This window comes from Pleurodeles waltl, chromosome 6 (assembly GCF_031143425.1).
Source record: "Pleurodeles waltl isolate 20211129_DDA chromosome 6, aPleWal1.hap1.20221129, whole genome shotgun sequence".
Lineage (NCBI taxonomy): Eukaryota > Metazoa > Chordata > Amphibia > Caudata > Salamandridae > Pleurodeles > Pleurodeles waltl.
The window spans coordinates 426,880,318-427,024,496 of NC_090445.1; the positions used below are offsets into that span (position 1 = coordinate 426,880,318).

Sequence of the window (144,179 nt, forward strand, 5' to 3'; positions counted from 1 at the left end):
ATCAGTTCCTATGTTGAGTTGCAAAAGTATCGTTGGATTTAATGGGACTTTCTGAAACCAAAGCTATACTGAAAACACTAGTTCCTAGAGCTTCTTTAACTTCACCCAATTTTCTTATTTTAGTTAACAAAAGGTTTCTCCTTGTCAGGCAAAGATCCTCTTGTATCTCATTAACAACCTGAGCCATTGCTTGGAGGGTATTAACATTTGTGGGAACTTAGGGTGTTGGTTGACTGGGGTGTGATCCCTGGTTAAGCAACAGCCACAATCCCTTGCAGGGTGAACCACAAAAAGTCACTAATTTAATCTGTGCTTAACCTTGGGCAGCTTGGCACAAAAAAACAGTCAGGGTGAACTTAGAGGCAATGTGTTAAGTATTTATGCAGTGCACAAACAGCAATACAGTGAAAACACAACACAATAAATATCCCAAAGCAAATTAGACAAATAAAGAACATTTTAATAAATTATTGTTGTAAATGGGAAATGCAGTTATCAATAGCACCAGAGCTAAGGGATTAGGGTGCTTATACCGTGGCCCCTTTTCTTTTGTTTTGTTTTGTGGGACTCGACTGAAGCCCAGTCCCAAGATGGCTGCACAATTAAATACCTAGGGGAAAGGGAACACAACCCCCTCCCTGAGCCTCAGTATGCCCCGGGAACTCCAAGCACTGGGTACTCCATCTCCAGGGGCTGATAACAAAAATTAAGGTGGGGTATCCACAGCCCCCTCCCTGAGCCTCAGTATGTTCAGGGACCCCATCCCTTGGGCCTCATTTTTATTTAAAGGGGAGTGGGGTTGCACACCCTCCTCCCCAAGCTGGTATCAGCCCCAGGGATCCCATCCTTCCAGGGCCCGATACTGTACAGTGTCCCGGGGAACCCACACTGTGGTTCCCTGACCTGGAGAGTGCAGGCATACCCTGCTTGCACTTTCTCGGGCATGCACCTCAACTTTGCTTCCGCCTGGTGAGAGCAGTAAAAAATGATGCACCTGTCCAGCTGGGAGCAAAGGAAAGGTTCCAGTTCTCGCCACACCTAGTACGGTACTGGCTGGGGCCACAGGGGCCTTGGGACTCCTCGCACAGCTCCCAACAACCTTTACAGTGTGAATGCCCTGTTGGACACCGGGGCACACACCAAAACATTAAAAAAGCCAGCTCCCACAAGGGGAGCTGGCTGTGGCCATGGGGGCCCTGGGCCTTCCCTTGTGGCTCTGAATGATCCCTGCAATGTGGGTACCCCAGGGTTGCACCAGGGCTCTCACCTGATCAATATGACACAACTAAAAGTGTGCTGGCTGGGGACTTCGGGCCTGGGGTTCTCCGCAATTCCCCAACAGCACTGGGACACCCACAACAATATATTTGTTTTTAAAATGGAGCAACCCATAATGCTCTGCAAGACCTATTTACATTTATTTTAGCTTGGAGATGTCTCTAAAAAGGGCAGAGCACCACCAAACATTTATTTAATGTTGTCGGGGTTGCAGGGAGTGCGGCAGACCACCAACAACATTAAAAGAAAAAGTAAGGCCCTCATTACGACTTTTCTGTCTGCCGAAGCTGTGCGGTCAGAAAACTGCCAGTGGAGTGAGCTGACCATGAGGGCTATTACGAGTTTCCCGCTGGGTTGGTGGGCGGAAACAGAGTTTCCACCTGCCGGCCCAGCGGGAAACATCCCACAGCATTTACGCCAGCTCTACATGGAGCCGGCGGCAATGTTGTGGTGTAATGTGTGCAGCAGCACCCGTCACGCTGAGCTGTCCATGGGGGCCTCTGCACTGCCAAGTGCATGGGCAGTGCAGGGGCCCCCATGGGGCCCCCGGCACCCTGTCTCTGCCAACTTTTACATGGTGGTGCAAAACGACCAGCTGTTTCTTTTGTAAAATAAGCTTATTTTAGGAGCCAGAGGTAAATGAGGACAGCACTGGAACAAAGCCAAAACAAATGTCAGCGACATGGAAGGAGGTGGGAAGAATGGAATGCTGCAATACAACGCAGGCAGCTACCAGCCTAAAACACCCACAGTGAAAAGGGAGCACCAAAGAAATGACAAAAGTAGTCCGTCACAGCAACAGATGAAGGAACCAAAGTGGAATAATACAGTAGTTGGTCATTGCTCTGAAACAGAAAAAGGAGAGAGAAAAAGGCAGAACTGACCACTCGTGACCAAGTATTTTTAAAAGGCCACTGTGAAAAAACAAATGAAATCGCTTTAAGCCATAAGAAGTATACTAAAAGTATACAAGAGGTTGAACGCTTACGCTCGACCTAAAAAGTGCTTTAACACAGCCAGTGCTGCCACACCATAGAACTTTTTCCCCACCCTTCCATTGTCCATTGTGCTCTCCTGATCTACCTTTCACCCCATCAGCAATATGAAAGCTTTGGTATTTTTTGCAGCACAAGGACGCTTTCTGCTATCCCCTGCAGACTGGGCCAAAATCGTCTTGGAAACTAATTTTACCACAAAAGTTTCAAGATTTTTTGACAATTTTTCCATTGACTGCTTGTTCAACTGACAGTTGGATAAAATCATTTAAATTCTCTTTAATAACCTCCTCCTCCTCAATAGCAGCATGAGAAATGGGGGATCTGTCCATTTTGATGAAAAAGTACAAGCTCTGGGGAATGACAGGCAAAAACGGTGAGGAAAGGGTTCATTTCCTCACAAGAGCTGATGCAATCTGAGTGGGCTCCACTTATGGGCAGGAAAAAGCAAAGGGAGCGGTCGTAGGCTGAGGTATGCCTCGGGGGAAAAACTGTCGGAAGGTCCGACGAAATGCTAGTTAAGAAAAAAAAAGGACCAAAGTTGTGGAGCGCCATAAACCACTTGTTGTTTGTTCCCTGCAGCCTTCGGTTGAAAATGGTGGTCGCGCTACGCAGGGAAAAACGGACAATGCAAGGTAGGACCACGCGCCGCGGGGAAGACGTGCGGCTACAAGCCAACTGAGCAGAGAAACTGCAGCGCGATAAGCATGCGCGTGAGCAAACAATGTTAATTAAAGTATTAATACAATAAACTGTGCATGTTACCAATATATATATTGATAAAAATACTTATCTTGACTGTGAGCAGCAAGAAAAGAGGGCTGTTCTCAGTCAAGATAAGTATTTTAGGGGCAGCCCGATGGTGATTAGTGCATTATACTACACTACTTGTTTCCCATTGGCCACTTTCGTTTGCCTGCTGGGAGATGTAGTTTTGTCTTGACTGCAGCTGCTATTTAAATAAACAAGAAAAGAATAGCATAAAATTTGTGAAGGAGGCACAGTGAGATTATTATTTGCCCAGGACCAAACAGTTGATTAAATCAGAAGAACCAAGATTGCAGTGCACGTGTACTTGGTAGAAAGGCTATACACAGGGCCACTGCAATTGTGCAGTAGGGGACAGCCAAATTTTACATCAAGGTTAACTAAATTATGCAGTAAGAAAAGGCAAATTATGCAGTATAGTGTGGCATATTTTGTGATAGTATTACTTCATTATTTTCTGATTTGTACACTTGTTAACACTGACTGTGCATATGTTGCCCCCATAAGTAACAGTTTAACAACCACATATAGCAATAAGCAACCAATTGGTGACCAGTGAACCTTTCAAAAGGACATTTTACTGCATGGCAACATGTATTGCTGTATTTTAAGTAACGTTTGGAATATTTGTGCTAGAAACATTCTTTTTGGTTGAAATCTGTAGATTATGTAGCAGATGATGGATTATGTGGCACATGTGAAAAATCCATAATTATGCGAAAACCACCATGGTCGTCTAATTGCACAATTTCAGTTGCCCTAGCTATACATTTACCACTGTATTACATTTAGGGGAATATATCATGTGACTGGGCACTTTTCCCCTCCAAGGTAATATTCAGTCCATTTTGTGATCATACACCTACTAACAGTTATTAAATGGAATCAAAATACTCCCAATCTTTCTAAAAAAAGGGAGCAGAGCAAAAAGCTCTTAAAACTGTTTGCCCATGAGCATACAATCTGTCTGAATGGGAAACAGGGATTTAAAAAAATGTGTCTCCTCTTTCCATATTTTGAACCAGTTCGCTAGACCATAACTGGTGTGTCAATGATTCTTATTCCCAGGGAAGTGTAATTTTTGTCATAAAATGTTTATTTCCATCACATTTAGGTGAAATGGTAGAACTGAGATTAGATGAAAAAAATCCCAGCAAATGGCTAATGCATACCCACTGGACAAAGTCCTGTGGCAGTGGTTACTTATTGGACAGTATGCCTGCTAGAAACTATTTACTACTATTGTTTCAAAGCTTAAGAATTTCATTCCATTTGCGTACCAAAGTTCATTTTCTAAACTTGTCGCTCACATTTGCAACATTGAGTAGTTAAGGCTTACCCCAGGATGCAGAAAAGGGATCAGAACTCAAATATAGTATGAATAGCAATCTCAGATAAACTCAGTCTCCAGCCGAAATATTTTATGATGGTCTGTGTCAGAGGTGGAGATTTAGAATGAAGTTCCAAAAGTCATCTATGTGATTTGTGGCTGTTCTGCTCCCAAACAAACATTTTCTGATGTCTCTTCAAACACAGTGTGTCTCCACATGCATTATGGGGGTCATTCCGACCCTGGCGGTCCATGACCGCCAGGGCGGAGGGCAGCGGAAGCAACGCCAACAGGCTGGCGGTGCTTCCTGGGCGATTCTGACCGCGGTGGTAAAGCCGCAGTCAGAAAAGGGGAGCGGCGGTTTCCTGGCGGTTTCCCGCTGGCCCAGGGAATCCGCCATGGCGGCGCTGCTTGCAGCACCGCCATGGGGATTCCGACCCCCTTCCCGCCAGCCTGTTTCTGGCGGTGTCCACCGCCAGAACCAGGATGGCGGGAACGGGTGCCATGGGGCCCCTGGGGGCCCCTGCACTGCCCATGCCACTGGCATGGGCAGTGCAGGGGCCCCCTAACAGGGCCCCACAAAGATTTTCACTGTCTGCTTTGCAGACAGTGAAAATCGCGACGGGTGCCACTGCACCCGTCGCACACCTTCAACTCCACCGGCTCCATTCGGAGCCGGCTTCATTGTTGAAGGGGCTTTCCCGCTGGGCCGGCCGGCGGTCTTATGGCGGTCACCCGCCGGCCCAGCGGGAAAGCCGGAATGGCCGCCGCGGTCTTTCGGCGGGAACCGCTTGGCGGGCGGCGACCGCCGACCGCCACGGTCAGAATGACCGCCTATGTGTCTCCAAAGGCACAAAGTCTCCTGTGAAATGAAAATGGTAAATTGACCATCCTACTATGACCTCACAGTGCTAGATCATGACTGAGAAGTACAGGGAACAATGGCCCCCTGTCCTGGGACTCACAGTGTTGGATCATATCTCCGTGGCCCAGGGAGGGAGGCTCTTCCCTTCTGAACCTTGAAGCACTAGACCATGGATGTGAGACCCAGGTAAATGGGGCCTCCCCTCTGGGCCTTGCCACACTAGACAATAGCAGTGAGGCCCAGTTGCTGGGACCACCCTCCCCTGGGACTAGCAGTGCTAGACCAGGGCTGGGAACACAGACAGTGGAGTTGCCTCACACCCACCGGGCCTCTCAGCACAAGACCATAGATGTGAGGCCCAGGGGAAAGCTTCTACCCACTCCCCTGGCCCCCACAGCTCTGCTTCATATGGTGAAATGTTCAGTGGAGGGAACCCCCATCAACTGGTCTTGCAGCACCAGACCATTGTTGCAAGACCCTGGAAGGAGAGTTTCATTACGATGGGCTCCACGCTCCTGGACCTCACAGCTCTAGACCATGGTTATGAGGCCCAGGGCAATGAGGTAAGGAGTCTTATTCTAGGCCTCATAGCCATGGTCCAGTGCTGCAAGGCTCAAGGGAGATTAATGCCCTCACCTACAACTGGCAGTAGGCTCATGGGTATTAGGTACCCAATGTGCCCACATTATGACTGTATTTTATTGTGCAGGCAGTGCACAAGGTCGAGGGGACACTTTTCCCTTGCACCAGGACCCATGGCACCATTGCCATGCAACTTGCCTCTCTTTCATGGGCCAAACAGTCATGTTTCAGCACTGAGAGGTTGAAGACAGATTCTCCCCTGGCCCTCTCAGCCATGGTTGAATGCCCAGGAAAGGGTGTGCCTGCTCGTGAGCTTTGAGGCACCTCACCTGGTCATGGCAGTGAAACCATGGGGGGCTCTCTCATGGATGTAGCTATCAGTGGTGCAGCAGATGCTGTGGCACCAGGGTTTCTGGATGGCAGGGGCACAGTGCACCCACTTTATTACTGTGTTTTACTGTCCAGCATCATTTACTTGCATCAGAGCCCATACTATGCCACTGGTCCCTTCTCTTATGCACCTCAGAGCCATGACCCAGAGCTGTGAGGACCAGAAAAAGCCTATCCTCTCAGACTTACCAGCCGTGGTCCAGTGCTCAGGGGCCCAAGGAAAGGAGCCTTCTGCCCTGGGCCTTTCAGGCCTGGACCATGGATCTGAGGGTCATAGCTATCCATAGCATAGCAAGTGCAGTGCCACTGTTGCCTTGTGGGGATAGGGGCCAAAGCACCCAAATGATAGTTGTATTTTACTGTCCTTTTAGTGGCCAGAGGGAATAGGGAGGAACAATTTACCTTGTTTGCACAACTGATACGCCACAGGTTCACCTCCCCTAAGTCTCTCAACCATGTTCCCCCGCTGCAAGGCCTCACATCACAGGGCTTTGACTGTAAGACCGCTTGCAGGGGCATGGTTAATAATAGCACAGCAGTTACAGTGGAAGTGGAACTCTGTGGTGTTAGGTCCCCAGTCTATCTAAATGATGAGTGTATTTTACAGGACTAGGGCTGCTAGGCCCATGGGAAGAGGCTCCTCCCAGGGACGTAGATATCATTGGTACAGCAGGTACAATGGCTGGGGGAGCACAGGGGTATTTTGGACCCTATTTACCCAAAGTAAGGATGTATTTTACATACATCTTGTGGATCAGTGTAGGAAGAGTGGTCCATTTACCTTGCCTTAAACAGGACCCAAAGCATCATTGGTATACTACTGGCCCCCTCTCCTGGACCTCACAATCCAGTGCTGCGAGCAGGAGAAGTCTTTACTCCCCTGGACATAACAGCCATGGTCCAGTCTAGTGAGGCTCACCAAAGTAGGAAAGCAGTGTGCTGGATTGCTGTTCCTTTTAGATGTTTGTACAACATACTGTAGTGAGCTACTGCAGGATGCCAAGGCCCATATTTATACTTTTTGACGCTAAACTGCGCTAACGCAGTTTAGCGTCAAAAAATTTTGCGCCGTCTAACGCCATTCTGAAGCGCCATGCGGGCGCCGTATTTATGGAATGGCGTTAGCCGGCGCTAGCAGACCGGCGCTGCCTGGTGTGCGTGGAAAAAAACCACGTAGACCAGGCAGCGCCGGCGTAGGGGGAAAATGGCGTTAGGGCGTCTTAAAATGGGGCAAGTCAGGTTGAGGCAGAAAAATCGCCTCAATCCGATTTGCGCCATTTTTTTCGACGCCCAGACGCCATTTAAATGACTCCTGTCTTAGTAAAGACAGGAGTCATGCCCCCTTGCCCAATGGCCATGCCCAGGGGACTTATGTCCCCTGGGCATGGTCATTGGGCATAGTGGCATGTAGGGGGGCACAAATAAGGCCCCCCTATGCCACAAAAATTTTTTTAAAAATATAAAAAATTATACTTACCTGAACTTACCTGAATGTCCCTGGGGTGGGTCCCTCCATCCTTGGGTGTCCTCCTGGGGTGGGCAGGGGTAGCAGGGGGGGTCCCTGGGGGCAGGGGAGGGCACCTGTGGGCTCATTTTGAGCCCACAGGCCCCTTAACGCCTACCCTGACCCAGGCGTTAAATAGTGGCGCAAATGCGGGGTTTTTTGACCCGCCAACTCCCGGGTGTGATTTTTGCCCGGGAGTATAAATACGACGCATTTGCGTCGCCGTCATTTTTTTAGACGGGAACGCCTTCCTTGCATCTCATTAATGCAAGGAAGGCGTTCACGCAAAAAAATGACGCTATTTGCCCATACTTTGGCGCTAGACGCGTCTAACGCCAAAGTATAAATATGGCGTTCCTTTTGCGCCGAATTTGCGTCGAAAAAAACGACGCTAATTCGGCGCAAACGGAGTATAAATACGGGCCCAAATGTCTAACTGTTTTTTGCTTGTCAAGGTACTGATTAATCCAAGCGGTCTAATCAATACGGGATATAAAACAAACAGTTTAGTTGGGAAGTCTGGAGCAGCCCAGCTCAGTGGCATTTCTTAACACAGGCTCTCCTATACAGAGGTGCAGAAGGCTAGCATTGGCGAACATGGTAACGGGTATGGAGGACTTGTACCAAAGAAAGTGATCTACACAGGTCACTTTATTAAAATGTTTACCTCTGGAGTTGCTAACAGGAAGGAATGCCAACACTGAGAATGAAATACCCCAGAACGGGCAGCACTTACCCTTAAATCTTTACTTTAAGATAATGGCCAGTCAGCCAATGAGATAATGGTAGATAAAGAGTTAAAGGTACAGGAAGAACATGATTTGCCAAAGATCAAACAATTCGGTCAAGTAGGAGAACCAAGGCTGCTTGTTTCAAGACACATAACCTTCCCAGTATGCTTTATATGTTAAAGAGAATACAGGCCTGATTTAGGGCATGGAGTAATGGAACGGAAACCCCAAAATGAACTCTGTGATTTTTGGTAACCTCCATATATACATATTCATAGTGAAGCCACAAACACACTATTGGCCATATTTATACTTTTTGACGCAAAACTACGCAAACGCAGTTTTGCGTCAAAAAGTTTACCGCCGGCTTGTGCCATTCCAGAGCACACACCGGGTGCCATATTTATGGAACGGCGCAAGCCGGCCCCAAGGATTGGGTAGTGGCAAAAGAAAAGACTCTAGCAGGGTGGGGGTGGCGATAGGGGGAAATGGCGTTAGGGTGCTAGAAATGAGGCTAGGGTGGTGAACGCCAATAAAAATGATGTTAACCAGCCTAGCGACATTTCTTAATACATTAGCACCCAAAAATGACTCCTGTCTTAATAAAGACAGGAGTCATGCCCACCACCCCAATGGCGATGCCCAGGACACCAGTGTCCCCTAGGCATGGCCATTGGACCCAGTGCCATGCAGGGGAGACAACGTAAGGGGCCCTAACGGCATTTAAAAAAAAAATACTCACCTTACTCACTTGGGATGTGGTACCCCATCCTCTGGTGTCCCTCTGGTGTGTGTGGGGTTGTTCCTGGGGCTTGCGGTGGGCACCTGTGGGCTCATTCCATGGTGTTTGGCCATGGAAATGGGTCCACAGGTGCCCTAACGCCTGGTCTGACCCAGGTGTTAAATAATGGTGCTAAGCAGGCTTAGCGCCATTATTTAGGCCCGCCTTCCATCTGTGCGCCCTTTTTGCCCGGGGGATAAGTATGGCGCTACGGGCTTAGAGTCATTTTTTGGACGGGGATACCTACCTTGCATCTTATTGACACAAGGTGGGTTGACGCATCCCAAAAATGATGTTAACTCCAATATTTTGATGCTAGACGGGTCTAGCGTAGAAATATAAATATGGAGTTAAGTTTGCGCCATTTTTGTGTCCAAAAAATGACACACAATTGGTGCAAACCGAGTATAAATATGCCCCAAAGTGTCCTGCAAAGCAATTACGGAAAGTTGACTTCTGCCCCGAGAGGATGCCTAGGAATAGGTTGGGCGGAGCCTGTTCTACACTTTTGGTAGTTAGGGATTGATCCATGCCATCAAGAAATCCCAGCCATGGCCAGATGCTGCAAGGTCCAGGGGAGGAAGGGCCCTCCCCTGTGCTTTGCAGTGGTAGACCATAGCGAGAAAGGATCAGGGAAAGGCCCTCCCTTCTGTGGGCCTCACAGATATAGTCAAGTGCTGCATGACTCAAGAGGGCCATACTCTAGCTTTACAGTGCTGACCCATGGGTGGGATCCACAGGGGACCCTTCTCCCTTGGACCTCACAATCTTGGTCAAGCACTGAAAGGCTCAGAGAAGGGGGTTCTTTGATCTCTACCAAAGTTCAAGGAATAATTCTTTCCAGTTACTTTCCTGTCTGCAAACTGGTGTTAATATCCCCAGATCCCAGTTCCACTTGTGCACATAACTGATATCCCCTTATAGAGCTGCTCACTTTCAATCTGTTGTACTTCACTAAAAACGCAGCCCTGGTTTATGCATGAGGTTTGTCTCTGGTCCTTTGGACATAATAAATGCTTCTCCCCTAAATCAATTGAGGCTATCCAAAGGGTCCTACCCCCAATTTGAAGAACTCTTCTGCACACCATTTGCATTTTTAATTCTGCACCCTTCCAATGGGAAAGATTTTACTTTGCTGATGAGTCAGGAATTGTTTATGCTACATAGTTATATCCCAGGAAGTTCAATTTAAATGTTTGCTCTTTATTAGACATGACAGTAGTAGCCATGATGATAAAAAACGGGCATGATGGTAAAATACTGGCCACACACAAAATGCCCTTCCCTAGGCCTTGCAGCCATAGTCCAGCACTGTGAGGCCCAAGGAAATGGATCAGTTAGTGAAGAAGGCTTGCACCATCATTTAATTGCATTTTGGACGTGAGCTTTGCATGTGTTATACAAAATTGTGAGAAATCATCATGTGGTAGTGAAAGGAGATGTATCTCAAAACTGTTATTTGAATTTACATAATTCTAATTTACAAAAGGAAATGCACTCTGGCACCATGTAAGTGTATATTAATAATTAGTATCAGAGCATTTGAAGGATTCAGAGGCATTGCTGGGTGACTTTCAGCCATGTCTCAGGGCACATTACACCAAACCTTTTTAGCCAACATATGCTTTTACTATGGTACTTTCTAGTATTTTGCAGGGACGTGAGTGATGTGTTTATTAGAAGGCAAGCTATTTCAACTGTTTTATTTGCGTTCATATTTTCTTGCTCAAAAATCTTCTATGCCACATATTTATGTTGCTTTGAGTACCTAGAAAACCATCTTGGAATGTTAGTCCACACGCTTCACCCCTAGCGGCATTCTACACACTGCAGCACACCAACGAGTGGCAGAAGAAATATGACAATATAGTTGCACCCTGATGGAACTTCACAGGCTCCCCTTGCCAGCCTGTACTATCTTCAAAAACAGCTGTGTCATCTACAAAGCCATCACAATGCATTAACAGTTAGCAAACCAGCTACCCTTACTGTTACTTTTTGATTGTATGCTTTTATTTTACCCTGTACAGCACTATGCTGCCCTTTGTGTAGATTCACATTATAGAAATACCAACTGCAAATGACTGGCAACCCTGCCTACTTGGACAAGAAGGTTGTCATCTCCAGTGGCTCTCTGCACACCTGCAGCAAGGACTCCTTTAAATGGAAGAAGTGTTCAAAAGAATAAAAAAAAAATGCTAAAAGGCCTTTTCCATCTATGCACCAATGATTTAAACAATATCCCCATGTCCATCTGGACAGCACAAACCAGGAGCAGTTTAAAAAGCAGCTGAATACTGAACTCTTTAAACACACTACATCATGATGTAGAAACAGTCCACCATTTACTCCTCTTATCACATGTTGACTTTCTCTTTGGCTTTCACACTGTACAGCACTCTCCAACCCTTTAGCTAGGTTCCCACTATATTAAAATGCCATACATACATAATGCACTAATCTGGAGCCAATTTGTTAAAGTTTGATCAAAGGTATACGTTTTGGAGAAACTTAGGCCAAGCCTTTCATCCGGTGAGACTCATATAAAGTAATTCCTCTTAAAAAGAACTTTAAAATCTATGTATTCATTTGTGTTATTGTTTATGTTTTATTGTTTGGCTGAGATCTACACCAGGAAAGTTGCTTCTTGAAAAGTCACTTCAACAACAGCCAGTTGATGGCACTTTCTGTAATATGTTGTGTGATGTCATTACCTGTGATGTCATTTCATGTGACATTGAATGCAAATTAGGGGACCCCATAGATTCTCATCTTGCCCGGGGCCCCAAAAGACCTAGCATTGGCCCTGTCCCCAACAACTTATCCTGTTCTGTGTTGTGAAGTTATGTGTTGTCTGTGAACAGCGGAGTGCTGTTTCTATCTGGAGAGGAGTTGGTTTACATGCAGCGTTCTGACGAATGTGTCCTTTTGGAGGAAGAGAATGCTATTTTTTATGGTTAGAACTGTTGGGGGTTTAGTGATAGCAAAAAAAGAGAGGGACGGGGAGATTAAGTAAGGTCAAGTGCACGGCCTTCCAAAATACTAAACACATCAAAAAGAGTACACAGTTCCTAGACACCAGATATAAAAGCACAGGTTCAGCTCTGACACTTCTAATACTCAGAAGTACAGGCCCCCACACATCCATTGGATGTCATGCTTCCACACCAGACCGGCGCTGCAATTTTTATTTTGCAGATTTATCAAGCTACGTAGGGCCACGCAAGGTGGCCTTGTGTGTCTTGATAACTCCGACTAAAGGATTGCATTGCCCTTGCGTCACCCTGTGGGATGCAAGGGCAAATTAATCCTGTGATAAATCTGGGCCCAGGTCTCCATGTATCTTTTTGTTTCTCATGTTCATGTAGAGGATGATCTGGAAATAGAGGATGATCTGGAAATGTGTGTCTAAAGATTAAGGACAGTCGAGAAAATTGACAAGTCTTTGGTAATCTGAATCACACGACCAGAGGCGGCTCCTCCGCTATGGTGGATGAGCACACCCCACCCGCCCTCACCAGCAGCAGCTGCAAAACTTTTACAAGAAAACGATAATAAACTATGGCCCATATTTATACTTTTTTTGTGCCGCATTTGCGTAATTGTTTGGTGCAAAAGCGGTGCAAACTTGCAAAATACAATTGTATTTTGTAAGTTTGAGACGTTTTTGCAGCAAAAAGTGGCACAAATGCAGCGCTAAAAAAGTATAAATATGAGCCTATGTTCAATATCTTTTTTTTGTCAAAGGGACAGGGCCATGGGTGATGACAGGGACGGAAGGGGAAGTGCACAGCACTCCCCCTCAGTGCGCATGTATGTTTGGCACTGTGTTTCTGGGATAGAGACAGTGGGCAGAGACTTCCACTCTGCCTCGGAGCACCCTGGCTGGGCGCTCCATCCAATCCTAAAGCTGCTTTCATGCTGTTCAGCTTTAGGATTGGACGCAGGGCAGGCTGGGAGCCTGTACCTATAATGGAGGAACGGATCAGAGCAGAGTAAGATTTTTTTTTTATTAGTATATCTTTTTTTGTCCTCCCCTTGCCATGCGCCACCCGCCCCTTTTCCCTCCAGCGAGCCACCACCACACACGACCAAAGAAGAGGAATGGATTGCTTTATAAACAACTTTAAAACAGCACAAACACTAACAGCGTCAGTCTGGGTGAAAGTGAAGGGAAGGGGAATGGGTAGAAGTTCAGTGGAGCTGGGTGGTCTGAAGCTGAAGGAGGGACAGAGAGCTAAAAAAGGAATAGGCCTTCTCACCAAGGTGCCTGCTAACTGAAAGAAATGTTCATGTTTGCAGTCGTTAAGCTTTGGTGTAGTGGAAAAACCTTAAACAAGCTTCGCTAGCACCCAACACAGCTACAGCATGTCCAGCAACAATTTAGGCCCCTACCTCACATAACAGCCACGGTGGAGATGGCCTCAGGAGAAGCGGTGCAGAGATCCCTCACAGACACACAACAGGTTTAGCAGCAGTCCGCGCTGCCTTACAAGTATAAAAGTGAGGTACAGCATGTGTAGCAGCATGGTACACATGGACAAAATTTAGGGGTCACCAGGCGTTGGAGCTGCTACCCCTGGCTTGCCCTTTGCGTCCCCTGGCACTGCCTTTGCGACCTCTGGCGTCAGAAGTGGCAAATTCAGTGCCAGGAACACAGTGGCAGCGTCCTTATGGACGTCAGATTGGGCTCCACTCACTATGTTTTCTGTCAATTTTTTATAACACAAATAGTGAATAATAACATATTATTCACTATTATTGTACTAAAAATTTAGTACAATACGCCCTTCCATGCCAGCTGAGGTAAGTAAAAAATGCCTTTAAATGTATGTTGTGTGAGTGCTTGCTGGTGAGAGTGTGCTTATGTGAGAGCGTATGTAAGTGTGAAAATGTGTGTATGTGTATCAGGGACAGGATGGAGCCCGGATCGGGCAAAGGAAGCCAGTGAAAATGATGCTCCCTGATTGGTGGGCAACTTTTAAACCGGCCAATCCGGGTGCACGGGCCGCACAAGGCCTTCCACAATCAACAGCTGGACAAGGAAGTTTACCTCTTCAACGTGTGTAATAAACCGTGGTCAATTTTAACCCCCCCAAAAAAATCTTGAAATGGGCAGTCATCAAGCATTGCAAGAAGGGTTGAGTCACCCATTATCTGGACGACTTCCTGTTTGTTGATGCACAGGGGTGTAGAGGATTGCCAGGACCTTCTGCCAGGATTTGGCAGCACACCTGGGGAAGACGACAGGTAATCTGTGGTTGCATATGATACGTCTTTCCTCCTGTTTTCTTTGGGCCATAAAGAATTTCTTCCAAGGGTCACCCCCAGACCCTGTTTTTTTTGGGCTCTCAGAGGTGTCCTTAACGCACAGTAACTCCAGGTTTCCAAACCGGGATTTCAGCTGTGAACTGATAACCTATCTCGAGTTCCGCAAACAAATGCAACAGATATCTGCCCCAAGCATCCTACATAATACGTCATATCATATCTCCTTGGCAGGTTAGGTTTAAAAACCATGCTGGAGTCTATAGTTAAAACACAGCCTTATGAAAGCAAAGCACTAATCTACGCACACTGAATGATTGGCACATGGACATGACATATTGCAACACACAGACAGATGCATACAATGCATTGCCCCCTCCACCCTCCAAAGAATTACCAAAAAAAACTACTGGGGCCATATCAGACATATTTGATTGGTAAGGAAACCAGGGAAGTGGATGGAGAGCAATTACCCACAACTGGAGACACAGTAGACCCCGAATCAATTTCCCCATAGTATGGAGCAAGCCCCACAGCAATCACAAGAAGGAAATTCAGTGGATGACAATGCGTCAGCGCAATCCTTACTGTAGCGGGTTGCTTCAAGTGGGGTCTATGCAAGACATTGCCTAGAACCCCTAATGTGAAATGTGTAAGATTCACACATTTCTGTCTGTATCAATAGACCACAATTATATTGATCAAGCTATAAGCCGTGACAGTACCTATCCTGTGTATAGAAATGTGTACGTTGTAAAAATAAAAAATAAAACAATAAAAAAATATTTATGCTTAGGGTTTCAAGTTATCTATTTCAACTGAAAATGAGCTATTTCAGTTGAAACCTTTTCCCACCAATACTCTTGAATGCCTGCATAGCACTACTTTAACGCATGAGAGAGCCAAAGCATTGCAAACTCAGGTATTAAAGACATGCCCATGTTGTGACTAAGGAATATCATTTTTTCCAAAAGTAAATATTAGCTTAAACTACGTAAAATATGTTTGTAAACTTTTCACATCGCCTTTATATGCGGCTTTATTTGATTCCAGGCGTCATGTAATGCACAATCACCAACTCATGAGTTACATTTTCAGCAGCTTCACACATCAATTTTTTTAAATTGTTAATAAACCGCAGACATTACTCCTTCTTGCCACTTTGCATCTCTTGAATGAGGGCCTTAGTACAAGACCTTGTTGGAGATGAGGCAAAACATTCTTAAACCTATTGAAGTCTGCACAGGTTTATGCTGCAGAACAAGCACAGTGCAATATTGTTATGCAAAGCTACAAAATGTCCCCTCTATGATTGTGAGCATCTAATGCTAACACCCTCCTTGTTTTGCAGGACTGTTTATAGGTTTACTAACTACATCGCTTCAAATGAAGGTGTGCATGAAAGAAACTAAAACTGTATGAATCATTGCTTAGCAGTGTCAAATGCGACAGTGAACCTGAATGTAGAGCATTGGAGACACATTTATTTTGAGGTTGAGCCTACCAGACAAGACCTGCTATGGGCTATCACAAACTTATATTGACTTATAGCCCGGTCATTGGTTACCATCAGTTTCTTTATTGTCACTGTCTTTTGCTTGCTTCCTATTCAATGGCTGTCCTTGTCCCAGCTTGTCCATCTTACATTTGCCTCTCCCCTGAAGCACAGCCTCTTAAGCATCTTTCTAACTGGCTGGCCTTTATCTCTCCACCGCTCACTTTTAGGAAACTACTTTGTTCTTGCATATGTTCTCCAACTGTTTCCCTCATGTGCCTCTCCAAGCCCCATCCAATACCGACCCACCCATGTTCTGTGTTGCTGTCACGTGTGTGCTGCAAGCTATCTCTCCTGTGCTGCAATCTCTCTCTTTCCTGTGCTTCACCCTTGCCAAGATCACTGCTTCCCCTGCGTTCTATGTTGCTTTCTCACTCATGTGCTTCTCTTTTTCACCTGTGTTGCTCTCCCTCATGTGCTACTTTTCTCCTTTCCCTCTCTATTGCTTCCTCAACTGCTTCTCTGTTTCCCCAGCACCGGTCTTCTTTAAAAAAACACATCTTATTTTACTATTTTGTTTTAGAGAACAGGCATCAAATTGCTGCTTGGATTGGTAAATTAAAAAATATATATGTCTCCCGACATTTTGTAGGTACTGATGCACACATGCCTAAATTTTAGATGAGGTAAGGGGGGGATTTAAAAAAATGTATCAGGAGAATGTACTTCTCCCATTGACTTTTACTGAAGCAGAGGCAAATTCAGGTGGGAGACAGCCAAAATAAAGCCATTTTTTGCTTCAAAACTCGGGGGGCTCCCATCTGACTCGAATCTTTTGGCATGTATGCTGATGTGCAATGAATGACGCATGCACAAATACACATCATACATGTGTGTGCCTACAAAATGACCCAGTTGCTGCAGCCATGTCATTCTGTGTTTTTTTTTTATTTTTTTTATTTACTTTTGGGCACACTACACACGTTCTAGCCAATTATATACAGCATCACCAAAAGGCAGGGCAAAGCTAACGCCTCCCAGAAGCAAGAGCTATTGGCTTTTCCATTGCTTGTAAGATATTATTTTAAACGCTTCAGTCTTGTCACTTGATTTTTCCCTGAAGTTTAGCAATTTAACTTATTTTTCCATCGCCTGCTTTTGCTCTTCTACGGGTGTAGCTATGCTACTCGCTAAGGAACACACAGAGCTTGACCTTAGATTGCACTGTTCCTTTGAACAGCCCACAACGCTGCCGGAGTGCTGGATGAATGTGTCCCCTGAAGACTTCCTGATGATGCAGCACTTTCTTTGCCCTTGTTAGAATCTGTGAAGGTTCGGTTGGTCACAACCATTTTGAGCAGCACTGTCTTTACCCATGCATTTTGAGTAGCGCTATCGTTGTTGTCCTTGTTTGAATCGATCGGTGCTGGTTCTATTGGTCACACATTTTAAGCAGCACTGTCTTTGCCCTTGTTTGAGTCCGTGCAGGTTCGGTTGGTCCCACATTTTGAGCAGCACTGTCTTTGCCCTTGTTTGAATCAGTGCAAGTCGGGTTGGGCACGCTCCTGACTTGAGTATGTGTGCTGAAGTCCTAGGTCTAAGGCTGCTTGAAGAATAAGAAGGCCCCTGGTGCTTCTTTGGAATTGTATCCTGTATGGAACCTGCCACTTTGGACATCAATAGAGATAAGTGTCTATTGCTCCCAAAGCAGTCTATTTTAGCGACCTTAGGAAAGCTAAAGCTTGAATTAGAACTTGCAGAAATTGAAACAAAAGTATTGCAGGTTGCATGCAGCTCCTCGTGGGCACAGCACATATCAGAGTGGACTGTAACTGGGGACCAGAAGGTTGTACAAGGATCTCTGCAACATAAGCATTAATCAATGCACTATCTTGCATAGAATACCGATCTACGGCCTATATGTTATATGCACCGCCACACAGCAAGCGCATTAACCAGCTCAGTTATTTTTATGATGCTTTAAAACTGTGACCAGAGATTTCACAAAGATCTTCTGAGCAAGTGCAATAGCCCCCCATGTTATCTCACCGGTTTTAAACCCTAGAACGTTAATATGCAGGTGCTCAAACCCTCTATGCTAGTCTCGTCATAGTTTGTTTGTGATCAATTAAGTAAGGTAGGCCGTCTTTACTATGATATTTTTAATTATTAACACTTTCTGTGTGGGAAGAGGTATAGACAAAATAATGCATAGGCTGACAGATAGAACTTTATTCAAATATCCTACAGGGCAGGTTTGACTCAACATTGCACTCACATTCAGCTCAACAAAAATGTGGCATATTGTTGGATATCACTGCATCACTTTCGTAACACCCAACAGCACAGGAGTGACAAAACATTATTCACACACCGAATACTGAACACATCTATCATATAATTGCCCACCACTGGGCTCCCAACAGCATTGCCTACTGGTACAGTAATTTACCACATACTCTCTTCCGATAATAGAATCCAAGCTTCTAATGTACATGTATCACTGTGACATATACACTTTGGCCCATATTTATACTTTTTTAGCGCCGTTTATGCGCCGCTTTTTGACGCAAAAACGGCGCAAACGTACAAAATACAATTGTATTCTGTAAGTTTATGCCGCTTTTGCGTCAAAAAGTGGCGCAAATGCGGCGCTAAAAAAGTATAAATATGGGCCTTTATGTCATGCTACAATGTCAGTACAACAAGCAAACAGTAATAAAATTACACTTTACCATAATCACAGGAGAACAATAGCCACATGATTTTGTATATAGTAAACACTGATTAACGCTGGCTTTTAATAATTTTGAAAACACTGCTAAACCCTATTGAAAATAACGCAACATAGAAAGTGGAAACAGAAAACCCTACATAGGCTTAAGTGGAGTTGCTGTGCGCCCTCTTTGTATTGTGTTCTTCGGACAGATGGAAGGCAGTGGGGGCAGTTGAAGGCAATATAAAGACTACTGTAGCAGAATGGGTGGCTCTCCATTGTCTTGCATTGTTTAAAATATTTCATAGTGAGCAGCCCTGCCACGTTTCCCAGGTCAGCGCGTGACGTGCTGATCCAGTCCTGTTTTTTTCTTGGAATTAACGCGACCACAGGCTCCAGAATTCAATTATAAAATAGGACTGTAGGTCCCAGAATTCAAAGGAAAAAAACAGGACTGGACCAGCAGATTACCCTGAACCTGGGAAACTTGGCAGCTATGAGTAAGTGGAGGTCATTCTGGGGTTTGTAATTGTTTATAATGGATTCCTGCCACATTGGACTCAGGACTCACCCTCTTCCCTCTAGCTCTAGGCTACTAATCACACCTCTTTCAATGCAGACGTGTTTGCAGAATGGCACTGCCGTCTTCTGGGTCAAAGGAATGGATATTTTGCTTGATCTCACTCGGATCAATCATGTTTACTAACGAATTATGCTCTACTTTTCTTACCCTTACATTGCCTTTTTTTAACGTTGTGAACCTCATGGAATTTGCAAAATGTAAAAAAAACAGTGGATAAACAAACATGCTTAAACATATATGGCCGAACACCCTGGGAAAACCCATTTTTAGCTGACTCCCACCAAATACGTGATTTGACTTTCCCTCTACAAAAAAGTGTGTGAAGTTTGAGATTCCGATACAAGAGTCATGCCCTGAAACTTGCCTCAGACACACAATTCTGATTTCTGACTTGTGTCCCCGACACCTAAAATGGTGGCTGGGGACCAAGGTACCGGTCTCAGTACAGATGTTCCCTGCATCGGTTTTAGGTGCTGGGGAATTTGTGGATCAGAACTTGTACTTTGCAATCCTTTAAGCTTTCTGGCTTTTTCTTTTCGAATGTAAAGTAATGCACATCGTGTTGAGGGTCACTCTACTACTGGGGGGAGCGAGGGCAGGGTTATGCTCACCCCTAACCCCCACCAATAGGTACTTTCTTTTCTCTTTGATTTGGATATGGGGACAGTGCCCTGTATCCTGAATTGGCTGGCGTAAGATAATTTTTTGATTTGCAGTAGCCAATCAGGTCTTTCGGTACTAGGGTTCCCACTTTTAAACCATACTATCGAAAGGGACTATGGGAAAAAAGGTTTCCTTGTTCACCCCTCCTATTTTTTTGTAGATTCCTGGACTTATGGATAATTAGCAAACTCCCATTTGCAGAGATATAAAACACTATTAATGTTTTAAAGACCACACAGCAAGTTGTTTAACTGCTTAGACCTCAAAGACAACTGAAAGTTTTGACACTAAACCCAAACCAACAAAAATCACGCTTTCTAAGCAAAGTTCTACTTCCATGTGATGGCGCAGATAAAGAGGGTCCTACATATATTCACGCATCATGTAACCAAAATCGTATAATGTAGTGTGATTTTAGAAAAGAAAATAATGTACGGGGGAAATTGTGCCCTTGGGGTAGTTCGCCAATGTTATAAACGTGCTTTATTAATCATGAAGAATTGAAAATTGTAGAAATCCGTCATAATTGCAAATGTGTACCATGATTTCTTATTGAAACTGTTTGTGCTTAGCTTAAATTTAGTAGAGGCTTTGGCCTAGTTGCCTGGTCTCAAATTCTAATTGCGTGGCTTTTCCTTGAACTAATGTAACATATATTCTTGCTTGAAGTTGTATTTTTCCAGTAGAAGATGACTAATACACGTATCTCCAAGGTTTCGTACTAGGCCGGTTTCATCCCCTCTGATCCAAGGTCAGTCCTCAGGTGCGTACAATGAGGGTATAGATATCAAAATAATTGGCAAACCTTGTTACAACTTGTGTTCCAAGGCTCCAAGGACAATGTATGCATAAAAGAGTGCTAGTAGAAAGACGTTTTTCATTGTCAATTTGAAGCTACCCTATGAACCCTCCAATGGAAGACCCTGTAGAATTTGGAATGTTTCTTACTTAAACCCACTGGACAAAGAGAAGTCAGCCATTTTTTTTCCTTGATGCCATCTTTGAAGCCAAACGCCAGACGCCATCTTAGACGACATCTTGATGCCCTTTTCTCTATTACTGAGAAAGAGACTTTGAGAATTCTCACCCTAGAGACTTTAACTTTAATTTACCCCGTCTTACCCATGCAGTAACTTTGTCCCATTCTCCTTGCTGCTGCAAGGAAACTTGTCCTTAACTTTGCCCCACGCTGATTGAACCGGTACCTGAAGGACGAAGACTTTCTTGAATGCTGAATGTAATTGGTAAATATGAAAGGATAATTGTATTATGCATTGTGTTTTTCCTTTTAGGTACCAACTGCTATTTTGATAGGGCCCAAGCTAGGAGTTTTCCAAATTTGTGTTGACTAAATTCGTTTTGCATGAAGCCCCACATGCCAATGCTAATTAGAGGTTAGTCGAGGTATGAACTTGATGCACCATGTTGAATTGAAATCTTGTCATGCTGACCGATGTACGAAATTAGTCAAATTCAGTTGCTTATATTAGTGATTTGTGTTGCCATAAATGAATGTACTATCATTCAGATATTTTGTAGATTGCGTTTCTTGCGCCGCTATGGACAACTAGTAATGTTCGTATACATATATCATTTGGTTTTGAGACTTATATACATTGTGCTAGCTTTGTTAATATAGGGAAATAAATTCACTAACTTTTAATAAACCGGTGTGGTTATTCATGACTGAAAGGTCATGGTGCGTCGAAATATCAACTGTTATTGATTCCTAATGTGTTATTTTGATCTACTAATTGAGTATTGGCTATCGCGCACAACAGTTATTGATTATTGATTTAAGTGACCCGACTATTCAAGGATGAGGAGAGCCCAACTCGGCTAAAAGGTTCACCGACCTCCAACGTGTCCAGGTACAGGTAATTTATAAGGGGTGGACGCGTTATCACATGCCAATTTTAGTGCAGATCCATTCAGCAGTTTGGGCCGGAGGCACAGAAAATGTTATATGATATATGATAGCTACAATTTAAAACACTTCTTTTTTCACCCCCTTAACTTTTTTACCGTCACATATCTTGTTCAAACCTGGCATGCCAAACTACAGCTGAATATACTAAGGGATTGTAAAGTTTGTGCAAATCTGTCCCTGGGGTCAAATGTTATAGGCAAATCAAAAAATGACTTTCCTATGTGTAAAGTGTGGCTGAACCATTAGTAGACTGCCACTAACCAGTTCATTGGTTTCTATTTATAGAGGGACGAGTTCACTCCTGAACTACTGTAATACATTCAGAAGTGCAAGATTTCCACACACAGTCAGTGACAGAATCCTGCCTGTCTGCTTGTCCTGGACATGTTCTGAGAGAGACAAGCTTGAACCCCTGCATTTCATAGACATGTTAAGAGTGAGGTGAGCTTGTGATTTTGCAAGTGCAGCACCTGTTGTGAGTAAGGGAAGCTTAACCCTCTGCAAGTGGTAGACCTAGTTGGAGTGACGCTGGCACTTTTCCATTTGAGTACCTGGTCTGAGGTTCCGAATGTGTTAGACTTGTTCTCAGTGACGGAAGCTTGCACTTCTACATCGTGAAGGCATGTTGTGAGTGTGGGAAACTTGCATGCTCGCATAAGCAGGACCAATTCTGGTTTAGGGAAGCACCCACCATAGCATGTATTAGGCAGGTTCTGAGTGAGGGAAGCTTGCAGTCCTGCATGTGTTAGATATTCTGAGTGAGTTAAGCTTGCACTTCTGCATGTGTACACCTGATCTCAGTGTGGAAGGTTTGCACTTCTGTAACTCCTAGATCTGCTTTGAGTGACAACAGCTTGCACTTCTGCATGTGCTGGACATGCTCTGCGAGTGGGAGATTTCCACTTTTACATGTGCAGGACCTGTTCTGAGTGAGTGAAGCATCCTCCCCCACAATTCCTTGATAAATTCTGAGTAGCAGAAGCTTGCACATTTGCATGTGTGACATGTTATGATTCAGGGAATCTTGAGGGTCTGCATCTCATGGGTATGAGGGAAGCTCGCACTTAGGCATATACTAGACCTGGTCTGTGTGAATGAAGCTTGTACCTCTGTATGTGTAAACCTGGTGTAAGTGTGGAAAGCTTGCACTTCTGCATGTGTTAGATGTGTTCTGAGTGAGGAAAGCTTGCCCTTCAGCATGTCCCGCACGTTTTGAGTGTCACTACATCACAGTGCCTGTCATTCTATTGGTGTATCACTGAGTCAATATCAGTAAGCATGTTCCTGTCCCCTCCCTGTCCCCTCAGAATGTGCCTGAGTGAGATACGGGGGGTGAACACATGTCGCTGTCTGTGATTCAGACTTCATCCCTGTGCCTTTCTCTCCAGTGGTTTACAGCTAAATCAGGTGCGGTAAGTATATACAGGAGAAAATGTGTCTGAGTGAGTGGCGGCGAACACAAGTCCATGTCTGTGACTGAATATGTGACGGTGCATTTACTCCATTAGTTTGTCAATGAGTCATTGACGGTGAGCATGTTCGGATCCGTCAGTGTGTGTCTGTGTGAATGGTGGTGCCTGAACACCATAAAATCATGTCATGTCCGAATCTAGACTCTGAACAGAAAGTGTGGGGGGAGTTCTACTACTTAGATGGTGGCTCTTCTGCAAATCTCCTGTGAGAAATATTTCAAATGTGAATGACAGAAATAGAAAAGTGTTAATCTTTTCAAGGCCTCACGACAACTTATTAAAATGGTAATATTACTTACCCTGCTGAGAGGATTTACATCAATCTAAAAATGCATGCTTTCAAATAGAGTACTACTGTCATGACAAGGGTTTTTATTTGTGGTTTTTCAAAGGGTATTTCTAAGACTTTTTTGGCAATACATTTTATGTTATGTTTTTTCCTAGCCTACAGCTGCACCAGAAACGTATGATTGGCACCAGGTTCTCAGCGTATGAATGTGAGGCCTGATGTTGTTGCGTAAAAGATCAGTGTATAACGGGATATCTCAGTAGGTTGGTTTGTGTGTAACTCCAGTTGGAAGGCTAAGCTTTCTCGCCAGTAGGAGTTAAAAGAACTAACTAAGTTCGCTACAGTCTGCAATGTTGGTTTCTCACTCTTATAGGGATCTGTTTACTCTCTGCTGATTATCTAATAACGAGCTCTCCATTATTTTAACCATTTGATTATTGTAAATAATAAATTTGTAAGATGACAGTATATTGAGCATTCTTTATTATACATTTGGATTTATAGACTTTTTCTCTGTTTTGAAAATAAATATATGATGATTTAATTTGTTTGGCTCCAGACCCTCCTCAGAGTTTAAAAGGTTACAGTGTACGATTGGTGCAGGGGGCTGCACCAGGCACCCCAAAGCAGAACCCGAAAAGCTGTAGCACAGCACTCATGCCCAATTGCAGCATTTGCAGTCATCTTTGAATACCAGCCCTGCTGGGCATTCATAGACAAACATCTGACCATGGACGCATGTGTAGAATTTGCTGGGATCCTTTGGGTCGGCCTTTAGAACGCCATCGGGGTCCTGGAGACAACTCTTTGTTGATGGCCCCTGAGTGAGGTGCTGTGTTGAGGTGCCATCTTTGGGATCTCTTGGACTGTCAGGAGCAGAGGGGGGAGAGCTGGAGCTGGCAGGCACAGTGGCAGAGCTGCCACCTAATGGATAATCACCTGAGGGAGACAAATACAATAAAGAATAAACAGTCATAGTGAGAATCAGGAAAATATTGTACACTCCGTTTTCTTACAATTGGGGTCAAGATTTTAGCAAAAGGGCTGACTGATGACTATCTCAGAGACTGTGAGGAATATAATGGGTGCTTCAACTGCCTGGTTGGGGGCTGAAGACTCCAGTACACAAAATACAACAAAGCTTTGACACAACAATATATCTTTAGGAAGGACATATATGCCATATATATTTATTTATGTGTGCCTTGGGAAGTGGCGATTGCAAAAAAGTAGGAGTAAATATCAAAAGTTTGTCAGCGTGGGGAGAGAAAAAATATATCCCCGCAACGGAAGGGACAAAAGGGTATGGCCAGTCCCATGAAACGAGCCAGGTGTTTACAAAAACTACACCCACATCTTTACATTAAATCTCTTAACATTACCCGTTTTGTTATTTTAGCTGTTGGGGCAAACACGTTAAAATAACAGGTGCAGCAACATTTTCATGGTGTAAAAGCTCTCTGCATTAGCAAACCCCTGGTATGAATTAGCCCATTGTTACTGAGAGTACTTGGGAGCTGTGGGCATTGATTGTCCTCTCCAAACACACACTTAGAGAGCAGAGAGTAAGCAGAGCTCTAAAAACATAATGGAAAATGGAAATCTAGGTCATACAGATGTGGAAATAAAATCTGTTTCCTACAGATGAGGACGGAATTTTACATAACTGCCTTAATACTAGCTATCATTTAGTTCCTTTTAATATGTTGCAATTTTGTGTGTACACTGCATTGTTGCACACTGCTTTTTTCCTGTCCTGTGATTGCAAATTTCATCTGCGCCCTTCTACTAAACATAGCCTCGTTCTGAAGTTGGCACAACAAATTAGTAAAGTCAGCCTCTCATTTGAGAATGGCGTAGCAGACTGACAAGGCTTTCTTTCTTCCAACAACAAGAATGCGCAGCTTGTTCATTGGCGCCTGTCTGCAGGTATCTGTCTGTTACATGTTCCTGCGTCTTCCCCAGGCATCAAAGGTAACGGAGAGATTGATGTATGGATTTGTTTCCTATTGCTTGTAATGTGTTAAACTGCACTAAAGGTGTCATCTAGACAGGACATTTTAGGGATTTAGACTGGTCCAGTAGGTAGGAATGGGATGAGTCCAACAGGGAAGACTGCAGGTGTGCAAATCCATGGTTTTAGAGGGGGCAGGCCCTAGAAATAGTGCAAAATTAGGAAAAATAGGAAGATAAGCAGGAACACCAGAACCGGCAGCTCAGACTCTTGAAGGGTGAATGTGTGTGAGAAAGAATTAGAGCTCTATTCTAGCTGCCCGTCTCCTTTAGTACCTAATAGTGGCCACTCATTTAACAGTGGCATGAGAAGGCCAACAAACGCATACATGAATTCCAAGTTCATGGTATGAAACACAACTAGAATAATCTGGACTGCTGAACAGGCTTTCTTAGAGACACAGATAGGGCTTGTTTTTTCACCTGCTCCGCCTTCTCCTGTTTTATTCCCATATCACTGAAGCACAAGAGAAAGAGAGAAGGAGTAAGAGGACCCCTGGGAGGAGGGTTTGTTGGATTTTTCTCCATGACGGCCGATGGGGCTGGTGGTGCTGTGTACCCATTTAAGCTATAGTTCTATACATGTTATTTTACCGAACTAAGCCTGCCGCTGTGCACTTTAACCTAGATATATTTTATTCAGCTTCGTTTTTATTATTTTAACAAATAGCCACATTTGCGGTCTTGTTTTATTTTCTCAATCTAGCTGTTCTTTGCGTAGGTGAGAACTGCTTTCTTAAACAAGACATTTCTTTCTGTGCTTTTCGCAAGGCTGCAGTAAGATAGATTGCTGGCAAAAGTGGTACGCTTTGTCTCTAATGTTCACAGAAACATACACACTCTTACATGGGGATCCTCTCTTGGAACATCAGCTGTTTTATTATAAAAACACTACTTTGACCCATGTACATTAGAGGGAGATTCCAGCCAGATGACCATGCCTGTATGCTGATTGCTAAGTGCTTTGCTGCTTATGTAGACTACAGGCCTCTTGCTCAGGTATGAGGGATTATGTCTTCCCAAGGGAACCTGAAGGGCAGAATTAGAGCTTAACATGCTGTGCTCCAACATAGACTAGGTAGGAACTATTCTAAAAAACCGTAGTAACAATATGGGAGCGTTATTTTTATGTTTTACTCCCCTTGTCACAATTTTAATCCTGTCATGCTTCATCGTCCTAGTTATTGCAATAAATGCTTTACTATCTAAGATGCAGTTATTTCAATAAAACCTTAGTGAACTATACTCTGCCTCTGATTGTCCTTGCATATGTGAGACTAATGTAACTGAGAGAAACAGATGAGATCTGAGTGACCACGATTTCCCTGAGGAGTCAATTGTGTCATGCGCTCAGTTGCCCAATCATCCCTGCTCTAGGGTGGAGATGAGGCACTGCTAGTTAGTCGGAACAAAACCCAGGTTAGGCCGACAGGTTTCACCTGTAGTGGGTTCAGACTTAGTCCCCCAGAGTACACGTGATTCTGCCGCCCAAATCCAGTTGTTTCATTAGGATAATGAGAACCTACGCAACAGTGGTACATCTGCCAATGCACCTGGAAATGGAGTAGCACCTGCAGGACCACCAGCAAACAGAGCACAAGGGCATAATGCACAAGTGAGCGCTATGATGTGACTGACTGAGAGTATAGCCCCCAACAGAAACGTGAATAACCAGACAAGATGCAGCTTTCACCACTGTGAGGCGCCACAGAAACAGCTCCCCAACATTAGAGAAATTCTTACCCACTTCAAGCCTAACATGTCTGAAAAAGCATGTGAAGTTGTTTTTCTGTTGTTCCATAGGTCCTGAGTTTTCACAAAAAGGTGTGTTGTGTCCCCCTTGTATGGCTGAAGTCAGCATGTGGGTGGGGATAACTCCTGAGCCATACATAACCAATAGCCTAAAAATTCAAAGGGTAACAGTACTCACTTTGCCAGCAATTCCTGTGTGCCCTACTGTAATACCACAGTGGCCCTTATTAAATAAATCAACCCTTGTGCTGAGCCTATGCACTGACATATAGGGGTAAGTAGGGTAATGACCGGCCCCTCCTGCGGTCAGTCCAAACAAATTATGTGTGCAGCTTTCAACACACTGGTGTTATAGTGCATGACTGGTATTTCAAAGAAAGGTTCTGTTCAGGTGTCATCTGGCACTGCATGTGACAGGGGAGGACCCTTTGTACCAAAATAAGTGACTTGACACAGGCCAACTAGTCTACCTGTCAGGGAAATTGAAACACCAAACCAGACCACGGACATATTATCTGCTTTTGAGCAATTAACACACCTAATCAAGAATACTCACTAGGTGGCTGACTGATGAAAGACTAATGTAACTTATCCCCAAGAGCTTCAGCCACTGAAAATGTAATTTTGTAAAACCTTGTACTTTCATATATATTATAAAATGTGATAATAAAATTGAGTTCAACATTACGTTGTTCTTTGAGTACACATTGAGAGTTGTGTTTTTGTAGTTGTATTCAGTTGGTCCCAGCCATGCTATTGCTAAAGTACATTTTATACAGATTGCCAATGTTTATCAATGCACCAGCCAGCCTTCCGACAGTGAAACTGATTTTTGGGTTCTACTCACTATGAGAACATCGTAATGTAAAATGTCTACATGTCCTATTTTGAAATATCCTGCAACCTAGGTTGTGGGCTGCATGGCCTACATAGTGGCCATTTAATCATTATTTAAATTACGTTTTTTACATGTCAGAAAGGGTAATTTGTACACATGTCTGGTGATTAACTACACCAGCTGCCAAGCTACAGTAATAGGGCTGCAATGTTTGTTTTATCACACTGGTGGATGGCAAAGCAGTGTAGTACTTCATATGTGAGATTTATCTTGCAACTCTGTGCGTGTTTTATAGAAGACAATATTCTATAGCCTTATATGAAATTGTTTTAACGCAATTATAAATCAGACAAGGTTGAATTGTTTTTTAGGTCAGAGCACCTGCACTGTTGTCTGAATATCAGAGTCCCATTGCACAGAAAGTAAAAAGCAACAGCATCAAAGAAGCACTTCTTCACAGCTAAGGACATTTGTGATGTGAATGTTTTGTCCAAAAATGTTAGCTTTACATACAATAATTGAAAGTCTATTGTTAAATTAAAAACGAGAACTCTCAACACGACCTTCATGTCTACTGACATTTTTATGTATTTTGTATTTCTCAAAATGTTAATGTCAATTATATGTATTTGGTTGATATTGTTAACCATTAATCAAGCAGGCAGCCTAAACCACCAAAACTTGAAATAGATAAGAAACAAAAGATGCAGGCAATATCCTTATTCTTTTAAGAACTGAATAAGCTTACAAGTACGTTGCCCTGTGCATTATGTAACCTACGTATCTAATACACTGGCTCATGTTAGAACATAATAATAATTTTTAACCTTAAAATCTTGTTGATAATTTGGCACGTATTCATATGTTAATGTAAGCTCAACAAGTATTATCATAACAAACCCCCAATTCCCTACTGGAAACAGCGGTGTTCGAGAACGTACGGATATGTTGGTCATCACTATTATGCCATGTTCCAGAAGGGAACACCGTTAGTCAGAGTCAGGTATAACCTCTGTCAGTCAGAGAATGTGGAGTAAGCTCTAGGAATAGATGATAGAAGGACCAGGAAGGGGTGCCAAAGTCAGAAAATTATGTGCCTCGGGCGGAGAGGGTTAGGGTCAATTTCTCCATCCCCAGGCTGTACCACAGATAGTGAGCCAGCCTGGTGTGTGGGGACCAGGCCCGTGACCCAGTGTGACAAAATGCTTTGCAGTGCCACCCTTAAGGCTAATCCAATCTGGTGTTCCCTGCGTGACTTAAGTGGGAATGTAAGGGTGAGCCCAGAATTGTGTATGCAGGGAAGCGGAGAATATTGAGGTGCGAATGTATATCATCAAGTGTTTTGGTGCAGGCAGTCCCATAAAAGATGCAGCAGAGTGCCATGAGAGCTGCAGCCACACCAGCATTCTGGCTTGCGTGCAGAGTTACCTTGGTGTAGTCGGACTGGTATTAAAAACCAGTATGTGACAAATTTTGTGGCAGTCTTGATACTAGTGGTACTTCAAGCAGTTTGTTGTGCACAGTGGTAGATTTGGTGACTTGGGGATCATCCTCATCCACAGGAGCAGTTTGGGAATTACCAATGGCTGAGATTAATTCAAGCATTCCATTCATCAGTTTTGTATATACTTTAGTGTGTCAACCTATCGGGGATGGGTATACCCAGATGTGGGACCTGTGCACACTATGTCACTGGAACCAAGCTTTACCGGCTGATAAGCCCTAACTAGCATGAAACTGCTCCTGGGTTACTTGTGTTCTGGTTCAAGAAGAACCTGGCTTGACATTTCCTAGCATGGACTGTTCGCATTGAAGCAGGGTCAAGACTGATTTGCATATGGTTAGGTCCACACTGAGGTGGCATGGTATGCAAAATAATGACGGACTGGAATGCAGTCATCAGAAATCACCAGTGGACGAAATTAATTCAAGCAATCCATTCATTACTTTTTTATATACTTTAGTATGTCACCTTAAGTGGAACGGGTAGGCCCAGATGTGGGTGCTGTACACACTGTGTCACAGGAACCAAGTTTTACCTGTCTGATGAGCCCTAACTAAGGCAAAGCAGATGTTGTGTTGCTTGTATTCTGGTTCAGAAAGAATTTGGCCTGGCAATTTGAACTGCACTGTTCCGACTGGGGCAGGATTAAGACTTATTTGCATATGGCTGCGTCCAAGGTGAGGTGCAAAATGTGGTGTGCAAAATAATGATGGACTGGATGTGCCCTGAGTGATTACCAGTAGCAAAGATTAATTCAAGCATTCCATCCATCTCTTTTATATATGCTTTAATGGGGCTTCAAGGGCTCGGAAGGCTAGTCCTACCACCCATGACAGACCCAATATACGCATTTTAAGATTAGCTTTGCCCATCATTCCTCCATCCTCCAACCCCAACATCATACCATTGCATGTTTCAGCCTAGTGATTCTAGGGGAAGCCTGGGCACCACATTTAATTATTTACATGTTTTTCCATAGCACAGTCGAACCAAATGGTATCAATTCACTATACATTAGAGCAAGGAACATACCATAGATATACTTTACAATGGACGAGGTACCTGCATAGATGGCTTCTGCACAAAATAACAGAAAAAAATCCATAAGGTGTGATGAACAGCTTTTGAAGTGGTAAAAGGTCATAAGTAATGAGAGGTTATGAGTACGTTCGAAATAAAGGGCAAGATGTACTTATTTTTGATGCAACATAGTGTAGCAACTAATGCTGCTGTGCTCCTTTAAATGAGGAGAACGGAGCAGCATCACATCTACAGAGATATGGCACTGGTTTTCTCTTCCCAGGTGTTGGTGTACTTCAGGCAGCCTTGTGCCATGTACACACCCTTGCACCAGTGTGCAAGGGTGAGGATGATGTCTAGCATAGGTTGTGTACTGGAAGGCTACCCTTTAAGTAAAAAATGCTATTCTTAGACATACTTCTTACAAGTTTGTATTTGTGCCGTACAGAACAGCAAAACATGGAAAAAATGTTAATCTTTCTCCAACATTACGTCTGCTTCAAGGAGCTGAAAACTTTTGGCACAAAGCCCTCTCTACTTTTTTAGTAAATAGGTCCTTGTACCACCAATGATATGCCTCCATGAGGCAAAGCAGTGTATAGTGCTTATTTGTAGTTATTTTGCCACTCCACTCTATGAGACTCTACTTCACTCCATGCCACTCCACTGTATGACACTCTACTCCACGCCAATCTCATCTACACCACTAACTTTCAGCCATGCTGAACAACAGCCATGCTGGTGTACAACATGGTTAAAACCCATTGGCAAAGCCAATAGATCTTGCATAGGAGCGGCCTACTGGTTTTGCCAATGCTTGTTAATACTACTGATTATTTTTTGACCAACCTTATCCTTTAAAATCAAAACATCTAAAGATCCTAGACAATGTCACCACTAACAACTATTTAAGGCTCCTAATTACCTGAGACGAATCATCCGGCCTTTTCCTTGTGTTCCATTTAAAACAAATAAGGGCAGATTCTGCGCTGTGCCGTGTCAAACGGAGAGGGCAGGAATGCACAATATCATCTAAGATATAGGGGGTCACTATGACCCCGGTGGTCGGTGGTAAGTACCGCCAGCAGGCTTTGTGGTACTTGCCACTATATTATGACTATGGGTTGGCTGAAGCCAACCCGCCAATGTACCACTCTGACCGCCATGGCGGTGACAGTCGCCGGACTGGAGATATCTATCTCCAGCCCAGCGGCCGTCACTGTTCCGCCCACGGGATTATGACCCCGCCTACCGCCATGGTTTTCGTGGCTTCCTTACCCCCCACGAAAACCATGGTGGTAGGCACTATAAGTGACAGGGAATTCCTTCCCTGTCACTGATAGGGTTCTCCCCCCACTCCCTCTCCAGACTCCCTCCCACCCCCCCTACCTCTCCAAACCCCCTATGTTCACATCCCGCCTTGACACCCACACACGCATACACACACCCATACACACATGCATCCACACATGCATACATCCATTCACACACACATCTGCACACACTTTCATACATACACGCAGACACGCATTCACACAACACAACATACACGCACTCACGCCTCCATACATGCACACACATTCAAAATGAAACACACACCCGCATACACGCATGCACAAACATTCACACACACACCCATACACACACACAAAACGCCCCCTCCCCTGTCGAAGCACCCACTTACCTGTGTTCAGGGGGTCCTCCGGCAGGAGGTGGGACGGGGCGCTGCTGCCAGCAGCAGAGTCAGCCAGTAGAACACCACTGGGCTGTGTTATGGGCTGGCATCGGTCTACTGGCATGGCGCTGCTGGTGGCATGGCCACAGCTGGATTTCTGCCATCCTTCTGGCGGGAATCCAGCTGTGGTCATAATATGGCTGAAGGCTGGTAGCCGTGGCGACAGTCTTTTGGCGGCCGTCCACGCGGCCGTAGGCGGTTTTTAACGCCAATGTTGTAATGAGGGCCATAGTGCCTTTCTGCTGGATCTGGCCGGTCCACTAGTGGCTGCTGAGTACCAACACAGGCACCCTTGCAGCACAGCGCAAGGGTGTCTTTGTTGCAGGCAGGATTGTTATTGTACAAGGAGAGACACCTTCCTGCACAAAAAGAATCCTCTGAGGCTGAATGTAGCACTCATAGAAAGAGGAAAAAAAGGGACAAATAAACATACTGTTCCTCGTTACGCCTCACATGTGAAGGCGTAGCACTTTTACTAACAATAGTAATCTTCGGAATGAGTCAATCTGGGAATGTGCCAAAAACCATGTGTGGATGTGTGAGCACACCCACACTCTTCCCATGGAAAGCCATTCCAGGAACAGTAACACAAGGCAGCAACTTGCACTGTCTTGCATTACTCCAGATTTACTATTACTATTTACGCAATGTGGCTCTGAGTGGCATAGAAAATCTCACTTGGGGTTGCATTGCTTTTGCATCACCTTCCATGATGCAAGGGCAGTGCAAGCCATTAGTAAATCTGGGGCTTGTTAAATATAATAAGACATAGGTTGACTGTGTCGGAACTGCTTGCATTTTGGGACATTTCAAACAAACTGCTGAGGCAGGAAGATCGGCGGTTTGCACGACTGTCTATTCATGCCTCATTAGGTCATGTACAATATAGTTTAAAAATGTCCACAAAGTAGTGAACAGGCAGAACTAGGGGCTAACCAAAGAGCATCTTTTTGTAGGTAGCAAAACACAAATCTGTTGTTCACACCATAGCCTCACACAGGTTTGCGCTATAGAAATGCGTGCATAAAACTGGGATGGAGACATTTGGGTGGCAAGCGCAGATAATTATAGCACAGACTGGGCTTAAGATGAAAGACTTTACAACAATTAAGAAAGAATCCAAACCTGGGATCTCCACAAAGGGGAAAAAATATAGGAACTAGTCAGACCTTTAGTGGATAAGGGCCTGAAAACACAAACGAAACTAGGACTAAAAAAGTGGACAGAGAGCACTTCACATGATTTACCAAGGTTCACAAGAACAGAACAGATTCATAGACAAAACAGTATAGAACTGAAAGCAAGCTAAACAAGCATTGGAAAAGCATTCTATCCTACTATCAAACTGGATTATAAAAATTAGAAAAAGGTTATAATAATGTTTGTTTTAGATTTGATGAACTGTTAATAGTTGTTTATGTTGTGATGTATGTTGAATTAATATCCCCGGGTTCCAAACTTGTAATAGGTACCTTATTTAATATGGCATTGCATTAGAATAAAGTTATGTGTAGTTAGGGGAGTGCCACTGATTCATTCGCCATTCAAATCATGCCCCTTTTAAATGCAAGGTAACTGTAATTGTGACTGCCTGTTTAGTACTAAAATATAGCAATATTTGGGCCCATATTTAAGAAAGAGTGGCGCATCTGAGCTGATGCGCCACTTTTCCTGCTCTCTACCTATCGGCACATAACGACACCAAAGTTGCACCGTATTTATAATACGGCACACCATGGTGGTCATTGGCACAATAGCGTCAAACTTTTTGACACTATTGTGGAGCTTTGCCACAGTAGCATCAAAAATGTTGATGCTAGTGTAGCAAAGTGCAAGGAGGCCTATACCTTTCTATGGGAATCTCATTTTAAAACCTGCTCTGAGCTCTAATGTGATGCGAGGGTTTACAAAGTGGCGCAATGCATGCAGTGCACCACTTTGTAAATATGGCCCTTGGAACAAGACACTTTAGCGCCGCCTTACCATAAAAAAAGTGATGGTATGGCAGGCTAATGTGGCGCTGGGGGCTCTTAAATATGCCCCTGGTGTTTAGAGGACTTCTGACAAATTATGGCCCGGTGCCACTACACCTGCTGCACCATTAAAATCATGACCTTAGTGTCTCCAAGATAACTGCGCTCGTGCCTGCCTGTTTGGTAGTAACATTTAGTAATAATTTGTTTTTAGTGGGGTTCCTAGAGCTTTTGGCCACATTGCCACTGCACTTGCTGCACCATTCAAATAATGACCCAACTGCCTTCATGGCAACTGCACTTATGACTGCCAGTTTAGAAGTACAATATAACAATATTTGGTGTTTAGAGGAGTTCTGACAACTTTTGGTCCTGGTTCCAAAGCCCCTGCTGCACCATTCAAATCATGACTCTAGTGCCTGCAAGATAACTGCACTTGTGACTGCCGGTTAAGCTGTAAAATATAGCATTGATCGGTGTTTCTCTATGTGTCTATTAATCATTTGTATTTCTTTTCCATGGATGATGTCAAATTCCTCCTAATAGTCTCTATACCAACCATGCGTCACAAGCGTTCACAACCGCAGTTATTATTAAATGTGTTTTTATACACGTGATTCGAAGGCCTATGACCCTTAGTCGTGGAAACAAACAAAAGACAAATGATTAAGCGATTCTATTATTGAAACTGAAAAATTACTATTTTGAATGGCATGTAGAGGAACATATGTAAAGTTGCGGCTCAAGTCAAGAGTTATTTTAAGCCGTAGATGTAATCTAACATCATCTTTCTTAAGCAGTATATACAAAAATGACAGTGAGTTTCCAGTAGAAAGCATGACATATTTTCCAGTAACAATTTGCTGTAAATTTACTTGAGAAAATGGTTAAGTTTAATTTCTAACATTTTATTTCTTTATCCTCAATGCCTTACCATTTCAATAAGGTTGTTTTGTTTCAATTAAATGATCCGGCTCAGAGGAATGCGAGAGAGAGGCTTGACACGCTGCGTGACACGTTTCTTAAAAGTACTGTAGTCAGTTGATCATCTGCTAAGTGGAGTTTGATGAGCACAATTGTACTAAATAACTATATCAGAGATCCCCGATTAGAGTGGTTATTTTACTTTGTTTTTCAGTGACTAAGACCTGTCAACTCACAATATTGACTCCATTCACACGGTCACACGGTGAAGAGTCAATATCACACAGTGACAGGGAAAACAAGCTGAAAACCACTGTAAATAGTGGTTTTCAGGTAGTTTTCGGAGGTTTTTAACTGTTGATGTCCCTTAATGGGTGTGAAAACACCCAGGACATCGGCAGCAGTCTCAGCAAGCTTGCTTTTTTTGTTTTTTTTTAGGAGGGGGTTTGGGGCCTGGGTGGAGGTAAAAGTGTCTCTTAGGTGCCTCTCGGCACGAGGACCCACCCCCTCCCAGGCCTCACCCCTCCCCCCACTGTCAGGTTTTCAGTGAATTTGGTAGGTCTGGTGATTTTGCGGCATCCTATTTCTATTTGTTTGTGTTATAACATTTAACGATTTGTATTATTTTCATATTATAATATGTATATATTTTTTAGGAAGCGTATGCGCCACCTTCAGCAGAACGCAGTGTGGAATGTAATTGGAGCAGGACTGGAAGTGTAATATTTTTAACACTGGTCTTAATGTTATGGTAATTTTTTTGTTTTCTGGTAGGGTCATATGATCCAGTTGCTGTATGCGCAGTCAAAATCTTTGTGAGACAAAGAGGACTGTGTCATCCTGTTCAGTTTTACTGTTTCTGGGTTGTCCTGTAAAACCCCTCCCCCCAACACTCCTAGTGCTCTAGTCTAGACGTTCTGTAAATCCTCTTGTATCCAGACTGGTAGCATCCATTTTCTATCACAGCACTTTACAATTCTTCTTAATTGCCCTTTAAAGAAGTTGCTAAATGTTTGACATGTGCCCCGTATATTGTGATTTGTGCCCTGTACACTGTGATTTGTGCCCCGTACACTGTGAAAGTGAAAACAAAGCACCTTGGGAAGCAATGTGGTTAGTGGAAGGAGACTGGCCAGTAACCAATGGCAGTGACCGGAAGGAGTACTTGGACCAGAATCCACCCGAAGGCAGGACAGCAAAGCAGCAGAGAGCAGAAAGTGAAAGCAAACGACGTGCTGGCCAATTAGAAGCACGTAAAAGAGATCGATATTGGACTAAGCCAATGGTAAGTCCAGGTAAGTAAGGGGCTGGTTTCAAGCTCCTTTTCAGAATGTTTTTTCTATTCACAAAAGATTTTGCAAACACAGCACGAAGCGCACTTGTGCAGACGAAACCTAAAAAGGGTATTTCTAGGAAATTGGAGGCTAGCATAGAAAATGCAAAGGTAAAGGCACAGTGAGAAACTGAAAAGAGTTCAGGAAAAAGGCAGCTACACTTGGTCCAGGATCAAGCATTGAAAGCAGTCCCCAGCTAGTACGGAAACAGAAAGATTTTGGTCTAAACAAAAAGTGTATTTCTTCTACCATTATCAGAGCAGTTTTGTGAGCCGTCTGACCTGTTTGGTGTGCTGGAGTAAGTTAAGGGTCTTTGATAATGTTTTTGTAAAGCACCAAGTTAGGTAGTGCAGATTTCAAGGTTTAGATCTAAATGGAACTATTTCAATACTTTAAATACAAACTATATAAAGAATAGGGAGGGGGCCGTCAAATAACATGACACCCTTGGCTGTGTAGGTGTCAGAGGGAAGTACATATTAAAATCCTTGGAATCCCCTTCCTGTCTGTAAGATATGTCAACTCACCTCGGTTCAGCTCTGTCTTGAGTGCTTGGAGCAGAGGGAACTTTCCCTGCCCACAGAAGGTGCCAGTGAAGTCATCGAGATCCAGAGCCCAAACCATGGCACCACCAAACCCATTGGTCTTCAGGTACTGTGCCTGTAAAGTATGAAACATCTTAGAGCATCAAGGGCCATCATTTGCAGGCTTAACCTGTTTGAACAGAAACTGTTGCACTCCATTATCTGAGGCTCTGTTAAAGGTTCTGGGGTTATAAGGCTGTGTTGGCTGAGATTTTCTTCCATAGTGTGAGGCATGCTCTCAGAAGGGACTCTTGAGTTTACATGTGCATCACTCTATCTTCAAGTTCATCTAGCCATCTAAAGTACCTGCTGGAATGCTGTGAAATGGGCACAGTCACCATATGCAGTTGGCCTTATGTAGTGTAACATTCTAGGAGGAGCCCACATTGCACAAAGTATCTACTTCATAGCGAGGAATTTATTTTCAAGGCCCCCTGCAAAACATATGGTGAACAACTGGGTGAGTCATGAAGTACATAGCAAAAAGTGCTGGATTCAAATATTTAGCCATTTACAGTGCCAAAAACTTGAGCTCACAAATAGCTAAATAAGTAGATATCTGCATATTAAGATATGAAAGAGTTAAATAATTAACAATAACACAAGGCAATTCCACCAACCTACTCAAATTTGGGCATGGGACACACTATGACTAAATAGTACAAATTTAGCAAGCATCCAATATACAAAATACCAATATTTCTGACGTTTTCTACTGGTTTGGGGATTGGGACAGGGTTATACTGTATCACTTGCAGATAAGAAATTCTTTAATAAGGTTTGTCTGGTTCCTGACACTCTTGTCCATATGAGGATAACTCAGAGGGGAGTGGTTAGAGTCACCTGGCAGTTTTCCTTTTCTCCAAAACGCTAGCAGTTTCCTTTTGGGGCCTAGCACTGACTCCAATAAGTTGGGGGTAGCACAACACCAGTCAACTAAACTACTGACATTGAAACCAATTTCAAATGTATGCAGTTCTGCTGATGGAATTGATTCGTATGCCTGGGATTACACTTCTTCAAAATGAAGACAATACACAGTTAATCAGCACAAATATTGTGGAGGGGGCTACACCCCTCCTTCTTAACCTGGACAACATTTCTGGGCTTTTACATGGGGTTTGCTATTTCATTCATAGATTATATGAAGAATAAACCTTAGAGAGCTTGGTTTCAAATTACCCTGCTGCTCTAAATCAACAACACTGGCTCTCACTGTCTGCATCTACTGTAAAGCCTGCTGTTTAACTTTTCAAGATTCCACGCTCAAATAACCAGGGCTGCCTACCAAATTTACTTACAATTTCAAAGGTTAGGAATTTGGTCAGCTGGACTGAGATGATCAGACTTGAAGCCCAAAAATCTCACAAAGAGCACATTACAAAAATTAAATATAATCAACTGCTCTCACTCTGAAATGAACTTCCTCTGCACCTAAGACTTGTGTCTTCCTTACAGTGCATCATTGAGGATATTGAGGTTCATCTTTACACTATCTCAGATTTTAAGCATCAATCTTTCGCTGTCTTCCTCTCACCTACGTGATAATCTGCCTTACTCCTCCACACAACTTGCATTCCTCTTCTCTCCCTCAATGTAACATTTGTGCCTGTTTGGAAATGCCTTGAAAAGCTTCTGCAACCATTCTTGTGACTCATATTCCTGTTACCATGTACAGCATTGTGCAGGCCTCTTGGGCCTGTTGTGTGCTATAGAAATACCCCTAAAAAATATAAACATTGTTCAGGATAAATGTTAGGTTCCCCTAGAGGGACAGATGCATAGAACTTGTGAAGGTAAGCCTAGTTTGTGGTTTCTGGGATCTATGATTCTTCTGATGCACATAGGATGTTGTCGCCACTTTGTCTTACCTTGGTTGTGATGCTCTGTATGTTGTCATACCCAGCCCACTGGTTCCCTTTGTAGGCATAGGGCACTTTCTGGTCATCAGTCCACACAATTGTAGCTCCCTTCATAAAGGTGCAGATCTAGGAAACATTGAAGATAAGAGAGCAATGAAGGTCGCCTCCAAACAGATACATCTCAACTTGTAAAGGCACCAAGATGCTCCATGTGAACTGTGAGATTTTCAGCCAGCCCTATGTTTAAGTTTACATTAGGATACATTCTAGTTCTTGTAGTCCCGCATACATAAATAAAGATAAGCAACTACCCAAATCCAACATGACATGAACTACAAAGCCAGAATTGGCTGAATGTCTCACACTTCACCTAGGACAAATTGAGAGCTCTAGATTTTTGGGTTGAAGAAGAGCCCCTTTTGGTGGGCATGGTCTGATCCCGCTTACCTCATAATAAGACAGGAATCCTGGTGAGCCCGTAAAAGGGCCTGAAGTCCCTGCCCCAGAAGAAGGGGCACCAACACCAGTGTCTGCAGTGGCTAGGGTGAAGGTCCGTCCATATGTGGGAACCCCCATAATGACCTTCTCTGGAGGTGCCCCGTTGTCTCTCCAGTACTTCATAGCAAAGTCCTGTAAAAGGGGATAGACATTTAAGGTTGGAAATAAGGCCAGTGGGGCATGGATGAGTGAGACTCCAATGAAGTGGATGAGGGCTGTGATGGAGAAAGGAAAATTGGAGGGTTACCAGATGAATTCACATCAACAGGGGCATCATATTTCAGTCCTGTCTTTCCTTTTGAACTCCACTGTAATCTCGAATAGTAGTCAAAGTGTTTCAGCTGTGGTAAACTAGGCTCCCAGAGTGAATTGGACTCTTAAACAAAAGACCATAAATAGAAAGAGTGTGACTCTGATGGCAGACATTCATCTAGTAATGTTCAGAATAAGAGAAATTTAATTGAAATGCAAGAGGGCTTTGGAGTAACGAATGGCTCAGACCCTGTTGCAATAAATTAGGCTGGCAGTATGAGGAATGAGTACGAACAAGAAGTGCATGAGGCAGTGATGGGGAAAACAAAGAGACTTCACAGTCAAGTACGAGGCCAGAGATGTTGGGAATAGGAGTGACTCTATTAAAATGTATGAGACAGTGACTGGGGTAGTCAGTGAGACTCTATTGAAGTGTATGAAACTTAAGATTTAAAGAATGTGTGAGATTTCAATGGGTTTCATACATGCCTCTTCACTGGCCTTGTACTTTTTAATGAAGTCTATCTCATTCTCTACAACCATGGCCCCATATTTCATTTAAGTACAAAAGATCAGTGTTGGGAGGGATAAGTGGAACTCCGTTGATATCATGAGGCCACCAGTAGGGCATGAGTGAGTCTCCATTGACATGCCTGAGGTCCCTGATTGTGAAAAGATAGGGCCTGATTATGAGTGTGTCTGCTTGTTCCGACCCGTGCATAAACCCCTCATTACGTATGGCTCAGAAAAACAAGTTCAAAGGTTTTGAACTCGTCTGAAAATTATTGAATGTGTTAAGTAACTTAACCTTCATTAAATTTCGAAGGTCAAACCTACCAAAATTTAACAGGGAGAAAGAATACAGTATGTGTGATACGATGCAGATTTTGGTGCATTAAACACCATAATCCACAAGTTATTCCCCAGTAAGTCATAATAGGTGTTGTTTACCACACCTAATAAGTAACATACCATGGGGTATCATTATTTATCAGGTGCAATAAATAGGATCTAAACTCGTAATAGGGCCTAAATGTCATTCCACTGAGGTCTATGCTGGTTACCTTACATCGACTTACCACATTTAGGTACACAGCTGCCCCAGTGTCTTTTAACCCCTTGTACAGGGGGCTGTTTTCGCCAGTGATGGTTTCCCATGACCCGTGAAGATCATAGGTCATAACATTGATGAAGTCCAAGACCCTGGGGGTCAATACAACAGGTTAACTGTAAATAGCTTGTATGCATACATAACAACCTAGCATGCCTTTTATAAGATTTAAGCTGTTCAGATATCTTTGGGCTTCCCTTTATTCACCCTGTCTCTAGTAGGTTCGGAACAGCCTTAATAATGACCGCCTTCTTGGGCCTCCAGCACTTACCTGGAGATGCGACTGATTTCATATCCTGTATCAATGGTCCCTTTCCCAGCAGACACTGCTGCGCTCAGCAGAAGCCGCTCCTTACCAGTCTGTTGTGCCTCATCCTGAAAGGCTTTTATCATTTCCTGAAAAGAGATAAAAGAATTGGAGACCCTTGTGAGTGTGAACTGACCCCCTTCATATATTTGTGTATATGTGTGTCTTGAACTCTGGGAAATTCAGCAAGTAATTGATATACTTCACAAAAGACAGCAATCGATGACATGCTTGAACCAATAGTGCCAAAACCTGTTCACTGAAATTATAGTCGCCAGTAGGCTGTTCTAGTTTAGACCTAGGCCCATATTTATACTTTTTAGCGCTGCATTTGCGTCATTTTGTAACGCAAAAATGATGCAAACTTGCAAAATACCATTGTATTTTGTAAGTTTGCGCCATTTTTGCGTCAAAAAGCGGCGCAAATGCGGCGCTAAAAAAGTATAAATATGGTCCCTAGTTTCTATAGAAAAAGCAGTTTTTTGCGTGCCTATATCTTTGGCGCTGTTTGATGAATCTTCACAAAATTTTCCCAAAAAAAGCGACAGTCATGTTAGCTGCTGTCTGTAAAATTTCGGGGTGATCCATCAAGTGGGGGTGAGATAAAGGGGGGATGAAATTTAGAGCATTTCCAATGTTAATTCCCATAGGAATAATCGAACAGCACAAAAACCACTGGACTGTATTACACCAAATTTGGCAGAAAGGTAGCCCTTGGTCTACAAAGAGCCCTTTTTAGGTCGAGCATAGCAGCACGCAAGCACTACTTTTCAGACGCATTGTTATCTATTTGGGCTTTTAACCACGCCCACCTCACGTCCATCACTATCACTCGTTCATGGTCTTGCCCTTCAAAAATCTTTTGTTATCATTGGTAAATGCTTTACATTTGTCCCTCTTTGGATCAGTTTGTTTACATCCTTGGACATCAACCCTGTTACATGGCTAATTGCACTTTTGCCGAAACTTTGACTGCGAGTGAACTTCTTTTTCCTTTTGGGTATCTCCTTCAGCCACATAGCATGGCGCTTGGAATCGGCTCGCTTATGTGAAATGGTTTTACTTTTTATTTTCTATTTTATGTGGCAAGAAAAGTCATGTTAGGAGTTTACAACCCTAATAGCTGTAACTCGAGCAAATGCAAGACCCATTGCATTGCAAATGCTTGTTGTTATTTGGTATAAATCCATTCAGTAGTTTTTGAGAAATCTAAGTAAATCTAAATTTGTATATATATATATATATATGTATATATATATATATAGGGACACAAAGGATTCACAACCCCTCCCGATCTCATGCAGAGACCTGATTTACTGATAACACTTCAAGAACAGAAGTGTCATCTGCAATTTTGGCTTCAGCCAAGTCCCAGAAAAAAAAAAAAATAATACAAAGGGGGCCAGGGTACGAACACCCTGATTCCTTAGCTCTGGTAGTAGGGTCCCAAAGGGAGCCCGCCAGGGCTAAAAAGCATTTACGCTTGGACCCGTAAAATAAGAAAAAAAAGCGCGGTCTCCTGCTCTTCGTTATCATGAAGCCCCTGGGTGTGCCAAGTCCTGGGGGCATTTTTTTTTAAATGTGGGGGTAGAGCCCTTCTGGTCCACTCCCAGGTACCACCACCTACCTGGGGCTTATAATGTATATGCGGGGGTGCATGCCCCCTCACTTACCTGTGGACCGCCACCTCCTCAGAACTGTTATCGTACGTGCGGGGACTACCACCTCCCCAGGGTGTTTAAGAAATAATATGCGGGGGCCTGCGCCCCCCCCCCCAAACCCCAAGGATCACAACCCTCGAGGCAAAATGTGATTTATGTGCGGGCTGCGCAGCCCTCCCACTGCCCCTGGGAACAACCCCCCCCCCTCCCCCCCCCCCCCCAGGCAAATATTTTTTTTTTTAAAGGAGGGCCCTTTGGGACCCCTATTAGCCCTGGTGACCACTTGCCCTGGGGCAAATATTTAAAAAAGAAAGGGGGTCGCTTTGGGACCCCGTGCCCCAGGGACCACGACCCCTAGGGCTATTCACTTTGGAGGGGGGCCACGTGGCCCCCCTCGAGGAGCCTCTGGAGGCCCTGGGGACCGCCACACCGCAGGGCCGGCTCCTGTATTTTCCTGGGATGCCCATCCCTGGGACATAGCTGTTTGCTGTGGCTTGGCTGCAGCTCTGCAGCCAAGCCACAGCAAACACAGCAAATCCGAAGCTTTCATCGCTGTCCCCTGCACAAGTAAAGGGGACAGAGATGAAATGCTTCAGCAACCACAGAGCTGGTGCTTAAACTAGCTCCTTGGTTGCTGAAGCAATGGGCACGCGGGGGAGGCCTTGAGGCTTCCCCTGCGGTCTCAGATAGCCTGTAAATGGCTTGTTTTGAAATATTTGTTTTAATGAAATTACATATAGGTACTGCAGGGGAGCCCTTGTGGGCTCCCCCGCAGTCCCAGATAGCCATTAAAGAGTGAAAAGCAAAGTGCTCAAAAGTAAAAAAACAGATTGCTCAGCCTGAATGTCAAGGGCTTTCGCACTGAGGGTTGGAGTCCAGCTGGACTCGTTTCCCTTTTTGTTTTTGTAAATTACAAATGTTTAAATAAGCCCCCTATTAGCACCCAACCTAGCACCGTGCACGGCCTTTAACCATGTGCAGCAAAGGTTGCCCGCAAGACCTGGCCTGCAGCCAGACCATGAGGCTAACACCCCTAACCACCCATGCTCTGCACCGCCCTTTGGCCATGTGTGATGGGAGTTGGCTGCAGCCTCTCTGGGTGTGAGAATAGGTGTGAGAGGATGTATCTGGAGGTGAGAGTGGCTGTGAGAGTATCTGTCCAGGTGTGGGAGTGCATACATCAGTGTTTTAGTGGGTGTATCAGTGTTCGTGGATCTGTGAGTGAGTGCATGAGGGTGTCAGTGGGTCTGTGAACGGGTGTGTGACAGTCTGAGTGGGTCAGTGAGTGCGTGCATAATTATCTGAGTGGGTCTGTGAGTGGGTGAGTAAGTGTCTGTGTGGGTGTGTGAGTGGGAGACAGATTGAAAAAGAGAGAGAGAGTGAGAAGGAGAGCGAGGGAGAGAGATAGAGATAGAGAGTTTTTTAGGCTTTGATATATGACAAACTTAGAATGAAATATTTCTGGACCAATGAAAAAGAAAAATGTATTTGTCATTTAAAAAGAGTAAGATCACCTTTCAGTATGAGCTGCAGCCAAGCCACAGCAAAAAGGCTATGTCCCAGGGGTGGGCACCCCCAGACATAGCAGGAGCCGGCCGGGAATTTGGGGGTCCCCAGGGGCATCAGTGGCCCCTCAAAGGGGTCTGTGCCGCCCTCCTCCAATGTAGGCATAGCCCCAGGGAGGTGGTCACCAGGGCTGCACATATTAAAAGCATTTTTGACCCAGGGGTGGCTCATATTTTATTATTTGCCCATGGGAAGTGGTGGTTTCCAGGGTTGTGGGGCCTTTAAAAAGAAAAAAGTGCCTCCAGGACCTGGCCCACCCAGGGGCGTATTTAAAAACAAGCCCGTGCTTATTTTTTAATTTTTTTTTACTGCAAATTTGCAACCCCATTGCAAATTTGCGGTAACATTTAAAAAAAAAAAAAGCTTTTTAGCCCTGCGGGGCTCCCTCTGGGCCCTCAGCACCAGAGCTAGGGAGTCAGGGTGTTCATACCCTGACCCCTTTTGTGCTTTCTATTCTGTTTTGCTGGGACTCAGTTTCAGCCGAGTCCCAAGATGGCTGCCAATACTTCCTTGTTGAAGTGTTGGCAGCCAATCAGATCTCAGCATAAGATCAGGAGGGGTCATGAATCCTTTGCGTCCCTAGATATTCAAATTTAGATTTCCTTAAATTTCATAAAAAACTACTGAACGGATTTACACCAAATAACAAAAAAAGGCTCTTTCTGGACCAAGAGCTACCTTTCTGCTAAATGTTGTGTAATTCCTTCCAGTGGTTTTTACGCTATTGCTGTTCAATTTTTCCTATGCAAATTAACGTTGACAACGCTCTAAATTTCACCCCTCCTTTATCTCAGCCCCCACTTGATTGATCCCCCAAAACTTTCCAGACAGCAACTCATGTGACATTTTTTGGGGAACATTTTGTGAAGGTTCGTCAAGCGGCGCCAAAGATATAGGCAAGCAAAAAACAGCTTTTTCTATAGAAACTAGGTCCTACCTATAACTACCTAGTGACAACCACTACTAGGTTTTATAACTATATATATATATATATATATATATATATATATATATATATATATATATACACACACACACACACATTGTTTTACATTATTTAAATGTGTATGTTTAATTCAGATCATAAGGTGGCATCAGTACTGTAAATACTAAAACTGGAGTGTGCCACCAAAGCCTTTGAAATGCAGGACAAGTAAATATATACAGAATGTGTTCATGAAAGCCCACAGACTGATCCACGATTCATCTAGCCAGGGAGAGATGTGCATGTGTTCTGGAAACCCAGCGTGGGGCCGAGAGGGATGTGGTCTTGGAGACTACCCCGTGCTTCAGGGGTTTCTGTGTTATCCTGTCTAATGACATCAACGTTTAACCAGGGGAGGGGAGCGAAAATGCAGGCAGATTGTAGGGGGCAAATTCGATGGTCAGTTAGCAGCGTGCTTCTCCGAGATCTCCTGAAATGGCCAATGTCTTATCTGCACTACGAATCTTAAGAGGAGAGATCTGAGGACTTACATATCCTTAGGGCAGAAGGAAGGGAGTGATTCGATAGAAATATTTAAAAACCTCAACGGTGGGAATATAGTTGAACAGAGACAGTAAAGTTGTGGAAGCCATTTAAAAACTACAAGGGTATAAAAACAACAGAGAAGGCAAAAAGAGATATGAAAAAATGTTAACTCCTTGACCTACACAGCCGAGCAGAACAAGAAGGGAAGATCTCATGAGACATTTAAACATTTAAATACCTCCAACAAGGTTGAGAAGCGCGTCTTGTCTTCGGGGGGACTTCCCCTTGACCCCGGGTACTCCCAGTCCACATCCAGGCCGTCAAATCCGTACTTGCGCAGGAAGGATACCGCAGAGAGGATAAAAGTGCGGCGGTTTGCAGGCGAGGAAACCATGTTGGTAAACCTAGTGTCGAGAGGAACGCACGTGAGATTAAGCACCAGGGTGGGTAGCATGGATTACTGATGCTCTGTGCTGCTTTGTAGAGGCAGGCTGGACAGCTGGGGAGTCAGGAGATTTCCCGGATGGCTGGCGGCTCTGAAAGGCCAGTAATTCTGCGGCAGACTGACACTTGAGGCCTGTCCTGCTTGACTCTACCATGTGTCTGACTTTGTCCCGCCCTGGCCATCTTTACAGATGCACCGACGTGTGGGAATCTTCCTCGGTACCTTACATTCCAGAAGCCCCAGTATTGTTTCTGCATCTCAACAGGACCCCGTTTTGGTGGTGAAAAGTAAGCCCATACTTTCACTAAGCATTCCACGGGTAAAGGTAAATTATTCAATTTGATCTAAAGAACGTATCATTTTAAGAAGTTCTTAAATATCTTCAGTCTTCAATATATTAAGACTCATAGATCCTAACGTGTAGGGTTCCCCGCTGAAAATATGCTTTATTTACAGAATGCATGTTTGCTTATTGAAATGACCTTTCACATGATGTCACTGACCACATCGAAAATGGCACATTTGATCTCTTCACAGGTGACATCATTTATTACATCACTATTGACATCATCAAAGAGAGCAGTGGAAGTGCTCAGTACTCCCACACTGCCCACTCCAGAGGATCCACTGGTCTACGAGTTAGCCATTGGAGTCTGGGACTGGCCTCACACAACCCCTGATTGCAGTGTAAAAAGATGCCAAACCCGTTTTGGTAGTGACAGTGTCTTTTGACACAGGGAGTGTCTAAAAGTCCTCAGCACCCTAATTCTAGAGGTCAGTGGCAAGGCCTTAGGCCATTAGGCTATGAATGTACTTTCTGTGTTCAACACCGCTACTCAACACCTTGTCTCATGTTAGGCACCTCCCCCAACAACTCGATGCAGGCCATACACTCAAGTCCAATGCTCAACACCTCTGCCCCCACGCTAAACTGTACTTGGCCTTTGGCTATGCTAAGCTGATCCTTGGTGCAGGCCCAGACCTTCTGTCAAGACCTTCACTTAGGGTTCCAGCTGCCATGGCGACTTCAGTGATGTATTGAACTTATCAACTGTAAGGTAATATTTGATCTTACCATTGATGCCAACAGTGATGCCAGTAATTAATGTTATTTGTGATGAAACCTGTGACATCATGTTTATGTTCATAAGAAATTAATTGGGGTTGTAAGGGTTGTGGATCTTACCAAAGCTGATACATTTTGTATTTTGGGGTTTTGGATGGTAACCATATGACTCGTTAAATTGTTTTAGGGAAATGTCAATCTTTTTCACAACAAACGTTATTTTCTGATCTGAGTAAACAATCAGAATATCTTTTAACAAAGTTCTGTCAGTGTATTTTTTGTTTTTTGGTAATACTATACTTTGCTTCCTGCCCACAGTAAGAAATTGCAGTGCCATGCTAAGTGGATCCGGGGCACTGGAAGTGGCCTTTGGACGTACACTGCAAACGGAAAAAAACCATTGCACACAGCCTTTGGAGGAGTAGCACGCTTCCAGGAGCACTACTGAAAATGTTTTCAAGCCCTATGTGAAAAAAAACCTCTCCATTTTTATTGGCAATCCACAATGCAACCATAACTAGAATTATTGCTGTGTAATATATATACAAATATGTGTGTGTGTGTGTGTACATATACACACACACACACATTGTGGCTGTCACCACTGTGTGGTCATTCTCGAGACGTGCTCTCCATTGAAAAGTAATTTTTTTATTTGCCTACAACTTTGGTCCCCATCAATGGATCTGTACCAAATTTGCACTCGCTTAGCATAGTCATCATTTGATGTAGCTATTTTTCAAACCCTACTACGTCAGAAACCTGCTGAACAGACTTAGACCAAACCAACATATAGAATTGTGTAAAAAAAGGTACCAGGTGGGCTTGAAATAGTTAACACTTTTGTTTAAGTTGTCAGGATGAAAAGCAGTGCCAGCGGCCGCAAATCTCAGTTGGGGGGCGGGGGATTAGGGAAATAATAAAAAAAAAAAAATTACCTGTCCTGCCACCAACGCTAACGGCAGCCTCCCTCCTCTTCTCTCCTGCTGCTGATGGTGTCCCAACAATCCCTGGGACACCACTACAGGCTCTCCACACACTCCTGGCACTGCTCTCATGCTATGCCTAGCATGAGAGCAGCACCAGGATTGGTCTGAGCGGCTTGGTCTGCCACTTAGACAGTGCATGGGAGTCTGTGCTGTTTCTCCAGGCAGGCAGTACAACACAGCTGGGTTGGAGAAACCAAAGACAGACAGCCAAACTGACATTCGCACTTTTAAGTGAACTCCAGTGACTCCACTCCACCTCACCCCTCCCACGGCCCAGCACCACCCCTCCCTGCACACGCTTGCTCAGCCAACAGCTGAAAAATAACACAATAATAAAATACTGCTTTATTTTTCTGCTGCTGGCTCTAAGCCGGTGGGGCTACAATCCTCCGCCATTGTGGCGGAGCCGCAGCTGAGGAAAAGCCATTTGTTTATTGCTTATATATTTGGCACCTTTTGACGAATATGCATGAAATTTGGGAGAGACTAAGCCCATTTAAAATTCTCATGATTTTTCTAATTTGTCCAGATCCATTTGGGGGTAGGAGTTTAAAAAGCCTGGGTAAACAAGTGTTCATTTGCTAATATGTTTGCTAATATGTTTGCCACTGCCACTCAGTGATCAACCTGCACAAAATTTGGCAAACATTTTAAAGCATTGGCTTTCTATTGTTCGTTTTGTTACAATCCATCGGTGAGAGGCATGGTTAAATGCTGGGTCAAAAATATTTAATGTGCTTATATAACTCTGTATTGTTTGATGAATCTACATGAAGTGTGGCAGCAACTTAGAAAGTTACTCCAATACACATATTTCATGTTTCATGAAGGTCCAGTGTGCGGGGAGAGTGAATGGGGTCAAAAATATTTCTGCTTTGCTAATAACTTTGCACCAAAAAGCTGGGGCACCCTGCATTCCCAAGTACAGGGTAATAAAGTACAAATATAACAGTGTTTGGCCAGGAATTACTTAAAGTATTGTGTTTAGTAATGGTTCAATCTTACCACATAAGAACAAGAAGGAAAGATGAAGAAAGACGAAATATCCACATACTTGAAGCTAGTAGATACGTTTTTCAGACATCAAATATAAAATTGTAAACTAATAATCACAAAGTGATCAAACATACGTGCTCAAAGTGACATCGCCCTACAAGAGCAATACAGTGAGTTATACCATACAACAGAAAGTGAATAGAATGAGTATTTACAGTATATACACAGAGTCACTACCCATAGGGTACACAAATAAAACAAACCCAATGATATGGGCTTCTCCTATTTTGAGAAGGACGCTAAGTGGAGATTCATCAGCCGGGGACCAGCACTCCCACAAGTCTGTCACTTTCTCAGACACTTAAGCGCCTGATTATTCAAGTTCCAAGCTGAATACCAGTATAGCTCCACACAATAGCAGGGTCTCGAACTCAGAGCAGTCTACTTTTTAGGACCAGACGCAAGGGACCAATGGCTGCCAGAGAGAGGCATTAACCAGGGTTACCGAGGTCAATGTGGCAGGGTCAGAGGATGTGGCCGGGCTCGCTGATGAGGTAACTGCCAACCGAACACACATGGAGAATGACAGACCAGGAGACAGAAATACAAGTGGTGGAAGGCACACCATCGAGCACCACTCCTGCCTTGGCTCTGGTATTTAATTTGTCCCAACATATGTTGACGACCAGTGAGGGCACTGTACACAAGAGAGGGTTAGGCTTTGTTCCCACAAATAGACAGGACCTTTTTTTTGGTTAAATATGAACTGCAAAAATACTTCAGGAAACACAGAGTGAGGCATTTCTTTCCTACCAGTAGCTATGAAGGCAGTGTGAGTTCCACAGGCTTACGTCCTCCCTCCACTTTTAACCCCCCTCCCCAGGATTCTATTCCACCTACAATAGTGACATAGGAAAGGGTGGTTATCAGAGAGGTTTAAAGTCTTTATAACACCTTGAGTTACATTAAATACAATGTTCCTGCAGATGAGGCCAAAGCATTCAGAACACTTGCCTGCAACCAAGAAATTGTGATCAAACCTGTGGACAAGTGGGATGGAATAGTTATACAGTAAAGGGAATCTTATTGCGTAGCTGTCTTGAGGCAGCTTTCTGTTAAAGAACATTACACTAAACATGCACAACTGATGAGATCTCTTACCAAGGATGTGACAGATTCAGGACTGGATGCTGGATTCCTCTCTAGATCTGAATATTAGTTTATGAACATTCCTCACCCCAGAGAACAAGTATTGTACACATTGCCCAAGATGCATAAAAATCTTTCCAGACCTCCAGAACGTGCCATTGTTTTGGGGTGTGAGTCTCTTCTAGAACCTCTTTGTCAGTTTGTTGTTTTTTTCCCTCAAAACTTTTGTATCCCTCACATGGTCCTTCATTAGGGACAGTATGGCTTTTATCAAACAGATTGAGGTGTAGTCATTTAGTAACTCTGCCCAGGTACTGGTGACTATGGACACCAATCCTGAATACACCAACATTCCTCAGCATGTGGCTCTAGGTAGTGGAGAATGACCTGGAAAACTGGGAGATGCCCCATTGGGTTCCCTCTTCGTTTTAGTCCAACTCATTGAAATTGCCCTCAACAAGAATCTTTTCTTATTCTTGGATACTAATATCATAGGAAGGGCGTTGCAGTGGGAGCAGGGTTTGCTCTGGACCTGGCGAATCTGTACATGGATGACTATGAGACAACACATTTATTCAGTGATGGCAATGCCTTTAAGTCAACATTAAATTTTGGTGCATATGTGGGTGATTTGTTGTTAAGATAACAGTTTTACTGAATTTCATGACTTTGTAAATTCATGCTTCCTCAACAACCAATTCACTATGGAATGCAGCAGTACCCACATTACATTTCTAGATCTCATGATTATGACAGAGGGCAGTGTTCTAAATACATCCTTGCATAGTAAACCCACTGAAAGGAATTCTCTTTTGATGTACTTGAGCCATCATTCCAGGGGGTTGCATGAAAATCTTGTGTATGGCCAATTTTTAAGAATACATAGAAAATTGCTATAAGAAGGAAGATTTCTTTGGGGAATCTGATTTCTTGATCAGCCGTTTGGCTGAGAATGTATATCCCACCACAATACTTTGGAAGGCTGGTTTGTGGAGTCTGGTATACTCACAGGTAACATCTCCTTACTCCCTGGACAGCCTCTGTCACAGAGGGATGCATAATCTTTGTCAGTACATTTCACACCAACAGCAATGCTGTAAGGAACATTGTTTATAAATACGGACATTTGATAAGGGACACTATCAAGCACAGGGAGTTACCCTCATGTTCCTTCAAAAGGGGTCCGAACATAAGGGGTAAATTGGTGAGGGCAGCTTTACCCGCTCCAACGGTCCCCACTATATAATCTCAATGGGGTCTGCAACCCATCAAGGGACACTTCAAATGCAGACAAAGTTCAACTTCTAAAATTTCCAATGAAACAAAAACTTTCACTCAAAGTAATGTGACACAACAACTGAATTTTTTCTCAAATTGTAATTCACAAAATGTCATTTATGCAATATGTTGCCCCTGATCCAAGATATACATCGGTCAGACCACGCAGATAGTTCAAGTTTGGGTCCTTTAGCACTGCAGCAGATTAACTGGAAGACAACTGGAGCACCCTTTGTGGATCACTACATGGAACAAGGCCATACAGCTGATGACATTCTTTTGCAGGTCATGGAGGTCCTAAGACAAGATCCACGAGGGCGGGGGAAGGGCAGATCTACAAACTATTAGAACTATAGTGTTGATAAATTGAAAAGATTGGTTCAATGGTGATGTACTGAACACTCAGGAAGAGTGGGGACATTTTGTGACACATAAGAGATAAGTCACGATTGGATGTCCGCTCTATGATTTTATGCTTATGTCCTTCAGTTTTATGGATAGTCAGTTTCCCCAGTTATATAACATCAGGAAAATTCACTTTGCTTCTGGGGTGGCTGGTTGCTCCTTTATGTATGTTTTCCACCCTCCAGCCTTTGGTTAGCACCTCTCATTGTTTGTATGACATATTTTGCCTTCCTGCTGCCTTGGACTAAGGTTAAGTCTCCCCTTTTCATTACCCCGCACCCTTTGTATTTCTGGACTTTAGACTAAGGTCTTAGTTCAGTTTCCCCTGGCCGTACTGTGATGAAGCATGTGCACTAAGGATTCTCCCCACTCCTGTAAGTTATGGTCTCGTTGTTCTCCAGCTGCAGTCATGCACACTCCTCCACACGACGTATGAGGATGGTGTGGCCATCCAGCAGGTTATGTGACGGTCTAGTCTTTTTTGGTTGTGTGAGTGACACGTTCACATCACAGTGTAGGATGTCTTCTTCGTGATTTGGCTGAGAGCGTTGGTGAAGCCATGCATTGTCGGATTGTGAGATCGGTATCTCTTTTAAGTACTTTCATTTGGGTTTCTACGGTCTGTTTGGGGTCAATTGAGAGACATGACCCTTTCATTTATTTGTGTTTCTATTTTACAGTGAGTTTGGATTCTTCTTACCCTTAGCATGATCAGAGCACAGTGCGTTGCACTGTTTACTTTGCTTGCTAGGGTGTACTTAAATTGCTTTTCACCCAACATGATTGAAATTTCATGTAAGATATTACTGGAGGAACCTACAACTTAATTTTGCCTGGAGTGTTTATTGATTTTACATATTGCACTTTTCATGGGAGTGTGCAGTGCACAGTTACCTGACTCAGCAAATTATGAGACATGTCCCGGAGTGTGCAGTGCACGTCTTTTTGTCAAAGTCCATTAGGAAATGGGTTGCTTTCCTTGCCATTATGGTCTGGAGCATGTGTGACAGTGTTCCACTATCCTGGTTTTGGAACATTTGTAGGAGCATGGTCTTGTTTACAGCATGCAGCTGTCTCGCGCTTGCGTCCACCGTCTTCTGTTGGCACATTTTAGAACATGCCTTGCTGTTGGTTATTCCAATGTGGATTCATCCCCACTTACTAATTGCATGGGTCTTCTTCTTTTACTTGTTCCCTAACTAGTAATTGATATGTGCTATCATTGGAATATTTTGAGCCTGATTACTCTGGTTAGGTAAGACATTTTTGTCTCCTAAGCATTTCTACCCTTATTTTTTAGGATAGGCTTCAACTGGCTGTCTGCGTACTCTCCTCTGTAGGTTGCTACCAGTTCTTTGTCATGAGGAAGACCCCAGGTGATTCTTCATAAAAAGGTGTTGAAACGTTGACATTCAATGGGTCTCCCCGTATCTTTAATCGAAAGACTTTAAAACTCAAATGCCCATATCATTGGTTTTGCTATTGATTTATTCTTGCATTGGGTAATGACCCTGTGTGTATATTGTAAATACTCATTCCATTCACTTTCTGTTGTATTGTATGGCTCACTGTACTGCACTTGCACTGCCCTGTAACTTGGCGCACCTATGTTTGATTACATTGTGATGACCAGTTTACAATTTTGTAATTGTTGTCCGCAACATGAATCTACTATATTCATTTATGTGGATATTCTTTTTTTTCTCGTTTTCCTCTTGTTCTTATATAATAGGATTGACCCACTAACAAACACAATACTGTTAGTAATTCCTGGCAGAACACTGTTGTATTTGTACTGCTAATAACTTTGGCACTGTTTAATCGATCTGCGGAGACTTAACCCAGCTACTATTCTCTTGGTATTTTTAAGTTTGTGCAACTATATCGGGGGAAGGTGATGTTTGTTTCTAATAACATTGACACCATGGGGGTCATTCCGACCCTGGCGGTCCATGACTGCCAGGGCCGGGGACCACGGAAGCACCGCCAACAGGCTGGCGGTGCTTCCAGGGCCATTCTGACCGCGGCGGTAAAGCCACGGTCAGAAAAGGGGTACCAGCGGTTTCCCGCCGGTTTTCCCCTGGCCCAGGGAATCCTCCATGCCATGGGGATTCCGACCCCCTTCCCGCCAGCCTGTTTCTGGCGGTTTTCAACGCCAGAAACAGGATGGCGGGAACGGGTGTCGTGGGGCACCTGGGGGCCCCATAAATATTTTCACTGTCTGCTTTGCAGACAGTGAAAATCGCGACGGGTGCCACTGCACCCGTCGCACCCCTGCAACTCTGCCGGCTCCATTCGGAGCCGGCTTCCTTGTTGCAGGGTCTTTCCCGCTGGGCCGGCGGGCGCCCTTTTGGCGGTCGCCCGCCGGCCCAGCAGGAAAGCCAGAATGGCATCCGCGGTCTTCTGACCGCGGAGCGGCCATTTGGCGGTTCCCGTTTGGCTGGCACCGCCAGCCAAACTTAGAATGAGGGCCTATATGACAAATAAGCACAGAAGTTGGTGGAAGCGTGTAAGGATTGTTTTTCTCCAATCTGTCAGATTTTGCGTCAATCCGTCAAGTGAGGCAAAGATAAAGGAGGGCAATACCATTTTCATTTGCTTTTATGCTCTGCATAAAATGTGGCAAGTGGTTAGTACATTACACCAAGTGCAGGCTTACCAAGTTCCATGCAGATCCAAATGTAGGAGTAAATGAGTGGGGGGTCAAAACATTTTTAATTTATTAATAACCATGGTATGAAATTTGGCAGAGACCTGGCATGTATAACCTACACTATGTTTTCTGAATATCATATGGATCACATGGTCATAGTATTCCTCAATGACTTGCAAGATACAGCAATTGTAGCCATTTAAACAGAAAATATGATTTCATCTTCAAATTAGAGATATAAAACAGCTGAGTGTGATTTGGTCTCACCTTTCGGTTCCAAAGTTCCATCCACCGATGCTCAGCAGGGTCTTCAGGCCAGGATTCCTGAGAAACATAAAGAAGTCACCTTCAAGACAGAGCTAGTTGAGGCAAAGACACTGATATAATGTTTGACTGCTGTTCCCCAAGTTCAATTTCAACTTTGACTAGAAGGCCAGTTCAGTGGGTAGTCAGAGGTGTATTCTCATTGTCCTATCTGGGTTCTGGCAGCTCCTGTTCACTTCCTGTGCTCTTAGGACAGACAGCACATGGTCAGCAGCTCATGCCAAGACGTTTAGAAGTTAACATCTCCAAAAAATGTGAGGGCAGCAGCATGCAGATGTTCTCTCTTCTTGGTTTGGAGTAGGGCTACTTTATTACTTTTCTAGGGCTTATTCCTAGCATTAGCAATGCACAAACATTATCAGAGAAATGGGATAACGTAGAAAATCCTAATGAGTGATGCCTATCTGCTTAGGCATCTGGCATCTTAGGCATGCTAGCAGCCAATCCCCAGTCAGTCACGGAGACCAAACCAGGTCACATCCTGGTTGAAAGTCATGGTAAGGTAGAGCAGAATATTCATGGGAACACCAGCGAGGGCAGAGCTCAATCACCCCACAGGCAGAGTTAGCTCAAGTCAAGATAGGGGGGAAAATGTTTGTTAGGGCATTGGTCTCTTGAGAAACACTGTCCAAACTGCACCAAAGAAATCCCCAAGCCATGTTTAAAAGAGCCAGGTTCTAAATGAGACAGTGTTTATCAAATGGGGAACTGCTTGGACTCACTATCTTCCATACCAGCTTTCAATGAAAGCAAGAGAGAGCAAAAGATGCTCAACAAAGTGGAGTATATACAGATGAGTGTTAGGTCTATCCAACCAATGACAGTTAGGGCTGATGTGCTGCTTCCAGGGCAGAGAGGAAGGACAGATGAGATGGGATGCCTGCTCTACTGAGTGTGAGGGAGGGAAAGAAGAGATGTGCTGCCTGGGCCATAGAGGGAAACCTATGTAAGAGAGCTGCAATATGCACCACAGAGTTAGTAGACAAGGGGAAATGATGCCTGGCCATAGAGAGCAGAATCCTGGAAAAAGGACTCTGCATGGGGGTTTGCAATGAGAGGGAGATGTGCTACCAGAGCCATAGGGTGAAAAAGAGAGAGAAGGAGAGAGTGAGAGAGAGAGAGAGAGAGAGAGAGATGTGTGCTGCCTTGGCCAGAAAGAGTGAAAAAGAGAGGAGAGGCAAGTGCTTGTCAGGGTACCAGTGAGCAAAGTGAGAGATGTGCCACTTGGCCGCAGAGAGTGAGGAGGTCCGCATGGGACAGAGTGAGAAGAGATCTGAAAGAGCACTACCATAACATCCACTTATGAGCAAAAGGGGGGAGACAGAGAGAAGAAACCTGGGAGGAAAATGAAGAGCTGCATGGCAGAAGAGGAGAAAGGAGCTAAACCATATGTCGAGAGAGAGAGAGAGAGAGAGAGGATGGCATCTTGGAGTGAGAAATATTTATTATGGCATGTCTATACGGTCACTGTCCAGGTGAGATATGCCAACCGAACACCAGGCCCAGTACTTCAGACTGAGTGAGATCTTGCATGGGCTCACTGCATATAACTGATTTACTGTCCCCTAAATTTAAGCCACTCCCCTCCACCACCCCAGTGCCCTTTGCCACCCACCACAAATACCTGCTTTTCAGCCCGTTGAACTCCTGGTAGAGGGTCTCGTCGTTCCACTCCACTGTGCTGATCTGGTTATCCTTCATCCCGGCGAAGGCGTACAACAGGTGAGTGCACAGCGACGGATCAATGTTCTCAGGTAGAAATTTTGCCTCCCCTTGGCGGTACTGGGCCCAGTTGGTGAAATAGCACACCAGCTTGGCAGCAGAGCCTGCAAGAGCGGGGTTAAAGTGTTGAGTGGTAAAGGGGGGGCTTGAACCAGGTAGAGCCTTGAGCCAACTTCAGTAGGTGCCTGGCTGCAGCTGCACTCAGTGTGAGAACAACCAGCGCGTTCCCTGGTGGCACCTGACTGTGGGAGGTTTTGCAGAGTATATTTGTGATGTACAAAGGGAGCAAGGACAGGGCTATAACCTTTGCAGTCGGGCCACTACAGCCAACATTGCAAGTAGGACACCCCCCTGCCAACAAGATGTATCTCACCCTGCTTGAATGGCAATTGTCTTGTTTATTTCAACAGAGTTCAGTCACTGCACGCAAACTGGAAACATTTGTCGGTATCATTGACACATTAATAATCAATAGCACTGTCATATTAATGGTCACGCATTATTCAGTTATTCACATTTGGCACCCCTTGCATTTGGCGGTCTTTGCTATGGTGTCCGGATGTGAGTGGTGGGGAGAGTTGTGCCTTGTAGCAGATTCCTGGCTAGAACTTGCTACTGAGTGCTTTAGCTCTGTTGCTGGCCCTTATGCCATTTGGGCTGCAAGTGCTATGTCTGCCCTGTTGGGTACCCCCCACCCAAATCTCTCCCATTGGCCTTGCCCATTTGTATCTCAGAGCCCTATGGAGTTCCTTTCCTTCTCGTTTTAGGTCGCTTGGGACCCCGGGTTCCTTGAGTTTGCTCCATGGACTTCCTCACCACAAAAGGAGTTGTTGTCCCTTTGCGGCTCCCCCTGTCGTGGTATCCTTCAATTGCAACCTGCCAGCTCCAGTGCACCAGTCATGTTATCCATGAACATTTGCCTGCTGAATCCTAAAGAGTGGACACCATCCCCACATAAAAATATAACACCTTCAAACTGATGAGCCCCTGTCTTACAAAGTTAAAACTCAGGCTCCAGCAAAATTTACTCACCTCAATATTATGTTTTCTCCTGGACCTCTCCACTGCGCTGTGCGATGCTGTCCTCCTCCATTGGTATCAGATGATTGCAGACCACATTGTTATTGCCTCCCTCAGTGTTCTCAATGCTGTGGTGAGGCCCTTCTTGATGACGTCACTCAGCAGTCCTCTGCTTAACATGGTCAGGATGTTTCCCCCAAGGTATGTGAGCAATTTGCCTGGCCAGCGGACCTCATCCTGTAGCCTTTCTGAGGCCCCTGCTAGCTGTGCCCACTTGATGCCCGGTATACCCATCCATGTCAGTGCTGTGTTGTGTAGGTGCTGCCACTCCCGACCATTTGCTACACATCTTTGCGTCCTCGTTATGAAAGAGTGCCCCACAAAGCAAACTGTTCTTGTCCAGTTGCGCACATTACCTGTCAAGAGAATGGACGTTTTTTCGTTGTCTGCTCGTTCAATCCCTTTGGTCCCCATTCTTTTATAGCACTTGCCTTTGAATCCCATCTACCTATCTGCTTGTTACTTGATTCTTCCAAACCTAGCGGCTCTGCTATTTGTTGCCGCCCCTATTCTGATTGAATGGGTCTCTGAGTGTGATGAGGGAGGCCTGCCTGCTTCGTTGGCGCATGCCCTCGGTGAATAGGAACCTACTGAGGAATCATCTGCCCTGGAAAACCAGGAATAGCAAACTGCCTCCAGCCTCCTTTGCATATAATCCTTGGTGAGGCATACAGGGCAGCACCTTTTATACCCTCAGTGCACCAAACACGTAAGAGAAAAGGCTGCTCTGAAGAGGGTTGTCTCGTAGAGGTTGCGGCATATCATCTCAAAGGCATCTACCACCGCTGTGAGTCATTCAAAGTCAGCTGGCATCCTGTTGCCTTTGTTTGCACCCTCATGTGCTCCCAGTCTTTCAGTGTCACTTCATATAGTAACTTTTTTGCGGGGTCCATGCCTTGTCTAATCTTGCAAAGATGAGCTGCAACTGCCTACTGCGCCTGTGTCCATGATCAAGGGCCAGATGTGTCATCAAGGCCTTTTGCGATTCGGAAATAGCAATTTTTAAGAAATCGCTATTTCAGACTCGCAAAGAGCCATGTATCACATTTGCGAATCGTTAATAGCGATTTCTTAAAAATCGCAAATGCTATTACCGAATCACAAATTGCGATACCGGCCCCATTTCGCACCTATGGGCCTCTTGGCCCATATCTGCGAATTTTTTACATTTCCAAAATTGCGATTTCTGAACCAGAAATCGCAATTGTGGAAATGCAATACCCCGGGGTGCTGAGGGCCTAAGGCCCCCTCTGCTGCACCCCAACATTTCTTTGGGGGACATGTAAGGTGCACACATGCCAAAAGGGCATGTGTGCTTTACATGTACAATTTTAAATGCATTTTTAAATTTTGCACATGGTTACCACCAAGTTCAACTTGGTGGTAATTAGCGATTCCTAAATGCCCAAATCGCATTTAGGAATTGCTTCATACATGTGCTAAGGAATCGCAAATAAGGAATTCTTATTTGCGATTTCTAATTTAGAGAGTCGCAATTTGCGACTCTCTAAACAGGGTCGCAATTTTAAGGAATCGCTATTTTAGCGATTCCTTAAAATTGCGTTCAGAATGTTTTTCATACATTCTGAAATGGCATTTTGCATTTGCAAACGGGCATTCGCACCGTTTGCGAATGCAAAATGCTTTCATACATCTGGCCCCTAGTCTTTCCCCCTTTGACGGCCCATTTGATAAAATGCACCACTTCGGCCTGTACTTCCTTCATGTACATGAGGCCCTGTAACAAAGCAACTTTCTTGAATATCTCCAGGCTTTTGCGATACATGGTCCTTGTTTTGGGTACCAAAGTCCACATTGCATTGTGGAACGGGGACATCTGCCATCTGCTGTTCTGCCTCCGGTGACTGCTCCGTAAATCTTTCCCATCGGAAACAAAATAGGGCATCAGCTCTTGAGTTAGTCATTCCTTAAATGTGTCTCACCCTCAATTCAACACTGGACCTCAAATGGGCCTTCACTAGGTTTTTCATGAAGCGCATGACCCAAAGGCACCTGGTGGAGTCCCCTTTTACCAGCTGTACAACTGTTTGGTTGTCTGACCACAACATTATTTTCTTGTTTCTGAGTTTCTCACGCCACATGTACACCGCTGCCACGATTGGGAAACATTCGAGCATGGTAATGGTTTTTTTTTCGTGAGCCCATCTGCTCTCTAACTGGCAGACCATGCCTTTCTGCACCAGGCCTTGCCCAGTATATGCCTGAAATTTTCACTACCCACCACATCTGTGAATAGGTCTAACTGTTGTGATGTCACCCATGGCTGTCTCCACACCACTGACCCATTGACCCTCTACAGAAACTTCACCCAATCTAGCATGTCCTGCTGCACCCTTTTTCCCCAGCCTCATATGGTAGTGTTTTTTCCATAGACCTCTGGTCAGGCTTGCCAGCTGCCTTGCAAATATCCTGCCTGCTCGAATGACCCTTGCTGCAAAGTTTAATTTGCCCAGTACCTCTTGAATTTCTGCCCATGTTGCCTTCTCCTTCTCCCTCAGGTGTCTCAAACTGGTTTGTAGGGCCCTAATGTTTTCTTCCAGTAGCCTGCATACATCAGCTTCAGATTCTATCTCTATTCCCAAGAGAACTAGTTTTGTTGTGGGGCCCTAGGTCTTCTCCTCCCCTCATGGGAGTCCCAGTGTGTCTGCTGACTTCATGAATGCTTTTAGGAGGCTGCTACATTTCTCTTTCCCTACCTCCCCCACCAACAAGAAATCATTTAGATAGTGTTGCACTCTGACTTCAGCATGCTCCTTTATGTGGATGCATTCTAGGAAGGTGCTGAACATTTTAAAGTAGGTACATGATATGAAGCAGCCTATTAGCAGGCATTTGTCGAAGAAGTATTTTGCTTTCAAATTTGAACCCTAATAGGCTGAAGCTGTCTGGGTGAATGGGAAGTGGTCTAAACACTAACTTGATATCTGCCTTGGCCATCAATGCTCCTTTAGTGGATGCTCACACTAGACCAACCTCCTCATAAAATGAGCTGTAAAAGACTGCACATTTATCTGGGATTAGTCAGTTACTCACAGAGTCGCTTTCTGTGTGTGATAAATGATGATTAAGCCTGAATTGTCCTGGTTTCTTTTTAGATATCACCCCAGAGGAGATATTATGAAGGTAGGGAGAGGGGGGGGGGTTCATAAATGTATCTGCTATCCTGCCCTTGTGCTGTTCTTTCTCAGTTTTCTGCATAACCACTTCTGGATGTTCAATGGCTGACTTGAGGTTCCTGTACTCCATGTTTCCTTGTGGGTGCTGTATCGTATCCTAAATCTTTCCTCGAGGCCTGCCATGATAACATTGGCCTCCTTCCTCCTGTGGTAACCATTAAGGTAATGTCTGAGCCTGGTCTTTTCTACGGTGTCTTAGCTAGGGAAAATATGGTGCTTCATTAGGGGTTATTGGAGTGTCATCATTCTTTGTGACCTATCCCATGGTGATGTCTCTCTTTTCACTTCCTGTTTTGTTTTTTCTTCTCCAAACCTCCTTGTCTTTTTTGCATTCTGTGGCTAGGCGCCATTCCCACATGCACTGCAAGTGTGTATGAATTTCCATGCATATGCCCCAGGGGCAGTTCCTCTTCTCAGATTTCCAGCGTACGGACCCTTTGTTTAGCATTGCCCCTTTTGCTCTCATGGGGTCTTCTGCTTGGTCTGCTTGATGTAAGATAAAAAACTCTCTAGCCTGCCTTTGTATTGGGTTCTAAATGGGTGCTCTGTCTTGGTAACCCCTTCATTACTGTCACCATTTTGTGCATGTAGCCCGAAGCATCCTCGTGATCCCAATCTAATCTGGGCCACTTCTGCTTTCCATCCTGAAACCCTGGTCATATGGAAACCATGGATCTTCCCTATACATTCTCTGCGCCATGTGTATTCAGTATTAAAATAGCCATAGGCCTGCTGTGTACTGTGAGAACTTCTCACCTATCATGCAGGTCAACACCCGAAATGCGCCCAGCCAATTCTCAATATTCCTTTCTCTCCCCCTTCCTTTCTATCTTCCTCTTTTTGTCATTGTTAAGCAGGTCCAAACCCCATAATTGCATCTTCAGGAGTGAGAAAATGTTTAAGAACTCCTTTCTACAAATGGGTATTAGGCTTGCTAGCCCAGTGGATGTTGCCACCATAGATGGCTGTCCCATTTATGCTAACATACATTGAAATTCTGGTGTTACCATCTGGGTGCTGCCCCTTGTGAGGCTCTAGACCTCAAAACAACCCAATGGGCTCTTTACTCCGCCAGACTCTGTGCTGGTTGTCCCCACACCCACCCAGTCCATCATTGGGTTGACCCCTGCCATTGCACCATGCACAGTACTTGTGGTGCCAGACTTGCATGAGTTGATGCTAGATTGTGGCTGCCCTTTGTCATGGGTGCTGCCCCGCCAATTGATGATAAGTTGGCAGGGAGCTGGGGGTTAGAGGGCAACGGACACTGAAGTGAGCTCGTGGGACTCATCTGATTAGATGGAAAAGTTATTGTGTCTGCCCACCTATTGAATATTGTGGGTGGCCCTCTGACTTCTATGGCTCCCCCTTCCTAACATGCTGCCCGTCATGCAGATCCCACTGTTAGAAGGATAGTGCAGCACATCTTAGCAATGCTGGAATACTTGTGCTACACTGTACCATCAGTACCACTGTGCAGTAAAGCAGATATTTAATGAATGTGTAATTGCACCTGCACACATGGTTAGCTCTTGCAATACTCAAACACACATTTCTGTTATAAATCTTTAAATATTGCATGAAACAGTTTAGAGCTAGAGAGCAGAAAGCATGCCTCATATCCAGTCTAGATCCTAAAATCAAATTATATTTAATTGTTCTTAATATTCCTCCCACGAAATATCACAATACAGGCATTTTTTAATCCCACTCTCTCCATGTTTTGCAGCCACTTTAATTAAATCAGTTTAATAATTAAACAATCACACCTGTATAAGCGCATTCTTTGTAATGGACCATGTTCCCCTACAGTGCAAGGGGATTATCACAATGATATGTAACTGGTGGTGATTAGGTGTACATGAGGGTCAATAGAATATCTCACTGACGCAACTGGCAAGTCAGTGGGTGCTACGAGACCACACAGATGGCAGCAGAGCACTATACAAAAGCCAAGTGAATAACAGAAAAAGGTATCTCAGGGCTGGACATGCCATCACAGTCACTCAGTCCCTTGCACACATGAGCTGAACCACCATCGAACTACATCCAAAGAGGCGCTGCTGCAGGGTGAGCCTGGCCCCTAGACGGACACCATTGCCTGTATGTTTCTCTTCTGTTCCTTGATGGTTATTTCACATGTATGTCCTGTGGCTTCAAACACACCGCACCGGAACATAGGTGGAACTGTCCAGGTCTTAGTGAATGTTTTTTCCAAATACTATTCCAGACAAAGAATTACTGCTCAAAGGGTTTTCAGAGAAGCTGGTAGTGCAGAGGTAGGGAGTGGTTGTGTAGGCCTCTACTCTAATATTGATTGCCAACACAAAGCAGCATTGCATGAAAGGGAGCGAGCAGAACAGCTCAATATCTACTAAGATATGGTGCTGTCTTCCCCTCTCCCTGCACCGGTGCACTTTAGGCTGCCATTTGCCAAAATACAGACCGTTGTGCCATAGTGCAAAGGTGTGTGCATTCTGGAAGGGGACCCTGACCTTGGAAAAATCATCCCTTAACACTTTTCCTGCTTTATATGTGTGCTGTACAGTACAGAGCACTGCAAAGTAGGAAAAGCGAGGAGAAATTAAAATATTTCTCTTAGTTACCCCAGCCTCAAGGAGGCATAAGATTTTGGTGCAAATTACTGTCTACAGATGTTTGTTGGTAGGGATTTGGTTCAAAACCCAAGCGTTGTTGCATGGGAACACCATTGCACCACTCATGGAATGCCCCATTGATGCAAAGTGATGCAAGGCAGCGCATAGCGCAACATTTTGTTACTTTGGGAAACCACCCAATGCAAATCCTGATTTGCGTTGGATGGTAAGTCTCAAAATAACATTTTGCGTGTGGTTTGCATTACAAAAGAAACTAAAACCCAGTGCACAGTGTTAGTATATCTGGACCCCAATGTCAACCAGACCATCATTCTCTAATGGGTAAGTAAAGCAGGCATGAAGACCTTGCACTGATCAATATAGAATACCTCCTTTCTGTCAGACAGAATATATGTGGCACTGCCGGGGTTGGGCCATTCTTCACTCATATTTTATTATTTTACTCCAACCACTGTTCCGCTTTGGTTGTATTTTGAAAGCTATGCTGCTAATTCCCAGCTCCTAATGAGAGGAAAAAGGTATGTTGGGGGCAAGTTTTCAATTCCTGCCAGTAGGCAAATGAAAACTGAATGTACGAAAATGTCCAGCTGGAATCTATTAACACAGACATGGGGATCATTTCAGGAGCGTCATAAATGTTTACGTATTATATGTTGAGTTCTCAACCCATCCAGGAACCTCCAGCAAACCAATTAGAAGAACTCTGAATGATCCTTTGTCCATAATTTCTCGGCTTGACAACCAAGCTCAGAGATGATGGATTCAAAAATTGTCTTGCCCAATCTGATATTACCTTTGTAGATAATGGCAGTAGCTGCCTCGCTAAAATTCTGTCTGGACTATGTAAGTGGATTCTATTTGGACCTATCCTCTAATACAGAAAGAAAGCCCATGCTAGCTGAACGTAGAGCAGTCTGTTTTCCTACTGCACATAACCCTATGTCCCACTGAAGAAAGTAATTTTCCCTGGTAGACATCATCCTACACACACCAGGGGCTGTGTTATACATTGTACTCTGGGGCGCAATGGACATGTGTGCCCACTTTGTGTGCCCCTGGGGCACAATGTTATTAAAGAAGGTGCCGCAGAAGCTTGTGCATCCCTTCTGTAATACTGATAGCGATGGCGCAGAGGTAGCTCCAACGCTATCGTTTAGAAGATGTTCCCTCATTTACATGGGGGTATGACCCATGTAAATGAGGAAAGCACTTTGCCTCTACGCCCACGCCATATTATTGATACGGGTATAGAGAGAAACATGCCCTTATGAGGCGCACTGGAAGTGTGCCACAAAAAGGTGGCACACTTTCAGTGTGCCTGTAAAAGTCAGCCCTCTGGAGGGCAAAAAGGGGTTCCTATGGACCCCCATATATCCCCCTGCAGTCAGTCCCTGCACCTTCTGCAAGGGGTTTGCTCTCTCCTCCTCAAAGCGCAGATGCATGCAGCCTGCACTGTTAAACACAGATTGGCTTTAAAGCAGCCGTTTCATATTTCACTTCAATGCACTGTACCGAGGGCAGCGCGAGTTTGCAGCTGCCCTAGGGGTAGCTCATTCTTTATTATATGGCATACTGTCCTTGTTTGCACTCGGCACAATTTTTGAAAGGTGCGGAATAAGGCAAACAGGTAAAGTGTGCCATATATAGTACGGCCCCTGATGCACATCATCTGCAACAGGGGTCATTGAGTGATTAGGTATGGCTGACGGGGCAGGATACAAAGGTGACAGCATCCTTGTTGCCCTTTATGAAAATAGGTGCCTGTAGGTTTGTTGGTTTGTGTTTATGTTCTTAGTTTGCCAGTATGCATCTGTGTACATGAAATATATAAAAACCCAAACCTATTGGCTTTGTCAATACTCTTCATGTTATCAGTAGCTTGTTTAAATGCCTGTACTGCAATTATTGGGAGTACAGTCCTATTGGTGACACTCTAACCCTCATATCAGTAAGTGGGTTTCTGGCCTGCTTAATGGTAAGTCCATTGTTAAGGATGACTTACAACGAAATACGCTTTATTTTTTATTTTTTAAGGTGGTGTCTTTGTGCATGTACATGTATCTTATGGTTACGAAAGCTACTTTGTTGCCTTTTAAACCAGTTCTGGGATTTTCTCGACACATGTGATTCAAGTGCTCATCCTTCAAATTTATGAAATCAGTGATCCTGTGGGTGAATTCCTCAAATTTGTAGTTTCATCTTTCCTCAGATGTGGGCCAGCACATGAGGAAGTGTATCTCATTTTACACAACTCATCCGTCACACTGATGATGGATGCGGTCTAGTTCTGCTTTCAGAATTTGTCTATGCCACCAACTCTTCTGAAGTGTAGTCTTTGATCACTGAACCTGTTTGAGAATTTATTCTGAATACTGGGGATCGTTACATTTTGGTTGTTTGAAGACAGTGGATTTTGTCTTACTTATGGCATTTCACTCACCAAGTTAGAATACTGTAGTAAGAGACTGATGGGTCAAGGAGGCAGCGGACTTGCACTATAGAGCTGATCTTTGCCCTTGGGTGAGTTCTGTCTTTAACACAAAAAAATCCTTCATATTATCATCTCATTACCATTCTTTCTCTACTGGCTAATCTACTGGAGAGAGTTGTGGTTCTGCACATGCAGGCCCTGTGGAAGTGTGTGGGTTACTACTCCCTCAAGTCTGTGTTCTGACCCATGCCTGGGACACAATCAGTGTTGTTTCCAGTGTGGGATGGTATTCTGACCTTTGTCGATGGGGTGTTTGTGCATGCTTGTACTTCTGGACCTTTCTGTAGCATTTGACATGAATGTCTGAGGGACAAGAGGATGGTTCCAACCCTTTCGGGCTAATACTATGCAGTGGTGGTGTGAAAACAGTGTTCCTCATCTGAAACTCAAATGCGGATGCCTCAGAGGTCTTCCCTGTCTCCAGTCCTATGTACCACCTGTTTCACACCCCTGATCACACTCTCTTGGCCAGTTCTTTAGAATGCCATTCTTAGAGGAAATGACACAGTGATCCATTTCAGGGTAATGGCTTTCTGGACCAATACCAGATGATCTCAACATGTGTTCAATGACACCAACTTGGTTTTCTCTGTAACCAAGTTTGTTGTTGTCAGAACACAATAGATGCTACATGGTGAACACTGACAAAGAATGACAAAGTATAAATGTTGAGTGTGTAGTTGGCGAAGCAATTATTTGTAAACCCTCCTTATAAATATATAGTTCCATAAACACTACCTGAGGACTCTCCCAATGGGACCTTTAAACCAGAGGGCAGGTGTGGGTTCCATCTGGCTTCATTGCTTGATTACTACTATAGGCTTATGTTATATGGTAGTGGCCCTATGTCCTGCTACTAGAAAGATCACAGCCATCTGCCTGTACTAAAGCGCATCAGGTTGAAACTGTGGTACCATGTCTTCAAGTGTGTATCCAAGATACCTATGCAATGAAATGTGAATATATGTCTTGAGTCGTTTTTCTCACCTCTGAGAGCAAGCCTTTTGGGAATTGTGATTATTTAGGCTGGCTCCTGTAGCCAAGAGAGATTTTCTTGTGCAGTGCAGTCATTCAAAGAATAGCCTATTGTTGGCCCTTAAGCATGAGACAACTTGTGCTAATTTAAAGCAATTGCCTACAACCAGTTATTTGGTTATGTTTTAGTTTGCATTCAACCCTCCTGTTGGGACAGTGATGTCTCCTTCATGGTGTACAGTATAGCTCCCTATTCCTGAATACCCAACTGCAAGTATCTGGAATGCTAGTTTTTGGTTTTGGTCTTACCCTCATGTGTGTGTGTGAAGGTTTAGGTCTGCCCCTTGACATGAATGAGGTCCTGGACCTGTCTTGTAACCAGGAAGGGTACACCAAGACAGTTCTCGTTTAACTATCAGAGGTGTACCTCCCTGTCATGGGTTTAGCATTTAGAGTGGTGGTGGCAGCATGCCATGTTTTGCGAATCAGTTGTGACCAGACCTTTTAATAACTGGAGTAGAGGTCTACTCATCATCCCTTCTAAAGATCCACTTCTATCTGCTAACCCAACCCCTAGCAGTAACAGACCAAGTGTATGTTATATGTGTCTCTGGTTATGTGTGTGGTATATACACATTGTGTGTCAGAATGAATCAGAGCAACAAGGGGGTCCACATGCCCATTCATGTGCTCGGATGGAGGTGAGGTTGGTTTCCCAGAGAGTGGAAGTGCACTGCTGACATTCCTGAAGCTGGAAGGAGGAGATCTGGACACTGAAGCAGTGAAAGGGGAGAAAGGGCTCCATTTAGAAATTCATTTAAATGTTTTTGCTGACATGTGCTTCTGATTAGTCTTGCTGAGTATTGCCAGTTGGTAGATGGTGGGGGTGACGGTAGGACCACAGTTTCTGTTGTTTAGAATGTAAAAGTGCCTTTTAGTGAGGTCAGCCCTTTGTGTCTGGTCACCGTTCAGTGTGGCTGCTGATAGGCAGGTGCAGAAATCTCACACTTTGTTGCGCCTCTATTGTGGGTGCTCCAGGTTGAAGCCAACCCTTCTGTGAAGAGCATCATTCTGCACAAAGTCTGTGTCTGAAGAACAGCTTGGAGAGGACATTTGAAAGTAATATCACCCCAAACTGGTTCTGAAAGTGCAGAGAATCCACATCCATGTCATCCATATCAGCTTTTGCTGTATGAAAGAGAGAGCCACTGGCCCACTTGTTGTTACAGTTCCAAGTTCCCTTTGACCAAGCAAGAGACTGCCCACAGAGTACTCAGAGGACTGCATTGTAACCAGGGCTGGTGTCTGCCTGGCAGCCAACTTCAGAAAACTGAGGGGTCATCACATGGGGTCTGAGCTAGGGGGAGAAGCTGTACCCCTAAAGCAAAACACCTGGAGGCCAACCTGCCTGCTGAGAGAAGAAAGGAAAGTGTCAACCACCCAGGAGTATGATTGGCCAGGGTGAGCCAAAGCAGTTGACCTTGGAGCTTGAGGGCCTGTCTACCCAGGAAAGTACAGGAGATCTGTGTGCTCCAGGGATCTGAGTACAGTCTCTCCTGGTGGCACTGTGGCAACATTGTGAAGTTGTGTTTGAGCAGACTGTGCCACTGCAACATTATGAAGCTGTGTCTAAGCCAATTGTGCTAGTGTGACTTTGCATTGCATCTGAACGGACTGTGCCACCAACCAAGTAAATTGAGCTGTGGTAGAGTTTTTCTGCTGGAAGAAAAGTACCTCATAGTGGTCTTATGACCCTTGACCTCGCAACTCACCATCCCAACTCACCCGAAACCCAGAAGAGGGCTTGGAACCAGACTGAGACGTGCAATGATGCAGATGCTTGGAAGCCTGCACAGACTCTGGGTGGCGGCCTCCACACTGCCTTCCATGGACTGGATCTGAGTGTTGGAGCATTCACAGCCAGCGTGTCCCCTCCCAGAAGAAGGAGAGTGAGCCAGATGCATGCTGCTGGTCCCTGCCATGGCTGAAGAGCATACAAAATTCAGCAGTGGTGAGATAAGGAGAACTGGGATTAGTAAAAGTTACTGAGCACAAAACACTTAATAAAGGAGGTAGTTGTGTCTTTGCCTGTTGCCTGCTCAAGACAGAACTTAAACCTGGGAGAGAGTGAACAGAGTGGGAAGCAGGGATTACCAGCCCCAAGTACAGTGGCCCTGCTCTAGTAAAGCATCTCTATATATGACCTGCATTGTGTAGTATTGAGTTTTTTGTGTGCATTAAAGCATTTTCTTTAAGAAAGAGAAGCAGTGTGTTGGACAATCTGTCATTGCTCTGCTAGGGGATTATTGAATCCTGAGCTTGAAGCACCCCCAGACTACCTCCTTGAGAAGCCTGTGGCTGTTTGCCATTGCTACCACTGAGAGTTAAGTGCTGGGTGGTCCAGATGTACAAAGCATTGTAGGATGGACCCTGGAATAGAGGACGCAAATGACACCAGCCTACACTGCTGAGGCCCAGTAGCCCCGGTTGGAGCTGTGGCACCCCACTGAATGGAGAATGACATCTCCTTTCAACAGTGCTTGACTCTCTGAAACAGATGGACCATGAAAAAGTGAAAGGTACTGTTCTATCAGTCACTATAACATAACATATCATATAGCAAGTATACTCACTGCAATTCAGGAAGAGTAGCAGAGCCAGTCCTGCAGATAGAAGAGATCAAAAGAGAATATGATTAGGACACAAATGCAATAGATAGCTGTACAATTTAGTGATGCTACAGCTCTCTGGCAGCAGTGGGGACTGAGCTATAGGGCAGGGTTTTATCAAACTTTTCATTCAGTTAACTTATTAGGCATTATTGTCCTTTGTCAAGGGTGTTAATGGTGGCCGGAGTCTTCTGGTGAAGCCATTTACTGCAGCTTATTGCCTCTTGAGATTCAGGCCCAGAGGTGAAGTTGCATAATCAGAGCAAGGAAAATGAACTGACTACTGGGTGGGGGTAAGTGGATATGTGTAAATAGTCATATTTTTTGTATGCCATGTGACATTTTAAAGGCAAGAAACCTGATGGGAATCTGTTTCATACCCTTGCCATGAAACCTTGAACACAGATGCCAGCATCCAAAGCGCTGTGATTGGCTGGGACAATCTTAGAATTCGTTACTGGGGGCTAATTTAGGTTAAGTCACCCAAACTGACATTGCGTGCCTCTATTATATGCATTTTCAATACTACTTAGTTGTGTGGTTGATTTCCCCATTTGACACCCTTAGTTGCAGTTGTTTACTGACCCTGGAGTTGGCTGAACAATGGTTTGGGTGACCTTGCTGTGGGGAGCAGTGCTCTATCTACATATGGCCTATACTGCCAAACATTAGGTGTGGTGCTATAGAATAGTGCACTATGGAATAGAATGTTACCTCCACATTCTCCCACACCTTGCCTCAGAACAAATGGGTCTTCCTTGTCTCATTTGTTCCGAAGGAAGGTGAGGAAGAAGGACTAGGAATAATGCAATTACCGGTAAGTAATAGAGGCATCACCGAATAGAATGACTTGCATGTGCAAAGTGCCACCACTTACCTCATTGGGACATGCTGCTCTTTACATAGACTTGCCAGTACCTCATGAGCTAAAACTAAGCTTGAATCACATACATGAACTACTTTGACACAGCAAATAGTATTGGGGCAGAAGCTGTCTTTGGTTTGTGGGAGTGATAACTCTAAAGTGACCACAAGGCTTGAAAAAGTCCAGACGACGAGGCAGCATATTGAAAAAGCTTAGACACAGAGAAACAGGTTGAAACATCACCTCCAGTGATGTGGATGAGCAATGAACATGGATTATTGCTTTAAATCATGCTAGTGATATGGTCTACCTCTATTTGTGCCCTATGAAATTTGAATAACATCACCTATAATTCTCGATGTAGGTGACGGCCCCTCAGATCCACCTCCATTTGGAAAATGAACCAGAAACCAGCGGGCATCACAGAGGGTTAAAATGCTTCTATTGCTGGTTGAGGGAAAGCGCTCCATGTCTTAGTGGGCCAGAGGTCAAATTCTACAATTACATGGAACATAAAGTAGTGCAGTGTTGTTGTTCATGTGCCTACAAGCCCCGGTAACAGCTCCAACTCCAACCTCCAAATCATTGAGAAAAGCAGGCGAAAGTTTTGATTTAGACCTCTGACTTCAACTGTCCAAATAAATGTCAATCAACTCCCAGACGTACTGTGCAAGGTTCTGCCGCTCCTTCAAACAAAGCATGGAGTGGTGCCTATAAAATGATGAGCCACCTGCTCTAGTCCAATGTGATCTAGACGGGCATACACAAAACAGCTTCCAATGTCTAGAAAATGAGGCAGCAAGGATGGTTTTAAATTGGACAAATCTAGACCTCTTTAAAGCCACCTAAAAACACAACTTTAAAACGCCCCAGAGGCTCCAGGAAAGAAGCTATGAGCACATTTAAAGCCAGGACTGCCATCCACAGAGCATCCTTGCACACACCATCAAAGTGCATGAGTACACAGGCAGCCCACTATGTTTTAACAAGGGGCCCCATTGAACCAACGCAGTGACCACCTGCCAATCACAGATCAAAAGACAGAGATGCGCACAGGATAATACCTGGAATGGGATTTATATTCTCAGTCATAGCAAAGCATGACACCGGATGTCTGGGCTGCTGGTGGGTGGATATGAATTGTGTTTATCCACTATCCGAAGTTCTTCACCACATATGCGCTGCTAAAGGCCGTCTTTCCTGATTAACGGTGCAAGTGCCAGAATACATGTCTGATTGCTCTGTTTTACATGGAGATGGAGCGCCACTAAAGGCTCAGTCCTGGTTTGAGCCAGATGCCTGGTTTGGCTCGGCCCGAGGTCCTCTAGAATCCTGGGGCCAACAACGATCCGAGCCACTTGCTCTTGTATTTTGTTTATGGGAGCACTTGATATGCCGTGTCTTACACAAAAAAGAGCAATACAGAGCCTGCTTTACTTCTGCTGTGCAGGCACAGGTGTTCTTTTGTTGCCCTGCTGATATCTGCAACTATTCGCAGAGGAGAAGAGAAAGAAAGAGGAGTGGGGGGGGGGGGGGGCAGAAGAGATCCAGTAGGAAGATAGAGAGAAGGAAAGAGAGACAAAGAAAGCGAGACAGAACTAGCATGGCAGTCAGAAAGAGAGTGGGGGGCTGAGAACAGAAAACGAGTCTAAGCGACAGAGAAAGAGAGAGAGAGATAAATTCAGAGAAAGAGAGTGCGTGAGAGAGCGTGACACATCGTGCGTGGGACAGTGTGCGTGAGAGCACGAGAGGGTTAGAAAGCATGTTTAAAGCTGAGCATGTGTGTGGGTGTGAGCATAAGACATCCTTATAACATGACTATCGATCGTTATCCTACATCCTGGAAAATGGTTGCTATTTTTTGTATGGCTGATTTTAGGAATCGTCACACTTATATAATCAGTCTTCTTAATTTATGCCACTTGATGGTGCTGAAGTTATTCTTCCCGAGACTCTAGAAAACAACGTTTTACTTGAGGGTAGACCATGGATCTCCCACCTCTGCTACATTGAGAGCGACTTAATCTCAAAGAAACTGATCCCGAGCTACTAACTGGAAAATGTTGACCGCATCTGTTGACAATACACTAACACCATGCAAACATTTCAGGCGGGGTTACCCCCAGAAATGCCAGGAAAAGATTTCTCAATATGCAATGCCTCCAGATAACTAATGAAAAAACATTAGTACGCGCCCTCTGGTACAAAAGAAGAAACCACACCAATAGGCCTTTCCAGCTCTGAGCTCAGCCTGAATTACCACCTATCAGCTTTAAATGTGCTTTGGAAATGCAACCAGTTTGTCTTTATCAGCAAATCAGTTTATGAAAATAAACATTTTTTCAGTCAAATACCTCTTCCAATTTGGGCAAACATACTCAAGTTTCAAAATTTCTTTTCTGAAAGAAGCATAATATTTGCCTTCAAAATACTTGATTTGATTTTTAGTAAACACGCAATCCCCAAATATCAGCTTCTCATTTTCATGAATTACCCACACGTACAAAAGCTTCACATGGACAGAATCTGATTGAACTATCTAGGCTTTACACACACATGCCCTGAATGCTTACCGTAATGCCAAGGTTGCCTATTATGTGCCAATTAGGCTCGCTGTTATGTCAGAGGCATCACTGTGCCAAGGCTGCACACTATAATGGCCCAGATTCTCACAAGCATCACTCATGGCCATTACTAGGTCACGGATGGCCACCATTAGGTCAGGTGGACAAAATTAGGTCAACCATGCCATCACAATGTCAGTGATTCCTACAAGTCTGACAACTAAACAAAGAAAGACCAAAATCTGCCCAGGATGACCATTATTTTACCAGGGCTACTACTATGCCAGGAATGGACACAATTGTGCCAGAGATTAACCCAGTATGACAGAAGGCAATACATACTTTGGTGTTCCTTGACATCAGGCATAGCTTCCAGGGAGTAACACTGTTTATCAGGGAAAAACAAAATGCCACACACACGCTGAGAGGCACACTCATAAAAGTGCACATATGAATGCGTATACAAAGATGCATGCCAGTGAGGTTTTGAAATGGATCTCAGCTCTGGACCCATCCCTTGTTCCCCTCAACTTCAGGTTGATCATGCACCCACCTCATACACTTTTCCACTGGCTCCAGCTGGCACACTCTAAGGTGGCTCTGCCCTAGCTAGTGCAGACACTGTTCTTTCCTGGCCCTCTGGTCACACATATAACGTGACTAACACAGTGGAGCCTATAACCTGCTTAATCTCCTTGTTGAAACACATGATCACATTCCTGGTTCCGTAGGCCAACACAATTTGTGTTTGTGCCTCAGCACGATGACCTTCCATTGGCTTGACTGCTTCCAACATAAGGGTCTTGAGATGAGTAGTACGATGTACTTTACAGTGCATAAACCCTCTGAATGATATATTGAGCTGAGCTCACTTTTGAAGGCTACCTCAAGGGTGCTAGCAAGCTACCAGTAGCTTTTAAGCTTCCTGTTGGGGATCTCATGTAGAACTCTGAAATGTTATGCTTCTAGCTGAAAATGTATGTCCTTGCATATATCAGTAATACTAATTCATGTTAGCTTTCGTCAGTTTATTCCTTTCTCTCAACAAGCCATTCCAAAATTACATGTAATTCTTCTTTTTCCGCTGTCAATCTGTGGAGGCATTTGGTAAGCATTACAGTTCTCTGCTAAAACTATTAAGGGTAGTAAAGGATTAAGCAACTACTAAGTATCCACCCACTTATCCCACAATTACAGCCCAGGTTGAAGAAGTGGGCACACAGTGGGGGAACGCAATCAACAACTGTTAACACTTAACAGCACGCAGGTGATAAAAATGTTAGCTTGTGGCACCTAGTCTCACCAAATACAGGCAAACAACCTGACCAACTGTCCATGTCCACTGTATGTACCTGCTTCACACTTTCACTGCACTTAACATGCAGTGTCAGCATTATTAGCAATCTGTGTGGCTGGGCCAATCTCTGCATTCCATGCATGGTGCATTGTTGAACTCTGCACCGGCCATTAACAGGACTTAAGTCCCTCCGTGGAGGGTGTAAACTGCTTTAGATGACCCAACCCACAACTCTGGTCTTATGCAAGGGTTCCTAATGAAGAGAAGGGCAATTGACAACATTTATCACCATATAAGAAGTTGGCAGTAGAATTAATAGCATCACCCCGCCCCCCAATTTTACTCAGCACACAACCAGGCCCCCTGCCCCTGACTGGTACATCTTTGATCCACACTTTCACTGTTAAACTGAAGGCAAACAACTAAAGGTAGTGTTAGCTATTGGGAGTCTGACTGGATGGCCCATTAGGGTGCTAATTAAAGTGATCACAACTCTGTTCAAGAACCTTTGTTGGGATAACAAAGCATAACCATCAAGGTGGACTGCAGCGTACAAGAATACCATAACAGACCTGCAGAGCCAGTCCAGACTGTCAGCATAATCTGCATGTCTATCTCCCACATTCCCTCATCCACCGCTAAGAGCTGGGCTCTATAACACTGTAACTGCACCCCAGTGGTCATCACGCATGACATGGTAACTCTTCCCACATAGGATCAAAATAAGGACAACACCCTTCGGCTACAGACTCTATAGGGCATCATGTGGTACCCGTGTTGGCAAGTGCTCCAGCGCCCTACACAGGGATGCTAGGCTCTGTTATAATACTATACAACACAATGCAGAGCTGCCTCATGCAAACACTTTAAGTTTAGCCCTACTTCAAATGTGCAGTTCCATAACTTCTAGTGTGTGGCTCTTTCACAAAATGATTCCAAGAGTGAGAACTGACAGGCGTTAGTAGCATTATTATAGGCATGGAGATAAGATCTCAGGTTCCACCCTGACAGCGTTGAATCTGCATCAACATTTGTCCAGTTTTCACCCTAAATAAACTAACCTCGCAGCATGTAGCTACAGAATGTAGCAAAACGTAGCAAACGCCCCGCGCTACCCCCTGCTTCTGCCACCATCTTTCTCCATTGAAGGCGTGATACGCTTAAGTGAGAACAGCCGGCATGTTTACACCTCGCAAAATATTAAAACAAATACATAATTTAGGAATGTGTGACATTCATGTGAATTGCTTTCTGGTCCTATCTCGAAATTCTGCAAAAATGCAGTTGGACATGTAATTGGCCTCAAACTTCTGGAGGAAATGAGAGGGGTCTGTTGGGTCACAGGGTAAAGGATATAGTAGAATATGATGTGCCTTTTCCAGCCATTACATTGCAAAACATTTTACCGAGCCCTTTCCCAGTATTGTTCAATATTCAATGCAGTCACTAAATAAGTTACACTCACCAGCCCAAGTGCAGCTGTGCGCCGTCCTCATGACTCTTCTAGGACAGTCCCCTCGCATTAAGGCTGGGAAACACTGGGTGGCTGAAATCCTAGCTGACGGATGGGCCTGTCTGTAATGGTCCACAGTCCCTGGATTGACAACACTGTATCACTCGTGCCCATCAGCCTTCCCTATATAGTGCACAACACCCAGCAGCAGTGCCAAGATAATGCGGGGGAAGTTGGGAAATTGTTTTGAAAAGTGGAAATTGCTCCATTCGTGTGATTGTTTCCCAGCAGTTCCTCTGCCCGGTGTGTCTCATGGTCACATGGTTTTACTGTATGTGGAAACTCACCACGATAAACAAGATCCTGCAGCATCTTTCTCTGGAAAAAGTGAACCTGTGAGGACCACAGTGAGATATCAGCTGTCACTGGTCATGGGGCTGGTGTAGTCCAGTTGGCAAAGGTACAGCCTGAAACCATAGGTGCTAGCGGTCTTTATGTCGTGGAACTGCGCTTTGGATCTCACTGAATTTAAAATCTATATTTTTACTTTTTGTGGGTTAAATATGTGTATCCTGAGATACGCAAAGCATGTTCGAGCTCCGTACTGCCCCTAACGTGGTAATGGAACCAACTTCCAAATTTCCTGACATCCACTTTTGCCGCACGTGACCTCACTGGAAGTGACATCATAGGATACTATATGAAACCCACTTCTAAACAGACGTGCAAGCATGAGGAAAGGTTTAAAAGACTATGGGGGTCATTACAACCCTGGCGGACGGTGTTAAAGATGCGGTAATACTGCAAACAGTCAGATGGACAAAAAAAGGGAATTATGACCCTGGCGGAAACCGCCAACAAAGACAGCCACTTTAACACTTCGCCCGCCACGGCGGTACAGACAAGCAGCGTGGCGGTCACCGCCAACAGACATGCGGAAGACAATGTACCGCCCACAGTATCACAACAGGCCAATCCACCACCTTTTCCGGGGCGGATTCACCGTGGATAAAAACATGGCGGAAACAGCTATTGCTATGGGAAAACGCTCACCTTCTACACATCCCACGAGGAACGACGACTCCATGGACCCGGAACTCCAAATACTACCTGCCCTTGTCTTTCTGCTCCTTCACGACCAACAGCGACGTAGGCGCAGAAGATACCGGTGAGTACAGCACCTACGACACGGGGGTTGGGGGGAGGCAAAAGTTAGGGGGACACCCACCAAACACCCCCACCCTCGCATATTACAACATACACACCAATGCAGTCACAAAAATCACAGTAACAACCCACAATTCCCCCGGAAGAATGCAAAGACAATGCGAATTTCGGTCAAACTTTGTAATGTGCCAATATACATGTCATACAAAAATATACAAATATATGTATTATAAAATCACTCTTATTTACATATATACAATCCGAGAAGTAGTGCAGATATGTACACAACAATGTCCGTGCACAAACAGTCCAAAAATGCATGGGCGAGGCCCACAATAGATACCTGACCAAAATCGGAGAGAACACTGCCAGGGCATCAGATAGAAACACTACAGGCACCTCAGGGGGAAGGGAATGGGGGCACCTCAGCCACATGAATGCAAAGCCGGATCCACGACGGGGCTCCATGCCCATTGATGTATCGTGGGGAGTGCAAAGCCACAGTCTCTCAAGTCTCTACAGTGGGTGGGTAGGTCACTTTTCAATCCTGGGGAGTGCAAAGCCACAGTCTCTCAAGTCTCTACAGTGGGTGGGTTTCCCACTGTCACATCCTGGGGAGTGCAAAGCCACATTCTCTCAAGTCTCTACAGTGGGTGGGTTGCCCACTGTCACATCCTGGGGAGTGCAAAGCCACAGTCTCTCAAGTTGATGCAGGTCCATACTGGTACTGGGGGGTGACTGGTGCCCAGACTGGATGAGACTCCCCGTGAAAGGTAGTGTCCTGTCACTGTCCCAGCTGCACATGGGATAAGGATGCCTGATGTGGTGGGCCATTCATTCCTACCCGGTGCATTGCCCTGTTCAGTGGTGCTATGACATGGCGGTCTTTGCCCTGTTCAGCGGTGCTTTGACATGGCGGTCTTTGCCCTGTTTAGCGGTGCTATGACATGGCGGTCTTTGCCCTGTTCAGCAGTGCTTTGACATGGCGGTCTTTGCCCTGTTCAGCGGTGCTATGACATGGCGGTCTTTGCCCTCTTCAGCGGTGCTATGACATGGCGGTCTTTGCCCTCTTCAGCAGTGCTATGACATGGCGGTCTTTGCCCTCTTCAGCGGTGCTATGATATGGCGGTCTTTGCCCTGTTCAGCGGTGCTTTGACATGGCGGTCTTTGCCCTGTTCAGCGGTGCTATGACATGGCGGTCTTTGCCCTCTTCAGCAGTGCTTTGTCATGCCGGTCTTTGCCCTGTTCAGCGGTGCTATGACATGGAGGTCTTTGCCTTCTTCAGCGGTGCTATGACATGGCGGTCTTTGCCCTGTTCAGCGGTGCTTTGACATTGCGGTCTTTGCCCTCTTCAGCGGTGCTTTGACATGGCGGTCTTTGCCCTGTTCAGCGGTGCTCTGACATGGCGGTCTTTGCCCTCTTCAGCGGTGCTATGACATGGCGGTCTTTGCCCTGTTAAGCGGTGCTTTGACATGGCGGTCTTTGCCCTCTTCAGCGGTGCTTTGACATGGCGGTCTTTGCCCTCTTCAGCGGTGCTATGACATGGCGGTTCTGGTACGGACATTGGTGTGTGGCATGACGATTTCCACATTGGACATTGGTGTGTGGCATGACGAACTCCATACTGGACATTGGTGTGTGGCATGACGATTTCCACACTGGACATTGGTGTGTGGCATGACGTTCCATCATTGCCCAGCGGGGCTGTGGCATCCTGGCCCCGCTTGGGCTGTGACTCCGGCGGTGGTCTCTGGACCAGTGACGATACTTGAGCCCTCCTAGGCTGTGACCCTGGCGGTGCTCTCTGGACCAGTGACAATACTTGAGCCCTCCTGGGCTGTGGCTCTGGCGGTGCTCTCTGGACCAGTGACGATACTTGAGCCCTCCTGGGCTGTGACTCTGGCGTTGCTCTCAGGACCAGTGACGATACTTGGGCCCTCCTGGGCTGTGACTCTAGCGGTGCTCTCTGGACCAGTGGCAACGGTGCTGGCGGTTGTGTCTGGACCACCGGAAATGATGGCGCACTTCTCTTCCGTGACACTCACAACAGGCTGGGCAGACTTCCTCTGGACCTTCCCCACCTGTTTTGGAGTTACAGCTGACTCACCAATCGCCTTCGATCCCATTTCACTTGTTGTCCCACCAGGAATCTTGACACGGTCCCGTCGTCCACTCTCCAATTTCGGAGACTTTACAGGGGGTGGGCTGCCAGTGCCTTGGCTCCGGGTCCTACTGCCCTGGTGGACGGCGCACTCCAAAAACCTTGAACAGGCACCACTGGTACTGGAGGATTTTTGGCTGAGGTGCTACAACGGGACTGATGAATTGGACAGGGGGGGTGGGGGCAAAAAGGTCAATTTGACCGAGGGACAGTTTCTGACGAACACTGGGATGGGTAGCTGGAGGGGGTCTGGGAGTGGAGGAAGAGGAGGTGGTTGTAGGAGGTGTCATTTTAGCTGTTTTGGGTGCAGGTGCAGGTACTGGAGGCTGTCGTGAGGTGGATGGATGTTGGGTGAGTGATTGCCGGCGTTTGGGTACTTTGGGAGGGGGCGTCACAGACACACTGGGAGAGGACACAGGGGACGTGTAAATGGCAGTGGAGGTGGTGAGTGCAGGTGAGCGGCGTGTGGTGCTGGGTGTCCTGGTGCGAGTCCTAGTGCCTGTAGATGTGGTGCATGCAGGTGTGTGTGTAGACGGGACTGGGAGGGAGGAGGGAGAAGAGGAGGAGGGGGACACAGTGGAGACAGTGGATGTTGCTGTGTCTGTATGGGTGTGATGCTTGTGTGAGTGCCTGTGGTGTGTGTGGTGCCTATGTTTGCTTGAGCTACTTGTGTGTGTTGACTTGTCTGCATGCTGGTCTGTAGGTGTGCTTGGGATGGGCTGGGATACAGGGGATTGGGTCTCAGTGGAGGAAGTTGGAGGGGGGAGGCTGGACACAGGGACAATTGCTGCCATCAGTGCTGAGGCCAGAGTTTGCAGGGTTCGCTGAAGGGCAGCCTGACTAGAATGAATGGCCTCCAGGAATGCATTACCGTGTTGCAACGCCCTTTCTACACTCTGGATGGCGTTCACAATGGTGGACTGCCCAACAGTGATTGACCTGAGGAGGTCAATGGCCTCCTCACTGAGGGCAGCAGGGGTGACTGGGGCAGGGCCTGAGGTGCCTGGGGCGAAGGTGATGCCCACCCTCCTGGGTGAGCGGGCACGGGGCGAACGCTGAGGGGCTGCTGGGAGGGCGGTGCTGGTAGGGGGGGTGGCGGCTGTACCTGTAGAAGTGGGGCGCACAGATGGTGCCGCCACCACAGGGGAGCTCACATCGGCGGACGAGTCTGTGTCGCTGGTTGGTGATCCGGTGGCCGACGTGAAGCTCCCTTTGTCCTCCGTCCCACTGGTGTATTCAGAGTCTGTGGTGTGGCCCTCCATGGCCATGTGGGATGCAGCTCCCTCGTGCTCCGGTGCCACTGTACCTCCGCCTGTTGATGCTGATGTACAAAAGGACAGGGAGAGCAGGAAAAGGGGGGGGAGACAGAAGAAAGAGAGTATTAGTGCATGGCATACCGCTACCGTTGGCGGACAAGACAGACGCAGCAGCCCCATGCACAACACCGCGCTCCTGCCCTCTGCACATGCAATTTCATGGATATGGCCTACATGGCAATGTTGGAAATCTGCGCACCTGGGTGCCACAGGGGCAACTATACCTCAACTTGCTAATTTTCTGAGGTGGGGTAGAGTGCCACATGGCCTACATTACGGAGGGGCCTTGCCTAACTAACTCGCCCTGGCCTAGGGACACCCACAGCCCACCTCCCCCACCCAGACACCTCCACTGCACTCAAAGTCAGCAGAATGAGGTTGTACTCACCCCCTTGTGTCTGCTGTGATGTCCTTAAGCGCCCATCCAACTCCGGGTAGGCCACCGCCAGGATCCGGAACATCAGGGGGGTCATGGTACGACAGGCACCCCTCCCACGTTGGGAGGCCATCCCCAGCTGAGCCTCTGCCGTCTTCTTGCTGCAGCGGCGAATGTCCTCCCATCTCTTCCGGCAGTGGGTGCCCCGACTCTGGTGGGACCCCAGGGTCCGGACCTCCTTGGCGATGGCATGCCAAATGTCCCTCTTCTGGTGGGCGCTGACCTACATGACATGCACAAGGGAAGAGGAACAGTCATTACCAATTGCACCATCAATGTGTGTGGCTCCCTCCAATCTCTGACCATGTGGCCCATTTATTCCCATGCTTTAATGTAGTATGACTTCTGCCCCCTTCCCTCTTCCACCCAGCCCTGTCCACCCATGCCTAGCCCCTACAACGTGCTCTCTGTGTACTAACCTGTTGGTCTGGAGGACCGTAGAGTAGCGTGTACTGGGGGAGGACCCCATCCACAAGTTTCTCCAACTCCTGTGCAGTGAAGGCAGGGGCCCTTCCCCCAGACGCAGCAGCCATCGTCGCTTCCAGACCGAGGTCACAGCAGCACTAGCAGTGTAGGTCCTCTCCTGTCAAAGGTCAGGTATCTAGTGATTGAAGAGATAGAAAATGGTGGTGACGTCCACGGCGGTGACGTCCGCGGCGGGGCGCATCATCACCGCCGGCGCACCTGTTCATTGGCTCCTGGGACCCATAGGGTCCAATGTTAACCAATGCAGCATTGCGCCGTGGTCTACGACCGCCTACCGCGACGGTGTGCAACGCCAGCGCTGTTACCCCACAATCCCATTGTCCCACTTTAGAGGTCAGGCAGCCGCCATTTCAGGTGCCCACATGGATTCATTTTCAGCTGCGTCACACATACTGAGGCCTACACTCAACACACATACAGGAAGGGTTTATTGTCTGGTGTAGTCTTGTGTGTGACTGTGGGTACATACCTGGAGGAATAGTGACTGTTTCTTCGCTGTTGTCCTTCGTAGGCACCCTCAGCTGGGACATATGAGAAGATGGCGGAATCCGCCGGTGTACCAACTGCTGGTGGACCTGTTGACAATGGAGGAGCGACATTTAATCGTGACCTACAGGTTTGACCGTGCCACAATCCAGGAACTGTGTACCCAGTTGGAGCCAGAGCTGATGTCACCAATCCGCCATCCGACTGGAATCCCCCCTGACGTGTAGGTGCTGTCAGTGCTCCATTTCCTTGCAAGTGGGTCATTTCAGACAACAGTGCCCATGGCATCAGGGATGTCCCAGCCTATGTTTTCCAACGTGTTGTCCAGAGTGTTGTCTGCCCTGCTGAAACACGTAAGGAGACACATCATTTTCCCTGAGGTGGAGGATTTGGCTACAGTGAAAGGTGACTTCTATGCCCTTGGACATATCCCCAGCATCATAGGTGCCATTGATGGGACCCATGTAGCTCTGGTCCCCCCCGCAGGAGTGAACAGGTGTACAGGAACAGGAAGAGTTATCATTCGATGAATGTCCAGATGGTCTGTTTGGCAGATCAGTACATCTCGCAGGTAAATGCTATGTTCCCTGGCTCAGTGCATGACGCCTACATCCTGCGCAATAGCAGCATCCCTGATATGATGGGTCAACTCCAGAGGCACCGTGTATGGCTATTGGGGGACTCTGGTTACCCCAACCTTTCCTGGCTATTGACCCCTGTGAGGAATCCCAGGACCAGGGCAGAGGAACGCTACAATGAGGCCCATGGGCGGACTAGGAGGGTTATCGAGCGCACCTTCGGCCTTCTTAAGGCCAGGTTCAGGTGCCTCCATATGACAGGTGGATCCCTATTCTACTCACTGAAGAAGGTGTGCGACATCATCATCGCCTGCTCCATGCTCCATAACTTGGCATTGCGACGCCAGGTGCCTTTTCTGCAGGAGGATGATCCAGATGACAGTGTTGTAGCAGCTGTGGAGCCTGTGGAGCCTGTGGACAGTGATGAGGATGAAGCTGAGGAAGACGAAAACGACAACAGGGAGTCAGTCATACAGCAATATTTCCAGTGACACACAGGTGAGAACTTTTTCTTTTTTACCATTACATTGACTTTCACACATCTACCTCTATCCTGTACCTCCATTTCACTCACTATTTGTTAACTGAGTTGTCCCCTTCCATTTCAGTTTCACAAATGTGGTAACCTACGTGTCAACTGTTTGCATCCTTGAAGGGCTTGTGATGTGTGACATAGGTATGTTAGCCTTCCAATGGGTAACCCATTATGAAACTGTAATTGATAATACAGATTTACAAATCATAGACTGACTCCATTTTTTTTTGGTGTTTCAAGGGTGTTTATTTAAGTGCAAAAAAATTAAGGGGGGTTGTAAAATGGTGATGGGTGATGGTGGAGGAATGTCCATGGCAGAGTCCAGTCTATTAGTCTCACAGGTACATTGCACATCTGGGCATTGGAAGTGGAGCTGGGGCAGTTCCGAATTGGGCAGGGTAACAAAGTGGGACAGTGGGAGGACAATCAGGGTGGTCTTACTTCCCGGCGGGGGTCTTGCCATCTTGCTCTGTCCTGTTCCTGGATCTCAGGGACCGATTGCGGGGTGGTTCTCCATCTGCAGGGGGTGGGGTGCTAGTGTGGTGGTCCTGTGGCGGTGCCTCCTGTCCACTAGCGCCGGCGGATGTGGTGGGCAGTTCGTCGTCCTGGCTAGTGTCAGGGGCCCCTTGGAGTGCCACGGTGTCCCTCAAGGTCTTTTGAATGTCTGTCAGCACCCCTACGATGGTGCCCAGGGCAGAGCCGATGGTCCTGAGCTCCTCCCTGAACCCCAAATATTGTTCCTCCTGCAGACGCAGGGTCTCCTGCAACTTGTCCAGGACCGTGGCCATCGTCTCCTGAGAGTGGTGGTATGCTCCCATGATGGAGGAGAGGGCCTCGTTGAGAGTGGGTTCCCTTGGCCTGTCCTTCCTCTGTCGCACAGCAGCCCTCCCAGTTCCCCTGTGTTCCTGGGCCTCCGTCCCCTGGACCGTATGCCCACTACCACTGCCCCCAGGTCCCTGTTGTTGTTGGGGTGGTGGGTTAGCCTGGGTGCCCTGTAGTGGTGGACACACCGCTGATTGACCTGTCCTGGGTAGGGAGGTTTGGGCCCGCTGGGTGGGTGCTGTGCTGGTGTTACCAGAGGGTGGAAGCTCGGTGTTGGGCTGTGGCTGGGCAAGGGGAACCGACTGTCCCGAGGCCCACGATGGTCCAGGCTGGTCATCAAGATCCAGTGGGGCAGAGCTGCTGGCCTCTTCTGGGGGTGGAGTGGTGTTGTCTGGACCCTCTGGTGTGGTGACGTTCCTTCGGGTTCCTGCGGGGGTATAAGTACATGATTATTGCATGTGTGTGTTTCATGGTGTGCAATGGTTGGGTGTGCGTGAACCCCAGGGCAGGCATTCCTGTGGGGGGGCTTGTGTGCTGATGGTTGGGGGGTGTTCTGGGTCTGTGTAGTGGGCATGCTTTGGTGATGGGTGTCCATGCTTAGTTATGTCATGCAGGGCTTGGGGTAGGGATGGGTGGTTGGTGTCATGGGTAGATAGGTGAGGATTTGGGGCGATAGGGGAGGGTGTGATGGTGGGGGTGTGTGATATCATGCAGGTAGGGTGGGGGTTATGATAGTTAAGATTTGACTTACCAGTGTCCGTTCCTCCAACGACTCCTCCGAGGCCCTCAGGATGCAAGATGGACAAGACTTGCTCCTCCCATGTTGTTAGTTGAGGGGGAGGAGGTGGTGGTCCGCCGCCAGTCCGCTGTACCGCGATGTTGTGCCTGGATACCGTTGAACGCACCTTCCCCCGTAGGTCGTTCCACCTCTTCCTGATGTCCTCCCTATTTCTTGGGTGCTGCCCCACAGCGTTGACCCTGTTGACTATTCTTTGCCATAGCTCCATCTTCCTGGCTATTGATGTGTGCTGTACCTGTGAGCCAAATAGCTGTGGCTGTACCCGGATGATTTCCTCCACCATGACCCTGAGCTCCTCCTCGGAGAAGCGGGGGTGTCTTTGGCGTGACATGGGGTGGTGTGTGTGATGTGTGGGGTGGTGTATGTGTTGATGAGTGTGGTGAGTGTAGTGGTATGTGGTGTTTTGTGCTTGGATGTTGCGTGGGTGATGGTGTTGTGTGCCTCTGTGTGATGGGGTTGTCTGTTCTGTTCTATCTCTCTGGCCTTCGTTCGTGAATTGTGGTCGTAGGGGTTTGTGGGTGATGTGGGTGTGTGTTTTATATTGTGTTGGGTGTGTGGGAGTGGTGTGTGTATGTGTATCAGGTGTGTGTATTTGTAATTGTCCAATGTGGCGGTGTTTTGTATATGTGTGTGTATTTTGAGCGCGGCGGTGTGTACCGCCAATGGAATACCGCGGTTGAAAAACCGCCACGTGGATTCGTGGGTCGTAATAGCATGGGCGTGTTTCTGTTGGCGTGGAGGTGGAGGATTTGTTTCTGCATGTTTATCGCTGACCTTTGGTGTGGGGGTATTGTGTGGGTGTCTGAATTTCAGCGGATTCCGTGATGTGTGTCATAATAGCTGTGGCGGTCTACCGCGGCCGCGGCGGTGTATTGGCGGTCTTCTGCACGGTGATAAGCACCTTATACCGCCAATGTTGTAATGACCCCCTATATCACTTACAAAAACAAAAAAGTGATGGGTGGCATTCTTGAATTAATTTCAGCCACAGGTGATTACTCTGAACCACATTTTGGGTTATCGATTTTTTTGCTCACAATGATACTCTAGGCCAAGAACAGATACATCCAAATTCGTTTTTTCCTGCTTCATTGGGAACAGACCAGCCTAAACTGCTAGGCCAGGTTCTCTCCGGTGGAAACACAAGCAATCCCTGACCAGTCTCTGCCCTTTTGCCATCCTCAGTGATGTGCAGCTTCAGTCCAAAAGCACATTGAGCACGGGACAATGTTCTGAGTGTGTTCTGAGTTAGCACTCCCTTTCTGGTCCAAAGGTAATGGAAATGTAGAGGAAATGTGTGTGCTACCTGGTAAGTTGTCTCAGCTTGGACCACATATGTTGCTATGGTTGGGCGTTCTATTAAACAGTGGGGTGATCCCAGGTGCAATCCTAATTGAGTCCATGTGGACCTTTCCTATATTGGAATCACTTTTTATGTAGACCTCTTAAAACACAAAATTAAATCAAGGAGATGTTATCTCATGAAAAAAGTGTTTATTCAATCACAAATTGTGTTGTTGACGCAAGCACACTTTACTAAGGGTTTACAGGGAAATTTTCTGTAGTTCTGTTGTCAGCGAAACAAACTTTGAACGATTCTATGAACATTTATGTGAGCAGCTAAATGAGGTTATACGTTTGCAACGTATCATGTGAAGTAACAGAGAATGTGATCAATGCATATGTGTTTACAAATGTCATGTGTAGGTATTAAAATTTTAATGAGAACATACTATTGCTGGAGAACGGTAGAATATTAACAACATCGCTTATCTTTCCTGTTTTACACAGGTCAAGTATAAACTAAGGGACAGATTTATGAAAAGTGGCGCTGCACTACATGTAGAGCCACTTTTCTTGCACCCCTTAGCTCCCCCCTAACGCCACCATTAAAAACCGGCACACCACGGTGGTAGTCGGGGTACTAGTGTCATAATTTTTTACACTAGTCCGGCGCTTTGCAGAATTAGCGTAAAAAATGTTGACACCAATCCTGCAAAGCACCCAGAGGCCCACTGAAAACAAGGGAGCTCTTAGCAAGTATTGAAAATGATGATTAAAATGATGCAAAGAAATCTCTTAGATTTCTTTGCGCCATTTTTTCGCCCCCCCCCTAGCGCTGGAACAACCCCCTTGCATACATTATGCCTGGTGCAGGCATAATGAGGCGCAAAGGGCTACAAAGTGGCACAACGCATGCATTGCACCACTTTGTAAATATGGCGTGGCGTTTTTGGCCTTCCAACGCCATAATAGCATTAAAAAAATGACGCTAATGTGGTGTTGGAATGGCGCTAGGCCCTCATAAATCTGGACCTATAACTCATTCCACATCAGAGTGTGCAGTGACAATGCTTGATGTTGTTTCCCAAAGCACAGGAAGGATTATTGGTCATCTATATATCTGAAATAGTTACTGCTTGTATCTTTAGTTTTCAGAAATTACATCTTACATATCAAAGTACAGAAAGTTGGTTACACAGAGATAGAGTTCAGATAAATCAATTTACAATTGCAATAACACTTACTTCTCTGAATAACCAGAATCTAAAGATATCTCCTTTGCCTTGTAGAGATTCGCTACATCCCATGACCTGGACAGCCAGTTGATGAGGCAGAACTTGGTGGAGTGATGTGTCTGATTCCTTGCTCATTCCATTCCTCTATATGAGGTTAAGGGTGGGGTGGCGAAAGTTGGAAAAGAACACTGCTTGTGCTGGATCCTGCATACAAGGTTAAGTGCAAACCGGCAGCCTGGTGTTTCTTGGGAATGGCTCCAGTCACTGGTATGGCAGAGGGATCTGGGAGGCTAGTGAGCCATCCTTGTTGGCTATGAAGTCACCATTTCTGTCTGTGATACTGCACTAGGATTTAGGTGGGTATGGAAGCATATCTAAATAAACTATGAATAAACAAGGTCTGACCTCTCAAGCCAATCGCTATCTGCTATGTGTAGTCTGCACCACTGTCCTTCTCAGCTGATTAACAGAACACCTGGCTTATTCAGAGAGCAAGCAGGCAGGGGCAGATAAAAAGGTGCCATGTAGAGTGCTGATCCATACTTAGAACTTGTAACAGATGTAGCTTTTTTATTCTATGCATTCCATTCTATGCATTCCATTCTTGAGGTCAGAGCGGGCTTTATTTTGTCTTCTCACTGTGTGATCAGGGTAGCACCACGTCCTGCTTACTACACAATCACTCATCCAAGTATGACAGTTAAGAACTCACTAAGTGAGTCTCTCAGTGAGAATGACTTAAACTGTATGCAAAATAGACTTATGTGAGCTGCAGACCCACATGCCAGGCTGTACAAGAGACTGACTCTATAATAAATTATATTAAAGCACAGAGAGCTGGGAGGACAAGGCCACGATCAGCCGAAGCGTCATGAGGATGGCGCACAACTGCACTTGGGCTGGTGCGTGTAATTTATTTAGTGACTGCATTGAAAATTGAACAGTACTGCATGCTGTGCACCACTTTGTAACCCGCTGCACTATATTATGCCTGTGCCAGGCATAATGTATGCAAAGGGGCTTTCCCCCATTCAGGAAGCCGAAAAAATGGGACAAGGAAATCCAAGAGATATCAGTGTGTCATTTTTTTGGCACTTTTAAAGCATGCCATTGAATACAATGGGCCCCTATGTACTTTTTGGCACTGCGCCTGCAGAGTACATCAATAGTGTCAGGAATTCTGACCCTATTGCCCCCTACCCTGCGCCATGGTGTGCCATATTTGAAATACGGCACACATATGGTGGCGGTAGTGGGACATTAAGGGGTGCAAGGAGTGCCACTTTGGTTAAATCAGCCCCTAAGATTTACCCCAGACACAGGTTTGCAAAATTCCCTGACTTTGAATTCAGCTTTCGAGCAAAGGTCTCTGAGAAATCTTCTGTCATCCCCTTGGTCCATAAAATCAGTTTATACGTTAATTTGTGTCCTCCAGAATTTGTGTTTGCATTTTATTTTTTTCCCGAGAGAATATTCGTTTGGGCTGCACATTAGTCAAAAATTATTATTGTTTATAACCTCTCCTCCCCCAACAGTTTACCTCCAGAAAACTAGAGATTTGCCTTTGGTTACCTTTTCTGCTAGTTGTTCCTAATTTGTTATTAAGAAATTAATGTTGATCCATTTACCTACATTGTTTTGTGTTTTTTTTATGTTGTTCCTCCAGGCTGTTGCTGGAGTCACTGACTGCATTGTACTTGGCCGAAATGGACAATGGCCATTCTGGGTGAGAAACTAGTTCTTCTTTGCTATGTCCAATATTTGAAGTGACCTGGAAAGATTGCAGCGGGCTTTGCTCACTCCACCTAATAATACACACGAGTGCACTGAAACATAACAGATAATATTACAATGGTACCAGTAGCAGGGAGATATATACTGTAGGACAGTGCACAAAATAACACTTCATTAGATGGCTGCGTCTGACTCAACTCGGTACTCCATGTCCTGTATTCTACTGCCAATTACAGAGGCGGGGAACATTTCTTGCCATCACTTTACATTATGTTATAAATTCCTTCCTTCAGGATTTCCACAGGACTATGCCATGAACACCACTCTGGCTTTGTTCATTAGATCTTTTGGTCTCACTTTTCATCGCAACACCGATGCACTTTTATGGATAGTGACATATTCTCTCTCATTAGGAACTTCAAGGACTGTCTCCGTCCCACCGTACATAGGATGCTTCTTAATTTTCTAAAGCTAAACTCAACAAAAGTGAACAGAACTTCTATTCAGCACCACGGCCACTGGTGGCCTTCTGACCTTTCTCCTCTTTACCTCTTTGTTTCTACCTGCAATCTGGCTGTCTGTTTGTCTCTGACATACGACAATACTTCTGGGCAACATCAACAAGTTAGTCCTCACTTGTCTCAAAATCTTAAGCAATATTATTTTCATCCTTTCTTCTACCTTTTTGAAAATTATAGTTTAGACCATCATTTCCCCTCGTCTGGACAACTGCAAATCTCTCTTTGTAAATCTCCCTAAATGCCCTATTTCCAAATTGCAGGCTGTGCAGAATTTGTGTCTGACCTCATTCTGCTGCTCAATAATTGCATCCATATCTCTCCTCCTTTAGGTCTGCTTTATTGGCTTACAACTCACAAACTTTCAGTCTCCCTCTCAGTGCACATTCCAACAGTCCTTGTTCTCTGCCAGCCCTTGTTCTCTGCCAGCCCTTTCATGGAGGGGAAACTGCATTGAAAAGAATGGAGGAGAAGAAGGTTGTAATCAGCAGGGCAGGGCTGAGTTCAGCGCCGCCCTGGCTTATTACAATTGAAACTGCCATCACCCCGTTGAGATCTTGGATTCGGGCGGAGAAGCCAGTAGGTTGGTGGTCTGCCCACGAAACTTGTAATACCAGGAGTCTGGCACTCTTGTGTCCCCCAGACTTGTAATCAGGCCCTGAATCTCTTCAGCAGGATGACCTTTGTTGTCAGTTGATTGTCTGTGCTACCAAATTTCTCTCCTGAACAGGGCCTTCATCGCTGCCTCTCTGGCCAGCATTTAAATGATGGTACATAATTGCATATCTCTCCTCCTTTAGGTCTGCTTTATTGGCTTACAACTCACAAACTTTCAGTCTCCCTCTCAGTGCACATTCCAACAGTCCTTGTTCTCTGCCAGCCCTTGTTCTCTGCCAGCCCTTTCATGGAGGGGAAACTGCATTGAAAAGAATGGAGGAGAAGAAGGTTGTAATCAGCAGGGCAGGGCTGAGTTCAGCGCCGCCCTGGCTTATTACAATTGAAACTGCCATCACCCCGTTGAGATCTTGGATTCGGGCGGAGAAGCCAGTAGGTTGGTGGTCTGCCCACGAAACTTGTAATACCAGGAGTCTGGCACTCTTGTGTCCCCCAGACTTGTAATCAGGCCCTGAATCTCTTCAGCAGGATGACCTTTGTTGTCAGTTGATTGTCTGTGCTACCAAATTTCTCTCCTGAACAGGGCCTTCATCGCTGCCTCTCTGGCCAGCATTTAAATGATGGTACATAATGTCACTACACTTTTAATAATATCAGCACTTTAGTGTTGGTCTGGCAGTCGCACCAGATGTGCCTAGAGGCTGAGCAGGGGCTTTTCGAGCACCTAATGGTCTATCCTGCAAGTGCATTACTGTAACCTAAACCTGTTGAATTTCTGATTCTATCTTGAAGTGCTCAAAGGATATAAAGAAAGAAGCAGATGATTTGAGTCCACACTGTTTACAGAGTAAAGAGGACTTTGTTATGACGTGAAACAGCGATGAGTGCAAACTGGCCTCAGTAAGGAGTGAATACAGAGGACCTGGGACAATGGGGATTGGTATTAGATGCAATAGAGGTCACGAAGAGAAACCTCACATCATACCTTGACACATAACCAGGTGCCAGGAAGAGTGAAAAGGTAGAAGAACCCAATGTGACTCCAGGTAAAAATGAGATTCATTCTGCCTTGGCACATCTGAAATAAGCACTGGCAAAGCCAATAGGTCTGCCTTACCAGCAAAAGTCTGTGGGATTGTATTTAAAAACTGACAAACTAAATTGCAGTCCCAGTTGTCAGTGAGTGGGAAGAAGAAAAAGCCGTTGGTTGTGTAGTGGTGATTATTACAAGAGTGGAACGTTAGGAGGACAGAACATTAGGAAAAATATTGGTGGGGAGGAAGAGGGAAACCTGACGCAAACAAGAGAGGTGAGAACTAATGTGAGAGAAAGAGGTGAGAAGTTGAGATCTGAGGGCATGGTAGAAAAGTGAGACTTAGAAGGCTGGGAACAGTGAACGTAGGTACCTGGGAGTGGGAGGCAAAATAGGACAGTGAGAACTTGGGTGCAAGAGATGAAGAAGAGTGTCACCTGGGAGCAAGGCTTGTGGTCGCAGATGAAAAAAGGGTACACACACTGGAGTAGAGGGAGCAAGAGAGAGATAGAAATAATGTTATTCCTCCCCATTGTGCCACTCTTAGGCCACCCTTGGAAGGCTTAGTCTTTTGACGCATTCCCAGGTTTACGAAACCTTGTAAGTATGGGAATGCATCAAAGTCTATGGGTGTTGAATGGTGTTAGAAATGGGGTCTTTAGTTGGCAGTCAATTTACACCCTGTCCAAGTAGGTACCCACCCTCTAGTCAGCTCAGATAATCCCTGTTCACCCCCTTGGTAGCTTAGCACAAGCAGTTAGTTTTATCTCAGAGGCAAGGTGTGAAGTATTTGCACAAACACATGCAGTAACACAGTGAAAACACCACAAAAGGACGCCACACCAGTTTAGAAAAATAGCCAGCATTTATCTAAATCAAACAAGACCAAAATGACAAAAATCCAATATACATGAGTAAAGGTATTACATTTTGCATCAAAAATAAAGTAGCAGGGGCAAGGGTGCATCAGAAAAGCAAGTGATGAGTCAATTACTTACTCGCAAGTGAGGACGTGCATCAATTTTTTCTCTACTGGGTAAGCAATGCCTCAATTCTTTCCTTGCAGGGAAAGGATGTATCGATTTCTGGACAGCAGCCTTGGGTCTGTGTGGTGATGGTGAAGATTTGACACTCAGGGACGATGCATGGAAAATCTGGATGCACAGCAATGATGAATCCGTGCTGATGCTTTGATTTCACTAGTGCTGCATTGATTTTTCAGCCATGGTGCAGGCGCTGCGTTGATTTTTGTGCCGCTCGGCTCTGGTGCATGGGTTTTTTCTCAGGTTTTACCAGCTTCTCCTTCCAAGGGCCCAGGGACTGGATGTGGTACCACTTCGCAAGTCAGGGGTCTCAGCAAGAAAGCCCAGGTGCTGGCAGATGAAGGGCCTGATTCAGACCTTGGCGGGCGGCCGAGGCCGCCCGCCAAGGTCCCGCCGACAAATGACCGCACCGCGGTCAAAAGACCGCGGCGGCCATTCATACATTTCCGCTGGGCCGGCGGGCGCTCTCCAAAAGAGCGCCCGCCGGCCCAGCGGAAATGCCCCTGCAACGAGGATGCCGGCTCCGAATGGAGCCGGCGGAGTTGCAGGGGTGCGACGGGTGCAGTGGCACCCGTCGCGATTTTCACTGTCTGCTCAGCAGACAGTGAAAATCATGGTGGGGCCCTGTTAGGGGGCCCCTGCACTGCCCATGCCTGTGGCATGGGCAGTGCAGGGGCCCCCAGGGGCCCCACGACACCCGTTACCGCCAGCCTATTCCTGGCGGTGAAAACCGCCAGGAACAGGCTGGCGGTAAGGGGGTCGGAATCCCGATGGCGGCGCTGCTTGCAGCGCCGCCATGGGGATTCCCTGGGCCAGGGGAAAACCGGCGGGAAACCGCCGGTTCCCCTTTTCTGACCGCGGCGTTACCGCCGCGGTCAGAATGGCCCTGGAAGCACCGCCAGCCTGTTGGCGGTGCTTCCTCTGCCCTCTGCCCTGGCGGTGTTACACCGCCAGGGTTAGAATGAGGGCCGAAGTCTTTAATGTCTCTGAAACTTCATAACAGGAGGCTAGCTCAGTCCAAGCCCTTGGGGAAACATCACAAGCAGGATGCACAGCAAAGTCTAGTCTTTTTCCTCTCTAAGGCAGAAACAGCAACTGCAGGCCAACCCAGCAAAGCACACACAGCAAAGGGGCAGTACTCGTCCTCACAGCTCTTCAGCTCTTCTCCTTGGCAGAGGTTTCTCTTGATACAGAAGTTTCTAAAATTGTGGGGTCAGCAGTCCAATACTTGTACTCATTTCTGCCGCCTTTGAATTAGGCAAACTTCAAAGGAAAGTCATTGTAGTGTACAAATCCCTGCCTCTTCCTTGCCCTGCCCCAGCCACACTCTAGGGAGTTGGAAACTGTATTGTGTGAGGTCAAGCACAAGTGCAAGTGTCAGCTCCCCTCCTACTCTAGCCCAAGAAGACCCTTCAGGATATACTGGACATACCTCAGCTCCCTTTGTGTTACTGTCTAGAGTGAATTCACAAACAGTCCCACCGTCAGTCTGGCTCAGACATGGATTCAGCAGCCAAGCAGAGGCACAGAAAGGCTAAGCAAAAAAATGACCATTTTCTAAAAATGGCATTTTCATACTCACTATCTAAAGACCACCTTTACCAAAAGATGTATTTTTAAATTGTGAGTTCAGAGACCCCAATCTCCACATCTCTATCTGCTCCCAATGGGAAATTACACTTAAAAGGTATTTAAAGGCAGTCCCCGTGTTAACCTGTGGAGAGATAGGCCTTGCAATAGTGAAAACATAATTTGGCAGTATTTCACTACCAGGACATGTAAAACACACCAGTACATGTCCTACCTTTTAAATACACTGCGCTCTGCCCTTGGGGCTGCCTTGGGTCTACCTTAGGGGAGACCTATATGTAGTGAAAGGAAAGGTTTAGGCCTGTCAGGTAGGCAAGTAGGTGTGCTTGCCAGGTCAAACTGCCAGTTCCAAACTGCCCACACAGACACCGCAGTGGCAGGTCTGAGACGTTTACAGGGCTACCCATGTGGGTGGCACAGTTAGTGCTGCAGGCCCACAAGTAGCATTTGATTTACAGGCTGTGGGCATCACTAGTGCACTTTAATAGGGACCTACTAGAAAATCGAATATGCCGCTCAGGGATAACCAATGATAATCACAACTTAGATAGCGAGCACTTGCACTTTAGCACTAGTCAGTAGTGGTAAAGTGCCCAGAGTACCAAAACCAGCAAAAACAAAATCCAGCACACAATCAAAAATACAGGAAGCATAGGCAAAAAGGCAGGCAAAAACACGCCAAGGATGCCAGGTCTAACATGCGCCCCTCCCCAGCTGAAAGTGGGCAGAACTACCTAACCTCATATGAGTTCTCATCACAAAGGCAGAAGAATCTGGCCATACCATCAGCATTGGCGTGTTCTGTACCTGGGCGGTGTTCCACCATAAAGTCCATTCCTTCTAGGGAGATGGACCACCTCAACAGTTTTGGGTTGTCACCCATCATCTGCATTAACCATCCAAGGGGCCTGTGGTCTGTCTGAATCCAGAAGTGAGTCCCACACAAGTAGGGTCTTAGATTCTTCAGTGCCTAGATCACAACAAATGTTTCTCTCTCTCAATTGTGCTCCACTCCTGTTCCCTGGGGGGTAATCTCCGACTAATGAAGGCTACAGGCTAGCCCTCTTCATTTAACTGTGCTAGAACTGCCCCCACACAATTCTTTGAGGCGTCAGTCTGCACAACTACTTCCTTGGAGTAGTCAGGTACCTTCAGCATGGGTGCCGTGCACATGGCTGCCTTCAGGGCATCAAAAGCGGTCTGACAAGCCTCAGTCCAGATCACTTTATTGGGATGCTTTCTGGAGGTCAGAAGATTTGTCAAGGGGTATGGCACCATTGTTGCCCCTTGACAAATCTTCTGCAGTAACCGGTGATACCTAAGAAGGCTCTCAGCTCTGTCTGGGTCTTGGGGATTTCCCAAGCCACAATGGCATCAATTTTAGGTTGTAGGATTCCAGGTTAACCACAGATCCCCACCCTATTTTGCACTTACTGGGCTTAATAGTGAGGCCTGCCTTCTGCAGGGCCTTCAACACTTTGCAGAGGTGATCCTCCCAGCTGGAGCTGAACACTGCAATGTCATCCAGGTAGGCATGCTGAAATTCTCAAGCCCAGACAAAACCTGGTTGACCAACCTCTGAAAGGTGGCAGGAGCATTCTTCAACCCAAAGGGCATGACCCGGAACTGGTAGTGCCACTCTGGAAAATGCTGACCTCTCTTTGGCCCCATCGGTCAAGACAATCTGCCAGTACCCAGATGTGAAGTCAAACATACTGAGGAACTTGGTAGCTCCTAGCCGACATATGAGCTCATCAGCTCTGGGGATGGGGTGCGTGTCAGTCTTAGTGATGGCATTGAGTCCACGGTAACACACTCAGAATCTAACTTCAGGAATGGCACCGGGAACAGTAGCCTTTGGGACCAAGACCACTGAGCTGGCTCAAGGACTGCTGGAGAACTCTATCACCCCTAAGGCTAGCATCTTGGAAACCTTATCCTTGCTGCTGGCTATGGCCTTGCCAGTCACCCTGTAGATCTTATGTTTCAGAGGTAGACTGTCTCGAGAGTCTATATCATGGGTACACAAATGGGTGACCCCTGGGGTGTAGGAAAACAGAGAGGCAAACTGTCCCAGCAACTGGTGACAGTCCCTCTGCTGTTCCAGGGTCAGTGTTGGGGAGAGGTTCACACCTTCCATATACTCATCTTTTTCTTGGACAGACAGGAGGTCAGGTAGAGGCTCACTCTCCTACTCCATTCTATCATAGTTAGTTCAGAACTCTCAAAATGTGGTTTGATGCAGTTCACGTGTAGGACCCTCAAAGGGGTCCTGGGAGTCTGCAGGTTCACCATGTAGGTGGCATCACTCTTGCCATCCACCACCACAAAAGGCCCTGTCCACTCGTCCTTGAGAGCACAAGGCTCCACTGGGGCCATGACCCACAATTTCTGGCCAGGCTGAAACTAAACCAGAGTTGAATTCTGGTTATACCATCATTTCATATCCTCCTGGTTTGCTTCCAGGATCACCATAGCGAGCTTCCTGAGGCATGGAGTCTTGTTTTTAAAGGGCAGCATGTAGCTGAATACATCCTGGGACGGGTGCTACTGAGAGCTTTCTCCCGGCCTTAATCCACCAAACTCGGAGATCCTCTTACAGGGTGTCTATACAGCAACTCAAAAGGGCTAAATCCAAGTCCCTTCTGCGGTAACTCTCTGTATGCAAAGAGAAGGCATGGCAAAAGGACATCCCATTTAAGCCTCATGGGTTCTGAATGACTCATAATCATCCCTTTCAGGGTACGGTTGAACCTTTCAACCAACCCATTTTCTTGGGGGTGGTAACGTGTGGTGAACTTGTAGGTTACCCCATACTCCTTCCACAGAGACTTCATATAGGTAGATATGAAGTTGGTACCCCAGTCATATACCACCTCCTTGGAGAACCCCATGTGGGTCAAAATCCCCATTAATGCCTGGCCCACCACGGGGACATCACTGAGATCTGAGTGATGGCCTCAAGGCACCAGGTGACATGCTCCACAAAAACCAGGATAAGCCTATTGCCCATGGCTATCTTGGGGTCCAGAGGCCCCCCAAAATGTCAACTCTCACATGCTCAAAAGGGGTGCTCACAACAGGGAATAGTTGGAGGGGAGCCTTGCATCTCCCCTACTCTTGCCACTTGCCTGGCAAGTCTGACAATATCTACAGTATGCATCAGATTGCTTGTCCTGCCAAAGGCACCTCATGAGCCAGACCCAGCAAGAAGGTTCTGAAGCACTCAGGTACCACCAGCACTCGTGCTGCCCCAGGCTCAGCAACCTTAGGCTCACTGTACAGGAGGTCATCCTCCAAGTAAATCCAATGTGATCCAAACTCCTTGCAACCTACCTGGTCTTCAGCCTACCTCCGCAGACCCTCAAGAGAAGGGCATGTCTTCTGCGCCTCGCAGAATTCCTCCCTGATGGGCCCCCCTCCCTGCTGCCAATGGGTAAGCTCAGGCACGTCCCCCAGCTCAGCCACTTAATCCCCTTTAGGCTCTGGGGCGTCCCCCTCAGGTTCAGCCTTCTCACGGACCATGGGAACTTCTGGGTTGAGTTTCCTGTGCCCCCTGCCCCGCTTCTTCCTGGCAGGCACCTTGACCACCCTTTTAGGCCCAGGTCCTCCTGATCACCCTGACTGGCTGCCCACCAAGGCACACCCAGCATCTCCAAGTGCACCTGGCAGTCCACCTGACACCAAGGGGAATCCTCCAGGTTGTTACCTAGCAGACAATCAACAGACATAGTTGGACTCTCAGCTACCCTCAAGGAACCTGAGACCCCCTCCATTCAATGGGAACTTGCACCACCTTGCACAGGTGCTCAGAGTTGTCTACAGCAACTACTTGGTGAAGCACATTGGGGACCACCTGCTCTTCAGACACCAGTTGACACCTGACAGTAGTCACACTGGCTCCAGTGTCTCTCAGAGCCTCCACCCTCTGTCCATTGATGGTCACCCCCTGTCTGTACTTCTTAGTGTTCTCAGGTACAAGGGTCATCTGGGCCACATCACTGTCCCCTAGTAAGACAAGGGTCATATCAGCTGGCTGCCACCCTTCTTCTGGAACCAGCTCCTCTCCAAGCGCGACACTGGCCAAACCCTCTGGCTGTACACCAGTGGGTGCCGGTGTCCACTTGGGACACTTGGGATCCCACCTCATGTGACCCTCCTGATCCCATGCATAACACTTGCAGAGACCCTTGTCTGCAGGCTTCCCTGTAGAGAGCCAAGGCTTCTTCTCACCCTGGGGATGGGAATTCTTACCCTAGAAGCTAGGTTGGGGCCCTTCAGGAAACTCCCCCAGTTTTTCCTTGCCTCCAACTTACTCCGATGGGGACTCTGCCCACCCCTGATGGAGTCTCCCCATACATCTTTTGGACCCAGGCACTCTCCCAACGGTCCGCTTCCTGGGCAAGCCTCCTGGGGTCAATTAGCTTGCTGTCAGTCTGGTGCTGGCACAGCTCTGGAAAACAAAGACTATGGAAGTTCTCCCATGCAATCAAATTGTACAGTCCCTCATAAGTTGTAAGTTGTTACCTTGCTGCCCTTCACCCACCCATCCAGTGCTCCTCAAAAAGAATAAACACATTCCAACCAAGTTTGAGAATCACCCTTCTTGTAAGACCTGAACTTTTCATTGTACTACTCTGAAGTGAGACCACACCTAGTGAGTAGGGTGTCTTTCATGGCAGAGTAGGCGAGCCCCTGAGGATCCTCTAGGGCTGTCAAGATGTCCCTACCCTCTATCTCACAGTGCTTCCACAGACCTGCCCCCAGTGTACTTCACGGACCATGCTCATGTGAAGAGCTGACTCATAGCCCTTGAACCACAAGTATATGTCATTCTCTCCCTTATAATCCTTCACTAGATCTTTGGCAATGTGCATCCTCCTTTCAGATTGCACTGTGGTATTGCTGCCACCATCTGTGTTGCACCTGCCCTTCAGATCCATCTCCTTCAAGATCAGATCATGAGCTAACAACTTTTTTCTCTCCTACATGGCCATTACCATTTCTTTTGCTTCTGCCTCTCTAGCCATTTGGCCAATTCCAGCTTGAGCTTCTCAAGCTCCAAATGGTGCCTTCTCTCTGCTTGTCTGTCCCTCAGTTCTTCTGGGGTCAGACCTTTAGAAGAAACACTGCTGCCCGCTTTGGAGGCCCACCCTCCAGGCTGGTCCTGGTTATCCATCAAATCATCATGTATACTCTGCACCTCCTCGTCCACAGAGACATTGTCCTCTGCTGTGTGCTCCTCAGCCTCTTTTGCTGCCAACCAGGCACTCAGCACCTTTTGCAGCTCCACCTTCTTGGTGGAGCTTTTGATTGGACAATTGAACTCCTTGAAAAACTGCTTGAGCTGGGCTACTGTGTAATCATCCAACTCCTCCAGCTGAAACGCATTTGTAGCAACTGCTGATGGCTCCCCAGACTGAGACATGTTTGTGGATAAGTTTCAACAAATGTGCAAAGTTTCAAAAGGTAGCGAGATCCCAAAAAGGACAACAACAAAAAAGCAGACATCCAAGAGGAAAACAGTATGTGGTATGAAATGGACTGCAATAAAACAGTAGTGTACACCAATCACTGTATGTCAAGTACACATACAAGTTCTATCCTCACCACTGATCACCAGTGTTAGAAATGGGGTCCCTGGTTAGCAGTCAGTGTACACCCTGTCCGAGTAGAGACCCTCACTCTAGTCAGGGTAAGGGAGATACACAGCTCAGATAACCCCTGCTTCACCCCCTTGGTAGCTTGGCACAAGCAGTCAGGTTTATCTCAGAGGCAGTGTGTAAAGTATTTGTACAAACACATAAAGTAACACAGTGAAAACACCACAAAAGGACTCCAGTTTAGGACAATGGCCAATATTTATCTAAATCAAACAAGACCAGAATGACAAAAATCCAACATACACAAGTAAAGATATCAAATTTTGATGCGTCAATTCCTTATTCACAAGTGAGGCAGTGTGTCAATTCTTTCCCTGCTCGGTAAGCAATGCGATGATTTTTTCCTCGCAGGGAAGGGATGCGTCGATTTCAGACAGCAACCTTAGGTCCGTGAAGTGATGTTGAAGATTTGATGGCCAGGGACAATGAGTTTAAAAATCCAGATGCACAGCAACGATGAATCCGCGCTGAGCTCACAATACGTCGATTTCACTGGCACTGCGTTGATTTTTCAGCTGAGGTGCAGGTGCTGTGTCAACTATTCTGCCGCTCAGCTCCCACTTTGTGAATTTTCTCACAGGTTTTACCAGCTTCTACTTCCAAGGGCCCAGGAACTGATGTGGCTTTGATGTCCATGAGACTTCTTAACTGGAGGCAAGCTGAGACTAAGCCCTTGGAGAAACTTCACAAGCAGAATTCTCTAAGGCAGAAGCAGCAACTGCAGGCCAACCCAGCAAGGAACATACAGCAATGAGGCAGTACTCCTACTCGCAGCTTTTCAGCTCTTCTCCTTGGCAGATGTTTCTCTTGATCCAGAAGTTTCTAAAATTGTGGGGTCAGCAGTCCAATACTTACACTAATTTCTGCTTTTGACATAGGCAAATTTCAAAGGAAAGTCATTGTAGTGCACAAGACCCTGCCTCTTCCTTGCCCTGCCCCTGCCACACTCTAGGGGGTTGGAGACTGTAATGTGTGAGGTCAGGCATAGCCCTTTCAAGTGCAGGTGTCAGCTCCTCCCTCCCACTCTAGCCCAGGAAGACCCATCAAGATATGCTGGATACACCTCAGCTCCTTTTGTGTTACTGTCTAGGAGGAATCCACAGACAGCTCAACTGTTAGTCTGACCCAGACGTGGATTCAGAAGCCTAGCAGAGGCACAGAATGGATAAGCAAGAAAAAATGCCCACTTTCTAAAAGTGGCATTTTCAAACTCACAATCTAAAAACCAACTTTACTCCCTCCTCTCAGACTAACTTGCTTTCCTCTGTTATCCCAAAGGTCTCATTTCTCTCTCTCTCTTGCTCTTTCTCCCCAATGTGTGTACCCCTATCTCATCTGCAACTACAAGTCTTGGTCCCAGGTGACAATCTTGTTCATCTCCTGCCCCCAAGTTCTAACCCCCTCCCCCCCCCCCACTGCCAGGTACCCACGTTCACTCACACAAGCCTTTTAAGTCTCACTTTTCTACCATGCCCTCAGATCTCAACTCTTCACCTCTTTCTCTCACATTAGTTCTCACCTCTCTTGTTTGCGTCAGGTTTCCCTCTTCCTCCCCACCATTATTTTTGTTTATGTTCTGTCCTCCTGTCGTTCCACTCTTGTAATAACCACCACTACACAACCAACGGCTCTTTCTTCTTCCCGCTCACTGACAACTGGGACTGCAATTTAGTTTGTCCGTTTTTAAATACAATACCACAGACTTTTGCAGGTAAGACAGGCCAGTGCTTATTTCAGATGTGCCAAGGCAGAAAGAATCTCATTCTTAACCGGAGAAACATTGGGTTCTTCTACCTTTTCACTCTTCCTGGCACCTGGTTATGTATCAAGGTATGATGTGAGGTTTCTCTTCATAACCCCTATTGCATCTATACCATTCCCCATTGTCCCTGGCCCTCTGTATTCACTCCTTCGTGAGGCCAGTTTGCACTCATCGCTGTTTCACGTCATAACAAAGTCCTCTTTACTCCGTAACCTGTATGGACTCAAATCATCTGCTTCTTTATTTACATCCTTTGAGCGCTTCAGGATAGAGTCAGAAATTAACAGGTTTAGGTTACATGTAATGCACTTGCAGGTTAGCCCATTAGGCGTTCGGCAAGCCCCTGCTCAGCCTCTAGGCACATCTAGTGTGACTACCACACCAACATTAAAGTGCTGATTTTGTTAAAAGTGTAGTGACATTATGTGCCATCATTTAAATGCTAGCAAGAGAGGCAGCTGTAAAGGCCCTGTTCAGGAGAGTAGTTTGGCAGCCCAGACAGTCAACTGACAACAAAGGCCATCCTGCTGAAGAGATTCAGGGCCTGATTACAAGTCTGGCGCTCACAAGACTGTCAGACTCGTGGTGGTGGTCGTACTACAGTGACTGTGGCGACCTGACCACCACGTTACAAGCAAGTTTCGCGGGCGGACTGCCAACGGACCACCTTCTCTGCCAGGGTCCAAGATCCCTACTGGGTGACGGCAGTCTTGGTTGTAATCATCCAGGACGGCGCTGAACTCAGCGCCGCCCTGCTGATTACAACCTTGTTCTCCACCAGCCTTTTCATCGGTGTTTCCCCACCATGAAAAGGCTGGTGGAGAACAAGTGCAGGGGGCACATGGCATGGGCAGTACAGGGGCGCCCCTGCTCAGTACCGTTGGAATGTGCATTGCGAGGGTGCTGATCGGCCCATGCTCTGTGTTACGAGATAGCACTCAGCTCCTTTAAGGGAGCCAACTGTTTTCTTGTAGCACTTTTCCTGCCGGTCAGACTGGCGGGAACCCTCTATTTCACGGTTTCTGCCAGTCAGCCAGGTCAGACTGGTGGAAAACTTGTAATAGGTGGGGGGGGGTATGGCAGTGGAGTCATCCCTGTGATTTTGGCAGTCCCATGTTGGGTCCGTCAAACTCGTAATTAGGCCTTCAGTGTCCAGAGTTAATGTTTAAGGAAAAGAAAGACCAGCATCCCAGAGCAATCCTTGGACCTATTGATTGAATGAATAAGATACTTGTGCAGTGTGCTCTTACCCAGAGGCAGGATGCCCTCATGCTGGCAGTGATCTAGCTCGTATGCAGGAAGAAGGAAGAGTGTTCCAGTGTTGGGTGGTAAGAACCGGAACAGAGCATACCACAACGCTATAATCAATCAATCAATCAATCAATCATAGTATTTATAAAGCGCGCTATGTACCCGTCATATACCTGCAGAAATGTGGAACCATAAGCAAGTTTGCCGAAGAGTTAAAGCTCGAGTAGGGATGTATTTAAAGGGTCAGCGGGGTATAAACCCCAGACCTTCATAGAGCACTGCCAGATGACATAAGCAGGGAGAATGAATATTTGTTAGTTGTAAACTAATGAAGCAGATCTAAAGAAGGAAAGATATGGATGCAATTATTGAGCAGCAGAATGAGGCCAGACGCAGATTCTGCACAGCCTGCAATTTGGATTTACAATGAGAGATTTGCAGTTGTCCAAATGAGGTTAAATTATGGTCTGAACTATAATTTTCAAAAAGGTAGAAGAAAGGATGAAAATACTCTTGCTTAAGATTTTGAGAAAAGTGAGGACTAGCTTGTTGATGTTGCCCAGAAGTATTTTTGTATGCCAGAGATGAACAGACAGCCATATTGCACGTAGAAACAAAGAGGTAAAGAGGGGAAAGGTCAGAAGGCCACCAGTGGCCATGGTACCGAACAGAAGTTCTGTTCACTTTTGTCTGAGTTTAGCTTTAGAAAATTAAGAAGCATCCTATGTACGGTGGGACAGAGACAGTCCTTGAAGTTCCTAATGGGAGAGAAAATGTCACTATCCATAAAAGTGCCATTGGTGTTGCGATGAAAAGTGAGACCAAAAGGTCTGGTGAACAAAGCCAGAGTTGGGTTCATGGCAGAGTCCTGTGGAAATCCAGAAGGAAGGAATTTATAAGATAATGTAAAGTGATGGCGAGAAATGCCCCCCACCCCCACTAACTGGCAGTAGAATACAGACTTGGAGTGCTGGTTAAGTCAGATGCAGCCATGTAATGAAGTGTTATTTTGTGCACTGTCCTACAGTATATATCTCCCTGCTACTGGTACTGTTCCAATACTATCTGTTATTTTTCAGTGCACTCGTGCGTATTATTTGGTGCAGTGAGCAAAGCCCACAGTAACCTTTCCAGGTCATCTCAAATACAGGACATAGCAAAGAAGAACTAGATTCTCACCCAGAATTGCCATTGTCCATTTCAGCCAAGTAAAATGCAGTCAGTGACTCCAGCAACAACCTGGAGGTACAACATAAAAACCACAAACAACTGTAGGTAAATGGATCAACATTAAGTTCTTAATAACAAATGAGGCACAACTAACAGAAAAGGTAGCCAAGGGCAAATCTCTAGGTTTCTGGAGGTAAACTGTTGGGGGAGGAGAGGTTGTAAACAATAATAATTTTGGAGTAAAGTGCAACCCAAACTAATATTCTCTCGGGGAAAAAATAAAATGCAAACACAAATTCTGGAGGACACAGGTTAGCGTAACAACTGATTTTATGGACCAAGGGGGTCACAGAAGATTGCCCAGAGACCTTTGTTCTGGACCTTTGTTCTGGAAAGTTAAATTCAAAGTCATTGCAAACCTATGTCTGGGGTAAAACATATTTTTTAAAGGTGGTGTTGACGATATGCGAGTTAAAGAACCCAGTCATCCCCTCCCTCTAGCCCACTGCCTGAAGGTAACCAAGATGCCTTACTGTGTGCATCAAAGTCCAGGACAGTGCCCCAATGCAAGAGACGTCTGTCGTCTCTCTGGAGGGGCCGTGATATCCTTCCTCTCAGCTGTATGGTGTATTATTTGTTTAAACCAGTCCAGATCTCTGAACACTCATAGGTAGGAATGTGTTAAGAGCAAACTGCACTTCTGATTTTCAATACATTTATGTGTAATGTGGTGTCTGCTGGACTCCAGTCTCACTGGGATGGACTACTCAGGTTTAAAGCAATGCATTGGGGATGTGTAATGATCCTTCTTACACATTGAAGTTGAAAACAATGTTTATCGAAGAACACAAATAATGCATCCAGTACAAAGTTAGCAAAGAGAATAACTGTCAGGAAGAAGCATGGGACACACCTACATCACACAGCCCACTAATGTCACTGTGTTCCATTCCTCTCAGGGACATCACCACATTTCTCCCTTCTTTAAAATAAAACAGTGTGTGTACTGAACAACACAATAGCATCTACAACTAAATCCACACCTTTAAATAAAAACCTTAAAACCTTACATTACCTTTAAATAAATCCTATCCTATACCTCCTCTCCCTTCTTTCAAATTAAGTATATTGTACTTTAAACAAAACATTAAGATGTGATTTTTTTAAACTGCAAAATAAATCAACGCATATATAAGTGAATGTTAATCAAAATACAGGGTCTTCATTGAGTTTGAACAGTAAAATCAATGAATCCTGAATCCTGCACTTAAGATACAATGTAGTCTTGTAATTTATTTGGTTTACAATGAACCCTTGTACTTCTTCTATTTATTTCAGTGTTGTTATCGTTGTTATTATTGATTTTGTTGGTTTTCTTACTGTATTGATCCTTAGTGGAATTTTGAAAGTGTATACTGGGATCTAAAAGTATCCAAGACTCACTCCACCAACTTCCATCAGTCAGTTTCATTGCATTCCTGTGTAATTCACAGATTTATTGAGATTCTTTACATTTTTATAAACCTTTTCATATCAACACATGATTTTTACCCTCACCCAATTTCCCACTTTCAATCTGCCACATTTACTACAAAGTTTGCCAATTTTCCTCTTACTCATATCATTGGAATTATTTTCAGCTGTTTGCAAAATTTCTTTTACATTGCTTCCTTCATGAAATAACTTTACCAACCAAAATGGACACAGATCAGTGGATGCAATCCTTCCCCTCATAAGTTCAAAAGGACTTCTGCTAGTGGCTACATGTGATGTGCTGTGATAAGACCACACTAAGGCGGTCATTATGAACAAGGCGGTAAACACCGCCGACCGCCGTGGCGGTGGTGAACAGAAGACCGCTGTTGGCGGTAAATAGAAACCCGCCATATAATAAACCAAAATTCCGAACCCGCCAAAAATCACCAGTCACCGCCAGGACCCTGTCGGCGGAAATGCTGGACCTACCACCTGCCACCGCCGAGCACACCCACATCCCGCCCTCCAAATTAAGATGCACAAATCACCTTGGCTGTCAGTGGAAGTCGAACGGCCATTGGCGGTGCCGACCACCACAGGCAGCAAGTGGACCCAACAGTAAGAAGTGCACACATTGGATAAGCTAGAAACCCACACACTTGACACACATCCACAACACCATAAAACACCCACAGACACACCCCACAATCCTTTGCAATGAAACTAGGCCAACGAAGACTGAGAGCACCAGAAGCAGACACCGAATGCCACTATACACAAGACTCACACCGACCCACAGAAGAGCACCCTCACCGCGATTCCAGCCCCTACACCATTCACCACACCCACCATGTCACCCCCCAAACATCCACGCTTCACAGAAAGGGAGCTAAGGACCATGGTGGACGAGATCCTGAAGGTGGAGCGACAAATATTCGGGGCTCAAGTGCAGCACACACCCATCTCCAGGAAGATGGAGCTATGGCAGACCATTGTCAACAGGGTCAATGCAGTGGGAAACCATCCACGCACCAGGGACGACATCCGCAAGAGATGGACCGACCTGCGGGGGAAGGTCAGGGACATGGCATCCAGGCACCACATTGCAATCCAGAAGACTGGGGGAGGACCACCATCAACACCACCCGAATACAGAGACTGGGAGGAAAGGTACTGGCCATCCCGCACCCTGAGGAACTCACTGGACTCACTGGAGGAATGGACTCGGTAAGTCGTCTACATTTACCCCATATACATCACACCTGGAATGCATGCACCACCCCACCCCTCCAACACCCACAAGGACCACTACCCCAGCCAGGCCACAATCACCACATCCAGTCCCCATGCATGCCCACAAACCCACCAACAGTGCCACATCCCTCCCCCTGCGCACAGGCACCTACCCCTGCAAGGATTCACAATGGCACTACACCACCCACAATGTAACTCCACATCCTAAGCACAATGGAGTGTAAACCTCACAAATGCACCCTGCATGGCCCCAAAATGTAACACCTGCACAAAACAGCCCAGCCCTGTGCACCCCATCTGATCATGCATTTGTAACAGACATGTCCATTTCCCCCAACAGGCACCACCACCCATGCCACCCTGACGGACAGGACAAGGAGTGGCAGTGCCCCCCAGGGAGACAGAGGCACCTCACAGGACACAGGGGATGGATCCCTGGACACTGATGAGCAGGCTGGCCCCTCACACAGTCCTGGACTGTCACCATCCAGCAGCCCCACCCAGGATACCACTGACACCCCTACCCCCCAGGCAAGAACATCAGCTCAGGGCAACCGTCCCCACACCAGTGTATCCAGGCCACAGACTGGTGGAACACAGGTACAGAGGCCACAGTCACCCCCTACCAACAGACAGGAAGACGAAAGCCCCAGTACAAGTGGGACTGCCAAACCTGTGCAGGGGACACAGGCACAGGGTCTAGGCCCAGTGGGAGGGCATCACTCGCCCAAGCGGGAGGCCACAGGATGGATGCTGCAGCCCAGGACATGATCACTGAGGTCCTGGGGGCCTACCAGCATACCCATGACAGATTGGCCCAGATAGTATCCACCCTGGAGCATAGTCAGAGGATGCAGCAGGAACACCACCAAGAGGCCATGGAGCAGTGGAAACTGCACAACGCCACAATGGCCAGCATAGCAGGAGCACTTCTGCAGCTGGTACAAACCCAGTCTGATACCCACACAGGACAGTAGGCCCCCACTACAGCACAGGAGACAGACCGGACAATGACAGCACATGCAGCAACATTCCACAAACTACCCTCAGAGGAAACACAAGGAACAAGCATGTCATCCCCTCTAGGTCAACAGCAGGCACCCAAACTGACCCTCAGGCCAAGATATGGGACTGGAACCCCTGCCAAAAACAAGGCCCCCTCAAAGAAGTGGCTCTGCAACAATCTGCCCACCAACCATCCCACACAATCAACCACCAAACAGTGCTAATAATCAATAAGAATTCATGTAAGCATTGATGGACCCATCAATACTTACAACAAGGCTGCCACCATGTTGGCATTAAGGACAACCACCCATGACCAACTGCCATCACTGTATTTTGCACTATTCAATCCCTGCCCCAAATAAAACACATATCATACCTGTAACACTGTCCCCTAATGTGTGAACAAAGTGAAGTATGCATGCAACTGGCTGATTATGACTTTATTTGTAATGCGTAGCATGAAAGTACACCTGTGTCCCTAAATGTTGTAAAAAAAAAGAACCACTAAATTAGTATTTGGTATCATGCAGACCTGGACCCAGTTGCAAATAGTAGATTCAAACCCCCCCTAGATGACAAGCCACACCGACAGTATGTTTCACAAACACCAATGTCAGGCCTTAGCCCCACATAGTTACTGGAAGTAGAGTTGTATCAGATGGAATTGACATCTTCCACTTCCTCATCATCACCATCACTTTCGTCCCCTCTCTGAGGAAGCTGGTCAGGATATACAGCACCATCCACCTCCAAGAGGGGGATAGAATTTCTCACTGCCACATTGTGCAGCATGCAGTAGGCCACCACTATTCTACACACCTTCCTTTTCAGGCCCGTAGGCCAGGGAACCCCCAGAGATATGTAGACAATGAAATCTAGCCTTCAGGAGACCTATTGTACGCTCTATCACCCTCCTATTACATCCATGGGCCTCATTGTAATTCCTCTCTGCATCTGTCCCAGGATTCCTCACTGGTGTCAGGAGCCAACGCAAGTTGGGAGAGCCAGAATCACCTAGAAAAATGTGCAAAACACAGCAGTCATTGTCAAGTCTCTGAGTCAGACAGCCTGGCTGTCTGCTAGGTGGCAATTACTGACAGAAACACCTACCTATGATCCACCCTCTGTCCTCTTGTAGTTGTTCCATCTTGTGTGGCACAGTACTGTTCCTCAGCACAAAGGAATCATGGACTGAACCTGGGAACATGGCATTCACATGTGAGATGTACTGGTCTGCAGTACATACCAACTGGATGTTCATGGAGTGAAAGTTCTTTCTGTTTCTGTACACCTGTTCACTGACTCTTGGGGGTATTATAGGGATGTGGGTGCTATTGATGGCACCTATCACATGGGGTAAGTTTGCAAACGCATAGAAGCCAGATTTGATGGCAGGGAGGTCAGTACTTTGGGGAAACCTCACATAGAACTGCAGGTGTCGTACAAATGCATTTAGAAATCTTGTCAGTATCGTGCTGAACATTGGCTGTGAAAATCCTGCACCCATGCCCACTGTCACTTGAAAGGAGCCCGTGGCCAGGAAATGGAGTGCATAGAGCACCTGCACTTCAGTAGGGATGGCATGCTAATTACGATTTGCTGGAGTCAGTGCAGCATCCAGTAATGCACAAAGTTCAAGAATAGTTGCACGGTGAGTCTCTAATTGATTATGATGTGTCGCTCCACCATGGTCCGCAAATCAACAAGTGGTCTGTACACCGATGGGGCCCTTCCTCGCCACAAGGCTCGGTACCTAGGAGGGATTTGAAACCCGTGTAGGAACCTACATACAAAGGCTCACATTGTCATTCATTGTGCACTGCTGACTTGATTGTAGGGACTCCAAATTAAAATCAGTTTGACAGAATCTCATCTAGACCATAATGAGTGAACAGGGTTTGTTATGTGTGGTATGGTCACATCCATAGGTGTGTTAGGTGAACTATAGGGCCTGCATTGTGCAGATATCATTTTTATTAATGCGTAGTTAAGGCCAATATTTCTGCCCCCTGTAATCCAGAACTGTTGTTGTAGAATGACCTCATACCGCTAGCGGTTGACGTAACAGCGTAAGGCGGTGTTTACCACCATTCGCACAGTAATTGTTTAACATGGATGCCAATGGGGAACCTTGGTGTTTCATGATCGCTGCCGGCGGTGACGGTGCACACCGCCGCGGTACGTACGCGACTTCGTCACCACAACTTCACTTGACTCCCTGATCTCGTGCGAACAGGAACTCCACTGAGTGTACTGCTGTGTCCTACCTCTGGTCATGGCTCTTGTTGCAGGGGAAAGGGCCCGGGCCTTCACCCAGAAGGAATTGGAGAGGCTAGTGGACAGGGTCCTGCCCCTGTACGCCAAGCTCTACGGACGGCTAGAGGTACAGGTGAGTCGGGGTTTTGGGGGCAATGGTTGTGTGTAATGGATGGTGTTGGAAGTACATATGTGTGCACCTCTGACCCTGCATGGGCCACGGTTCATGCCATGTTGCGTGCGTATGTCCTGTAAGTCTGTTAGTACTGTCTGTCCCTTAGTGGACGTATAGCCAGCTGCACATAATTTCCAAGTGCCTGACCTCTGTGTTACATTTCTGTGTCTCCCTTTTAGGTCAGCGTACCAGAAGAGGGTACTTTGGCATGCCATCACCAAGGAGGTGCAGACCCTGGTGGTCTACAACCGGCGGGGCACCCACTGCAGGAAGAGGTGGGTGGACCTGCGGCGCTGGGCACGAAAAATCTGTGAGGCCCAACTGGGGAAGTCCTCCCAACGTGGAAGGGGTGCCCGTTGGGCACTGACCCCCCTCATGCTACGCATCCTGGCGGTGGCGTACCCAGACCTGGATGGGGGCTTGAAGGCTGCACAGCAGTCACCAGGGGGTGAGTACACATATCACAATCTTAACCCTTGATGGATGTCTGTGTGTGCATTAGGGTTTATGCTGCTTAGTTGCAGGGACTCTGGCTGAAGTCCATCTACATGATGGCCCCCATAGGGTGTAGGGGTGTTTGGGTCAGGTCTCCTACACGTCGGGTCCTTAGGTAGTTCAGGGGATGGGTGTAGAGCAGGGTTCTGGTCACTAGTCAGGGGCATGGCCATGGGCATACTGGAAGAGGCTGCCTGTTGGGGGGGTCTTCTGGGTGGGTGTATGTATGGCCACTATGTTCACTCCTTTCAGCTATTTACAAGTGTCTCTCCTGTTTTGTCTCCCCATCCCATTCTCTTGTGTTGTTGGTGTACATCAGCATCATCTGGCAAGGGAGCTGAGGCACCGGCGAGTGGGGATGCAGCGGCCCACAGATCCTCGGAGGCAGAGTCATCTGACGCCAAGGGGACCAGTGGCTTGGAGGGCGAGGGGAGTACCACGGGGAGGCAACTACCACTGGAGGTAGTGACTCCGATACCTCCTCCGATGGGGGCTTCCTGGTGGATCCTAGTGGGCACACCCCTACGGTATCATCTTCCGCCATCTGCCGCCCTCCCATTTGCTCCCCACCGAGTTGCCCGTGCCCGCTCACCCAGAAGGGTGTGCATCTCCTTCGTCCCAAGCACCTCTTCCCCTGCACCAGTCAGCCCTGCAGCCCTCACAGAGGAGGCTATTGACCTCCTGAGAACCATCTTGTCTTGAGACTTGATCATCGTTTAGCAGAACGTAAAGGAACGTGCAAAAAGATTGAAAAATATTCATGGCGCGTTCATGATAACAGAGACTCAAGAACTCCGAAAGAAAGAATGCCGGAACCGATGGAAATTGGAACCATCAGAAGGCCTTTGACCAAAGATGAAAAGGCAGAAAAAATGGACAATGTCTTCATTGTGGGCGAAAAGGTCATTTTGCCAAAGATTGTCCAATCAAACCAAAGAACAAGCAAGGTTCAGTTCAGAAGGTCGCAGCCAAAGCACCAGTCGAGTTGGAAAACTAAAACACCCAAGATGCATAGAAGGGTTGCTCTTGGGTGTCACCATGGACCCTTCACAATCTAGACATCTTAAACTGAAAATAAGAGTTCAGATCAAGAAATGATCTATTTCAAAAAAGCTCTAGTCGATTCTGGGGCTACTGGGAACTTTGTTGATGTCCAATTGGTTCGTGCATGGGGGATCCCATGTATTGAAAAGAAGACCCCAGAAATCATCCAGGCAGTCGATGGAAAACTCTTGACTGGAGGTCCGGTAACTCTTCAGACTATCCCCTTGTCGATGATTTGTGAAGATAAGAATCAAAGAAAGAAACATAAAGAGAAAATCATCCTTGGCGTGATCCACGCTCCCCAGTATGGGATTATCCTCGGCTTGCCATGGTTAACTCATCACAATCCGGAGATCAATTGGGCAGAACGAAAAATCGTGTTCTCATCTGCGCTATGTAACGAACAATGTCTCCAAAAGATTCAAGTACCAAAAGTTTGCAACTCTTACATAGCTACTGCCGCGGAGAAAGAGATTCAGCTGCCCAAACAGTATTCATCTTACAAAGATGTATTTGATGAGAAAGGATCAGAGAATCTACCTCCTCATAGATCTTATGACTGTCAAATTGATCTAGCCCCAGGTGCGATACTTCCCAACTGCCGTGTATATGCCCTGTCCGAACATAAAAATCAACATTTACGAAAATACCTAGATCCATTTTTGGAGAATGGCTTCATTCGCCCCTCTAAGTCTCCTGAAGCTTCGCCTTTGTTTTTTGTTTCAAAAGCTAATGGAGAACTTCGAACTTGCATCGACTATAGGGGTTTGAACAAAGTCACCATCAAGAATAAATATCCTTTACCCCTAATTCCAGTCTTATTGGAACAAGTAAAGAGAGCAAAAATCTACACGAAGCTTGACCTTCGAGGTGCTTATCATTTGGGCAGAATGAGAGAGGGTGACGAATGGAAAACAGTGTTCAAGACAAGATATGGCTTTTTTGAATACACCGTCATGCCTTTTGGTCTGTGTAATGCTCCAGCAGCATTTCAATTTTTCTTGAATGATGTTCTTAGAGAGTACCTCAACATATTTGCCATAGTCTACATCGATGACATTTTGATCTACTCAGACAATGAAAACGAACATGTCCAACATGTCAAGAAAATTCTTGCAGCCCTTCGAAAACACCATTTATATTGCAAACTAACCAAGTGTGAGTTTCATGTTACCACAGTTGAGTTTTTAGGGGTTATTCTTACCCATCAAGGTATGGTGATGGCAGAAAAGAAAGTAAAACCCGTATCTGATTGGCCCACCACAAAGACTGATCCTGATGTACAATGTTTCCTGGGGTTTGCACATTTTTACCGGAGGTTCATAAATCATTTCTCCCAGACAGTGGCTCCAATCACTAAGCTACTAAGAAAGAAAAAAAAGTTTGTATGGTCCCCAGAAGCTGATCAAGCCTTCTCGACTTTGAAGGAAGCTTTCTCCACTGCCCCAGTCTTGACTCATCCTGATGCGAATCAACCTTTCATAGTGGAAGCTGATGCTTCAGATGTAGCAATAGGAGCCGTCTTATCACAACGAAATAAAGACACTGATCAACTTCATCCTGTAGCTTATATGTCTCGGAAGTTGAACGAAGCCGAACAGAACTATGTCATTGCTGAAAAAGAGCTTCTGGCGATTTGTGACGCCTTTAAAGAATGGAGACATAATTTGTTGGATGCCAAATACACTGTCACAGTATATACTGATCATCGTAATCTTCAATTCATGAGTTCCGCCAGACTTTTGACCCCTCGGCAATTACGCCAGATGCTTTTTTTTGCCGAATTTGATTTTGTAGTAACCTTCTGGCCTGGTAAAGATAATCGCAAGGCTGACGCCTTGTCCCATCAAGAGTCTACCACGTTGCCTGCATTTCAAGCCTCCAGAGCTATCATTGCTCCTGACAAGGTTATATGTATCATAAAAACTGAAGATTTCTTTGAAGAAATCCGCAACTCTTTCACTGTTGAAAAATGGCAAACATGGGCCCAAGCAGATCCCAAAAGGTCAATCAAGCAAGGTTTACCCTTTCATGACGCTCGTTTGTTCGTACCCACTACCAAACTTCGCAAGATAGTATTTCATTGGTTGCATGTTATACCTATGGCAGGTCACCCAGGTACTCCTAAAACTCTTGAACTGATCCAACGCTATTTTTGGTGGCCTACCCTAACAAAAGATGTAAAAGCAATGGTAAACAACTGTGAAGTTTGTGCTTGCATTAAAACAAGTCATTCAAAACCAAAAGGGTTGTTACATCCACTTCCAACCCCAAGTCGTCCATGGGAGCACATTTCTTTAGACTTTATTACCGGTCTGCCAGTGGTTCAACAGCATTCAGTCATTCTGGTGGTAGTAGATAGTCTCACGAAATATGGACATTTCATCGCCTGTAAAAAATTGCCCACTTCTAGTGAATTGGCAACTATTTTACTAAACAGAGTGGTTCGTTATCATGGACTGTCAAAGGTTAGCCTCTCCGATCGGGGGTCACAATTTTCCTCCAATTTCTGGAAGACATGGCGTAAAACACTCCAAGTGACATCAACGCTATCTACTAGTCACCATCCTCAAACAGATGGTCAAATGGAGAGACTAAATCAGACTTTGAAACAATACCTACGTGCCTACGCTGAAAAGGCACTTCATTCTTGGACATCTATGCTCTGGTTAGCTGAGTTAGCTTACAATAACTCATTCCACACTTCTATTGGCGTTCCACCCTTTTTTGGTTTATTTGGCTATCATCCTGACACCTTGCCCATCACAATTCCTCAAGAAAGTTCTCTTACTCCAGCTGTGTCAGAAACCATTCAGCATTTACATCAAACCCAGAAACTGATTCAACAGCATTTAGAAAAAGCCAAACAAAAATATAAAAGGCATTATGACAAAAAACATTGTGAGGGACCGCAATATCAACCAGGTGACAGAGTGTGGCTTTCCACAAAACATATAAACTTCAAGAAGAAGCACATGTTTAACCCCAAATTCATAGGTCCTTATACTGTCCTTTAGAAAATCAATCCAGTGACCTATAAACTACAATTGCCCAGATCCTTACAGATTCATCCAGTGTTCCACACTTCCCTCTTGAAAAAGGCAGTCCAAAAGGTCCACCCTCATCCAGCTCCTGTTCTAGTACAAGGAGAAGAAGAATACGAAGTCAAGAAAGTGATGGATTCTAAACTGAGAGGGCATAATCTATGGTACTTAATCTCATGGAAAGGTTATGGTCCTGAAAGTAACTCATGGGTTTCCGCATCTGATGTTCATGCTCCAGTACTTGTGAGACGCTTTCATCGTCTTAATCCAAGCAAACCAGGCCCTAGAGCGCTTCTGGGAGAGGGGAGTACTGTCAACACCAGAGCAGTACGCACTCTATTGGCGACAAAATTGCAAAAACCCAGCACTCTCAAAACAATTGTTGATGCTGATATGTTGTGGTTTAACCTTTTGCATTGCAGAGTTCAATCCTGAAAACGTATTTTTAATATACTTACAAATACTGTTCCTTTGCAATGTATTGCTGCAGGTTTTCAGAGTGTGTTAGGGTGTGGCCCCTTTCCAGGGCCTTCCAGAGACTTTCCCTGCACCATGACTGGGCGTTGTTCTGGGCTGGGCCAAGACTCTATAAAAGAGAGCCAGCCCAACTCCCAGTGCTCACTATTCAGAGGTCCCGGTGCAGAGCAGCAGCTTCTTCCTGAGCTCCTGTCCCGGCGGCCTATTTGGATCTTCCAGTCTTCTGCCCTTCATCCTTCATTGGTGATCATTGTTCCAGGCGGTAAGACGGTGGTTGGACTGTCCCAACACCGTTATTGAGAATTTTCATATTCTTGGTTTAATTCTTAAATGAGTAACAGATTAATTGCGCGCTACCATTTCTTGACATTTATATGGTAGTTTACAAATAGGCAAGACGCGCGATTTGTTTCATAAAGGTTTGACTTTGTTATTCATTGCATGCTACCATTTCTTGACATTGGCATGGTGGCTTAAGAATCGGCAAGATGCGTGATTCGTTTTATGGTGTTTAAACATTGTTGTCCATTGCGCGCTACTATTTCTTGACATTTACATGATGTTTTACGAATTGGCAAGACGCGCAACTCGTTTCATGAGGATTTAACTTTGTTGTTCATTGCGCGCTACCGTTTCTTGACATTTACATGATGGCTTAAGAATCGGCAAAAGAAGCGCGATTCGTTTCATTGTGCTTTGATCTTGTTATTTATTGTGAGCTGTTATTTCTTGACACTTACATCGTATTTTACAAATCGGCAAGACGCGCAATTCGATTAATGATGATTTGACTTTGATATTCATTGCGTGCTACCATTTCTTGGTAATTTACATGGTAACACTCGAATCAGCAAGACGCACAATTCTCTCCTCAAGTTTATTTCATGTTGTTTATTGTATGCCACTATTCTAAGATATTTATTATGTAATATTCGAGTTGACAAATTATGTGATTTGTTTCCTTAATCCATATTGTGTTATTCATGGTGCACAATCCTTTTATGGTGTTTACTATATATATATATATATATATATCTGCAATATGCGCAATTTGTGTTGAAACATTTTAAGAGAACACAGAAGGCCAGAGTTTCTAGATGCAATATTGTATGGTCCTAGTATACATTCTCAAAACAGGATTTATATGACTGGATTAAAATTTTGTCACAATGTTTTTCTGATTCTCATGTAAAGGAAAGTACTTGAATAAGAAAGTTTTCATTGAATTCATCTTGATTCCCCTACAGGTATCCGGCCTTCTTGAAACTTAGTCATTTTAAACTTAACTCTTAGATTGTTCATGTTTTCAGAGTGACTAGGCTTAGAATCATAGTCTAGTATTGATTTCAGGAGATATAATTTTCATATTGTGTGTTCTAACCTTTTTCTTACTACAGGTCTCCTTCCCAGCTGTTCTCTTCCTAATCCCCTCTTCCCCTCTTGAACTCTCTCAGTCTCTGTGATTTATCTATCAGAGTCTTGGAGCTGTTCAGTGGTGGATGTGTTGGGAACGTGCACAGACCCCGAGGATCTGGTGACTCTGACACACCCCAGACACTCACCACAACTACTGTAGTTGACACATGCAGCATACTCACCAGACTTGCAGACACCCACACAACATACATCCACATTGGCAGCCTGTCTTCCCCCACTGCGTCCACCCCCCTCCTCCAAAAACACACAAACGCACCAAGACACCCACCCATCATACATCCACCACACCTCAGCATACTGTCCAGTCACCTGCACCCACAACACGCACCCCTACACCACATACGTCCACACCCTCTACCTCCATTCCCACACCCTCCTCCAGGCCCAACCCAATTGCTCCGAAAAAACTTTTCCTCTCCTGTGATGACCTCTTCTAACCCACTGGCCCACCCCGCCTTGTGCCTAAGCGTGCGCACCTCCTTGCCCTTTCCACTCCTTCCACTTCACAGCCCATCCCTGTCCGTCCTTCACATTCCCATCCCCCTTACCAAGAGAGGAAGAATCTCCATGCAGAGCCAAGTCCATCTGGCTCCACCTGGTCGAAGCACACACACCCACCTTCCAAGGCCAAACCCAAACCCCCTCCACCTTCCAAACGCAAGTCCAAGCCCCACCCCCGTCGCAAATCCCCACCACTCCCTGCCTCTGTTCCCTGAGGTGCCTGGATGCCCCATTGTTGCCCCATTAGGTGGAGTACCGTGCACTTTTGGGGCTATTGTAGCCCAAACACGTCTGGCACTATGTACTGGCCATTGGCCTTGTTGTGAATAGTTAGCTCTGTGAGCTGCAATAAATATTTATGTGTGGCCTGTGTTTTAGCGGTACACTCTTGAACCCTAATCTCTTGTTTCCTTGTTTGTGGTTGTGGGGCATTTGTATGTACTATGGTCAGGTAGGATTTGCCTTGTGTCGGGTAAGTACCTCTTGCTGTGGGGTGTATGGGTTGTGCTGCTGTGAAGGGTTGTGGGAGCGTTGCAGGGTGGGTGGAGTGGGTGGGTATGTAACTGTGCCCTTTCCTCCCTTGTGTCGTATGTTGCGGTACTAACCGTTGTCGTCTTCGTCGGCGGTCTCAGTCGTGGAGGTATCTGGCAAGGAGCAGGGCTGGCATGATCTGCAGCTCTCTATCTATGTTTGCTTCGGCACATTGTGTGAGCCTCCGGTGAGTGTTTCCTTATATTGGGTTTGTTTCTGCCTGGCTTTGTGTGGCGGTGGTTCCCACCCCGGAACTGACGACGGTCTAGTGGTTCATTATTCAATGGGCGGGTTGGGCCTTTCTGTCGGTCTGTGGGCGGACTCTGCCGTCGTCGGCGGCAATCCTCTACTGACGGTGGGTGGTTTTCAGGATGCCTATGTTTCTGTTGGTTCATTATTTGGTGGTCCGGACCGCTCCTCTGTTGGCGGTTTTTACTGCCACCGACGGAGGCGCGGTTTGGACCGCCGTGTTTATGATGAGGGCCTTAATCTTTGATTTCTTGATGTATGTGCAGCTTGAATACAATCCACCAACACTTTATTAAAATGTTCTACTTTCCATTACTTTGTGGATGGTACAAGGGTGTCTTAATAAGCTTGACACCACGTTTATTAAAAAACTGAAGCATCTCTGTCGAAATAAATTACACCCCATTGTCAGATGAAATTTCTTCCGGAAAACCTTCTTGGATAAAAATCCTTTACAAGCAATCAATTACACTTCTGGGAGTTGGAGCCCTAATCGGTTCAATTTCAACCCATCTAAACAAATGATCTACTACCACTATGAAATACCTCTTGTTGGGTGCTAAAATATGATGAGGTCCTAGAAAATGAAGACCTAACCTTTGCCATGCTCCAGTTGGCAAAGGAACAAGTGAATCTACAGTACTCTCCGTAACTAAGACTTTATCACTACTATTACATCTTGTGTGCACATCTTAACAAACTCATCAATCTCTCTGTCCATTTTGGGCCACCAAAAATCCCTTCTTATTTTTCTTTTTGTAGTAGTAGCACCCAAATGACCAGTGTGTGCTACAGAAATTATTCTTTGTCAAAAACATTCTGGAGGTACAAGTTTGTTTCCTCGCACTAATTTTTTTCCCTTCAATGGACACTTCATCTAACACCTTCCAAACATGTGTAAGTCCAAAGATAAATTTTTCTCCATAGACCAACCTTATTTATCTAAAGTCATCACTTCACACAATGTTTTGTCTCTTTTCATAGTCTACCCATTATTTCTCTTCTCTGCACATGTCGATGTCTTTAACACATGCCAAGAAACACTTTTCAGTCTCTGTTTCCCAATCTTGTTCTTCATTATCCACAATCCGTAACCTGGATAAGCATCCTGCCCTACAATTCTTACCTTCTGGAATATACTCAATCGTAAATGTAAACTCTAAAAGTTTGGCAAAGAGTCTTGCAATGCGAGCTGTCAAATGTTTCACCTTTTTATCTGATAAAATGTCCACTAGATGGCGGTGATCAGTTTAACGCTCTACTTGGCGTAATGTTCTCAATGCAAACCCTATTGTACTTCATGTGCACTATTACATTATGACAGCACAGCCCCCAAACCATATTCACATGAATCAACTGTCACAATGGTTTTCTTTCCTTTCACAAAAGGTTGTAAAGCAGGAGCCTTGACAATTTCCTGTTTAATTTTCTCATAAATTCTTTCACATTCATCAGACTTCACAAATATAGTTCCTCTTTTTAATAATGACCTGAAACATTCAGTGTTCTTGGCAAAATCCTTTAAAAGTTTTGCATAAAACTCACACATACCAAGGGAAGACAATAATTGGTCTCTGGTTTTTGGAGCAGGAGCTTCTAAAATGATTTTTACCAGGCTTGGTTTGGGTCTGATTCTTTGCTCTGCAAAAGTGTGCCCTAAATACTCTATTTCTCTGCATTTGAAAATACATTTATCTTTTCTTAAAGTTACTCCTTTTCTTTCTAAAGTACTTAAAACATCGCCCAATATGTTGTCATGTTCCACTTAATTATTTGAATAGACCAAAATGTCACCTTGGAATACTCTAACATAAGGATTTTCTTGAAACAAGTCTGACATTAACCTTTGAAGAACAGCAGCATCCGATGCCAGGCCAAAAGGCAGCCTACAAAATTTAAAAATCCTACCAGGAGTTACAAAGGCAGTTAAATGTCTGGAATCAATATCTAGTTCCACCTGAAGGTATGCAGATTTTAAATCTTATTTGGTAAACCAACTTGAAGAACCAATTTTTGTTATTAAGTCTTCAATCCTTGGCAATGGAAAATCATCTACCCATATTACTTCATTAAGACTTCTTAAGTCAACACACATTCTTAGATCTCCTATTTTGTTCCTTGCTAAAACTATGGGGGATAACCATAAGGTTGCCTCAACTTTTTCAATTAAATCTTGGTCATACAAATCTTCCAATAACTTGGACAATTCTGTCCTCGCACTCAGAGGTATATTCCTTAACTTGTGTTTAACAGGAACTGCTACCTGCTTGATCTTTATAGTGTGAGTAGAATTTCTAATCTCCCTTAATAGATCTTGAAATATCTTTCCAAATTTCCTCTCCCAAACTTCTTTAATATTAGAAATGTGCTTAACTGAACTTCTATCTTTCATGTCAATAAAGACAGGTTTGTCCCACCCCGGTTTGATTGTTAAATTAAATTCAGCTTGGTGCAATAACCCTAAAAAATGAATTCCTCTTTTTGCTACGTAAACCTTCCCTTGAATGACATTATCTAAAACTTCTAAGGAGGCACAAAAATATCCAATTAGATCTATCTTGCTTCCCACAGAGTGTTTTGTTACTCCAGAATTCATTGAATTTGTCTTGTGATACAACTGTAATAGGAGCTCCTGTATCAACTAAGAGTTTTATCTCTACTCCATTAATTAAAACTTCAGTGTCAGGATCTACTATCACTTTACTTGTCTGTGGTTCTGCACCTTTAATTACAAACACATATTCTTTGTTGCTAAATTGTTCATCACAATCATTATCATCATTCTCATTCAACACACACCGAACACCATTCCTTTTAGCTCCTTTACACACTCTAAAAAAGTAAATTTTTTCCACAACCCCTACATTGCTGATTTATGGCTAGACAGTTCTTAAAAGGTGACACATGAAGTAAAGACCCACATCTGTAACAGGTAATTGTTTGATTCATTTTGACTTGTGTGTTATTCCTGCTGCCTTTAACAAATGCCTGCTTTTTGTTGTCAATATTTTGAACACCTGTAGATACTTGTTTCCTACTATCACTATTTTGACTAGAAACAATTTTGTTACTAACAACCCATGAAATTGTTGTATTAGACAATGACACTTTTAACTGCTTTGCATCTTCAACTGAACATTCAATACTCTTTGCTATATCAATGACTTTGTCTAACGAAGGTTTTTTGCATGTCAACAACTTCTCTTGAATTTTCTTGGAATGACATCTGGCAACTAATTGATCTTTGATGAGTTGTGATGTAAAATTCTCAAAAATCAAATTTAGCAGCTAGTACTTTTAAAGCTGTGATCAAAGTGTCTATGCTTTCAGTGGGGCTTTGTGACTTAGTAAAAAAATATATCTATGCACTACAATGTTTTTGTTTTAATGAAATATTTAACCAGTTACATAACTGCCACCTCAAACTCATCGAAATCTTCTCCATCTCCAGGTCCATATATGGGTAGATGATCAAATATGTTTTGACCTTCTACTCCTAAGTAATAATACATTAAACTCTTCTTTCTCTCAAGTCTAAGTTGTTGCCCATCAATAACTGCTAAATGGGCTTTAAATGATCTTAACCATAACTTACATTCAAGAGGTGGATCACCTGTGTCTTGAAGAAACGGTGCTGGGGGTGATATATTCTGCATGTTGTAAGCTAACCAGGGAAGTAAATTGATAAGTCAAAAAATATTAATAAACACTGTGGGTAATTACACCACATTCATCTGCACTGATGTTAAAAGGCTGCAAATCACTTAAAATCCATAAAGCATGCAAATCACTGTATATTTTTATTTGCACTTGATTTTGTACAAATCACTGTCAGTTACTTTTACAGATAACGAACTCTGTAAAAGATGCAATTTAAGTATAAAGATGTGCCTATCACCGTAAGCACAAAAATGTAGTAATACTTCGAATTTCCCATTTTGGTAATGACGTACTTCGTGCTTCTTTCAATGCAGTATTCAATTCATCATAAAGTTGCAAGATGGCCACCCTTACGTCATTCAACATCAGTTTCATTGGAAAATAGACCTTGTTTTTCTATAAATCACAAAATGGATACCATTGCTTCGTCTGCCACATAATACAAAAAAGTGGTGCAATAGTAGGAAAAGATGTAATCATCAATACAACACTGAAACTATAAATCAATCACTGGAAAGACAATTCATTTCTACATTTCAATTAATGATATTTTAATCAAATGACAGAATAGCCTAATTCAAACATTTTAAACATGTCACAATACTTCAAGACAAAAATTACATTTCATACTCAACATATAAGACAAAAACATAATTGTACATAAATCAACACAAACATTTGTTGTAACGTTTCAGTTCAACAAGAATGTACTTCAGTCATCCTTTTGCTTTAAAAAAATTTGGTTATTAACAGTGCTTTAGATGTTAATCCACATGAGAGATGGTTACATCATGTTCTCAACACAACAACTGCTATTGTTTATATTTAGAGAAAGATGTGTACCATACACATTTCTTATATTTAATATTTCTCACAACCTCTCCCTAAGTAAAAATGTTGATGCGTTTCGGCCCTTTCTAATTGTGGGCCTCTTCAGGACTATAGGAGAAAGAAGTACCTATTTAGGCCAAGGTATGTCAAAAATGCTAAATATCTGATTGATAAAAGTTAATTAGGAACACCTCTCAAACCTTCCGCATCAAATCTCCCCATTATCATTCACAACCGCTAAACCTTTGCGTCATCTGCCATCAGCTACTGTACCGTGTTTTGACAGGCAATGGAGCTTGCAGCAACAGACGCACGTGGCAAGAAAACAACGCGTGCGCTGAGATGTACTATGATCAAGCTAAACCGCTACAATGAAGAGCCTCCCAAACCTCGATGACCAAGTTGTATTGAAGTAAATTCCCACAATAACATGTATACAGCTGAACAAAAGGACACGGTCACACCAACTCCAACAGCTGCTGTCTATCACATGAACTGCCTCTGTGCCCCAAACCATACATGAACCTTGTCTGTGACTTTGGCCGAGTGTCACCAGTTGTACTCACAGCACTTCAGGAATTAAAGTCTTTTCACCCTCGTCGTCAACTTTGTAATGATCCTTCTTACATGTTGATCTTGAAAACAACGTTTAGTGAAGAACACAATTAATACATCCAGTACAAAATGGGCACAGAGAACATCTGTCAGGAAGAAGCATGGAACACACCTACATCACACAGCCCGCCGATGTTACTGTGTTACATTCCTCTCCAGTGACATCATCACAGGATGGCTCATTCTTAGTCTTGTTCAATGAAGGGCACATCTTTTATGTTTCTTCTGTGGTACCCCCAGCTCAAACGGCCTTGGGCTTCGGCTGATCGTGGTCTTGTCCTCTCAGCTTCCTGTGCTTTGATATAATTTATTATAGAGTCAGGCCTGTAGAAGGCTCTTGTACAGCCTGGCATGTGGGTTTGCATCTCATTTAGGTCTGTTTTCCTTAATGTTGCATACAGTTTAAGTCATTCTTACTAAGAGACTCATTTAATGAGTATTTCACTGTCACACTTGGATGAGTAGTTGTGTAGTAAGCAGGACGTGGTGCTTCCCTGATCCCATCGGACAAAGAAAAAATAAAATCCAAGCAGACCTCAAGAATGGAATGCATAGAATAAAAAACGTTCATCTGTTATCCAAATGAGTTCTAAGTGTGATCAACACTCTACATAACACCCTTTTATCTGCCCCAGCCTGCCTGCTCTCTGAATAAGCCAGGTGTTCTGTTAATCAGCTGAGAAGGACAGTTGTGCAGACTACGCATAACAGATAAAGATTGTCTTGGGAGGTCAGATCTTGTTTTTTCATAGTATATTTAGATATGCTTCCATACCCATCTACATCCTAGTGCAATATCACAGATAGAAATGGTGACTTCATAGCCTACAAGGATGGCTCACTAGCCTCTCAGATCCCTCTGCCATACCATTGACTGGAGCCAGTCCCAAGCAACACCAAGCTGCCAGTTTGCCCTTAATCAAGCAATGTTCTTTTCCAACTCTTGCCACCCCAACCTTGACCACTTATAGAGGAATGGGATAAGAGAGGAAACAGACACATCATTCCACCAAGTTCTGATTCATCAACTGGCTGTCCAGGTCGTGGGATGTAGCGAATCTATACAAGGCAAAGGAGATATCTTTAGATTATGGTTGTTCTGAGAAGGAAGTGTTATTGCAATTGTAAATTGATATAACTGAACTCTGTCTCTGTGTAACCAACTTTCTATATTTTGATATGTAAGATATAATTTCTGAAAACTAAAGATACAAGCAGTAAGTATTTCAGATATACAGATGCACCAATAATCTTTCCTGTGCTTTAGGCAACAACATCAAGCATTGTCACTGCACACTCTTCTGTGGAATGAGTTATAGTTTCTACATGACCTGAAGAAAACAGGAAAGAAAATCAATATTGTTAATATTCTACTGTTCTCTAGCAATAGTATGTGCTCATTAAAACTATAATATCTATCGGAAAGATAATCAATGTTGTTAATATTCTACCATTCTCTAGAAATAGTATGTGTCATTTTCTTGTGGGTGGTAAGGAGTGGTGAACTTTTAGGTTACCCCACACTCCTTCCGCAGAGACTTCATATAGGTAGATATGAAGTTGGTACCCCAGTCATGTACCACCTCCTTGGGGAACCCCATGCGGGTCAAAATCCCCATCAATACCTGGCCCACCATGGGGCCATCACTGACATCTGCGGGATGGCCTCCAGGTACCAGGTGACATGCTCCATCAAGACCAGGATAAACCTGTTGCCCATGGCTGTCTTGGATCCAGAGGCCCCTCAATGACAACTTCCATCCACTTGAAAGGTGTGCTCACAACAGGGAATGGTTGGAGGGGAGCATTGCATCTCCCCCAACTCTTGTCACTTGTCTGGCAAAGTATGGCAAGATCTACAGTATGCATCAGAGTCCCTGCACATTTGGGATCAGTAAAAGTGGGTGACAATCCTCTCAAACATTTTGTCTTGCCCAAAATGCCCTGCCAAAGGCACATCATGAGCCAGACCCTGTAGGAAGGTTCTGAAGCGCTCGGTTACCACCAGCACTTGCGCGGTCCCAGGCTCAGGAACCTTAGGCTCACTATATAGGAGGTCCTCCTCCCAGTAAATCCAATGTGATCAAAACTCCTCGCCAGCTGCCTGGTCTACAGCCTGCTGTTGCAGACCCTCAAGAGAAGGGCATGGCTTCTGCGTCTCTCAGAACTCCTCCCTTTTAGGACCCCTTTCCTGCTGCCAATGGGTCAGCTCAGGCACATCCCCCAATTCAGCCACTTGTTCCCCTGTAGGCTCCGGGGAGTCTCCTTCAGGTTCAGCCTTCTCCTGGATCATGGCAACTTCTGGTGCAAGTTTCCCATGCCTCCTGCCTCACTTCTTCATGCAGACACCTTGGCCACTCTTTCAGGCTCAGGTCCTCCTGATCACTCTGAGTGGCTGCCATAGACTGGGTGGTCACGCATGCGCACCCAGGCACACCCAGCATCTCCATGTGCGCCTGGCGTTCCACCTGACACCAAGGGGAACCCTCCAGGTCGTTACCTAGCAAGCAATCAACAGATGTGGTTGGACGCTCAGGTTCTTTCAAGGAACCTGAGACCCCCCTCCATTCAATGGGAACCTGCACCACCTTGCACAGGTGCTCACAGTTGTCTACAGCAACCTACTTGGTAAACCACATTGGGGACCACAAGCTGTTCAGACACCAGTTGACACCTGACAGTAGTCACACTGGCTCCAGTGTCTCTGAGAGCCTCCACCATCTGTCCATTGATGGTCACCCACTGCCTGTACTTCTTAGTGTTCTCAGGCACGAGGGTCCTCTGGACCATCTCACTGTTCACTAGTGAGACAAGGGTGATCTCAGCTGGCTGCCACCCTTCTTCTGGGACCAACCCCTCCCGAAGCGCGACACTGGCCAAACCCTGTGACTGTGCACCAGTGGGTACCGGTGTCCATTTGGAACACTTGGGATCCCCCCTTATGTGACCCTGCTGATCACATGCATAACATTTGCAGGGTACCCTTCTCTGCAGGTTTCCCTATAGAGATCCAAGGCTTCTTCTCACCATGGGGATCTGCCAATCCTAACCCTCAAAACTAGGTTGGGGCCCTTCAGAGAACTTCCCCAGTTTACCCTTGCCCCCAACTTCCTCTGATGGGGACCCTGCCCACCCTTGGGGGTGTCTCCCCCATACATCTTTTGGACCCTGGCACTCTCCCAATAGTCAGCTTCCTGGACAAGCTTCCTGGGGTCAGTCAGCTTGCTGTCAGTCTGGTGCTGGCACAGCTCTGGAAAGCAAAGACTATAGAAGTGCTCCCATGCAATCAAATTGTACAGTCCCTCATAAATTGTGAGTTGTTACCTTGCTGCCCTTCACCCACCCATCCAGTGCTCTGCATAAAGAATCAACACATTCCATCCAAGTTTGAGAATCACCCTTCTTGTAAGACCTAAACTTTTTGTTGTACTGCTCTGGAGTGAGACCACATCTAGTGAGAACGGTGTCTTTCATGGCAGAGTAGGTGAGCCCCTGAGGATCCCTTAAGGCTATCAAAGTGCCCCTACCCTCTATCTCAAAGTCCTTCCACAGCCGTGCCCCCCAGTGTACTTCAAGAACCATGTTCATGTGGAAAGCTGACTCATACCCCTTGGACCACAAGTATATGTCATCCTTCACCGGATCTTTGTCAATGTGCATCTTCCTTTCAGATTTCACTGTGGTATTGCTGCCACCATCTGTGCTGTACCTGCCCTTCAGATCCATCTCCTTCAGGCTCAGCTCATGAGCTAACAACATTTTTCTCTCCTCCATGGCCATTGCCATTTCCTTTGCTTCTGCCTCTATCAATTTTGGCTAATTCCAGCTTGAGCTTCTCAAGCTCCACATGGTGCCTTCCCGCTGCTTGTCTTTCTCTCAGTTCTTCTGGGGTCAGACTTTTAGAAGAAACACTGCTGCCTGCTCTGGAGGCCCTCCCTCCAGGCAGGTCCTGGTTATCCATCATATCATCATGTATGCTCTGCACCTCCTCATCCACAGCGATATTCTCCTCCACAGTGTGTTCCTCAGCCTCTTTTGCTGCCAACCAGGCCCTCAGTACCTTTTGCAGCTCCTCCTTCTTGGTGGAGCTTTTCATTGGACACCTTGAACTCCTTGAAAAACTGCTTGAGCTGGGCTACTGTGTACTCCAACTCCTCCAGCTCAAACACATTTGTAGCCACTGCTGATTGCTCCTCAGACTGAGACATGTTTGTGGATAAGGTTTAACAAAGGTGCAAAGTTTCAAAAGGTAGACAGATCCCAAAAAGGATAAAAAAAGAAAAGCAGAAATCTAAGAGGAAAACAGTATGTGGTGTGTAAAGGTCTGCAATAAAACAGTACTGTACACCAATCACTGTATGTCAAGCACAAATACAAGTCCTATCCTCACCGCTCATCGAAATGGGGTCTCTAGTTAGCAGTCAGTTTTAACCCCGTCCAAGTAGGGACACTTACTCTAGTCAGGGTAAGGGAGATAAACAGCTTAGATAACCCCTGCTCACCCCCTTGGTAGCTTGACACAAGCAGTCAGGTTCACCTCAGAGGCAGTGTGTAAAGTATTTGCACAAACACATACAGTAACACAGTGAAAACACTACAAAAGGACTTCACACCAGTTTAGAACAATGGCCAATATTTTTCTAAATCAAAGTTACAAAAATCCAACATACACAAGTAAAGATATCAAATTTTGAAGTAAAAGAAGAGCTTTAATCCATAAGAATCAATGGGCGTGTTGTTTTCGCACAAAGTACCTAGTATGCATCAAAAATAAAGCCACAGGGGCAAGGGTGCATTAGAAAATCAAGCAATGCATTGATTCCTTACTCGCAAGTGAGGCTGCGCGACTATTCTTTCCCCGCTGGGTAAGCAATGCAGGGAAGAGATGCATCAGTTTCGGACAGCAGCCACGGGTCCATGCAGTGATGTTGAAGATTTGATGCCCAGGGACAATACGTTTGAAAATTCAGATGCCCAGCAATGATGAATTCGCACTGATTTCAACTGCACTGCATTGATTTTTCAGCCACTGTGCAGGTGTTGCGTCAGTTTTTCTGCCATTCCCTGTGCGTGGATTTTCTCTCAGGTTTAACCAGCTTCTACTTCCCAGGTGCCAGGGACTGATGTGGCACCACTTGGCAAGTCAGGGGTCTCAGCAAGAGAGTCCAGGTGCTGGCAGATAATGTCTTTGATATCCTTGAGACTTCTTAACAGGAGACAAGCTCAGCCCAAGCCCTTGGAGAAACTTCACAAGCATGTCCTATCTTTTAAATACACGGCACACTGCTCCCTGCCCGTGGGGCTGCCTTGGGCCTACCATATGGGTGACTTGTATGTAGTAAAAAAGATGGTTTAGGCCTGACAAGTTGGTGAACTTGCCAGGTCGAACTGGCAGTTCCAAACCGCACACACAGACACTGCAGTGGCAGGTCAGAGACATGTTTACAAGGCTACCCATGTGGGGGGCACAGTCAGTGCTGCAGGCCCACTAGTAGCATTTGATCTACAGGCCCTGGGCACCTCTTGTGCACTTTACTAGGGACATACTAGTAAATCAAATATGCCAATCAGGGATAACCAATCATAATCACAATTTAGATAGAGAGCACTTGCACGTAAGCACTGGTCAGCAGTGGTAAAGTGCCCAGAGTACCAAAATCATCAAAAGCAAAATCCAGCACACAATCAAAAATATAGGAAGCAGAGGCAAAAAGACAGGGGAAAGCCGACCAAGGATGCCAGGTCTAACACATGGGAACACCCATGCAACACCAATTGAAATGCCTCCCTGGTGCAAAGTAAGGCAACGCAGTGACTTGCGCTGCATTGCCTTACTCCATATCTACAAGGCCACGTGAAATGCCATGTAAAGTGGATTTGCATAGCCTTGTAGATATGGGTGTGCAGCCGGCGCCGCTGGTGCGTCACAAGAAGTGACGCACCAGTGCAGGCCACTTGTAAATATGGAACTTGGGGGGTCATTCTGACCCTGGCGGTAATTACCGCCATGGCGGAGGTCGGCGGTAGCACCGCCAACAGGCTGGCGGTGCACCGCTGAGCATTCTGACCGCGGCGGTTCAGCCGCGGCCAGAAACGGAAAGTCGGCGGTGTACCGCCGACTTCCCGCTGCCCTTGAGAATCCTCCATGGCGGCGGAGCGCGCTCCGCCGCCATGGGGATTCTGACACCCCCTACCGCCATCCGGTTCCTGGCGGTTCTCCCGCCAGGAACAGGATGGCGGTAGGGGGTGCCGCGGGGCCCCTGGGGGCCCCTGCAGTGCCCATGCCAATGGCATGGGGACTGCAGGGGCCCCCGTAAGAGGGCCCCACGAAGAATTTCAGTGTCTGCTTGGCAGACACTGAAATTCGCGACGGGTGCAACTGCACCCGTCGCACCTTCCCACTCCGCCGGCTCCATTCTGAGCCGGCGTCCTCGTGGGAAGGGTGTTTCCCGCTGGGCTGGCGGGCGGACTTTCGGCGGTCGCCCGCCGGCCCAGTGGGAAAGCCAGAATGACCGCCGTGGTCTTTCGGCGGGAACCGCTTGGCGGGTGGCGACCGCCGTCCGCCGCGGTCAGAATCACCCCCTTGGTGTCCAGGGAGACAGGCCACAGAAGTGTGCAAGAGACAAGGGGAGAGAGAAGCCCGAGTGTTTTATACAGACTGTGCTCAGCTTCTGGAATTGTTCACAAAACACAGGTCTTCCCAAGGAGCAATATTAATTTGAAAGCTCAGGTGTTGCTTCAGGTTTATAAATGGACTCATGAAAATGGCTTACTATCGTGTGCTGTGCTCTGCGGGTGCAGAATGCAAAGCTTGTTTTTATAACGTGAAATCGTGCCTTTTAGGGGATCACATTTTGGATTCCTGAACTACGCAGCACCAGCTTCACCCGACAGATGTGTTTCTGAGTTTGAGGCGCTGTTACATACAATTAATGAGCGGAGAAGCTTTGGCGCCCCTGTCAGAGTGGGGAAAGAGATCGAGGAAGCCGTCTGGGGTGCCTGGGACAGAGAGACAGAGGCCTGGAGGTACAAGACACTGAAAAACCTGGGACAGGGAGAGTAAGAGAGAGATACATAGACGAGAGAGAGAAAGAGTTACCTTGGGGATGCCTACAGAGAGACCTCGGGGCATGGAAGCGGTGGGAGGAGAGAAGGAGAGAGTGAGACTCCTCTAAGACTACCAGAGAGAGATAAAGAGCCATGAAACATCGAGGCATGACAGGATGCCTATTCGGAGGTTTGGAGGTGGGGAGCGAGTGTTAGAGGCCTGGTGTCAAGAGAAACATACAACAGAAGGCATGTGAGACAAGGAGGGGGCGGGGTCTGAGTGTTGTATACAGTCTGGTCTGTGCTCAGCCTCTGGACCCATGTTGCAAACACACAAATTATTCACACACACATCTCCCCAAGGACTGATATTAGCTTAAAATAAAAAAGCTTTTTTCACATAAGGTGAATGGGCAAGTTAATAATTCAAACATGTCCTTCAGTGGGTTGGAACTTGCTACCCATGACAACAGCAAGTTGGCATTTGATAGCAAGCAGTAACCACTGCACTGTAGCATTAACTTAATGAAGCGGCTCTTGAAAATGATTCGCTAACTAGAGCGGTGACCGCTGGGCACATGCTGCAAAGTTTATTTTTATCATTTGTGACGTTGCAGACTTTGGGGAATATGATTTTGCATTCTTGAACTACACTGCACCCGACAAAAATGTTCTTCTGCACTTTGTGAGTCCATTTTGCTTCTCATCAATACATCCAATGTGTAGAGGAGAAAGCAAGGGAGCAAGTAGCGTGTGTGTCGGGAGCTGTCACACCCTGGAAAAATAAAACCCTTTAAATATTACACAACAAACAAGCAAAATGTGAAAGACAGTTTAACAGACCAATGGATGAAGACCGCTGATCCAAAGCCCCTCTCTGTGTTTATGTACTTTTAGTTATGATTTTTGTTTGGTTAAACATGGGTCTGGTGATACTAGGCTAGACGGAAAAACACACATAACCCAAGGACCCTAACAACTAGAGAAACCTAGCTGACACAATTCAGCAGAACCGAAGAACGCTGGAACTGAAAATCTAATCAGTCACATCTATGGCCTGGTTGTAAAAATCCCCACAGTGAGAATTCGGTGCGTCAGGACTACTGCAGGAAGCTGGTTGGTTACACTGTTGCATCATTATCACAGCCAGACTAGAAATATCACTGACCAAGCGAAGGGAGGAAGTAAACAAGAGTTGTGACAACTCTGACAAGCGGTGTCTTCAGCCTGCAGCAGTATGGCGAGGCCCTCGCCCTGCTGGCACCGGTCATCAAGTGACTGAATCGTCAGTGTTCTCGGTGTCTGGATCCATGATCCTTTATCAGCATAGGTATTACCGCCTCAGTGCAATGACAAACAAGTACAGAATAAAATAAGAACTTTACATTTAATTGTGTTCAATAAAAATAAATTCAATATCTAATCAAATACATAAGTACAACTCTCAGATAAGCAAAAAAAAAGCAACGTCAGTTTAATTGTCGATAATTTTTCTGTCTTATTCTTCCTGGTTTCCATGAAAATTGGTTCTTCCAGTATAAAAGGTGCTTAGGTGGGTTCACCTTTTTTTCTGCCCCGAAAAACTAGCCTAAAACACCAAAAACAGACACAGCGGGCAGCAGTTAAGGCACCTTGTCTTCCATTAGACACTGAGAACCTGGGTCTTTCTAAGGAACCCTGCAAACACACACTACCCATCCATGCTGTGCGTGCACCCCCTGCATATTAGTCACCCACAATACACGCAAGGACAACCCCTGTACTGACAGACTGTGCTATGTACTTATCTGGAAACATTATGAATTGAAAACGAGCTACACGGTATATGATGCATTAGTCCACAGCACTACTTTTGAGCATGCCTAAGCTAAATCATTGCGTATCTAACATCAATATTAGAAGCAAATAAAAGAGAGCTCAGCCACCTACTTACATTTGTTATTCTTTGTACAACCACAGCTCAGCAGCCCCGACTCAAGGCCTCATCCACTTCCTCTACCAGTCCCACCTAATAGGCACACGGATGATGAAGGTCAGCTCACCCTGCCACAGTAATCAAATCCTCGAGACATTTGACATAGCCCAAACTCACCTTATGCAAATGCTAGTCATAGGTGTTGGTTTAAACCCTTTAGCGGTGGGGGAGAGCACTAGATTTCAGATGGTAGAAGTTCAGCAGACTCCTCCATCAGAATTTGACTAGCTGCCGATCTGCAACAGGACCACTGGTGTCTGTACAACAGAATTCCCCCTTATTAGGACATCATTTCCCACATAATTTTTGAGCATTGCACCACCCATATAGGGAGAAAAGCAGAAAACTTTGTAAACTTTGGGGCCATTTCTCTTTAACGTTTGCAGAAATAAATCCTCTTTGTGGGTGATCTCTTCTGCAAAAGAAAAAGGTGTATGATGTAGGTGCCATTACAGATTTGAGGAAAAGGCTCCTGACACATCTGCCGGAACGGTTGCTCTAAAACAATCCCTGGTAACAGGGAACTCCAGTTATGGCTGGTACTCGTCCGCTGCACTAACAGGTTGACCACCACCTGTTTGGGTCTAAATGTTCCCCATTGGCAAATGCAGAAGAAGCTTGCAAACTTTAACCAAGAACAATACAACCACTGGATCCACTGCCACAGATGTGTAAGCACTCCCTTCTCTCCTGTCTGATGAATCCTATAGCATATATCATACATTTATCTACTTCATTAATAAACTACTGCAGTAGATAGACTTGACCTAAGAATGTATTAAACCTCTGTCTTCTTAGTATCAGGGGGTGGTTAGCTATGTCAGCTTGGTGGGAATGGTTTCCGGGGTGGTGCCCAGAATGGCCAAGTCCTTGATGAAAAGGCCTTGTTTGTATAGGACTGATAGTAGCCATCTTGGCGGCTCTTCAAAATTAAAATGGGACTTCTACTAGTAAAGAGGACCAATTAGTCAATACCATCTCTCTAAATAACTATGGCTTCTAACTTGATGGGGGAAATGCCATATCACCAGCACCACACCTGAGCATGACAGTTTCAACACTCATATCCTAACTCAGGCCTGCATTGCCTCTTCTAAGCTCTGCATGCTGACCTGCTCAATGCATACATGCTCTCCACCTGTGCTGATGCTACTTCTGTACCACAGGTCCCCATGCTGGTATTGTGTCACTCACAACACTTGACTCACATTTGTCTCTTCCTGAGCCCTCTGCCCCTTTCCAAACATGTATTCTAAACTCATGTCTCATGAGCAAGATTAAGTCATGCCAAACACCACTGACATCACTTGACACAAGCAACACAGTGCTTAAGATTAGCACTCAAGGAAATAGCACACTATACAAGGAACCTCAGTAACAACTCACACATAACAGAAATCAACCGTGAGCCGTTCACTGCCTGCTTAGCCAGTGCAATGGAATAAGTGAGTTATCAGGACACACGGCCACGCAGACATTCCGAGCTCAAATAGAATATGCCCAACAGGACATTTTATGCAGCCACTACCTCAAACGCAACGTGTCACGCCCATACCTCACAACAACCACTCAATCACTGCCTGCATGCATCCAAGGGTAACCCCTTTCAAAAATGCTAAGTTTAGCAAGAGAGAAGATAGGACTTTCATCAATCAACCAAACACAGATTTAGTTCGGGCTCATTACCTAAAACAGATTGACACTACATAGCATCGAACTTTTCTTTCTATGCTGTAACCATTTTTTACAAATCAGTAATCAACAGTGGCCAAGGTTTGTGGGGGAACAATGTATATAAATATACGTTACAAGATTGGCGCCTACAACTTCCTTACATGGTAGCCTTGAGTTAGTCCAACATACATAACATAACTACTTAGGATACTGGAGTTGGGGCAGAGCTGAATTTGAGATATTTTGTCCTGACACAGCAAGAGTTTGAAATAAATTGTGACAAAGCATAAACTATAAAAGAAGGAAGAGTAATTACTGATTTACATTTTGAGCAAAGGAGGAGAGAATGAGATTCTGGGCCTAATTTAGAGTTTTCCGTATTGGTACTTCCATCTCAAATGTGGGAGATATCCCGTCCATCTTATTACAAGTGAATTAGGGTATAATGCACTTGTAGTAAGGTGGACGGACTATCACACTTGCAATGGAGTACCCATCCACCAATCTCTAAATCAGGCCCACGGTTTCTTCCACAGCAGGGCAAAAACTGCAAGTGCTGAGTGAGTTGTTAAACCTTAGTAAACGCTGTTAAGGGGAGGAACCTCCTGATTAAATGTTTCACAAATAATTGAATTCTTGAGTGATCTATCCAATCAAAATAGACCTCAGCAGCCCGGGCAGCTGAAATGACGAGAAACTAGTTCCATATTTGCATTTCAGCTTCTTTCTCATCCTCCACAGTTAATCCTCTTTTAACTGAAGCAACAGTGACTTGTTGGTGGATGTAGGATGTGGCCATATTTCCACACGAACGAGCATGTGTCGACCATGGGACATATTTGATTTGGATATCCTCGAGTATATGTAGAAGAGACTTCTGGTAGGATTTCTTATAGAATTCAAGATCGGGGGACGTCCACATTCTCACCTAGAACAGTGCTGGCTTTATTTGGACACCACTTTATCTCACCATGAGCAAGATCAAAGTGCATTGGCAAAAATGGGGCTCTAGGAGGGAGCAAGGGACGAATTATCAGCATTAGAAAGTTTCAGTCATTAACTCAGCTACTTGTTGCAGATAGCTAGTGCCTAAATCGAGCCGGTGATTGCAGGTGGGGCCCGTGGTACTCAATTTTGAGGACTAGGACTTATTTTTTTCCTTATCAGACATTGAACCAGAGCAAAAGAGGGAAAAAAACAGAAAGGGGGGAAAGAAGAAGGACGGGAAAGACTGAAGAACTGTGACAAAGCAAGGATCTGCAAGAGTGAGATAAAGGGGCATGGAGTGTCTGGTGGTGGATGAAAGACGAATGAGGTGGAATCCAGACTACACAGCAGCTTTGGTATTCAGCATGCTGAGCCACTGGTTTCTGAGCAAAACCTTGGTGCCCCTCACTTGTTTTACAAACTAAGCATTGCAGGTAATGTGTCTGTGTGATACATGTGTCAGTGCAGTTAAGATGATGCCCCACTATCTACTGGAAAATCTCTAATGCACCTGTACTATGGGTAAAAAAGGCCGCACTTCTAGCATTTTGCTTTTGTCAATTTTCTTCACTTAAAGGAATCCCCACATAAGTAAATTCAAGAGGCAACTCTACTAACCATTGCCCAATTTACTCAATGTGTGGATTATGCTAACCATTGTATTCTTAATGTTAAGGGATAATTCAGAATCACAAAAAAACAGAATGGGACCATTGCTTTGTCAATCGTGAAACTCTGCAGACGTAAAGTCTCTGTGGATTTTTGACCAATCCAGATGACAACAGGGTTCTGCCCATTGCTTGAACCACAGTCAACAGCTTCTACTTGCTCTCTCTGTGGACAAGTGTTTCACCCACACTAGATCTATCCGAATCCACCAAGACATGAAATAGCAAAGTACGATCAGAATCTAATTCAGCAATAACAAGACTGTGGGTCCAGCCACATTAACGGAACTACCCTTACGTTGAAAGTGAGAAGACTTATCTGGTTTCAGATCAAGAATGTGCCCCTTATGTGGTGTGAGCACCAGGGGGTTGCAAGTATGAACATATGATTAAAGCAGCGAGGAACCCAAGCAATCTCACTTAATATTAATTTCTAGCAATGTTGGCGTTTCAGCCTTGTGTTATCACTATTAATATGAATAGGATCAACTCAAAGAAGCTTGTGGGCAAGAACAAGGCAGAAAATACATGAGTTGCCCCATTCAGCTACCTTTTATCTCTAGAGGTTCCTACAACTTGTGTGCAAGGCCACGCTGCCCAGCCATTCAATTTGGAATTTCCTCAAGAACCGTGACCGAGAGAGCTCCTTTCAGATGTGGTTGGATTGCCCATCCAGTTCCGAGAAGGTTTCCATTCCAGCAACAGCCGCTCCTAGAGGAACCACTAGCCGAGTGGCCAAGGCTTCCATGCACCAGCCTAGCCTTGAGAAAAAGGTAGAGCGAATGACCAAGATGGGAGTAGCTGAGAGAATGAGCAGGACTGGGAGGTGCTGACAGGAGGATGCAGCCCTGCTTGGAAGGCCTGTGCAGCAGGGTAGAGAGCCCATTCATGGTCAGGGCCCTCTGATTGCCCATTAAGGTGGTGCAGTAGGTCTCTGAATTTACTAAGTAAGGAGGGAAAAGGCTGTTGACACTCTCATTATCTGTAATAACTCTACTGCCTGCGGTCCAAACCAGTGAGACTAATGCAGTAACCTGAATGTAATGCGAATCCTGCATCAATCTTAGTACCTTGAACTACAGGCAAAACACGCTGAACTGAGCAGCACCCGTGAACATTGACAGCAAACTGCTATATGGCAATTTAATGTCATTTCTAGAATACAAATGTTGATGCATTAATAGCTGTGTCAGGAAAAGCAATGCACATTACATCATGAGACAGTATCTAAAATGTATGTTTTGTCTGCTGGCATGGGATTTTCTGTGGATATTTTACTAGTTAGGCCCTGCTTCTCCTGTTTCATATACATTTTAAATAGGTTTTTATTGCAATGCATTACAGAAACCAAACACAATTGTTACAGAATATAGCGCATCTCCCTTAGTACAGTATTTTAGTACACAGTGCTCCCGTTTCACAATGCGGTTGTTCTATGGTAAATCCAGGCGGGTTCAGACAGAATGTTCATGCATTCCTAAGAGCACGAGGGTCACAATCAGGGGTAGTAAGCAAGGATTCAAATAATATGGTGGCATTGGGTAGGTTTTGCAGTGGGACCTGTGGTCTAAGGTGAGGTCATGAAGGCAGTGGTGACCTTTGGATGCATGGTGGTGAAGGGCAGGTAGTGAGGCCCCCAGGTCTTAGACAGACTCAGCCCTCGTCGTCTTCTGCAACACTTCTCCCTTGAGGTTATGTACAGACAGAAGGGAGCCCATATATCCCTAGGTCTTGAGGAGCCAGCATCAGAGTTCAGTATATCTCCAATTGTTCTTGAAAGTAGGATGTTTCTCCGAGCCAGAACTGAACTCCAGGAGATGCCACTCTACTCCAATGCATCGCCACTCTCCATTTAGCCAGCAGTACAACATTAGAGACACCAAGCAGGACATTTCTGACAAATCCTAAAATGGCCACAAATGGTGATTTGGGAGCAGGCGAGCCACAGATATCTACCATGCAGGAATATGCATCCATTCATAACTTAGACATCTCAAAGCAGAGCTACACTAGCTGTAGGAAGTCAGATCCCTCTGCGCCGCACCTGGTGCTGCAAGAGCTCCTCAATACACCCATCCTGTGTAGCTGTACAAGTGTACTGTAAACCTGGAGTATTTTTTTGACATGAATGATGCGTAGTCTTTAATTAGAAGACAGGACACTTGTTTGTGCACAACAGAGTTTCCACTGATCATCTGGTATGTCGACATTCAAAAGTGGTCTACCTAGCATCGAAACGGGGGCCTTGTCCTGCATGGCTGACTATTACTTGGTCGCTCCTGTGGGTAGTTGGTATATGTCACACTCATGCTGGAATCTCCCACAGCCGTATGGCATGCAGTTTGTCATTGGAAAAACTTGAATGTTGCTTTGTAATTGGTAAATATATGTGTTTTGCCTTGTACAGTGACTCTTAATTTGGCAAGGTAGAGAAGCGCATATTGCAAGCTGGCCTTCAACTATAAGCACTTGGCAGGGAGAAAATCTCGCCGGGCCACAGCACTGCTGAGGTGAAATTTAGATAACTGGACGCTCTGTTTCCCTGATATTGCAAATCTCTGTTCTCCTTCCTGAGCTTTGAGATGGCATCTCAGTTTTGGTAATGCAGGAGGTGGGTGATGATCAGGGACGCCGGGGTCATGTGCACAGGGATAGATGTGTCCATTTGACAGATAACATGCTTGTGAAGTGCTCGCTAAAGAGCAATTGCAGAGATGATTCCATAAATGTCTCCATTTTGCCCATGGCAGCAGATTCCGGTATTCCAGGGAGACAGATGTTATTTTACCTGGTGCGTGCCTTCAGATCTTTGTTTTGGCCTTGATGTTTTCCAGCCCCCTTCCTATGTGTAATAACTGTTTTTTTGGAGGTGTTTGCACCATCCTCCGCATGGGAGACTCTTTGCTCCAGCTGGCCCAAGCATGTATCATGCTTGTCTAGTTTCTCACTTATCCAATCCAGTTTGGTCATTGGTGTATCAGTTTTCAAGTCTCTTGTGCACAGGCTTTGGCACATGTTGGTGATAAAGCTATTGATGTCAATATCATCACTAGTCTCATCTGGTTTTTGATCCGGGGGTTGGTTGTCATCCCCTTCTGCCTTCAACTGCCCATGCTGGTTTTCTTGTGGCAAAGAATAGCTTGGCTTAGTGTCTTTCACTCTTCCCCATCACAAAGGGCAAGTCACGTAGCAGCATACCGTACCCGTCATTCAGATGCAAGGATCTCCTTGTCGCTCACCACCCACGTCCGCAGGGTCTGAGTGCTAGATATGTCCCACTTCTCCCCAATCAGTCTGGATGGGGTGTCACAAGCGGACTGGAGAGTCCCCCTGTATATCTGTGGGGGATATAGAGGAGACACAGTCACAGGCCCTCAGGAGAAAGGTCAGATCTCTGCAGTTATGTAGCACTTAGCCATCCCTCACGAGGCCCAGGGCACTTGGGACACTTGCCCACAGGCAACCAGCAGGTACCAAAGGTATTGTACGCAGGTCCTGAGGTCGCCATGTGCTAGTATGTCAACAGGGAGTGGGTTCACCCACCTTGGTAAGCGATCAATGGCTTCCACCGAGGTCCCGTAGTCCACCCTGATGTACTTAGGGACGCCCACTTCCCTCATCCCCACGGTGCCTCACCTTGAACATAAGGGCAATCAGTGCCTCACAGGCACAGTGTTTGTAGGTTTCAGCTGGTAAGCGCCAGCTCCAGGCACAGTTTATCCCAAGACTCTGCTTTTTGGCTAGCATGCTTTTTAAGTAAAGTTGCTGGGAATGAGGCACTGTTTGGTGCCATATTTCGCTTAAACAATTCTTGGAGTGGACTACTCCCAATACCCCTTTAGAAGGGAAAGGTTCATTTTAATTGCTTGCATGGTGAAATATGCCACTAATGTGCATTTTGAGAGCTATTTTTAGTTCCTTGTGCAGCTCAGACCAACGTGCCTCACAGTCACAAGAATGTGGCCTCCACAACTGCGATCGATTCACTACCCTGAACAAGGTCTAGCAGTTTCGTTCGTCAGAGAAAAATGGGCTTTTGATGACCTATTTGAATTTTCTGCTGGTCTGTTTTCCTATCCGAGGGGCGATCAGGCCTCATGGGCAGTACCTCATTTAGCAGCGGGTCATCGGGAGTTGCACTTGATGGCATATCATATGTTTTCCTCTTGCTTAGGGTTTTCTGGTCTCACACAAGGATGGACACGTTGCAAGATATAACAGTGCATTGCTTGTGGTGGTGGGGCAAGTGGCAGGCCTATGCAGACATTTTTGGGGTCTGGGATTCACTTTTCATCACCATATTTTGACTCAAGAGAGAGAAAAAACAAAAAGGTATGCTACCCGCCTGTTGTGGTCAGAACATCATCCAGCATGAATACTGCATCCCAAATAAAATTTACAAAAATATTGCCCCTATGCAGTTAATAACAGAAAATCCACACCCAGTGGATTAATATTTTTGTACAAGATGTTTAGGGCATGATATGTCAAACTTATATTTCTGTAAGTTTGTGGCACGCAACCAGCAGAAAGTGGGGGGCGGAGAGGAGGGGAGAACAAGAAAGACAGGAACACATTGAGAAAGAGAGTAAGTTAGAAAAAGGGTGCAAGAGTGAGATAAAGAGAGAGGACTATAGGATGGTGGAAAAAAGAGACATGAAGTGGAATCAAGACTAGGCAGCCTTGGTATTCGGCAACCCTGGATTAGGCAATACCTGAGGTGTTCTTACAAAAAAAAGTATTACATACAAGTTAAGCAAGGGATATTGGGTAATTGACAGAGGCTCTGCACTATCTGTGATTGGGTTAAATTGAGATAGAAAGTGTGGACAGCAAGCGGGATGTCCGGTACGTGTTTATCTATTTATAACAATGTAGAGCTTCATTGCAGTGTTTCTGCAATTTGTGGGGTCCGATATGGTTGCTTAATGAGTTAAACGCTCTTCATTGAGAAATGGAGTGAGCTGCACATGACAAATTCTAATCAGAAAAAGGTGACGCAGCTTTCCATCCTTCTGAGGTCAATAAACTTAGTATCAATAACATCTGCTAAAGTGTATGAGTTTAGTGGTATTTGTAATAACGGACCTGGATGAGAAGTAACGGGGTGCTCAATAATAACACTTCTTATTTGAACAGATTAAGAAGGGCAGATGTGCTATATGGCATTTAAAAAACAAACTATTATTATTCCTAGTTTAATGGTGTTCAATTTATGAACATCAGAAGGATGACGTCCTGAGTTGTCTTGGAAGGATTTTAATTTATGGGGCACACCTGATATCAGCAAGAAACGTTTATCTTGCTCGGCTAAGCTTGCTGACCATAAACAGGCTTACTCTAAAATATGAATTAATCTCAGCAACTGGTAATTACTTGGGCCGCATCCAAATCCATTGTTATTTTGCACACTATGCCACCTCAGTTTGGACTCACCTTTATGCAATTCAGTCTTGACCTTGAGCCAATGGGAACAGTCCAGCCTAAACTGCCAAGCCAGGTCCTCCCTGAACCAGAACATAAGCAACTCAGGACCTATTTCCCTCTTCCTAGGGCTCATCAGCCAGGTAAAGCTTGATTCCAGTCACACAGTGTGCATGTGACCCACACCTGGGCATACCCATCCCACCTAGGGTGACACACAAGTATAAAAAAAAGTGATGGATGGAATGCTTGAATTAATCTCAGCCACTGGCAATTACTCTGACTGCATCCCAATCCATCGCTATTTTGCACAGCATACTACCTCAGTTTGGACTCAATTACATGCAAAGCAGTCTTGACCCAGCTCCACTGGGAACAGTCCAGCTTAACTGCCAAGCCAGGTTCTCCCTGAACTGCAACACAAGCAACCCAAGACATATTTCGCTCCACTTAGGGCTCAGTAGCCAGGTATAACTTGGTTCCAGTGACACAGTGTGCATGAGATCCACATCTGGGCATACCCATCCTACATAGGGTGACACACTAAAGGATACAAAAAAGTGATGGGTGAATGTTTGAATTAATCTCAGCCACTGGCAATTACGCTGGCTGCATCCCAATCCATCGCTATTTCGCACACCATGCTACCTCAGTTTGGACCCAGCTATATACAAATCAGTCTTGACCCATGTTAGAAATTAGGTCTTTGGTGGGCAGTCAGGTTACCCCCTGTCTAAGCAAGGACCTTCACTCTAGTCAGGGTAAGTTACACACAATCCAAATTATCCTGTGTACCCTCTGGTAGCTTGGCACTGAGCAGTCAGGCTTAACTTAGAAGGCAATGTGTAAAGTATTTGTGCAATAAATCATGCAATAACACAGTATAGCACCACAAAAATACACCACAGTGTTTAGAAAAATATATCATTTTTATCTGATATGATGCAGGTCAAAACGATTAAGATGCAATAAGTATATGTTGAGATATCACTGTAAAAATGATATAAAGTGTATTTAGTCTCTTAAAAGCAATAAATGTCTCTTGCAAGTACAAAGTACCTGGTTTGTGTTCAAAATCTCCACAAGGAACCCCAGAGGAGGAGATGCGTGGAAAACAGGGAAGTGTGCGTCGATTTCTCGGGCCGCACACGTCAATGCGTCATTTATTTTTCACGCAGGAAAGGCTTTGTGTTGATTTCCGAGCTCGGTCTTGGATCCTCTTCGAGTTGCAGGATTTTCGGACTCCCTGGGGACGATGCATTGAATTCCAGCATTGACAGGACAAAGTCACAGGGGCTGCGTCGATCCGGTGGGCGTTGCATGGAAATTTCTACCACACAGTAGGCGCTGCATCGATTCCTCTCTGGAAGTCGGGCTGTGTCGTTCCGGTTTGGTGTGCAGTGAATTTTTCACCGAAGAGCAGGCTGTGCATCGTTTCTGGCTGGCTGTGTGCCAATTTTCTCCGCACAGGGAGTTCTTCTTGCAGGAATGAAGTACGTTTGGTCCTGAGACTTCAAGGGAACAGGAGGCAAGCTCCATCCAATCCCTTGGCGAGCATTTCTCAGCACAGCCAGAGAGCAGCAAGGCAGCAGGGCAACAGCAAGGCAGCAGTCCTTCACAGAAAGCAGTCAGGTGAGTCCCTTGAGCAGCCAGGCAGTTCTTCTTGGCAGGTTGCAGGTTCTGGTTCAGGTTCTACTCCAGGAAGTGTCTGTGACAAGAGTGTCTTGTCAAGAAGTGTCTGAGTTGGTAGGGTCAGAGGTCCTGTTAAATACCCAAATGTGCTTTTGAAGTGGGGGAGCCTTCAAAGAGTGGCTTAGAAGTGCACAAGGTCCCCTTTTAGTTCCATCCTGTCTGCCAAGGTCCCAGTAGGGGGGTGGCAGTCCTTTGTTTGAGGGCAGGCTACTGTCCTTTCATATGTAAGTGTCAGGCCCTCCACCCTCCCAGTCCAGGAAGACCCATTCAATAAGCAGATGTATGCAAGTGTGACTGAGCATCCTGTGTCTGGGGTTTGTCTGAGTGAATGCACAAGGGAGCTGCCAACTAAACCTAGCCATACGTGGATTGGAAGGCACAGAAGGATTTAAGTGTAGAGAAATGCTCACTTTCTAAAAGTAGCATTTCTAAAATAGTAATATAAAATCCAATTTCACCATGAAGCAGGATTTTGTATCACCATTCTGGCCATATTAAATATGACCTGGCTACTCCTTTCAGATCAGGATCTACCACTCAAACAGTATATGAGGGTAGCCCTAATGCTATCCTATTAAAGGAGCAGGCCTCACCGCAGTGTAAAAACACATTTAGGAGTTTTACACTACCAGGACATATAGAAGACACATGTTCATGTTCTGCCTTTTAACTACATAGCACCCAGCCCTTATGGGCTACCTAGGGCCTACCTTAGGGGTGACATATGTAGAAAAGGGGGAGTTTAATGGCTTGGCAAGTACGTTTAAATGCCAAGTCAAAGCAACACAAGCAGCCCAGGACATATTTTGCTCTACTTAGGGCTCAAGGTAAAACTTGGTTCCAGTGACAGTGTGCATGGGACCCACGTGTTCATACCCATCCTACATAGGGTGTCACACTAAAATATACAAAAAAGCGATGGATAGAATGCTTGAATTAATCTCAGCCACTGGTAATGACACAGGCTGCATTCCAATCCATCACTATTGGGTGGGTCCTGAGCTCACTGTGCCACTGGAACTAAGCTGTACCTGGCTGAAAAGTTCAAAACCGGTCCTGGGTTTCTTGTGTTCCTGTTCAGAGAGGTCCTGGTCAGGCAGTTCGGGCTAGACTGTTTCCATGAGGATCAGGGTCAAGGCTAATTTGCATATCGCTGGGTCCAAACTGAGGTGTCATGGTGGATGAAAAATGATGGATTGGGATGTTTCTCCAAGCCATTGTCAGTGGCTGAGAATAATTCAAGCATTTCATCCATCACCTTGTTGCTTTTGCATTTGATGCCCTTAGTGCGCCGGATATACCCAGATGTGGGTCGCTGGCTCACTGTGCCACCAGAACCAAGCTTTACCTGGCTGAAGAGCCCTAATAAGAGTGAAACCGCACCTGGGGTGCTCGTGTCCTGGTTCAGGGAGGACCTGGCCTTGCAGTTCAGACTGTACTGTTACAATGAGGAGCAGGGTCAAGACTGATTTGCATATGGCTGGGTCCAAATTGTTGCATCGTAGACAAAAAACAATGAACTGGTATGTGGCCAGAGCAATTGCCAGACCCCTAAACCCTAAAAATCACCCTTACCTCCCTTTACCCCTACTCACCCCTAACCCTTAACATGACCCTTAGCTCCCTTTACCTCTACCCACTCTAAAACCTAAAATGATCCTTACCTTTCTTTACCTCTACCCACCCCAACCCCT

General features: G+C 45.5%; 1 protein-coding gene across 1 annotated transcript; it reads right to left on the reverse strand.

The window, feature by feature from the left end:
- Nucleotides 1-18,186: 18,186 nt before the first annotated feature.
- Nucleotides 18,187-76,462, reverse strand: LOC138299835 (chitotriosidase-1-like). Its single transcript, XM_069238433.1, has 11 exons — nucleotides 76,294-76,462; nucleotides 70,067-70,096; nucleotides 56,975-57,176; nucleotides 55,294-55,350; nucleotides 46,284-46,449; nucleotides 41,312-41,436; nucleotides 41,009-41,132; nucleotides 39,627-39,809; nucleotides 39,189-39,305; nucleotides 37,261-37,393; nucleotides 18,187-24,579 (listed from the first exon to the last, which is right to left on the reverse strand). The coding sequence occupies exons 1-11, from the start codon at nucleotides 76,349-76,351 to the stop codon at nucleotides 24,296-24,298; spliced, it is 1,479 nt and encodes a 492-aa protein (XP_069094534.1). The 5' UTR covers nucleotides 76,352-76,462; the 3' UTR covers nucleotides 18,187-24,295.
- Nucleotides 76,463-144,179: the final 67,717 nt, after the last annotated feature.

Excerpts from the sequence above, each read along its gene's own strand:
- LOC138299835 (XM_069238433.1), bottom strand. The coding sequence starts at position 76,351 with ATGCGAGGGGACTGTCCTAGAAGAGTCATGAGGACGGCGCACAGCTGC. Across the intron at positions 70,097-76,293 it reads GCACAGCTGCACTTGGGCTG|GACTGGCTCTGCTACTCTTC; the intron begins GTGAGTGTAACT and ends TTCTATCTGCAG. Across the intron at positions 37,394-39,188 it reads TACAGAGCATCACAACCAAG|GCACAGTACCTGAAGACCAA; the intron begins GTAAGACAAAGT and ends CATACTTTACAG.